The sequence below is a fragment of the Melanotaenia boesemani genome, chromosome 14 (genome assembly GCF_017639745.1).
Source record: "Melanotaenia boesemani isolate fMelBoe1 chromosome 14, fMelBoe1.pri, whole genome shotgun sequence".
Classification (NCBI taxonomy): Eukaryota; Metazoa; Chordata; class Actinopteri; order Atheriniformes; family Melanotaeniidae; genus Melanotaenia; species Melanotaenia boesemani.
The window spans coordinates 2,660,789-2,804,408 of record NC_055695.1 but is presented as its reverse complement, the minus strand read 5'-3'; the positions used below and the strand labels follow the sequence as shown (position 1 = coordinate 2,804,408).

The following is a 143,620-nucleotide window of genomic DNA, read 5'->3' as shown; positions in this document are numbered from 1 at the left end:
AGTCACTGCGCAACAAATTTAAAAAGGAAAGAATTCCCCTGATCAGCAACAGTGAAGTTGCAAAAATGAGGAAGAAATTCTCATTACCAAATGGTGGAAGGAAACCAAGAGCAGGGTCAGAGGGCAGTGAGTCTTCAGTGAAAAAAGTCAGGGTTGTAAGTCATTAGTTCAGATGATTTACGAGGTTTTGATCATATCCTGGTTAAAATATTTAAAAGCCTAAATGGGATTGGGGGCATATTCAGATAAACCTAATGTTATATTATTATTATAGTTATATTTAAAAAATTTTTTTCTTTTTTTTGCTAATGATTTAGGCCTTGGAGATGCATGATGGAGAAGATGAGCACAGCATTCAACACCATAAAGAAGCAATGAAAGTAGAAGCTCTAAAACAGAGACCCAACTACAACCTCATAATTAATGGAATGGTTAAGACACAAAAATACAGGGCTAACTTTATTCAGGAGCATTCCACAGCTGCAGTCCTTGAGGAGTTTCCATGTCTACGCCATCCACTCTTGGTAAGGTCAAAGCACTTTTATTACAAGCTTAATTTTGGGCCATACCCATCCTCATGGAACACAAGTTTTTGAATGGAATGTAGGCCCATTTGGCATTTGAGTAAACTGTGGTAGTAGAACTCCTTTGCTCCATTTCTCAGAATACTGTCAATAAAAGACAAAAAATACTAGGGCCTGACAAACATTGACGGAAAAAATAACAGATTAAGATAACAGATTAATCGGCCGATTAATTAAAAAAAATATATAATGTATAAAATCTTTTTGGTCCCTTAACACTTGCAGCAACAAAGATATTAATTACAGGCAGAACATTTTACCATTTCAGAATATTTTGTATGTTAGTATTTCTTTAACTTCACAGCAAAGAGGAATTTTTAAGTATAAAAACATGCAAAAAGGCATCAAACCTCTTGATACAGCTGTACTGATGAATTTATCCTTAGATTTAGGCCATAGGTGTATGCTGTGTATGAGCAACATAATGAGTGAAGTTACTGGAAAAACATTATTTATTCAGCCCTCTGACTTTAACCTTAAATTACATTTTCTTTCCTACATTATTGTCTTTACCATGAAGTGATCTCATATGAACCAAAACGAAAACCAGACTTTCAGATGTGAAACACGTCATCTTTGATAGTTACATTTGAAATAGATAATGGTCACAAATAGTCTGACACTAATGTTTCTATACAACAACATACACAGTGAGTTGCTGTTACAGCTGAGGTCATTTTCTAGTATTTTCTGACTAAGTAAAATTAAGAGTGATATCATGATGGCTGCTGAAGACAGACTATAATGTTAATGATTTTAACTTTTTGGTCCTGCACTGAATAAACCTCCCCTACTTCTCAAATTATGTGTACCATTTCTTTTTCATACTGTGTGTGTTATAGATTCTAGAGGAAATGAAGCTTGTGAGCGAAGTGGATGTGGACAAACAAGTAGTTGTTAACCTTGCCAAGATGTCAAAAAATATCCTTGACAAGGCTCCTAAAAGTGCCCTCAAGGACAAGTGTTTGGTTGTGCTTGATGCCTCAGACACAGAGGAGGAAAGAAGAGGTATATTGTTCCTTTTAAACAACTTTACAATTTAATTATACATTTTTTTATTTTATTTTACCATGCTAAATTGCATGTGTTATTTGAGACCCTTTTACTTTTCTTTACAATTCATGTGCATTTTTTAAGGTCAGATTGTCAACACTGCAGTACTCCTCCTACCTTCAGTGTTCAAAGAGGACCCACAGCAGCTATTTGTCATTGATAAGGTAAAGTGCTTTGTCCTACACTCTGATTATTTTGTATTATTTCAATTCCAGCTGTTTGTATTCCAAATAAGTAAAAGGGTGAAATTGTAAGTGAGGGGTTATATGGGGTGGAGGTTGGAGTAGGGTGGGGAATGGGGGGGTCGATGGTGCCCTGGTTCCTGGGGCGTGTGGCTGGAATATCAAGGTGGGTGGGGTGTGTGTGTGTGTGTGTTTGTGGGGGATGTAATTATTATTACAGAAACTTTCCTAGTTTGTTAGCCTTTAACTTTTCTTTTTTTCTTTTTATTATATTAAATGTCTCTAAATGGAAATATGTTCAACTTCATCTTAACTTCTTTTTATCTAACAAAGGAGTCTAAGGGCTTTTTTAAAAAAAAATATTATTATATTTTACAGGAACCAGTGTTTCCGACACCAACAATTGTCCTGACAAACTGCAAAAACGGAAACCCACTGCAGAGCAGTGCCATCACTGTAAAGATGGACGACACAGAGATACTACTTGATGATGGCAGTGTGGACATATCCCTTGCCCTGGCTGTTGCCTTTTTTACTTTATCATATCTTCCAAGTTGAGTATCCCAAAAACCTGAGAGACTGTTTCCTTTATGGAAACCTTCGTTTGTGAAATGAAGCGTTCTGCTCCTATTGCTGTACAAAGGTTTTATAACTCACTGTAAAAGAACAGGCCTGGTTGTGTTAGTTATGGTTTTAATTTTTTTTTTATTGTTGATGAGAATTGCAAACGTTTTATATGTTCAACTCTAAAGCTACTCTGTCGATGTGATTTGCCAGATGTTTTCTTGTATGTTTACCTACGTAAATCAACCTGGCAGGATGTCAATTTTTTACATATTGATATGCCATTTGCTACTTTTACCTGTTTTCAGCAACTGTATTACAGTTTAAAAGTTTTTTTATTGTTGCTATTCAGTTATGTGACTCAAAACCTGTCGTCATATCAAATTTCAGTATCAAACTGTAGTGTGTTATTTTGGGGAAAACATTTTTCAAGAAAAATATAAAATTCATGTATTGCATGGAACCATATTTGTCTTTTTTATCAGCATATCTATTGCAGGATGGTTTCATAACATCTAAAAGGTGGTCTGGGTGTGAATAAAAACAGCTTTGACAGATATGGGTCAGTAATGTGTGTATGTAATGCAAATGGGTCCTAAATTTTCCTTTTGGTTTAAGTCGGCAGGTTTCAAATGAACCATTTCTGGTCTTCAAAATAACAAAACTAAGAAAGAACCTGTCATGAGTTCTTAATGGAACCACCACTAAGGAAATGATTAAGAACCTGTATTGGTTTTCTAAAGAACCCAGCTGAATAGGTTTTTCAGAGAACCCCTCTATAGATGGTTGTTTGTGGAACCCTAAAAGGTTCTCATTTTAAGGCTCTTTAAAGACCCTTATTAGGTTCTTTAAAGAACCTAATAATAAATGGTTCTCTGAAGAACCAATACTTAATAGGTTCCTTGCAGAACCTAAAAAGGTTCCCCTATGGCATCACTGTGAAGAACCACCTTTGGTTCTAACTTGAACCTTTATTTTTAAGGGTAATGGGGACGACGCTTAAGCGTCAGGAGCTCCAGGTTAGGCGAACAGGACTGCTTCAGTGTGACGATGTTCTTACTATCACACCATTTATTACTGATCATCAAGCACACCCTTCCACCTCTCTTTTTCCCCGACTCACTCGTTCTGTCCATGCGATGAACGGACAGGAACTCCGCTGGTTGTACGGCGTGATCAGGTATGAGAGGAGACAGCCATGTCTCGGTGAGACAAATAATGTTGCAGTCCCGTATGTCCCTCTGGTACTTTAGCCGGGCTCTGAGCTCGTCCAGCTTGTTCTCCAGTGACTGGACATTTGCCAGTAAGATGCTTGGCAGTGGCGTGTGGTGTGCTCTACGCCTCAACCTTTCTCTTACGCCGGCTCTTTTCCCCCGAGGCCTACTCCGTGCCCTGGGCCCCCCACGTCCTCCTTTGTTTGTGTCGGCCCTCTGGCGCAAGATGTCTTGAGGCCAAGCCGGGTCTACATAATATGGGGCGCCAAGTGTAAAAATTCAGTATAAAAGTTGTAGCTGACACATTTTCATTATTTATCTCACTTTTCTCACATTTAGCACGTTTTTCCTACATTTTCCTACATTTAACATAACTTTTAACCACATGTATAATGGTCAAATAGAACATCTAAATCTAAATTTTAAATCTAAATCTAAATGCTATATGTTAAATCTAAATGTTATATGTTATATCTAAATGTTAAATCTAAATCTAAATGTTTAAATCTAAATCTAAATGTTATATGTTAAATCTAAATGTTTAAATCTAAATCTAAATGCTATATGTTAAATCTAAATGTTATATGTTATATCTAAATGTTTAAATCTAAATCTAAATGTTATATGTTATATCTTAATGTTAAATCTAAATCTAAATGTTTAAATCTAAATCTAAATGTTATGTTATATCTTAATGTTAAATCTAAATCTAAATGTTTAAATCTAAATCTAAATGTTATATGTTAAATCTAAATGTTAAATCTAAATGTTTAAATCTAAATCTAAATGTTATATGTTATATCTAAATGTTTAAATCTAAATCTAAATGTTAAATCTTATATCTAAATGTTAAATGTTAAATCTAAATCTAAATGTTTAACCTAAATGTTTCGGATATATGCTAATTAACCCCGCCCCTTTTAACCTCAACCAATACGCTAGTAGGGAAACACTCGCTCGCACGCACACACACACACACACACACACACACAGGTCTTTACTATGAATGTCTTTCTGCATTTACGAGCTGCACTTCAAAGTACACTTCCAACCAACCACTCACACCATTAATGGTAAGATGCATATATTTATTTTTAACTTTCTAAACAACATTTTGCGGACTTTTCAGCTCTTTAGTTGATCTTTAGACCATGAGGTGGAAAAGGAAAAATTTCCAAGAAGACCAGCCTAAGCTAATCTGGTCTGGGTATGACAAAGACTGATGCTTCTGGAGAAAAAGGCATGCATCTTGTTTTTATATGTTTTGACTTTGGCTCAAGTAGCCTGATGAAGCCCCATTTTGTCAAGGGATAGATGGCAGAGGAGCCTATTGAAAAAGAGAAAACAAAGATTTCTCTTAGTGGACTGAGTACTTTTAAATAATACACACACAAACTTTGGACATTACAACATTTACTCAGTTAAGATTAGGAAATGCATTCTTGGTTCACTTCAGTTTTCTTTGTGACGTGACGGCAGTGATAGCGATAAATTTGCCCTGGACGTTAGCTACAGCTAAGTAGCTAGCTAACAGTAAAAGTCCGCAAAATGTTGTTTAGAAAGTTAAAAATAAATATATGCATCTTACCATTAATGGTGTGAGTGGTTGGTTGGAAGTGTACTTTGAAGTGCAGCTCGTAAATGCAGAAAGACATTCACAGTAAAGACCTGTGTGTGTGTGTGTGTGTGTGTGTGCGAGCGAGTGTTTCCCTACTAGCCTATTGGTTGAGGTTAAAAGGGGCGGGGTTAATTAGCATATATTCGAAACATTTAGGTTAAACATTTAGATTTAGATTTAACATTTAGATTTAACATTTAACATTTAGATATAAGATTTAACATTTAGATTTAACATATAACATTTAGATTTAGATTTAACATTTAGATTTAGATTTAAACATTTAGATTTAACATATAATATTTAGATTTAGATTTAAACATTTAGATTTAGATTTAACATTTAGATATAACATATAACATTTAGACTTAACATATAGCATTTAGATTTAGATTTAAAATTTAGATTTAGATGTTCTATTTGACCATTATACATGTGGTTAAAAGTTATGTTAAATGTAGGAAAATGTAGGAAAAATGTGCTAAATGTGAGAAAAGTGAGATAAATAATGAAAATGTGTCAGCTACAACTTTTATACTGAATTTTTACACTTGGCGCCCCATAACATAAAAGGGTCTTAGAATACAGTTTGAGTACTGTAATCCAAGGTTAAGCAGTGTCTGCCTGTCATAAGTGGTATGACAGAGTGCAGGAGAGCTTAGAAAGTTAAAAATAAGGGAAAAGAGTACTATGTACAAAAAAAGTGTAGGAGCAGGTACGACTGCTGCTGACAATAGCGGCGCCATCATTCTCAGCTCTTTGTGTCCATGAATCCTGATGAAAGCAACCAGCTTCTGACTCCAGGACAGCTGCAGTTTTATGGATGTGTTGGGTTGTGTGGTATCTGTCTCTAATGTTTTATCAAGCACATTTTAAGCAGGAGTTCAGATTTAGTTTGTGTTATCATTATGATTTATTATTTAAAATAAGCATATGGCTCATTTTTAAGCATGATGAGTGACTCGTTTTTGCTTTTCCTGTCCTAAAGTTTTGTTTCTGTCATTGTTTATTTCCCAAGAATAACGTCATCTTTTTTTGTTTTTAATACAGCCAAATAAAAGGACATTTCATTTGGCCTTATTGTAATATTAATTCCTGCCTTCCTGCCGCCTGCCCATCCCCCTCTTATCTTCCTACTTTGTAACAGTGTTGAAATAAGCACCCTTGCCAGGAAACCCCCCCTCCTGTCAGAAATAGGAAGGATGCATATTCTGGCAGAGCTTCTGTTCAGGCTCAACAGATGAAGAATATTTGAGGGGTGAACAAAAGACAAGAGGCATCTTTGCCTGTAATTACTGTAGCCTAAATTAGAGGTAACAGAGAAATTCTGGGTGTAACAGAATTACTCGAAGACTAGAAAAACAAACCCTGGGTCACTTAGCTGATGATCACTAACAAGTTATCCCTGCAACTCTTTTCTCAAACAGGCAGACATGTTTATCTACTAGTGGATGTTTAATGATCATCAAGCTGAAAGGCTGCAGTTTATTGAGTCTGGAAGTTTGAGCTTGGCAGTGTTGGATAATTAGGGAAGCGTCTGTGTCAACGAGGAAATCACAAATAAAAATCTAAAAATGTAAAAAATCTGCATCCTGGCTGTTTAAAGTTAGCTGAATATTCTTCGACCAACAGTCTCCATCTTTGTGGCCCAGATTCAGGTTTCTGACAGCCCAACATGTCTGGACATGTCAGCTTTCATTTCTGCAGCTGGTAGCCACAGCAGCTATGACATGCACAGGAAAGTGGTCAACACCCTTTTCTGTTTGTGGTTTTTGTGCATTTTAAATTAAACTGTAAGACATTTTAAATGAAATTTAAACTCAGCAACTTGAAGAAACAAATCACTGAGATAAAGTGCATTAATCAGACTTTACTGGATCAAATATGTAACGTCTGCTCATAAAAATCCTCAGATTTACCGGCCAGGCTTCATGTTTTCAGTCTCAGAGATCTGGTGGATTTCTTACCTGCCAGAAGCTTTTCTGATTCAAACTGAGCTTGTGATGAAAAATGTTTGATTCTTTGGTGTTAAACTTAAGGCGTAGTTGAATGTTGGGTGAGCAGCAGCAAACCACAAGAATCAACAGTTACTGAGTCATGCAAGAAAAAAAAGAGAACAAACCATGAGGGCTGCATGGTGGTGTGATGGCTGCCTCTCAGTAACACCCCTCCTTTCTTTCCACATTAACATAAAGATCTGTTTTATGGCCCAAGCTCGATGTTTTGGACTCCTGTCCTGCTGGATTTGGTTCCACAAAATTATGTTAACAAGCAGTTCTCTTATTAATTTACATTAACGCTAAAATCTAAGTATTAAAATCTTCATAACTGCCATCATATTTCAGCAGAGCCTCTTATTGATGACTAGTGATGAAGGCTGGATGTTAACAAACGTGAGGCCTCATTTCAAACAGAAATCTGAGCATGATTTTAGCTTTAGCCTTATTATGATTGTGTAGAATTATGAAAGTGTAAAAAGTTGATTGAGAGCCTTTACAGCAAAGTGGGTGGGCAAATTTAACCCGGGATCCAGACGGTTCAGGGTATGAAAAGGTTTCTTTGTGTTTGTGTTTAGTTCTGAACAGTGTTTTCACAAGAAATACCAAAGAAATTCCTCCAGTGTAGTTCTGTAAAATAGTACTGCAGACTAATACTAGGCTTATGTGAAGTGTTTTAACATAGACTTTGACTCACAGGTTTTCCTTCAGTGTCATTAATGCTGTTAAATATTAGTCAATGAGAGCCTGGATAGAGAACAGAGGATTAAATATATATAAAAAGGTTTGGTATCCAGTATGTTGAACCCAGTGAGCTGCAGAGTCCTGAAATGAGGACATTTAATCCAAACTGACTTTTGATGGTGAAACATGACATCAGCTAAATGAAAATCATTATATGTATGCTGATGGGAACAAATAAGGCTTTTTTGTGTGTGTGTGTGTGTGCAGCACGTTTATGTGTTGGAATACAAACATTGATGTAAAAGTGGAAGTTAAAGTTAAATGAGAGTAATAAAAACAAAGCCAGAGCTTCGGAACCACCAAACACCAGACGTCCATGTTTTTATGGTTAAATCAGATCAGTCGGGCTGAGCTTTCTTTTAATCCAAAAATAGACGTTGGAATTTGGGCTGTGTTTAGACGTCCAACATAGACCCGATTTAGACCAAAGTTAATCTGAGCTAGGCACAGTTGATGACTACTGAGCAAAATCTGATCAATGTGCTTTGAAGAGTGTTTGCTGCAGGTACCACACCAACTCCTAATTATGACCACATACAAAAATACGTCCCCACCTTTCACAGTCATCCCTGCTGCATGAGGGTGAGGTGGTTAGGCTTTGCTCATAGAGAGCTGCTGGTATCAGCCTTGGCTTGGTTGTGGTGTTCATGTTGTAGATATCCTCAAAAATCAGGGTTTCATTTTTAATCATGTACACGTAAAAAAAAATGTGACTGAGTGAAGTACGGTTTCTATGTCTGATACAAACTAAATTTAGAAGAGAAACTATGAAAAGATAAGAGATTAAAGTAATTAGAGGGACAGACTAATAATAGATATTTGCATCATCTGCATTTCTTTGTGTGTGTGTGTGTGTGTGTGTGTGTGTGTGTGTGTGTGTGTGTGTGTGTCAGCTCTCCTTTCTCTTTAACCCCTGCAGCTGCATTCAGTTTACTTGGTGAGTGTTTGGATGGAATCTCCTGACACGTTCGGACAGTGCTTTCCTCGAGTTTGGGGAGGGAAGTGTGTAATTTAGCATTAGCTGCTGAGGTCATGTTTGCGGTGTATTCCTGCCGGCATTTCAGACCAGTTGGTGGTGGGAGAGAGGAGGGACACGGCAAAGTTTTTACTCACAATGGAGAACAGTTCCCACCCCCTCCGGAAAAACTGTTTCTCTCCGTGTGTGTGAAGGAGCCCTATCACAGGTCTTAGCTTAGTTTAGCCGAGCTTATTACTTTCAGCCATGCTCAACATGCTGGTGTCTGGCAGAGTATCATTGAAGGGGGTCATTGAAGTAGTTTTACATTGCAGAAGTTCTGCTGGTTTCCTTTTTGTCAGCCTGACATCAAAGACACTGGGTGGCCACATGACTGCCCCCCACCACCAGCTCCATGTTCCCTCCATCAGTTCTGCTCTGCAACCTTCTCATCTCACACACACCACTTATTCTTTTGTCAGAGGTTCTGAGAATGTTTAGACTGATTTAAAAAGTCATAAAATGGTTTTATTAATTCTCTCTAGCACCGATAATACATTTTTTCATGGTTGAACAAAATCTCAGACAGTAGAAACTGATTAAAGGACAAATTGAGCCCCAGAAAAAAAAACTTTTGGATAACTTTCTAATAACCTTCTCAGTTCTGTTTCACTAACATTTCTTTTAAACATTTCCATGTTTAAAAGGGACATGGGCAATGCATGATGGGACGTGTGAACTGAAATGATAAAAATCCAATTTCCAGTTGAAATAAAATGCTGTTAACTGGATGTTAAAAGTCTTAGGACAAAGTGAATGTTTCATGGTGGATGAAGTATAAAGAATTTCATAACTGCAGGTTTGCAGGGTTAAAACTTTTCTATTTGCTGCCTTTTATCAGAACAACTGTTATTTCCTCACACTGGAACTTTATTTCTTGCATTTTATCTGTTTTATTTTAGCTTTTTCTGTTTTTTATTACATTTTAATTTTTTTATAAAGTGTTTTAATGCTTCCTGCACCCCGCTGTAATGCTTTTGTTTTATGTAAAGCACCTGGAATAGCCTTGTACATCAAATGTGCTACAAATAAAGTGGCCGTGTCTTGCCTGTTATTCTGTAAAATTAAATTAAACTAAAATCTGAACTTACATGTAGGTTAACAAGCTTCCAGCTTTTTTACAAAAGCCTAGAAAGGGTTAAAAAGTGAAAGTCAGCTTGAATCTATAACAGCATATCTACCAAATGAAGCAGATGTATTGATGGAACTGTGGATTAAAACTTAAATTTCAGGTCATATATGGATTATGACCTTAAAAAAAAGATGGGTTGTATCTGGCATCCCTGCATCAGCAGCTTTTCCAGTGTTTACTTTTATTAATAATAATTATTAAGTGTTTTCCTAAAAAGATTTTCCACATTCCTCATGACTGTGGACATGAAAACATCCATCATGTTATTCCATCAGTGAGTGAATGATCTGTATTAGTTTGTATGGAGGCATACATATATGTTCTTATTTCAGCTGATGTGGTGGACGGGATTTACTGGTGAACAACTCCAACTCGCCTGCCAGGAGTTAATAAATTTCACCACATCCTTACTGAACATAGGAGTCTGAGTCCATCTGGTTTCATCCGGTTTTGCTGGATCTGCGACTGCAGCTATTTCCTCTGTTATTAAATCCAACCCTCCATAGTCTCTCAGAGTTTAAACTCATCTAATCTGGAAAAAGAAATGTCCAAACAAATCTGAAGTGATGCAGAGCCGATTTATGAACTCATATAAACTTTATTTTTGAGGTTTGTGGTTATCAGGCTGCATGGTGGTGTGTTGTTAGCACCACAGACTCACAGCAAGTTTCCTGATATGAACCTTGGGTGGGGGTAGGTCGTAACAGTGGCCTAAAATCATCATTTCAGAATGTGTCTTGGAAGTGACTCGGGTCTTAGTGAAAGTACCCTGCTTTCCCACAGAGGAAGTTAGAAGCTGCATGATGTGTTCAACATCACAACACACAATCTGCATCGTCATAATCTCAAGACTCACGTTGGTGCATTGATTTCCCTCCCATGTATGAATGCTCTGACAAAGACAGGTTTAGCTGCAGTTTGCCTCCACTGTAACTGTGGTTACACCAGTTGAGGGTCATCTCAAAGCACTACTGCTATTATCCTTTGTGTGTTTTAGTGCTACAGAAAAAAACAGTGGAGGAACTGAGTCAGCCTCCAGCACATGTGGTTAGGAGAGTGGGTGGCAGAAAGAGAGACGGGGTGAGAATGTGGAAAATGTATGACGGCCTGTTTAACAAACAGTTCTTATCAGTATCTGAATCGCTGCTCGTTCACAGTTTGACCCACTAAAACCCAACAGAACCTCTCATCAGTACCAGCTCAGTATCATGAAGCTGAGAACATATAGTAGATGGCAGATGTAAAGTAATTTCCCATCAATGCATCCCCTCAGATGCAGCTGTTTACTGCTGTGTCTTGCTGGGATGGTTCAGAGTTACCACATGTGGGGTTACAACCCCGGCTCTGCTAGAGGGAAGGGGTTGCCAACACTAAGGACAAAAAATTAAATGGTTAAGTAAAAGGTTTATTTAACAATCAAAACAAAAAGGCTTAAAGATAAATGAACAGTTCTGAAAGCAAAAAGGTAACAAACTCAATGGCAAACAATCTCAACCAAGGATTTCAATATCAACCAAAAATAATCCTAAAGGCGTAAAGCCGTTCACAACGTAACACAACAGAACCCAGATCAAGCTTGCTCAAAAGCAAACACCAACAGCAGGTCGATCTACTAACAATTCATCTAAAACACACACTGCAACACCAAGTTGAAACGGTGATGGCACAGCCATGATCTAAGGAGCCAGACAATCACACACCAGCAATGACACAACCTGGCAGTTTCTCCAGGCAGTCAGCCGGGTTGCAACCAAACACAGACATTTACATGCCAAACCAAGGCCAAGGCCTGGGGTCCTAACATGTGGTGGAGGTCTTTGGGGTATCCGTGCACGTGTGTGTGTGAATGCATTCCTGCATTTCTCTTTCATTTTGTAAACATAAGATTGTATGTTGGATGACAAGAAAGTCTTTTTTCCCTTGTGTGTGTCTGGTGGTGGTGGACATGAACATTGTGTAGTGTTAGGAGGTGTGTGTGTGTGTGTGTGTGTGTGTGTGTGTGTGTGTGTTCATATTCTTTTAATCCGAAAAATCTGATGTGAACAGGTTGAATAAAATCATAACACTTACTAGATGTTTAAAAGTCTGTATTTTACAGTTTCTGTTCCTTGTAACCTGCACTGTCACTTGCTTTTCTAATGGTGCAAGTCTAGGCCTCTGCAGGGATTCAGGGGAGCTAAACTGATGCATACAGAGGCTGTAACCAGTCATATAAAAGCAGTTTCAACTTTTTATAGTGGTGTGTATATAAGGCAAGGCAAGGCAAATTTATTTGTCAGCACCTTTCAAGTACAAGACAATTCAAAGTGCTTTACATAAAACATTAAAAGCATTACAGCGGGGTGCAGCACGCAATAAAAACAAACTTTAAAAGAAATAAAAGGAATAAAATAAAAACAAAGAAAAAAAGACCTAAAATGAAAAAGATAAAAAGCCCAAAATAAGGCTGCAATAGAAAACTTTTTAACCCTGATGTAAAACTTTTCACGGCAGGGGTCTTTTTTCCGCACAACACCTGGTCATGGTACCAACTCAAATGATACGTTAAAAAATAAAAAAATGGAGTTCACGTCCTTCTTTAATCACGGTTGTGCTACACTCTCCCTTCTTGACCCGGATATTGTGACGTCATGCTATGTGCCAGATGAAAAAACAACATTTAGGCCTTCATATAAACGTTTTTAATTCTTTCTATATAAAATAATCGCTTATTGCTCCTTTAAACAACACAGAGGTTACACCTCTGCGTCTATTTACAATTATTCAGTTAACCAGCAGTCTAAATAAATTAGACTTATTGATGCTATCCTCCCTCCAAAGCAAGGGGATAGAGGTGAATCTGGAGCACAGAGGCCTGTCGCCCACTGCCCAGAAGAAATGAGAGACCACCAGCTGTCTTTATAGATTAATCAATGGAGAAAACAAAGTGGCATCCTCGAAACAAGGACGCAAACTGACGTACGGACGTTTTCATAAATGAACATTTGACGAAGAGAAATGCTGAAATCGCAAGGAAGGCGAGACAACTAAAGAAAAGCTAAGATTCAACATACTTGGAGAACCAACTGCAAGATCTTTATTAAACTGAATGGGACGCCTGAGGAAGGTGTTGGTGGTGAGGAAAACGGAGGATCTGGACCGACTGTTATTGACAACGTGTCAAAGGGAAGTAAGGTAAATGTATTCCTCACAACCACATCCAAACCTTACCTAAATTACACATGACACAAAGAAAGGACAAGGACGTAAAGACAAGCTTGCAACACAAGCAAATGGAACTGGAAACTTCTGTTTATCATGAGCATGGATACGGAGATACGGAGACAGATCCGGACAGTAATTTTCTTTCTTCCATCGTTAAAAACTGTAATTATTTCACTCAAGAACAGTATATTAATAATGTCCAACCAAATGGCAAATTGTCAATAATCCATTTCAACAGTAGAAGTATGTAAATTTTGACTCAAACATTTTGCAATATTTTGAATGTTCTTTTAGTGTTAATGCCGTCACAGAAACTTGGTTTAATGTGGATAAAGGTATTCACTTTAATTTAGATGATTATGAGTTAAGATTTTTGAATAGACCAAACAAAGTGGGGGGGTCGCTGTCTACATTCACAAGCCCATAAAATGTACTATTGTAATGAGTATGACTTTGACAGTAGATGGAATAACGGAGTGTTTGACTGTTGAAATTCAAAATGGAAAAAAGAAAAATGCCACTGTGAGCTGTGTAAACCGCACACCAGCTTCTTGTATTGATATTTTTAATGAATGGATGGACAAGCTGTTTTCTCCCTCCTTGTATAATAAACACTGTCCAGTCAGAGAACTTTGTTTAAAGGCAAAACATATCAAAAACTTGGCTTACCAAAGGAATTATTAATGCTTGCAAAAAGAAAAATAATCTCTAGAAACAGTTTTATCAAGGTAAGAACAAAGGAAGTGGAACAAAAGTATAAGACCTAGAAAAATAAGTTAACAGACGTGATACTTGGGTGTAACACTGGAATACAACACGATAAACTGGACATGTCCACCAACACAGAGGCCTGAATGAAGCAGAGGTTCGTTTCTGGGCTGTCTAGAATAAAGTATTGTAATCAGTTTGTTTATGTACATTTTTGCACGTTAATTCGGACCAACTGCTTTTTTCTCTCTCTCTTTCATGGATGTAGCAATAAAGAAATGAAGGGGGGGGGGGGGGGGGGGCACAGGCATAGGCCTATATAAAGAGCTGCACACGCAGAGTGTAAAAAAGGAAGTACTAAAGGTAAGTGGAATTTTCCCTTAGTTTCTTTAACAGGGGTAACCTCTTTATTTTCCATTAAGTTAATTAAAAAAAAGTCGGTGCTAAAACTAAAGGATAAAATAAATAAAAAATAAATGTCCAGCTCAAGATTTAAGGTGCATGAGGAAGATTCATGTCGACTTAATTTAATTTTCGTCTTAAATTAGAAACTCATCATTTTTTGCCTAAATTAGATTTTTATTTTTAAGCTGATTACTGAGGGGAAGATCCACATTTCTCCCAAGGAAGACAAATGGAAAATATTTCATCTTGGTAATGTGATGTGTGTAATTAGGGCTGGATTGCAGGGCTTTCTGGGAGCCACTGGAGCTATTTATTTATAAATATCCGAGTGTCTCTGCAAGAAAAATGTATTTTGGAGATGTAGCTGCTTCAGAAGCCAGCGAAAACCACTAAAGCCTCATTATTTATGTTATATTTAAAAAAATCTGACAGTTTTCAGGCCGTATATATTTAGAAGATGACCGCAGGATGACGCATTTGATAGATCGCAATAACCTGACATCCAGGCTCCGTGAACTGATTTATTAGTAGCCTATACTCATGTACTCAGTAATGATGAAAGTTGCCAGCTTGTAGCTACTCGGTTTGAAAAAAAGGAGGCTGTTAGTGCATCCCTGTTTCCAAGAAACATCACGACCCCACAACATAAAATGAGAGTATTTTTCGTCATCCTCCCTACAGTATCAGCTGAATGTCGAGCTCCCCAAGAATTTTAATCATTGTCATGGTGGGAAAGTTTCTGTCCTCTATACAAGCACATGCATAGAAAACAACCCTGTCCTCATATTCAGCTGAAGCAAGATTAAAAAAGGAGAGTAAGTGGGTGTAGTCTGATAGGAAGTGTATGGCTGGTGCCAAGCTCGTTACGCGGCCAGTCGGCTAATTTAGACTCAGCGTTCAGGCTGTAATGAGACAGACAGGCTGCTTTACAACAGGGACAAATAGTTTGGTATCAGGCTTAGTTTAGGAGCAAAAGGTGCCTCGAAAGAGTTCATCGTTACCTGAGGCAGGTGGAGCGGTGGGAGGTAACTTCGCGGACGGTCCAGCTGCTGAAATGCACGCTTACATGTACCTCGTTGGGGCCCGCTTTGCTTGATCACGTTGCCAAAGAAACGACGGGAACGAAAGAGCGCGCGCGTGCACGTGTGTATAATATGTATAAGGGGTGTGTGATCGCGTCAGAATAGTGGGGCACATTTAGTATATAAAAAAATAATAATTCTGATAAAACGGGCACTTTTTCAGCCCAAGGGGAAGTGCTTCAGCACCACCAAGGCTCTATCTGTGCACGTCAGTGTCCTCTATACAAGCACGTACACAGAAAACAACCCTGCCCATATATTCTTCTTAAAGCAGAATATTTGATGCAGTCTGGTAGGAAGTGTGATAGAGAGGAGGGCGTAAACAGACCTGTCTCCTCAGAGCAGAGCAGGCCAGCACGTGGCGGTGTGTTGCGCTGCAGGGAGGATGGATGCTGTTCTGAGTCGGTGGTGAAGGGATATAGATTTATATACAGTCCCAGTTTAGGAGTTTACCTGAATACAAGCGTCTGTAAACACAGCAGATGCGTTCAGCAGCTGTTTAGCTACAGCTGCTTGGAGTCTCTCAGGTCTGAGTGGATCTACATAACAGATTTTTAAAAGATTTACATTTCTGTCATCCTTGGACTTTCTCATCTGATCTTGTGAGCAAAGTAACAATGACAGGTGTCTTTTGCCCCCTAGTGGATGTTTGCTGGTACTACAATGATTGTGACACGGTTATGAATTATATTATATGGTAAAAAAAAATTATGCATAATGTGATTTAAAAAACGAACAACAACAAAAACATTCTGTTAAAGAGCAAAACAAAGGGCGATGGTCTCTTTTAAAGGCTTATCATTTATAACAATATTCTACTCAACTTTATACAGAACTTGAGCAAACACAAGCTCATTTAGTTTGGGATGATTTGTAGTTTTTTCATTGTTAACTGGATGCAAACTGTTCTGTTGTGAATTCTGAGTTTAATCATTTGTGTAATAACATGTTTTCTTTTGGTTGGGTAACTGATTCATGTTCAGTGTGACTGAAATGTTGTATTTCATGTAGATTAAAGGACACTTCTGAAATATTTTGGAGAACAGTCTGCTGCCAGCCAGGATGAAGAGTTTCTCCCTCCTCATCATCACTGGTGGGATTTTCCTGACTTTGATTCTACGCTGTAGCTCTACTCAGGTGTGTTTACACTGGTGCATAAGACTTTACTTTTGTTTACTTTTGTAAATATTTATGTTTCTGCTGTGTGTGTGTGTGTGTGTGTGTGTGTGTGTGTGTGTGTGTGTGTGTGTGTGTGTGTGTGTGTGTGTGTGTGTGTGGAAGAGAGTCACATCCTCCTCTGACATCCACCACAGTAACTACAGTCAGTTTACTGCATCAGTTATTAACAAGGACACATTCCTCACACACAGGGAATACCAAGGATAACTTCTCCACCTACAGGCCATGAGAACATCCTCCACCCACTTCCACACACCTTCACGTCCACATTCAGAACTTTTTACTATGATCTATTTCTAACATGAACTAGAAAAACACCTGTAACACTGAGGAGCAGAAAGGAAAGAAATGAGGTGGAATCAGTCAGTAAGATTTAGAGTTTTTATTGTTTCTTCCTGTAAAATGAATCTTAACGACTAAATGAAGTTTACAGAAAAGTTCCAGTAGAAGGTTGGACAGAGACTCCAACAACAAATCAGACGCTGGATCCAAAGATGGAGAACCAGATTTAACTCAGTTCTTTATGTTTCCAGATGTCTCAGCTCAGCTGTTATAAACCCTCTGATCCAAACATCACTGATGTGGATCAGCTGTACGATGCGGATGATGACAACGGTTATCTGTGGAAAGGTCCAGTTCATCCCTGCTCCTCCATCCACCCACCATCACCTTCCGAGTGTGTGGTGTGTTATCAGCAGGTCGTCTACGCTGTTTGTTCCAATCAGACAGAAAACAGAACTCTGGTGATGGAGGGAAACGACAAACAAATCCACATTTCAGAGAGCAGTAAGAGCTGAACTTTTACTTCTTTATTAAAATCTCAGATTCTTCTAGAAGTCTTTAAGAAGGTTTAATGACACCATGAGACTCCATCCTAAAGTCAGATGAAGTCATTCATGATAATTCTTCTACAATATGTGAATAAAGATGAAGATGATTGTTTTAATGAAGCTGAAAGCTCTACATGGCTGTTAACACTGGGTTTCATTTCAGAGTGTCCCATCTTTCTGGATGATGGTGAGTTTCTTCTTCTTTCTTTCTGCTCTTTATGACCTGAGTGTTTCATTCCTGGAGCATCTAATCCTGACTGCTCACAGGAACATGTGGAAGAGTTTTATCACATTGTTTCTGTCTCATCAGCTGATGATACGTCTTCATTTATGACTCCAACAGCTTCTCCAAATACGACTGAATCTCCAGATCCATCAGGTTCTCAACTGTGGTTGCTGGGCGTCTTCATCCCTGTCTTTAGTGTCATCATCATCATCATCACTGTGGTGGTTTACTACTGTCGTGGGAAAATCTCCCGATTCATCAGGAAGTTTAGAGGGTTTGTATTATTAAATGAGTCCAGTAGGATCTTTGTGGTCTATGTGAACCTGCTGGATTTCTCATTAATCAGATTTCTGTGTAACTTTGGTTTCTTCATCTCCATCAAACATTTGTTTTCATGTGTGACAAACTAATCCTCCACCTGTTCATCTTTTCCAGTCTGATCATGTTTATTATAACCCTGATGTGAGGAAGGTGAATGAATGATGAGTTCATGTTGGACCTCTGTTGTCTTCCAGGATGAGACCAGTTGGCACCGATGAGCCGGGACGTGTTGCTGATACTGAAGTCTGAAGTTCCCCTCCAAACATTCAAAGTTAGTTTACACTGAAACTGAGATATTATTTGATTTTATTTGAAAATGTCCTAAAAAGCTGTTTGTCCCTTGAAGACGTCACTGGATAGGTTGTATGACACAAACTGACCTATGAACCTTCTGACTGGCCAAAGATGGTCCACCTTCTTCATCCTTCTCTCTGTTGAGTCCATTAGTGAAAAGTTTAGTTTTATCACCACATTTACGAGGTTTACCCGATCAGTCAGTTATTTTAGTTGTTCCTAATGCAGGATCGCTGAGTGTCTTTTACTCATTCTGCTCTGACTGGATGCTTCTCCACACTTTATATCATACTGGACATTTATGTTTATTTATTCCAGTCTGATCATGTTTATTATAACCCAGATCTGATGAAGGTGAATAGATGAGTTCATGTTGGACCTCTGTTGTCTTGCAGGAGGAATCCAGTTCCCCCTGATGAACCAGTAGATGCCACCGTAGCGTTAAGCCCAGATTTAAATCACAACGGAGGAGAACTCTCCTCCATCTCTACCAGTTTTACGACCCAAGAGAAAACTCCCTTCTCTCCAACCAGATGGTAAAAAGGTTATTTTAGACGGGGTTACCAGCACACACCAACTGTCTTAAAAAGGAAGAATCTTAAGTTGATTGGATCCGGTCTAAATACCGTCTACACCCAATACCCAAACAACTTTGTGGATTAATTAACACTCAGGTCCGTCCCGCTTTATCCCGAAGGTCTCCTCTCCGAGGCGTTGATGTCGATTACATCAAACCCAAACAGTCCTGAAATTCTTTTCAGGACTGTTTTAAACTGAATGCTTAAAACTGTAATGAATGTTTGATTTTTGTCATAATGATTGTTTTAAAATGATTCCCTTTTTAACTCCTTACCGAAGTTAAATAAGTTCCACTGAATAATCCAGTTCATTTTCCCATGTTCCAAATCATATATTATAAAAGATATCATCTCTCATAATGTTATTTTGGTTTAATTTCATTATTCTTCTGACTTTATTTTACCATTATTCTGCTCTATTCTACTGTCCTTTAAGCTGATTTATCTTTCTGGACCTCCAGAAATGCCGTCAAGAGGTCCTAAAGCGATATTAATAATTTCATCTTTTTTCTATTTCATGCTGTTTGCTGTTAATTTGATTGTTGGTGGTTAATAAATTGTTTGCATTATTGTAATTCAGCATTGTTTCTGTGCTTATTTTGGAAAGGGTTGTTGTCCCTTCAGATGAGAATTCACGTCTTTGGTGATGAGATATCGATTAAATATTTCCTTTATTAAAATAACTCAGTTTCCCTTCTGGGCCGTGGAATTAATCTAAAAAAAAAGTAAGGGTGGTGCCCCCAAACAAAGCAAACTTTGATCCAAAATGAGGATTATGATTTATTAAAATTTCATATTATTTCATATTTAATATCGAGGATATTTCACTACACTGCTGAATCTGCACTCTGAAGATCGTCTTCAAGCTTTAGCAAAGAAGTCGTTTCTTTAACTGGTTAAACTAAATTATTTTTTACTTTTTACAAATAAATCTTTTAACTCCACATTTGATGGTTGTGCTGTTTACTTGAAATGTTCCATCTGATGATGCAGCCAGACAGGTAGAATATTAATAACTAAGGTTCAGTTTTAAAGTCGTGAGGCAGAAAACAAGGACAGAGTCTACAAGCTTCACACAAACTAACACTTCAACCTCGATCTGTCCAGCTTTAAACTGCTCTGCAGAACAACCTGGATCTTATTTCTAAAACAAACTGAAATTATTTAACATGAAGGAGGAGGTGCAGGATCTCTGAGGTTCGGTCATCTGGACTCTCAGACCAGGTTTCATGAGCCTCGTCACCTTAAAGGTTTCTATTTGCAGTCACAAGATGATGTTTTAAAGAAACAGACCGACACAAAATCAGTGGTAAAAATTCTTCCAAAGTCTGGAAATCTGAAGAAACGTGAAGCTGCAGCTGTTTACCTGCATGTTTTAGTCCAGTTTGTGGACTGATGGTTCTTTTAGTTTCCACTTATCAGCTCAGCAGAGGTTTTCATTGACCTCCATTCATTTCTCTCTACATTTCATTTCTGGTTACAAAATAAATAAATAAACAAATTATTACTTAAACAGCTTAATAATATAGTGTGTATTTCTGTATATCAAGGCACCACCAGCCCATGTTTACAGTATATTAACATTAGTACTGTTATAACTGAGAGACTTTCAGTCTTTCATGCTTCTCTCTTAATAACAACCAACAGGTGTCCAGCTGAGGAAGGCTCACCTTCATCATCCTCCTTTCCTCCTCCTGCTGGTTATTTCTCCTCAATGTTTCACATCAGTCATTCTTTGTAGGTGTAGTTAAAGTGCAGATAAAAGATGGCATGATTTAGCAGATTTCATCACCTTTTATATTGTTGCAGCTTCCAAAAACAACCTTTTAGCCGCTGAGAGTATGAGGTCGGGTCCTCGGGTTTGCAGCTTTGTGATGCACCAGGAGGCTGTTTTATCAGATAATCTGAGATCCAAAGATGCATTTTGGTGTATTTATTATAAACGCCCACTCCCACGTGAACCACCACTTCCGCAACACACACACACACACACACACACACACACACACACACACACACACACACACACACACACACACACACACACACACACACACACGCACACGCTCTAGCGCACCGTGCACCTCATCTTCACCTGTATGTGTCTCCTACACACATTTTTTGTGCTTTCTTTGCTGAACATCATGGACGCTGGTTTTTAGTGTTCAGTAATAGAGCAGATTTACTGATTTCATTTAGAGATGGATGTTCCTGCATGTGTTTGGTAAGTTTATGAGTTTTCATCAGTTTTCGATAAGGAACCTTGTGGGACTCCTGCTGGACATTTCCTGTACGGACATATGACACTGCTGACCGCTACATACTGCTGTCTGTCTGTTAAATAAGATTTTATCCAGTTCAGCTGCTGAACAGTCTCTCATAAGGAGTAACAAGCAGGCCGACAGCAAGGAGAAAAGGAAGGAAGGTTTAAAGGAAGGACAGAGTTAAGACAAGTTTATTTCTACTAGTTTATTTCTTCATTTCATCTACAAGAAAAAATGTTTCACATAAAACATTAAAAGCAACAGAAATAAAAGAATTTAAAGACAAAAAGCTACAAGAAAATAAGAAAATGCAAGAAATAAACCAACCAGAAGATCCATCCATCCATTAGCTAAACCGCTTTGTCCAATTCGGGTTGCGGGAAGTAGGAGCCAATCCCAGCAATTAGTAGGCGAGAGGCAGGAACACCTGGACAGGTCGCCAGTCCATCGCAGCCAACCACAAGATCCTGGATGTAATCTGGTCCTAAACCATTCAGGTCTTTGTAAATTAACAGCAGGATTCTGAAATCAGTTCTCTGACAGACAGGAAGCCCGTGTAAAGACCTGAGGACTGGAGTTCTAGGATCTACTTTCCTGGTCTTAGTGAGGACTGGAGGTCTAGGATCTACTTTCCTGGTCTTAGTGAGGACTGGAGTTCTAGGATCTACTTTCCTGGTCTTAGGGAGGACTGGAGTTCTAGGATCTACTTTCCTGGTCTTAGGGAGGACTGGAGTTCTAGGATCTACTTTCCTGGTCTTAGGCAGGACTGGAGTTCTAGGATCTACTTTCCTGGTGTTCGGCAGGACTGGAGTTCTAGGATCTACTTTCCTGGTCTTAGTGAGGACTGGAGTTCTAGGATCTGCTTTCCTGGTCTTAGGCAGGACTGGAGTTCTGGGATCTACTTTCCTGGTCTTAGGCAGGACTGGAGTTCTGGGATCTACTTTCCTGGTCTTAGTGAGGACTGGAGCAACAGCGTTCTGGACTAACTGCAGGTGTCTGATGGACTTTTTAGGGAGACCTGTGAGGACCAGTTTTTCTAAATCCTGCTGAGTCATCAGTCCTTTAATCCTCCAGATGTTCTTTAAGTGATAACAGGCCGACTTCACAACCGTCTTAATATAACTGCTAAAATCCAGGTCTGAGTCCAGGACTGTTCAGGTCTGGGTCCAGGACTGCTCCCAGGTCTGAGTCCAGGACTACTCCCAGGTCTGAGTACAGAACTGCTCCCAGGTTTCTGGCCTGGTTGGTAGTTTTGAACTGTTTGAAGCTGAGAACTGACTTTTAATCTTTCTTCCTTCTGTCTTCATGTAACTGAAGGAAGGTCTGACACATCCAGTCTTTGGTCCACGCAGCTGATCCGAGTGTGTAGTTATGTAGTTGTGTAGTTGTGTAGTTATGTAGTTGTGTAGTTGTGTAGTTGTGTAGTTATGTGTAGTTGTGTAGTTGTGTAGTTATGTAGTTACTCCCTGTGATAGTGTTTCCTTACCAGGCTCATCTGTGCTCAACCTCACATTAGTCTTTTAATATGTGCAAGTATGTGTGTATGTGTATGTGCATGCTTGCTTGTACACAAGCGGGGAGGGAGGGGGTTATCTGTGGGGAGGGGGGAGGGGGGTTGTTTTAACCATGGAAAGAACTTTGTGCTGCATTCTTGTATGAAAAGTGCTCTATAAATAAAGATTGATTGATTGATTGATTGATTGATTGATTGATTGATTGATTGATTGATTGATTGATTGATTGATTGATTGATTGATTATGTAGTTATGGTTATGTAGTTGTGTAGTTGTGTAGTTATGTAGTTATGTGGTTGTGTAGTTTTGTAGTTGTGTAGTTGTGTAGTTATGTAGTTATGGTTATGTAGTTATGTGGTTATGTAGTTATGTAGTTATGTAGTTATGTAGTTATGGTTATGTAGTTATGTAGTTATGTAGTTGTGTAGTTATGTAGTTATGTAGTTATGTAATTATGTGGTTGTGTAGTTATGTGGTTGTGTAGTTATGTAGTTATGGTTATGTAGTTATGTAGTTATGTAGTTGTGTAGTTATGTAGTTATGTAATTATGTGGTTGTGTAGTTATGTAGTTGTGTAGTTATGTAGTTATGTGGTTGTGTAGTTATGTAGTTGTGTAGTTATGTAGTTATGTGGTTGTGTAGTTATGTAGTTGTGTAGTTATGTAGTTATGTAGTTGTGTAGTTATGTAGTTATGTGGTTGTGTAGTTGTGTAGTTATGTGGTTATGTAGTTATGTAGTTGTGTAGTCGTGTAGTTGTGTGGTTATGTAGTTATGTAGTTGTGTAGTTGTGTAGTTGTGTAGTTATGTAGTTATGTGGTTATGTAGTTATGTAGTTATGGTTATGTAGTTATGGTTATGGAGATTTGTGTAGTTGTGTAGTTGTGTAGTTATGGTTGTGTAGTTATGTAGTTATGGTTATGGAGATTTGTGTAGTTGTGTAGTTGTGTAGTTATGGTTGTGTAGTTATATAGTTATGTAGTTATGGTTATGTAGATTTGTGTGTCATCAGCAAAACTGTGAAAACATATTTTGGAGTTTTTCGTAATCTGTGGGAGTGTGTAGATGTTCAGCATCTGCATGTTGGACATGAGGCAGTGACCTTACTGGTTCAGCTATAACTGAGAGGAAATCAGGATCATGAGGCTGAGAACGGATCGAAGACGGCAGATGTAGAAGGATTTCCTGTCAGTGCCTCCCCTCAGATGCTTCCTCTTTCCGGTAACTGCAGGTGGATGAGCAGCTGTTTACAGCTGTGGCTTCCTGGGATGGTTCAGAGTTACCTCGTGTGGTAATTACTGCTGTGGTGGTCTTTGGGGAATCCGTGCACATGTGTGTATGAATGCATTCTTCCATTTCTCTTTCATTTTGTAAACATAAGATTATTTTATGTTGGATGCTCTTTATTTCCTTGTGTGTGTGTCTGGTGGTGGTGGACAGGATCATAACACTTACTAGATGTTATAAAGTCTGTGGGAGGATTAAATGAGCCATTCGTGACTGTTTCACTAAGAAGTCTAAACATTTTACAGTTTCAGCTCCCTGTGGCCTGCACCAACTTTTCTAATGATGCAAATCTAGGCCTCTGCAGGGATTCAGAGAAGCTAAACTGATGCATACAGGGCTGTAACCAGTCATATAAAAGCAGTTTCAGCTATTTATAGTGGTGTGTGTGTTAACCACATGAGAAAGACAAGGCGATACAGGGAGGACCTCCATCTTATTTCCACATTGCACACACTGGTTGACTGAGCTCTTCAAAGTGTAAGTACAATCTCTACTTCTTGTGTAACTCCAACCACTGCCCCGTTTGTTTAAACATCAACACAAAAACTTAAACCAGCAGAAGATGGACGTCAATCACCTTCTCAGACACCAGTGACAGAGCAGATTTACTCCCTCTGTGAACACCTGATAGTACCTGATGATAACCGATAGTACCTGATATTACCTGATAGTACCTGATGATAACCGATAGTACCTGATATTACCTGATAGTACCTGATATTACCTGATAGTACCTGATAGTACCTGATGATAACCGATATTACCTGATAGTACCTGATAATAACCGATAGTACCTGATAGTACCTGATATTACCTGATATTACCTGATAGTACCTGATAACAACCGATAGTACCTGATATTACCTGATAGTACCTGATATTACCTGATAATAACCGATAGTCCCTGATAGTACCTGATGATAACCGATATTACCTGATAGTACCTGATAATAACCGATAGTACCTGATATTACCTGATAGTACCTGATATTACCTGATAATAACCGATAGTACCTGATAGTACCTGATAATAACCGATAGTACCTGATAGTACCTGATATTACCTGATATTACCTGATAGTACCTGATAACAACCGATAGTACCTGATAGTACCTGATATTACCTGATAGTACCTGATAGTACCTGATAATAACCGATAGTACCTGATAGTACCTGATAGTACCTGATAACCGATATTACCTGATAGTACCTGATGATAACCGACAGTACCTAATAGTAACTGATAGTACCTGATATTACCTGATAGTACCTGATGATACCGATAGTACCTGATATTACCTGATATTACCTGATAGTACCTGATAATAACCGATAGTACCTGATAGTACCTGATAGTACCTGATAATAACCAATATTACCTGATAGTACCTGATAATAACCGATAGTACCTGATAGTACCTGATATTACCTGATAGTACCTGATAGTACCTGATAATAACCAATAGTACCTGATAGTACCTGATATTACCTGATAGTACCTGATAACAACCGATAGTACCTGATAGTACCTGATATTACCTGATAGTACCTGATAGTACCTGATAATAACCGATAGTACCTGATAGTACCTAATAGTACCTGATGATAACCGATATTACCTGATAGTACCTGATAGTACCTGATGATACCGATAGTACCTGATATTACCTGATAGTACCTGATAATAACCGATAGTACCTGATAGTACCTGATAGTACCTGATAATAACCAATATTACCTGATAGTACCTGATAATAACCGATAGTACCTGATAGTACCTGATATTACCTGATAGTACCTGATAGTACCTGATAATAACCGATAGTACCTGATAGTACCTGATAATAACCGATAGTACCTGATAGTACCTGATATTACCTGATAGTACCTGATAGTACCTGATAATAACCAATATTACCTGATAGTACCTGATATTACCCAATAATAACCGATAGTACCTGATAGCACCTGATAATAGCCGATATTACCTGATAGTACCTGATAATAGCCGATATTACCTGATAGTACCTGATAATAACCGATATTACCTGATAGTACCTGATAATAACCGATAGTACCTGATAGTACCTGATAATAACCGATAGTACCTGATAGTACCTGATATTTCCTGATAGTACCTGATAGTACCTGATAATAACCGATAGTACCTGACAGTACCTGATATTACCTGATAATAGTCGATAGTACCTGATATTACCTGATAGTACCTGATAATAGCCGATATTACCTGATATTACCTGATAGTACCTGATAGTACCTGCCTGCAGCGGCAAAGGACTCAACGTCTGTCTCCGCTCTAGCAGCACCTGTCCTCCTGTCCTCCTCCTCCTCTTCTTTTATTTACTTCATCCCAACCCCATCCCTCCTGCTTCTGTATAGACTGATTATCAGTCACACACACACACACACACATACAGTATATATGTATGTGTGTGTGTGTGTGTGTGTATTGGACACATAAAACACATAATTGTCTTTCAGGGGCTTCTGAGGGGCCACATTTATGTCCTTACCAATCTCTAAATCAAACATTTGCCCTTGTTCTGATTTAATCTTATAATTAAAAACAGCCACAACTACAAGCAGAAGTTAGGAGCAGAAATTACCACAACTGTTGAGTTGAAGACTCATTCAGCCTCATAAAAGTGAACAGCCAGCTGTTTTTAACCCGACACAACATCTGTAACCTGCTGAGATTTTAACACAGAGTAAGGTGGGTTAACTGGGTCGTGTTGCTAGAAATTACTATCAAGGCAAAAGGGAGGAAGTGTGTGTGTGTGTTCACATGTGATTTTTCTTTCCAGCAGAAAATTTTTACGTATGTTTCGATTTTTGTTGCAAAAGTTCTCACATCAAACCTACAAGCTTGAGCATTTTGGCACATATTTCCCTTCATTACTCTGCAGTTTTCTTTTCTTTAGGCAGGCAGGTGGGCAGGCAGCCATGTCTTTGTCTTTCCAGGAAAACTGACTTACACAACATCGCAGAATCTGCATGGTAGAAGTTTTTTTTTTTCCATTAGTTAGCAGCAGAATTCTGTAAAATACAATCCTTCACCGGATGACTGCAGATTCATTTCTGAAAAAAGAAACACCCCCACCGCTTGATGTTATCTGTTCTCGTCTGCCTGTTTTCATGACGGCTGGTGATGATGGTGCTTCTGTGGAAACAACACAGCTAAATGTGTGTAACCCCCCACTCTCCTGTCTATTCTCAGTCTATTTCAAGTTCTTGGTGGGCCGGAAGATTTTATTGTTCCACTTTCAAAAGGTTAAAAAAAACCCACATTTTTAGAGTTTATCTGACAATCTGGACCTCAGTTACGTGGGTTCAACCAAAATCAGATAAAAACCTAAAAACATTGGGCCGATTTAAAATTAAAATTCCCACCATAATGGACAGAAAAGGAACAAACTGGTTCATACTGAAGATGTTTTATTGAATATTTTAACACAGAAATACAAAAATGACATTAAAACAAAATAAGAAGCAACAAAACGTCACATTTCAGATAAAACCGGGTCTTTAAAACCTGATTCATTGAAACCTCTGGAGTAAAATATGCTGGCTGCTCTCATCTTCATCACAACTCAGTCCCGGACTCGGAGTCTGACCCCGGCTCCTCTTCAGTCGGCCTTCAGGGCGAACAGGACGTCGTCCTGGCTGACGTTGAGGCGGACGCGCTGCAGGACCCCCAGGCGACTAGGCTCCAGCAGCAGCAGTCTGCAGGCTCCCAGCCGCTGAGCCACCGCCAGGCCCTCCGACACGCAGACGGGCTGCAGACCCTCCACCCGACACAGAGCCTGGTGCTGCACAAACACCTGGCAGACAAAACACGGGGAAAATTTTCACTCAGGACACAAACCTGGAGGATTTAGATCCGGAGGGTCAAACGGATTTCAGTTAAGAGGCCACATTCGGTGCAATCTGACCTCCAGTGGGCCGGACCGGCAGAATAACACGTTTTAATTATTTCTAAGTTATTATACTAACCAATAAAAAATAAATCTAGAATCAATATGAAATTTCAGAATAAAAGTGAGAAGTATATTTTTCCCTCAGTTACACATTTATTAATTTTACATGCAATTTAATTTATTAAATATATAGATTATATTTATATCCAAACATTATTTACACATATAAATATATAATTAGCTCTAAATTTATAAAAAAAAATTGAAAGAAATATTTTTACAAATTTGATTTTAAATCTTAATTTTATAAATTCATTACACTTCATCAAAACAATTTACTTTCTATTCAATTTTCCAGTTGATGTACACAGAATATATATTTTAATTTCATATAAAACATTATATATTTATATATGTTTTATATAAAATTAAAATACATATTTACATATATGTATGTATATATATTCCGCCTGGTAGCAACGTTATGCAGGACCATACATGCACGTATGATGTTACATGCTGCCGGTGGTTCCACTCGCCAGTACTGAGGCATGCAGACCGTCTCTTCTACCTGTTGTTCTTCACATGGCGGCAGCGCACATTGATCTACATGCACGACGGTTCTGACGTTGATGTTCTGCAGAAAGTCTCTACAGGTGTGTTTACCGTGTTGTTGTGATGTTTTGTTTATGTTTACGGTTGCTGCTGCATCGGCCATTTTTCTGTTTTCCACCTGCTGCAGAGTTTTGGTGGAGAAAGCTGCAGAAAGTCTCGCTTCATCTGGGAGGGATCAGCTCTCACCTGTTGGAAGGTGGCCTCCTCCAACCCCAGGCGCCGAAACTCTGCGATGACGGCCCGCAGGAAGAGCTGCTCCTGCGTCGACGCACACCTGAAGAAGAAGAAGAAGAAGTTCTGTTTTCTGCTCACACACCATCATCTGAACCCAGCAGCAGCTCATGAATGGATCTCACTTGATGGCGATGATGTAGGCGGAGGAAAACATCTCGTTCAGCGCCTCCATCACGTGACTCATCCCCACCAATCCTGTGGCAGAAGGCTCGGTGAAGGATTGCTCACAGATCTCCGTTGCCCGGCGACAGATGTCCAAACATCGGCGAGCGTCACCTGACAGAGCCGCCACCTGCCAGAGCAGAAAGGGGTCAAGTTGATTCTGGTTCAGGGTCACAAACAGCACAATCACACGAACAGAAAATAACAACAAATAACCAGAAATAAACACAGTCATCTACAAATAAACGCAGAGCGACGGCGACGTGTCCGTCTCAGCGACAACACCCTTAATGATGAAAACTCCTCTTCTTCCCTCCGAGGACCTTAAAGGTTTTTAATAAACTTTTCTTCAGAAAACGCAGTAAAACCAAAATGAAATTTCTCTATAACAATTACTGCAGCTTCAACAACATTTGGTCTCAGTTACACATTCACATAATGATTTTATTCATTTATATATTTCATTTATTCGATAACTATAACCTATAATTTATTGCTTTCTTTAAAGTTTATTTAAAAATATTTTATTTTCTCTATTTTTACATATATATATATATATATATATATATTATTTAATTGCGCGTTAACGCAACACTTTATTAATGCCGTTAATTTTTTTTAATCTCGTGTTTAATTTTTCTTTCCATGTCTCTCTTTCCTGCTGCAGAGGTGCGTCTGATGTAATCAGGAGAGAGTTTATTAAAATGAAGAGACGTTTTCTGTCTGAAAAGAAGAAGCAGCCAGTGACTTGAGTCAGGTGTGTTGCATCAGGGTAGAATCCAAAACCTCCAGGACAGAAGCTCACGAGGACCGGAGTTGGAGATCCTTGGTCTAAACCATGCAGATGGCAGAACATCGTGATTTTGGGACGGGAAACTGCTCCCAAAAGACAACGAGAAACTTTTAATTTATTATTTTTTTTTAATAAATGCGACTTTTTTCTGACTTTTACAAACATGCAGCATAAATCGGGTCTTCTTCTGCCTCTGGTTCGGTGAATCTTGGTCATATTAAGATGAAACTTCCAGCTGTGAGATGTGAGCTTTCAGTAGAGGAGTCATTTGTTCGTGTTCATGAGGAGACATCATTTGTTTTTCAGATTTTGTGTACCTGGTCTTTGAATTGTTTGTTGTCTTAACTGTGTGTGTTGGTGATAGAAATGGTTTTACTGAGCTGGTAGCTGAGATTCTGGACTTTCTGTGGATACCACACATGTTTATAGTTACATCTACAGACCTGACGTTACACCCGGAAACCAGATGTTAACCCTTAACTCCCGGTAGCGGAGGCTGCAGGTGCAGAGGTGAAGCTAAACAGTCAAGCTAAGAATGAAAGTTTAGAGAATTTATAGCCAGAAATGTGGATAATGAAGCAGTGAAGGTACATGGATGGAAGTTATTGTGCATATAGTGAATATTTCTCTCTCCTCACCATCTAGAAGCTGTGAGATTCTCATCCTGCTTTCTGTCTGTTCACCTGATGCTGATATTCATCACATATTGTTCCTTCTGTGTTTAGAAGGAAGCAGCTTCACAGCTTTAAATTCATCCTGCTGACTTTTTACCTTTTAGTTAGTAAATCCTGAACATTCCATCCTTCTTTCTCATAAATATTTGATTTTATAAAAATATATGAAGAAATATTTTAACTGTTGCTGTTTAAAGAGAAAACTGCTGCTAAACCAGTTTATGTGTTTAGTGCAGGGGTCTGCAGCCTTTCCAATCCAAAGAGCCATTTTTCCCTCAGCCAGCTAAATAAAACTCCTTTAGAGACGCAGATGTTACCAGACTTTTCAAAAAGGAAACTTAATATATATTTTAATGAAGAGCCACCATAGGATGTTTATTTTTAAAGAACCACATTTTTATTTCTGTTTTTAAGGTTTAAAATAAAGACAAACATAAAACCTTTATAAAAAGAGGATAGACAGACTTTCTTCTAAGGGATGTGGATATTTGTGGAAAATGATGTAAAAGAAAAAAAAGTTCCTGGTTTCCAACCTAAAAACAGGAAAGACAGATTTAAACCAAAACTTACTGCATTTTCTTTTTATAGCTGTAGGCCGTTTTTTTTTTTAAAGGAAAGAGACATTTTGCGCGTAATGATTTAATCGTTGCCCAGCACGAATATATATATATATATATATATATATATATATATATATATAAAAATACATATTTATATATAAGTCTATCAAAAAATATAGATTTTTACATGTAATTTAAAAAAAATCTAAATTTAAATTTTTTTAATTGATTTTCATTCATATTCTATTTTAACTTATTTAAAAAAAGGTCACGTTTAAATATTTATTCATTAACACGTGAATTACAACTTCCAGATCACAACGGATCTATAAAACCAGTAAACATTAATCTTGGGTACCTGGGAGGAAAAGTCCAGTATGTGAGCATACCTGAGGCGGGTCAAAGACCTGGAGGTCACCTACCTTCCTGGAGACCAGCTGCAGCGCGTCCTCCTCGAAGGCCTTCACCTTGTTGAGGCGCGACGTGATGATCTGCTGCAGCTGCTTGAAGCTGTACGGCTGGAAGGACATCCGGGTCAGACCCTGCGAACATGCAACAGAGTCAGACCCACGAAGCTGCACAAACGTCTCTGTTCTTTACCGTCCGAGCCGCCGCTCACCAGCCTGCTGGCCACCCGGTTGATCATGATCCTCTCCGGCAGGTCCATGGTGTTGGCGATGGTCAGAACCACCAGGCGGGCGTGGCGCCGCGTCGGCCAGTCGAACAGGTTGTACATCACGTTCTGCTTCCTGGTCCACAGCAGGTCCAGCTGCAGGAGAGGAGGCCCACAGGATGTCAGTTCAGCCCCTTAAAACAGCGGTGTAAAACATAAGGTCCGGGGGCCAAAACCAGCCCGCCAGAGGGTCTAGTTTCATAAATGTGAAAATAACTAAGAAATGAACAGTTTTATTTTAATAAAAGTAACTGGGCAGGTCAGGAGGAGAACTGGTTCCACGTTTTCCATCTTTCTGACCTCATAGATGTGACTTCAGTTGGATTACTACACCTGTGGAAATGTACACGTATGTACATTTAAAATAACTTGCTCTGATCATGATGAAATACTGGGTACCTCCCAGATACCTGGGATTACGTGTTTACTGGTTTTATGTATAAATTAACAAATGTTTGTTAAAGTTCTGTAATATTTGGCTCAAAGGGAGAAGATCCAAGCTGAACAGAAGAGGTCAAGAACTGACCCCTGGGGGACTCCACAAGTCAAAGCCACTGGTTTAGATTCAAAGCTGCCGAAGTAAAATAACTTCTGAACAGGACCCGATAAGGGCCGTTCCAAATCAAATCTAATTTTATTTATAGAGCACTTTTCATCCACAAAGCAACACAAAGTGCTGAACATAATAAAACAAATTATGCATATTAAAAACAACATTTAAAAGCCTTCACACACACCAAAGAATATAAAAAAGAAAAAAGTCAATCAGTGTGAGACTCATCAAAACACTTTTTTTACTTTCAGTATTGAAACCTGCTACAGCTCACATCTAACCACAAAACATCTTTCCTGTAAAGTTCAGACTTTCTTTTCTCTAAACTGGAATCTGGTAGGTTGTTAGGAAAGGACCCTTCTAACCCACTCCACCACCCTTCCACCACCTCCATCAGATAAACACTGGCGAGTTCTCAGAAGCTAACTACCTGCAAAAGCCTGAAACTTCTCAGAAATAAATCACACAACTCCTATAAACCTCTTCTGTGTGTGTGAGCACATTAGAAAGAAACAAAACAAACCACGTCCAGTTCCAAGAACTCAAACAGCCGGGTCACTCTCCTACCCAGAAACTGTCAGACTCCAATCTTTGGGGGCTTTACAAGCCAAAGATGGAAAATAAATCTGACATCACAACAATAACATTTAAACCGAGTCATTTTATATCAGTTCCTAGAAAGCTGAACACTGGTGGACCCAGACGTGGTTGTTTCACATCTCCTCGTTCCACCCAAAGACTTCTGACTGCAGCTTCCACCGAACAAACAGCTGGAAGTGTTGCGTTCACTGACACCAAACCTTCATGGTCTCCGTGATGCTGGAGTTCGATTTCTGACTCTGCCTTTGAGCATCTCTGCTTTTTAATGTCTTAAGCCCCGACCGTCTTTTTGGGCTTTCAGCTACAAAATGACCAACCCAAAAAGAGTTGATTATTTCTGATTGATTGATGGATAAAGCCAATAATCAGAGGCTGAAGCTTCACTGCAGATACAGGAAAATATTAACGGTTAGATCCCTGTTAGATCGTTTTATTTTTGACATGAACCAACATGTGGACGCCATCTGTGCAAAGACCGATGAAGCTGAAGTGAAACAGGTTTTAGTAGCTAGGTGTGTTTTAAATTCAGCACATTTTGGCGTTTCGTGATGTCCTCAGTCAGAATGAGAAAAACGTTTTCGGCCCCCGAGTGAAATGATTGCATCGCAGTAATTAAATACAGGAAAATATAAAATTTAAATATAAATAATAAAAAGACAACAAATATTGTAATATTTTAAAGAGGTTGTGGTGCAGAGCGATTGCAGAGATGTGGAGTTCGATGTCCACAGGATGGAAGGACGTCCTGTAGCGCTCTGTGCAGCAGCAAGGTGGCATCTGTCCTGAGGTTGTCCAGCATGTTGTGGAGAGGACTGTCCAGTTTAGTCCTCAACGTGGACAGCATCCTCCTCTCTGACACCCTCAGAGAATCCAGCTCCACTAACAGCATGACTGGCTTCATGGATGAGTTTATGGAGTCTGGTGGTGTCCACCACCTCCAGCACTCAGACCACAGACTCAGAAAACATCCCGAGCATCATCCAGATGTTGAAGGACCTAAGCCACCTCAGAGTGTGGAGACGGCTCTGGTCCATCCTGTAGATGCATCACAGTTTACTATCAGTGACCAGTCTGGGGTATTTGTAGTCCTCCAGTGTCCACATTCCCTCCACTGATGGACGCGGGTACTGGTGGCTTTGACCTCCTCATGTCCACAACCAGCTCTTTGGTTTTTCCCACATGGAGCTGCAGATGGTTCTGCTTGAACCCCGTGACCAAGCTGCCCACCTCCTCATCATCCTCAGTGATGCACCAACCACTGCAGAGTCGCCAGGAAACTGGTGAAGATGGCAGGTCTGAGGTGGAGAGGGTGAAGAGGAGGAAGGAGAGAGGACCGTTTCCTGTGGCGCTCCAGTGATGCCGACCACTCACGATGAGGAATCTGGGACACGCAACTCTGTCCCACTGTCTGTAAACTCGTCTCCAGCTCTTCTTCTGTGGTGGAACTTTTCTTTTGGGATGTTATTTTATCCAGAAGTAGATTTAAAATGGAGGAAAACACCATAAACTATGGATCCACACATAAACATGGAAACATGTTCTATCTGTGCGGCTTTGTTCGGCTGATCTGCATGATTGATCCTCATGGATCCTCGTGAGATTCAGTAGAATTATGCTGATGTTACCATGGTTACATCTATCTCAATCATCAGCGGTAAGGAGGGAAATACCTGTGAAGCAGAATGACTGACACCCGTCTTCTTCCAATCAAACCCATGTAACCCGGCAGAAAATTGGCCGGGTTTTCCAGTAAATGTGCTTTTATTCTGGTGGAGAGAGTTTCAGGAGGCAAAGTTTTGTCAGAGCTCATGATGACGTTTTTCAGATGTGGATCAGAATTCTGCTTCTTCTGCTTTGAGCAGAGATAATGTTGGTCCGTGTACATGCATCTTAACCGTGTTTGTAGAAATGGTTTTAAAGAGCTTTTAGCTGAGCTCCTGTATGTTCTACACGTCTGTGTTTACAGAACAGACCTGCTGCTACACCCAGTGAAACTACTGTTAACCTCTCCAGCAATGAGTCACTGAGAAACTGACTCATCCAAAGAAATGCACAACTTTTAGTTCTTCCAGTTTATTGTTAGTAGATATTAACAATAAATGGCAGCCTTATTCATTGTGAAATCTGCTGACTGTTTTGGTTTATTTCATGTTCTCTGTGTTGGTTTATCTGAGAACCGCTGCCTCTGCTTCCTCCCACAGAGACCAGGTTTCTAAACGCTCACCTCGTCCACCAGCAGCACGGTGCTCTCCTTCCTGGGCGCCGGGTTGCTGAATCTCTTCTCCAGCAGCGCTGCAGCGTGGTCGGCTGTGGCTTTCTGACCCGTCAGCTTCTGCAGGGACAGAAACGTTCTGTATCAGCACCGACATCTTCTCTTCACCTCTAAAAGGTGCATTATGTGGCTTTACAGAGCTTCATATCGTTAATATGAGCAGTTTACAGCTGAATCTGCTCAGCTCGGACCCACCTGGACCCTCATGAATAAACTGTGTCTATGTTCAGAGAGGCTGCAGGTGCCAGTTTGGACGCATGAACGTAAATGTGCTGGTGGAGCTGCAAACTCTCCAGCAGGCAGGAAAATGTAAAGACTTTTTATAGATTCTGTCAGTGTTTCCACTCCAGTAACTGTCAAACCTCTTCAATAAAGGTTCAGTTTCACATCAGAGACAATTCTTCAGACCGTTCTCTGTAAACCCTGGAGATGGCTGTGAAAATCCCAGTAAATACCAACAACCATGCCACGTTCAAAGTTACTAAAACCCCCTTTCTTCCTCATTCTGATGCTCAGGTTGAACTTCAGCAAGTCGTCTCCACCATGTCGCCATGGTTACATGCTGCCCTGTGATTGGCTGGTTGGAGATCTGTGTTGAAGTTGAACAGGTGGAGCTGATGAATCCATCCACAAGATGATCGGCTGCAACCCGCCCCCTCTCCTGGACCAGAACTCTTCCAGGAAAAGATCACAGCTGATCCTTCTTTTCAACCCTCGCGTCACTGATCAGGACTAAAACAACTCCTCCCTATAAAACTAGATAATGTCTTACACCAACGCACACTTTCATTTTTTTAAATTTTAATACATTATTTTATCATGAATGTATATATATATATATGTGTGTGTGTGTGTGGCTCGACTTTAAATTCTTTAATATTAATTATATTTTATTGAAATTAAATGTTTGTATTTTGTTATAATTTAGTTCTATGATGTTATTTTTTGTTTCGTTTATTTTGTTTTATGTTATTTTAATTTAAATTTATATTCCATTAACTAATTCATTTTTATTTTCCTTTTGTTATATTTAATTTAATATTTTATGAAACTTTAATATACAAATTTTTTTATATTTTGTTATTTTATATTAATTCTATTTGATTTTGATTTAATGTTTTATGTTATACTGGATTTTCATTAAATCTTATTTTATTTCATGTTATAATAAATTAAATTTTATTTTATTTGCTGATGTGTTTTGTTTTGTCGTTTTTCTTTGTAAAACACACTTTATATTTATGCTGTGTAGGGGCTTGTATTTAGGAAATAAATTTGTTCTATGTGCAAACTTACTCACAAAGTCTCGTTCTGGCTCTGATGCGGTGCTTCGTGGGTGTACATGAGGCTGCAGGTGAAAAAGCCAAACAAACACGACTCTAAAGAGTCTTTTGCTCACAAGTTCAACCAAAATCAATCCAACACAATCGTTTGTCTTCTGCACAGACACATAAGACAGAATGTTGGACGGGTCCTCTCGGAAAGTCTCTCCTGCCTCCAGAACTACGACCAGGTGTGATGCAGGAGGTCAGAGACACCTGCAGACGATCTCACCTGCAGGATCTGGACGTAGGCCTGATGAGGGTCCGTCATCTTCATCCCGTTGATCTCGATGAAGCTGAACGGCGGGATCTCATCCACGTCAGCCGCGTGCTGCAGACAGCGCATCACCTCGTGGACCGTGGCGGTTTTACCTGTTCCAGGTACACCTGAGATGTACATGCACCTGAAACACAACAAAACAAGTTTATTTCCTGTCGAAGCAGAGCAGAGACGAAAGAACCTGCTTCAGGTCCACCATCGAACCTTTGTTTAATCATCTCCTGTGTGAAAGGTGAAAGTGTCTTCACCAGCAGTAAGAAGTTTCATCACTAAAGCTGCCCCCTCTCATGATGAGTAAAGACCATTTAATGGCGGCTGATGGCGGTCTGTGCTCTGTCCTGGTTCTAGTGTATTACGGTGGTTCATGTCAGAGCGGCTTCTGGCCTCTGAAGCAACTCTGTTCAAACTGAGACGACTGGAACTGGTTCTCATCTCATGATCAAATGCTGCCACCTGCTGGTTCCTGCAGGAGCTGCCGTGTAACGTTCCACTCGTCACTTCTGCTGGTTTTATGACGTTTACGTCCTCTGGATCAAATTTAATCAAATTATCTGAGCTTTTAGATCCATGTGAGCCTGTGTGAAGTCTGAGATCCTCTCAGAGACTTGATTTAGGACCTGAGGAGATCAGGTCAGCAGAGTCATGGTCTTTTTTTACATCTCTTCAATACAGACTTTCATCACATGATTTTATCTTTCCTACAGTTATATTTATATGACTGTGCTGTTTTAAATGGTTTAACTTGATTTTATCTACTGCTTTGTGAAGCACAAAGGATTACATGAATAAAGTTCTTTATTATAACCTTATCATCTGCATCTCCTGAACTTCTAAAATGTTTGTTAACAAACCATTTGAACCCAACCTGCTCTGCTGATTTTAGGCTTTTTCTTGTTGCTGAGCCGGTCGTCATGGTGTCGGACATGAAACCAGCATGGTAGCAGCCAGGCTGACGACCGATGTCTGCTTCACACCGACAGACCACTGACACGCACAGAACTAACGTCTCGGGAATTTCTAAGGCCTGGTACACACAAAGATTTTTTAACCTGATGAGACCTCACACGTAAAGATAAAATCAGGTATTTAACTGTTGATGGTTCTGTGTGTGTGGTGGCGCCGATAATCTCATCACAGAACAACACACACACAACGGTGCTGTCTCACAACCGACCTAAAATCTAGTCCTCTGAGCCAGAAATGGGCGTGACCAAACGCAACCTAACAAAAAACCAAGTAGAAGAACCATGGCAACAACCGGAAAACACAACATGGAAGAGGACAGGACGAGGGAATGATGGCGGTCCCGGGACTATTGTTAACAGAAAAATCCAGAAAAAATAACAGACTGGAGACGGCGTGAACACGAACTTTATATCCTTCCTTGCTCCCCCGTCAGCTCGCTCTCTGATTGGCTACATTCTGTTCCACGTCTCCATCCACACACACAACTCAGGAGTCGTCGGCGCTCCTCACACACATTAAATATTAAACATGTTCAATACTTCCGATTGTCGGCCCGTTTCAGAGCGATTAACGGGACGGATTCACTCCTAACACACCCCAGACCACAGGATCATTTTATAGGAAAATCTTATAAGATAATCGGTCTGTCTTTGGTCGGGAAGGGAAAACTGGGACAAAAACAGCCCGATTGTCTTTATGTGTGTACCAGGCCTAAAAGCAGAGGAGCCGGCGGATTTTTGTGCGTTTGAGTCTTAATCAGCCTCACCCGCCCGTGCCGTCGGTGATCTTGCTCTCCACAAAGCTGTAGATGTCCTGGAACTCCTGCTCCCTGCAGGGCAGAGACTCCGGCACCGAGGACACATGAAGCCTGAGAATCACCACAAACGTAGACGTTCACATCCAGACATTCGCTGACACGCAGCAGTGACATCAACCGTTATGACACAAACACACATAACTAAAAACAATGAGATGGAACATTTTAAAGGATTGTGGATCATAATCAGCTCAGTGTTTGCGTCCGACAGACCAGGGGTGGCGTTAACTCTCATTAATTAAATATTCTAACAAACAAGAAGAATATAAAACTTCAGCCGGTTTCGGACACCCGAGTCTGAGCCGGGTCGCTGTACCTGGTTCTGGCCTCCTCCAGGACGTTGGCGGGTTGTCGGGCCGGCCTCGTCCTGCAGGGGATGCTGGGCGTGGCAGTGCGGGGGGTCCGCGGCGTGCTCGGCCCGCTCTGTATAAACATAAAAACTCTAAATAAGAAACCTCCCACCCGCTTCTCCTGGCGTCGTCTCCGTGGCAACCCTTACCTTCCTGCTGGGAGTCTTCCTCGGTGTCCTGGTCGAAGGACGGGTTTTGTGTTTGGCCCGAGGCGTGTGACACCCGTCGGCGGCCCGTCGGCTCTTCTTCACCACCACCTCATCGTCACTATCCAGCCCCGCCTCTTCTTCCTCGTCCTCTGCATCCTCTTCCTCCTCACTGCTGCTTTGCAGCTCCTTTTTGGATGGAACGAAATCATCCTCGTCGTCTTCGTCAGCGTTGAAGTCCAGCTGGTCGTCCAGAAGGTTCCTAATGAAAATGGCTTTTCATGAGGCACTAAAGTCCATTAATCTGATACCTGAGTTTATTTCAATTTTATTTATAGAGCACTTCTCAAACACAAAGTAACACAAAGTGCTGTACATAATAAATATGGATTTTAAAAACAAATTAAAAAAGAAAATTCAACTTTAACTGAATAAAGAAAAGGTTTTTCAGTCTGATTTTAAGTGTTAAAAATGCTGAAAATTCTCTTTGAAAGCGACTAATTAATCCTGAAGCTATCGGAGATGATGGAGGGGCAGCAGGAGGTCAGAGGTCACGATGAATCACTCACAGCTGCTCCCTGATGCGAGACGACACCTTCAGGGCCGACTTCCTCCTGGAGCTCCTCGGCGTGGCAGCGACCGGCATCGGGGAGGAGGTCTCATCGTCCGCCTCGGCTCTGGACGGACAAACGGTGTAACAGGAAATAAGACAGCATACTAGATGGACGCCACAATTTCTTGACGTCACAATTAATCGCAGTATTAAACGCAAGAATTAATTAATCGTAAAGATCCCACCAGCTTCCAGAAAGGATCAGCAAATCAGAGCAATTTAGACAGAAAACAAAGTTAAACAACATCTTTTCCTTGCATGTTTTAATAGGAAAGTACGGCGGAGGAAGAGTTATTCCCTCTAAACAAACGGGCTAAATCATCCTGGTCGGATGGAGGACGGATCACCAGCCTGTAAACCATGACATAAAACAGAAAATCAGTCTTTCACCACCTGCAGGATAACCTGCAGCTTTGAATGCTAATGTAAAGATAAATGTCGAGTAACTGGATTAAATGATGTTGATGTTTATCTAACATAACACATTAAATGATATCCGGTCATTTGCAATTCAATAATTATGTACGACTCTGGTTGGACGCGTTCAGCAGCTTCTGTTAAAAGTTACATTATACGCACTGAAAAACCAAAATACGTCTCTGTTCCAACACAACCGAGTCAGCGTGATGCCTTTCAGCGGTCGCCGCTACCGCAGGCGTGATGCGCCGTATATCAGGGCAAAGCTGTGTGGGATTACAGTAGAAAAGTTACGGTATTTCTAAGAGATGATGTACTCACAGGACGCCCAGAGCTGGCTCCTTCCCCGGTCTCTGGTCTTTCCTCCGGGAAGGCGTGGCAGCTCTGAAGACAGAAAAGAAGACGTCAGCTCCTCCTTTTGATTTACAAACAACCAGCTTCACCGTGCTGTGCAGACACCTCCGATAAAAACGGATAAAACCCTGTAAAAGCACGTTTCCCTGAGTGAAACACCACTTCGTGCTCCAGGACTAAACTCCCAGCATCCTCTCTGCTCCCATGCTGAACATCACAATCAAACTGGTGTCCCATTAACGTCCCAGTTCTCAGCAGGTGCTGTAAACGCCACCTCGTGATGCATTCGCTGACTCACGTCTTTGCCCGGGTGGAGCGGTTTTTCATCGGGGTGGTACTTCGTCTCCGCGGCGTTCTGACTGCATCCAGCATCAAACCCACCTCCGTCTCCTCCGCCTGCCGAGGACTGGAGAGACACCAGTGTTCCTGTGCTTTCATCACTGGTTTCAGACCAGTTACCACCAGCTCATGACCAGTACAGGACGAATAATGATGGACGAGCTGCTTTTAACTAAAAAATAAACCAATTCTTTTCTTTAATGACAGTTAGTCTGAGACTTCAAACCGTCGATGTCAAACATATGGCCCAGGGACTAAAAACGGCCGGTCGGAGGGTCCAACCTGAACGTGAAGATAAAAGATGTTAACTGTAATATTTTAATAAAAGTAACTGTAATCCTGAACTTGTCCACCTGAGGTTTAATTTTTCTGTTTTAATGGCTTCATAGATGCGACTTCTGGTCAGGATCACCACACGCATGTGGAAATGGACACGCATGTACATTTAAAATGACCTTGTTACTCTGGATGTATCATGTCCAGAGATTAAATGTTTGGTGGTTTTATAGATCCATTATGATCTGGAAGTTGTAATGTAAGTCTTAATAAGGAAATATATAAATGTGTAAAAATGTCAAATAAATTAAATATATGAATAAAAAAAAAACAAATAAAGAAATCTTAAAATATAATATAAAATAGCAGTATGTATAAAATATATTTATTTTATTTAATGAAGTTAATATTTTTTTTTATAAAGACTTATGTAAACCAATAATAAAAACCTAATAAATATAAATAAATAAAAACATGTAAATGTGCAACTGCATCTAAATAAAGACTAAAAAAAACTATTTATTTGCTCTAAAACAAAAGGAAAATGTGGACTTTTCATTATTTATGGACTATATGCTGTTACTTTACTGCTCTGACCTACTGGAGACCAGCTGAGCTGAATGTGGACCCTACAGATCTATAAACCAGTTTTTCATGTCCAGCTCAGCTTCTCCTCCTTTTTTATGGTTACCATGGTGACAAGCGCACACACACACATCGTCGCTGTCCGATGAAAAGCACGTATCTCCAAAATTCTTGTTTTTACAGCAGCATGAAAACAGTTTTTCTCAGAAACGTCTTAAATAGACGGCCTCATAAAACGTCCTATAAATATCCAAGGCATCAGTTAAAACGGAAAAATTTAAACATGCTGTTAACGGTAAAACGTCAAAAGTGGACATGCGTGGTTTCCATTGGACAGCGACGATGTTCTTGTATCCACAGCTGTGGGCGAACTGACCTGCTGGAGTCGTCCCTGGCAGACGATGGAGGACTCTGCGCCTCGTCGAGGGACATTTTATGGAGGACGATGGCAGACGACTTCAGGGGGATGGTGTCCTGAGCGGCGGGGGCTCTGTTGGCCTTTCTGAGGGGGGTGAGGCTGTGGGCGAAGGTCGGAGAACAAGGGGGGGAGGACGGCAGTCGGCGAGCCAGCGTCACCTCCTTCTCCAGGTCCTCCTGAAGCAGATGGATCAGGACGTCCTCTCCGTCCGTCTTCTCTGGATCTGATGGGACAGAAACCGTTTAGTGAGCTTCTGATTGGTGCAGCATCAGATGCTCCTCCTCCTGATGCTCACCACAGAGCTCCAGCTTCTTGCGGACCCCCGGCATTCCCGCCGCCGCGCTCCTCCTCTTGGCGCTGAGGAGTTTTGAAGCCGACAGTTTGGACGCAGAGTGAAGCGACTCCGCTTCCATGGCAACGGCAGCTTTACTGGCGCTCCTGACAACCCGACTGTGTGTTGCCTCCCCCAAGGCGACCCGCCGCATAATGGTGGGGTCCGGCGTGGGTAGGGCGCGAAGAGGCGGAGCTCTGGAAGCAGGCGTGGCTGCAGGGGGGGAGCAAGGGGGTGAGGGGGGGAGTGAGGGTTTAGAACGGGAGGGGGGGGGGAGCAGGTTCAGAGTCCATCAGAGCAGAGTCCACCTCCCTGAAGGTCTTTGAGTCCCAGGAGAACTTCACGTACAGAGTTTCTGTGTCGTCGGAGTCGGGAAACGGAGTGGCGGGGGCCAGGTGCTTCACCTGGGGAGAGAAAGGGGAGGAGCCTAAATGTCAGCTAGCCTACAGCTACATGGATTGGTGGTCTCTAGTGCTGGATTTATATTTCCTCTGCGTCTGTGTACGGTAGGTTACTGCGTCACCGCCGTAGGCGCTGCATAGCTCCGCGGAGGCCCGACATGCACCTCTTCCAGACCTGACGTGCACGCCTCCTATGCAGACGGTTATGCAGAACTACTCTTTTATGATTGGTCAATTTGGGATTACCAGTTTCCGGATTTCTGGATCTTCTCTCTGAATTTGTCCAGTAACCGCCATTTTTAAAAACAACACCCAGTGGATCACGTTGATGAGATGCTGATGGAATTACGTCTTTGTTTTCTTCCACAAGCTAATAAAGACACGGAACCATACTGGACGCCATTGTTGTTTAAAAACAGAAAACGCCTTCCGGGACTAATATGAACCATTTCAAAACTCCGACCTGGTGAGTTTACCAGCCGATACCACCCCCGCTGCCACCTTCAGGAAAAGAAACTGCAACACGACACCAAAACGACGACGGGTTGCAGGTTCTGGGGGGTGTGGTGGACCTGGGGAGAAGAGGCAGCCAAGTAAAATGCTGCCACCAGATTTTTAACTGGTTCCAGGAAGAGAGAGCTCATTACACCACTGGCTTCCAGTTACATTTGAAGCGGAAATCTGAACAGTAACCTTTAACTCAGGCGGTTGCTGCTTTTAATCATTTTAATTTATTTTACATGACTTTATAATGATTTTTAACACCATTTTAATTACATCTTAATATGATTGTTTCTCTTTATATTACTTTATGTACTTCTCAACTCTTCCTGCACCCCGCTGTAATGCTGTTAATGTTTTATGTAAAGAACTTTGAATTGTCTTGTACATGAAATGTGAGGAAATGTTTAATAAATAAAGTGTTATGACATTTATTTATGTAATTGTGAATAAATCAGCCCTTAGTGGTTTCCAGTTTAAGAAAATAGGAAATGTGTCATTTTAAGGAGGATGGAACATCCTCAAATATCAAATCAAGGATTTAGTGAGGAAGTAAATTCAGGAGAAATAAACCATGAATGTCAGAAAAGAGAAATAATTCATGTCTGTCCTGCTGGTGGCCAACAAAAACCCTCAGGAGGAAAATAACAAATAAAGAGAAAAGAATTTGTTATAAAATGTTCTGTTCTTGAGGGAAGAGAGTTAAGTAGGAGCTTCAGCACTAATTTCTTCTCAGGAACTGTTGGTAAAGCCAGGAAGTAACGTCACCTGCACAGGTCTGATGATGGACTCAGCGTTGACCTCGTCGTCACAGCTGCGTCCCTGATAGAAGAAGATCTCCTGTGGGTGAGGCGGTCTACCCAGCAGCGTCAGCTTGCTCTGAGGCACTTCAGAAACCCGCACAAACCACTGAACCAGAGCCTTCTTCTGCTCCCCGTTCTCTGGAACAGCAGGAGATCACGAGTCAAGTTAGGTACCATCACTGAGAAACGTCCAGCTGGAGTTCCAAGACTTCTGTGTTGTTGTTGTAACTCATTCGCTCCGGTTTGAGGTCATCGACTTAAAACAAAGCTACACGATAGACGAAAAAACCTGGAACAATCAGGGTGTGAAAGATAAAACTCACCGTCACCGAACAGCCGGACTACTTTAGCTACATATGGGTTGTCGTCATCGTCGCCCTCGATCAGGATGTGCTGGCCGGCTTTGATGACCGTGGTCCTCGGGAGACCCTCCACACTGATGGCCAAAGAGCTGAAACAGAAAAGAACCAAAACGATCTAAAAGGTGGAATTTCGACTAGATCATGACCGTTCTGCAGCAACTGTGTGATGGAGCAAAATGAAGACCTTGTTCAATCGATGACACCAAGACTTGGCAGTTCTGTAGGAAAAAGGGGGTCCAACCCGGTACTACTGGTGGACCAGATAAAGAGGACGGTGAGTGTATTACTGCTGGTAAACAATGTCTTTAATTTGGGTATTTTTACATGTTACATACTCATTAAGGGATATCAGAAGGTTTGATTCAGCTGCTTGTGAGCTACTGAACTGAAAATGTGAAAACGTAAGACGTTAACAGACTACTGATGCATGACAACACTTAGGTGTCCCCCAGGGGACGGTCTAGGACCCGTTTCTCTTCACGCTCTGGTGTCAGCAAATCCACCTCCTGATCAGTGCAGGGAGAACCAAGGACATGGAGGTGGATTTTTACAGACGCTGGTCTGCTGTCCCCTCACTGCTGAACATCCAGCAAATGGACAGTGAGAGGGTGGACTCTTCTAAGTACCTGGGTGTTCACCTAAACAATAAACCCGATGGGACTCACAACACGGACCACTGTACAGGAAGGTCAGAGCAGGTCTATCTTCTGAGGAGACTGTGGTCTTTTGGAGTGAAGGAGGAGCATCACAGAGAGGGAGAGGAAGAAGCTGGACAAAGTCATCAGGAAGTCCAGCTCTGTTCTGGGCTGGTCTCTGGACTCAGTGCAGGGGGTAGGTGATTAAAGGGTCCTGACAGAACTGGCCTCCATGCTGGACCATGAGTCCCACCCCCTGCAGGACCCCTGTCTGGTCTGGAGAGCAGTTTCAGGGACAGACTGATCCATCCTCGCTGTGTGGAGGAGAGATACTGCAGGTCTTTCCTCCTGCTGCTGTCACACTTTACAATGAACACATGAAACTTTACATGTTTATGTACATGTTTATATCCTGTACATACTTACCAGATACTGGACATATTATTACTTATTGTGTGTGTGCACCTGTACTGCTGCAACAAAGCAGTTTCCCCACCGAGGGACTAATAAAGGTTTCTTATTCTTATTACTACTATGATCCAGTTAGAAAATTTTACCTGTGATATAACTAAGAAAAGGTTTAGAAACAATTTCTCTTGCTGAACACAAAACCTCCTCCTGAGCAGGTGAAGCATCACTTATCATGGCGATCTAACCTGGTTAAAACGAAGCACCTTTGGGACACTAAAATCTAATAATTTAAGCTCAGATTGCTGCTAGACTGCTAATCTTGCCTTGTAGAAAAGCCCACATTTAATCCAGTCATGGAAAAATGAATATACATATTCAAGCTATGTGCATTCCTCTTACAATTATTATACTCTTAAGAATAAATAGCTGCCAATTAATACTTTATCATCTAATTAGAAAGTTTGCACAGCAATAAGAAACTTTTTTTTTTTTTTTTGTTTATTCCATCTAATAATACCAACAGGTGTTGTAATATACATGCTTGAAAAGCCCCATTAGTCATCTTTACTACGAGGTATAACTTGTAAGGATGAAGCTTCAGAGGAATAAGCAACACAACAAAACGTGTGGGTTGTACCCCCAAAGATGTACTAAAATCCTACAATATTCTCCAGTTAGTACTCACACTGGTTTTCAATTGAATTGTTCATCTTTCATCCTGCAGTTCATGTTAAGCTTATTGTCCAATGAATGTTTAATCATCTTGGGAGAACACAACACACAAACGACTTTTTGCAAATAAACGACACAAACTACATAAACAGGATTCAAAGCCTGTACAAAATTAATTCAGGACTAGTACTCACTCATATTCATATGTTTTAAGCTTCCTGTCGAAACTCCGTGGTCTTCCTCCCCATTGATAAATTCGTTTGACTCTCAGTCTGGTGAAATATTTCATCCCGCTTCCTTCCTTTCAGCTCCGCAGCAACCAGGAAAAAATACAAAAACACTTCGGATCGTAGGTGATGGTGATCCGTCTATTGTTACTGTTTTACTTCAAAGCTAGTTTCCACAGAAGACCTACAGAAATCAGCTTCAAACAAACACTGACAGCATTTCGCGCGAAAATTCTTCTTCGGCGTAGAAATGTTGGGAAGCAACGAGTTGGCGGACTATCGCTACCGCCTCCTGGTGGAGGGCAGCGGCATTATAAGAAAAAAATAACAAACGACTACCCGAAACTCTTTTTTTATCTTAAAAATGTGTTAATCATAAATGTTTATGGATCTCAAATATATTTAGATTATATATATATATATATAGATTAAATATTATTAGATTAAATCTGTCTCTGGATGTCCCAGCATTTTTACATCTAATTCTCATTCTCTCTCTCTCTCTCTCTCTCTCTCTCTCTCTCTCTCTCTCTCTCTCTCTCTCTCTCTCTATATATATATATATATATATATATATAATAGACCAAATGACTACCCGAAACTCTTTTTTATCTTAAAACTATGTTAATCATAAATGTTTATGGATCTCAAATATATATATATATATATATATATATATATATATATATATATATATATATATATATATATATATATATATTTAGATTAAATCTGTCTCTGTATGTCCCAGCATTTTTACATCTAATTCTCATTCTCTCTCTCTCTCTCTCTCTCTCTCTCTCTCTCTCTCTATATATATATATATATATATATATATATATATATATATATATACGATTATATATATATATATATAATCAGCAGGTTAGTTCATGATTTTACTAAGTGCTGGAGGGCAATAATAAATACGCCCATCTACAGGCGAGATGCTATTACTGCGCTCCTTGAGAGCGGGTGCTTTTCACGGCAGGGCTTTTTTTCCGCACAACACCGGAAGTTGTTTTTTTTTTTTTTGTTTCCGCTACTAGCTTGCGTCGCCTTCTTTTTTCTGTCCATGCTAGTGAATTAGCTCAGTTCAGTCCCGATGGCTAACAGAACCGTTAAAGATGCAAACAGTATACACGGGACTAATCCGCAATACCTGGTGGAGAAAATCATCCGGACTCGAATCTATGAGTCTAAATATTGGAAAGAAGAATGCTTCGGTCTCACCGGTCAGTACCACGCTAGCTAGCGGGCTAACGCTAGCTTTAACTTGGCTAGTTTGATGAAACCAGTGGGCTTTCTAATCTGTACTTTTGAAGTAGCTTGATTATAATTCTGTGACTATTTTTTCTGGCAAGGTATTCTAGGGTATAATGCAATTTGGCCACTAAATAAGGAAAAGTGTTATGTTTGACAATGTATATGATAAATACAGGTCTTCAAAACAATAATGTATTCGGTTACGTCGGCACAGCCCCAAGTTGGCAAGACGGTTCTTTTAATTGTTTAAATTGTTAACCCAATTCAAAAAAACACCATGCATTCTTCTTTACGAATCCCGAATCTTTATGAATAATATTTGGACTTTGATTTCATTTGAACCAAAAATATTAAAACTATAATTACCTCTAAATAACCAGATATATTTGGTGCGTTATATTTGCTGCGTTCTTTATTAGTTCAGCATAGGCTGAGTCAGGTCAACTGCACTGGGTGTAATTTCTTGAAAAACAGCTGGCCTTTCCTGGACTTTACTGTCCACATAATAAAGGACAGTAGCCTCCAAATTGGAGTCTACAATAAACCCACATGGACCAGTGCATCCTTTTAATTTCTCACTATCCCCTGGAACACAAGCTGGGAGTCATCAGAATCCTTTAGACAATATCCAAATGCAGAAGTTTTCAAACGCATCCACGTCATCAGACAGAACTGCTTCATCTCACGTTCTTGACTCCCCACCTAACGAGATCTCAGTTGAGTCATGACCTTCAAAGACCGTCACAGACTCTAAAACTTCAGTGAATTCACAGGCAACTTCAGTGAAATCTCCCACCATCTCTGTCAGAACTGGAGAATCTTCTCTGGATCAGACTAAAACATCTTTAAGAAACCAAACCCAGGACAGCTGACTTGATTCAACCCATGCTGGATACCACAAACTTCCAGCAGATTATTTCTGAGCCTTCATCTTCTAAAAGTGTGAACATTTTGTGTCATCCTCAGCTGAGCTGGTTGTGGACAAAGCCATGGAGCTGAAGTTTGTTGGTGGAGTCTACGGTGGAAACATCAAGCCGACCCCCTTCATCTGCCTCACTCTGAAGATGCTGCAGATTCAGCCAGAGAAAGACATCATCGTCGAGTTCATAAAGAACGAAGACTTCAAGTGAGTTTCCTTCTGGGAAATAAAACCTAGAAGCGTTTTTATTTTCTCTATCAAGCACACGTGTAGCATCCAGACTAAACTCTCAGATCTGAGTTTAGGTAGTAAACTAAAATAAAATATCTACATCTAATTCACCTCTCATCTTCCTCTGTCTCTGTTTTACTAGGTATGTCCGTCTGCTGGGAGCGATGTACATGAGGTTAACCGGCACTGCGGTGGACTGCTACAAGTACCTTGAGCCGCTTTACAACGATTACAGAAAGATCAAGAGTCAGAACAGAAACGGAGGTGAGTGTAGAAGAATAAAAACATGGGTTTGGCTCAAATTATCTCTATCACATATCAGCTTTCACGCCAGACGTGGCTTTTTGGGTGTTACCTTTTCTTTTTTACAACTGTCACAGTTGTAACCTGGTTAAGAAAAATCCAGCAAAAGTCCCAAATGTGTACTTCCAAGTGGTCAAAACCTGACCCAGAGGACCTATTCTAGACGTAGCAGGAGGCCTGGGAGGAGTTTTTGTAGTCGCAGTAATAGAACCTTCTGATCTCCTAACTCAGAGATTTCTGAAACAACAGCAGAACTCCAGCTGTAAAATAAATACCACCACAGACTCATAATTTTTCTTGCAGCATTCGTGTTAACGGTAAAGCCTGCTACTCCACGAGAAGCGAGAACTTGGTTCTTACTGCCTCAAGAACAAGAACAAAGGACAAAGCTTTTGCTTCTCATGGAGTCTGTCAAAGGTTTAAGACGTCAAAGTGAAACTTTCCAGGTGACTTCTAACAGAAGTATTTGTGGTCAGACTTTAAGCAGCTTGAGGACACATTGGGACTGAAGTCCAGGTGACTTTGAACCAAATAAAAACTGCGATGATGTGTATCTGTGCATTTCTTCGGTTTCCTTCCAGAGTTTGAAGTGATGCACGTTGACGAGTTCATCGACGAGCTTCTTCACGCAGAGAGGATGTGTGACATCATCATGCCTCGCCTTCAGGTAAAAATAAAACCATATCTAATGAATATCAGCATCAGGTGAACAGACAGAAAGCAGGATGAGAATCTCACAGCTTCTAGATGGTGAGGAGAGAGAAATATTCACAATATGCACAATAACTTCCATCCATGCACCTTCACTGCTTCATTATCCACATTTCTGGATATAAATTCTCTAAACTTTCATTCTTAGCTTGACTGTTTAGCTTCACCTCTGCACCTGCAGCCTCCGCTACCGGGAGTTAAGGGTTAACATCTGGTTTTATGGGTGTAACCTCTGCATGTGGTCTCTGTGTTCGGAGGCAGTGAGCAAGTTAATGTGCGATAAAATAATTAACAGTGTTAATACGATAGTAACACGTTAACTTACCCAGCCCTAAAAATTATATTTAGGAAAATTAAAAAAAACATCTCCATGTTTGACCTCATGGATGCCTCTAATGTTTGTTTCTGTGGTACAGAGGAGGCAAGTCCTGGAGGAGGCGGAGATGCTGGACCCACGGATCAGCGCTCTGGAGGAGGACCTGGATGAAGTGGAAAGCAGCGAAGAAGAAGACGACGAAGAAGAAAAGGTATTTTATATTCAGGACTTGAAAGACATTTTGAGTTAAGCTGCTCATGGTAAATAAAGTTTTTAGGTAGTGTTGAGTAACAATTAAAATTTTTATTTGCATTGCTGCGTAAAAAAATTCAGTGATAATTCAAAACTTTGCCACAAGTACCTGAATATGAACAAATGTGAAAAATAACTTTCAGATTTTTGTTGCATCTACGAGCAGAATTTACATTCAGGGATCCAAACGAGGGTTTAAAACAAACAATCTTCTAAAGAAATGACTGTTAGACGTCCTGATGTGACGTAGATACGTAGAAACATCTCAATCACTTTTCAGATTCCAGGACAAAAAACCTTCAGCCTGATCTAAAATGTTCATCATGTCTCTGATTGTCCTGCAGATAGAGAGACTTCAAACCCCTGAACCTCATAGACGTAGTTACCGTGACAACGACAGGCCGCGACGCTCCCCATCACCACGTTACAGACGTAGTCGCTCACCCCGACGGTTTGTATTGTTTTTATTTCTGAATCAAATTCTGAGATAAACATCAGTCCCAGGTTTTCCTCCACTTCCAGTCAGTTTAACGTCAGTCGATTGTTTGCTCGACAGGCGGAGCAGATCTCCAAAGAGACGAAGGTATGGCCGGTTTTCTATGACAGTCACTGATGTTACATCACCAGTGTGTGTGTGAGACTGACTGTGAAAGTGTGTGTTCATAAACAGCCCGTCGCCTCGCAGAGACCGCCATCGCAGCAAGAGCCCTCGCCGGCACCGCAGCCGATCCAGAGACAGGCGCCACCGCTCCAAGTCCCCCGGTAGGTAGCGAGGAGACCTGGCCGAGTCCAAGTCCGAGTTTATTTTAGCCGATGGTCGCCGAGTCCAGAAGTCTAACTTCCTCTCTTCTGTCCGAGAGCTTTACATGAAATAAGATGAAGATAAAAACCCAGAGAGGGTCATGGATGTTGTTGGTATCTAAACAGAAGAGGAAGCTAATTTCTTTGTGGTGATAACAGTTTGCTTGTTGTGAACCAGGTCACCACAGAAGCCACAGACATCGCAGCCACTCCAAAACTCCAGAGAGGTGAGGGATGAGAAACGTCTGCATGTCCTGGTTCATCCTGTGGACGAATATGTGCCTGATTGGTTCTCATAAAGCCCCGCATCCCAGACTTTCCACTTCATCAGTAAAGATGACACAAAAAGACTTTTCCAGAAGTTTTTTTATTCTAAAATTTCCATTTTTATTATTTTAGATCAGGTTTCTCAAACTGGTTTTATTCCAGGCTCCACATTCAGGGCAGTTTGCTCTCCGGTGGGTCAGACCAGTAAAATAACAGCATAAAAACCTGGAAAATATGAAAACTCCACATTTTACAAGTAGATTATTGTTGGTTCTTACTGTCTGTTTTATGTTCTAGAAAACATCTTTATTCATTTTTATTTGATGTTTTTACAGGAGCTCAAAAAAGAGTCACAAGAAGAGCCGAAGAGGAAACGACTGATCTCATTGTGGCATTTTTTACTTTATTTTTTTATTTTACCTCCTAAACTGTTGAAGATCTGGCCCCTAAACCCTCAAACCACAACCTGAACCTTTTCAGAAGCTTGTCGTCGTTGCTGATGAACTCTGGACGAGTGTAAATAGAGAAAATGTGTTTCTTTGTGAACCGATTGTTAAACTCTGAAATAAAACCTCTGATTTTAGGTTTTGAAGATGCTGTTTGATTGTTTAAAAATGTCTTATTCTGGGCTTTTTCAGAGAAAAATAAGGATTTAATATCACAGCTGAGGGAAAGTTTAACTCTGAGATTAATTCTGTTTTTGAGAAATGTTCTAAGTTTCCTCAGAAATAAAACCAGTACAAACTCATTTAGATGTTCTGGAAACTGGTTTGTAGTACGGAGGCTGGAGCTGCACAGCATGTTGGAGATTTCCAGCTGCAGTCTAGCAGAAAACCTCTTGGACTGCATTAAACTGCAGCTTTTAAACCTGGAACAGACTCAGGAGTTTTAAAGAAGGCTGCGTTCCACTTCGAGGATTTTCTGCTTGTGTTCATGCTCTGTAACTGACCAGTGTGCAGATACAGAAGTGGAATGCAGCCCGCGTTAACACACCTGAGCTTAGCTCCACACACCACAAGATTTAGTTTGTATATTGGGAAGCATTTCATCCATCAGTGTGTGAGAGTCTGACAGGAAGGTTTCTGCAGCTGAGTGAAGGAGCTTTGTTCAGAGAGGAGAATCCAGCGCTCACTAACAGGACTAACAACACATTTCAGGGATTCCTGGTGAAATAACAGCTTCAAGTTTCTGTTGGATTGTCTGACCAGTTGTTTTGTTCAGTTTTTGATCTTCACACATCGAAAGTTTTCATTTTTCCAACATGAGTCCAGCTGCTGCTGTGTAGACGCCTGATACCAGAATTTAACCATTAAACCGACGTGAGAAGGAGCAAAAAAACGCAGCAAAAATGGTTTAAATATCAGTAAAAGTGCTGCTACAGCCAGAAACGTTGCAGAGAACAGGTCGTATCAGGAGGAGAAAACAAGGCTTGAAGCAAAATGTACAAAATCTAAACAAAGACCAGTAAACCAGATTTAACCCAACCAGAATATTTAATATCAGTTTATTAAAAGACTGAAGAAAACCAGCAGACCGTGACATAAACAGATATCAGCTGATATTTAACATGATGTTCACACGTTAACACCCTAAATTTGACTGTGTTTTAATACACAGAATTCTTATCAGAAAGAAAATATCAACATATTTGTTTAACTCGGTTGTTACAACTTAAATCCAGAATAGTTTGTTCTAACCAGTTTAATCTGGTTGTAATGTGTTTAACACCAGAGCTTAGAATATTATGAATCAAGACTACTTGAACAGTGTTTTAAAGCAAGTTAGTGATAAAAATTCCACCATGATGCTGATATAATATCTCTATAAAAACCTAAAGCAGCTGTTAACACACAGATGTGCAGCCTGTGTTATCAGGAACTCACACAGACTCAGAATCTGGCAGGTTTTCTAGAAACTCCTGGATCTCTCTGCACATTCTGTTTCTGCCTCGATCGCTGATCTTTTTCAGCGTGTTGATGCTGTTCTTCCGGAAGAAGGACTGATGAGGTATCTCTGCTGCCTTCATGTGGTACTTAATCGACTTTTGATACTCTCTTCGATCGTAGTATAAGTATTTTGCGTAGTAGTTATAGAGCATCTGCTTGTCTTCAGGGTCCAGATCTCTCTCCATCATCTCCTGATACATCTGCTTTGCTTTCATCATCAGATGATCATGACCAGACTTAGCATACATGTTTGCGAGGTCAACCTTCTTTATGAGAGAGGAATCAGGGTAGAGAGAGACCACCTCCTCATCCAGACTGATGGCTCTGCTGATCATACTTTCACTTGGGCGACTTTCTTTATAAAAAACTATCCTCCATCTGTAGCTGAGGGCAGTACACCTCTTCAGGTATCGCTCATCTGGGTGCTTCTTCAGGGCCTTTTCTGCCAGGTCAATGGCCTCATCATAGCAGTCGAGCTGCCTGTACACCCTCATCAGGATTCTGATGCCGCTGTAGCTGCTGACAGGATTCATTAAAATCTTTTCTTCCAGCTCATCTGCTTCATCTTTGATTTGCTCTCCTCTCTTGGCTCTTAGCAGCAGGTCGACAGCAGCAAGGTACAGGTTGTCTGGATCCTCCTCTCGGGCCATTCTCATTTCCTCCAACATGCCAACATCCTGGTCTGTGTCACTGTGTTTATAAGCACCCACCAACGCCAGCACACGGCTGGTCTGCCATGACACCATCTCTGGCTTCATCCTGACGGCTCTCTGGAAGTAATCTGCAGCCTGCAGCTTCTTGTCTTTGTCAAACTTCATCAGGGTCCAGGCCTTCTCAGCACACACCTCTGGGTGGAGCTCATCCTGGATTGGAGGCGGGTCTTTCTCCATCAGGGTGTCCAGCTTTGACAGGTACCCTTGGCTCTGACTGTCTTCACCCAGATGTTGGTGCAGCCATGCCAGGTTCCCGTAGTTCACCACCAACCAGGGACCCTCATCTGCATCTCCCAGCTGGTGGAAGGTCTCAGTGGCCCTGCTGAAGAAGTCCCGGGCCTCTTCAATGAAGCCCAGCTTGTAATGGATGAACCCCTGCAGGTTGTAGATGTGACCCAGCCAGATGTTTCCCTCCTCAGTGCCGATGTCCACCAGCTCGTCTCTGAGAGAGAACAGTTTGGACCTGCTGGTGTTCAGATTCCAGGTGAAGTGACACTCCAGGGACTCCAGTTTGGACTGACTCTGAGCAGCACTGAAAAACATTTTAAAAGACCAACATTAATTGTCAGAGTGCTGCTAGAGTTTTAACCAGGACTAAGAGATCTGAACACATCACCCCAGTTTTGAAATCTTTACGCTGGCTTCCAGTCAGTCACAGAATAGATTTTAAAACCCTTCTTATCGTTTACAAATCCCAGAACTGTTTAGGCTCAGAATCCATATGTGATATGTTCAGAGAATATAAACCTAGCAGAGCTCTTAGATCCAAAGACTCTGGTCAACTAGTCCAGACCAGAGTCCAGACTAAACATGGAGAAGCAGCATTTAGCTGTTATGCTGCAAACAAGTGGAACAAACTGCCAGTGGAGATTAAACTTTCACCAAATGTAGACATTTTTAAATCCAGGTTAAAAAAATTTCTTTTCTCATGCGCCTATGCATGAAATCTGCATAACTTTTTAACTTATCTTACATTTAATCATTTTAATGTCATTTATTATTTTATTGTGAATTTGCTATTTGTTGCTGCCTTTTACTATTTTTCAATATCTGTAATACTTTTGTTTTACGTAAAGCACTTTGTCCTGTACATGAAATGTGCTGTACAAATAAACTGCCTTGCCTTGTCTAAAAGGAGCATAAATTAAGCTTTTGATTAAAATTCCACCATGATACTAATGCACTCATAAATGTAAACACTTCTCTCGCTCACAGAAGTTTGAGAGCAAAGACTAAGGTATGTGAGGTGTAATCAGGGTCCTGCTCTCTGCTGATGACGCTGCAGTCACTTCCTACACTGAAAAACAACTCCAGTGTCTCATGTACAGATTTTCCCAAGCCTGGGCCCACCATCAACCTGAACATATCACAATCTGACTGGTCATCTGATCTGCTTGCCTAGGTCCTAATTATGTCTACTAGTACCTTACAATTACTCTCATGCTAAACACGTTTTCCTCTGTATTTAAGCCTTGTCTTAACTCTCTTCCAGTGCCAGATTATCTGCTCATTCACTAAACCAGTGGTTCCCAAACTTTTTTCATTGGGGACCCCCTTCATGTATATACTAAAATGCCATGGACCCCCTGCTCCACCCTGTGCTGAAACCATGCTTGGTTTTAGGCTTACAAAAGTGAGAATCTCACCATAAATGATGTATTCTGGTTGAGTCCTGTCCTTTGATAAGAACAAAGTTAAATGAAAAACATGTAGCCTTACTTTTATTCATTAAAACAGGGACAAATTGTGCACATTAATCACAAAGGCTTTAATGTTCAAAGCCTCAGGGACCCCATGTGCTCTTTGGGGCACCCCCTTGGGGGGTCCCGGACCCAAGGTTGGGAACCACTGCACTAAACAATCCAAAGCTTATCACAGCCATCAGACCACAGAGTCTATGACCTTACTTTCTGTCTCAGCCTGGCCCCTTGGTTTTGTTTTGGATCTTTACCTTTGTACTGACAAGCTTTGCCATGCAGCTTTGACCTTGCCTCCTTTCCTTGCAAACCACCAATCTTGTAAATCCAGATTCTTGTTTACACTCAGAGATACTGACCATTGCTAGTACCTTTGTTACTCTATTGGGTCACGGACTGGATTATCATTGGTTGGATTACTTGTAAAGCTGCTATGGAGTTGTTTTGGGGTTTTCTTTGGATTACGTCACTCACTCTGTCACCAGCTTACATCAACATCACTAACCACTTCTCTTTCAACGCATTGAAGATAACAATAAAAATGCTAGGCCGACTTACAACCCTTGTCTGGGAAAGTCCCAAGTGCACAGAAGGCATTGTACAATGTCTGTATCATGGGTGAACTCCTCTACAGCAGCAATGCATGGACAACATATGCAAATTAAGCAGAAACAAAAACTTCCATGTGTTGTGTTTACTGCATCCTCAGCATCAAAATGAAGTGTCAAAGTGCCAGATTCCTTAGTCCTGGCACGCCCCTGGCCTCCCTACTATATTCATACTGCACAGACAACTTAAGCTGCACTGACTTCATGTGTACTGGATGAAAGATGGACGCTAACCAAAAGACATTCTCCATGGTAGCATGCCTTTGGAAAGAAGCCTTTTGACTACCCCCTAGCTGTACTACAAGGACGTCTCTGATCATGAAGTAAAAGCTGTGGACATCATCACAGAGAACAGGGAGGACATAGAAGCTAACCACAGCAGATGTAATCTAGAGACATCTGAGAGAGGAGAAGAAAACAGCCAGACCTTGGCTGGAGAAAATAAAGTCTGAAAGACGGCATGCTCCTGTGAAGTCAACACCATGACCACCCACACCTGCATCAGGTGTAGCAGACACTGACAATCTCAGCTGAACCACACCCAACCTTGTCTTCTGCCATAACAGCACAACAACCCCAAAAAGACAGATTACCCATGTCCACCTCTTCATACAGAAGATGTAAAAACTTAAATTCAGCAATTAACAGTTGTCTAAAACTTTAAAATGAAAGCCTGTTTAATCAGGAACTCACAAAGAATCCGAACCCGGCAGCTTTTGTAGAAATTCCTGGATCTCTCTGCACATTCTGTTTCTGCCTCGACCGCTGATTCTCTGCAGCTGATTGATGCTGTTCTGCTGGATGAAGGACTGATAAGGTATCTCTGCTGCCTTCATGTGGTACTGATTCGACTTCTGACCCTCCCTTCGATCGTACTGTAAGTGTTTTGCGTAGCAGTTATAGAGCATCTGCTTGTCTGCAGGGTCCAGATCTCTCTCCAACATCTCCTTATACATCTGCTCTGCTTTCATCAGGCCGTGACCAGACTTAGCATACATGTTTGCAAGGTCAACCTCCTTCATGAGAGAGGAATCAGGGTAGAGAGAGACCACCTCTTCATGCAGACTGATGGCTCTGCTGATCATACTTTCACTTGGGGAACTTTCCTTATTAAAAAAAAACTTCCATCTGTAGCTGAGGGCAGCACACCTCTTCAGGTATCGCTCATCTGGATGCTTCTTCAGGGCCTTTTCTGCCAGGTCAATGGCCTTCTTATAGCAGTTGAGCTGCCTGTACACCTTCATCAGGGTTTTGATGCCGCTGTAGCTGCTGACAGGATTCATTAAAATCTTTTCTTCCAGCTCATCTGCTTCATCTTTGATTTGCTCTCTTCTCTTGGCTCTTAGCAGCAGGTCGACAGCAGCAAGGTACAGGTTGTCTGGATCCTCCTCTCGGGCCTTTCTTATTTCCTCCAACATGCCAACATCCTGGTCTTTCTCACGCTCTTTGTCACTGTGTTTACAATCACCCACCAACACCAGCACACGGCTGGTCTGCCATGACACCATCTCTGGCTTCATCCTGACGGCTCTCTGGAAGTAATCTGCAGCCTGCAGCTTCTTGTCTTTGTCAAACTTCATCAGGGTCCAGGCCTTCTCAGCACACACCTCTGGGTGGAGCTCATCCTGGATTGGAGGCGGATGTTTCTCCATCAGGGTGTCCAGCTTTGACAGGTACCTTTGGCTCTGACTGTCTTCACCCAGATGTTGGTGCAGCCATGCCAGGTTCCCGTAGTTTACCACCAACCAGGGTCCCTCATCTGCATCTCCCAGCTGGTGGAAGGTCTCAGTGGCCCTGCTGAAGAAGTCCCGGGCCTCTTCAATGAAGCCCAGCTTGTAATGGATGAACCCCTGCAGGTTGTAGATGTGACCCAGCCAGATGTTTCCCTCCTCAGTGCCGATGTCCACCAGCTCGTCTCTGAGAGAGAACAGTTTGGACCTGCTGGTGTCCAGATTCCAGGTGAAGTGACACTCCAGGGACTCCAGTTTGGACTGACTCTGAGCAGCACTGAAAAACATTTTAAAAGACAAACATTAATCATCAGAGGGTTGATATAATCCTCTCTGACACTTTCAGAACAAACTGGAGTAAGGAGCATTAAAAAGGCAGCAAGAGAATAAAGATGTTTATTATCAGCTCCTTCTGTAAGAAAACTCTGAGAAGTGAGGAGACCATCAGTCTGTTTAACAGAGTCTGCTTTAAGGATTTCAGCTGCTCAACAGTTTTATCTCCTAAAAATGATGAAGAGACAGATGATAAAGAGATAAGGAAGGAAAGAAAGAAGGAAGGTTAAGATCTAACACTGAGCAGGAAGTAATTAAAAGCAGAGAAGCTCTGAATAAAATCACCACACACATAAAAAAGACGGTGAAAGACAAACATGTACGAAAGGAGGAAGAAACCTGAAGGATAAAAATGATAGAAAAAGAGAAAAGTGAAAATATAACAGCAATTAATGAAATTCTTCCTTAAAAAAAACTCACCTCATTATTCAGCTGTTTTCGGTAAATATGAATCTGTGAATGTCTGTGGCTTTTAAAACCAGGAGCTTCTCCAACGTATGTGATGATCTGAGGATCTCAGCTGGAAGATGATAATGTTCCAGGTTTGCAGAGACTTTTATACGGTGCTTTAGTGAGCTTTGACTTTTGGATTTCCTGGAATGGAAACCAAGTGCAGAAAAATAAAAGAGGTTATTCAAATCAACATTTCTTAAGCTAACACTTTCGTTCTGATCATGCATGACACCACACTGAGAAAATATTCAAACTCTTATTATTTGAAACAAAAACCAGCTCCATTCCTGCCACACCCTTCATTCCAGCATCTCACCTTCAAACTGTCTGGTCCCGTTCCCTGGTCATCCACCCCCCAAACCTAACCCCTCCTTTCATTCAGATTTCTCTCACTTTTTAACTCAGTTATGTGCCATCTTGCCTTCGGTTCACCTCTTTGGTCATTTTAACTTCCACATTAACAACACCAACAGCAAATCTGCCGTAGAAGTTCTGCAGCTTCACACAGCATGTCAGCTCCTCCACCCACAGCCCTGGCCTCAACCTGGACTTGGTCTGCTCCACTGGTCTCATTCATCAGCTCTCAATCTCTGCATCTCTGGTCACTTGGCTATCATCATGGACAACGATATCCTGCCCCCACCTAAAAAAAGAAACTAAAAATACATTCTTTCTTCGGTTCTCCCCAACATGATAGCAAATAAATGGCCTTTCTCTCGTTCTGCTAGGACCAAATTAACACTATCAACCACCACCTAACCTTTTCCCCAGTCCACCGCTCCCCTCCTCCCTGCATCACCCAGACCATGTCTCAGTTTTCCCTGGTTTCCCTTACTGGCCTCACCAAACTCACCTCTGGAATGAAAACCTCCACCTCTGTCCTGGACCCCATCCCTTCTAATCTTATGAGAGAATGTCTCCCAGTTATCTCATCCCTCATTCTCCATCAACTCTTCCCCCAGTTCTGGTTCTGTTCTTCACTCACTTGAACTGGCTGCTGTCACCCCATCTTCAAAATTCCTGCCTCAACCTTGATGTCGTGTCAAACGTTCAGCCCATTTCCAGCCTTCCCTTTCAGTCAAAGACCCTGGACCATGCCACCCAGCTCCAGGCCCACATCATCACCCATAATCTGTTAGAAATCTTAATCTGGCTTTCAGTGATCACAACCAGTTTCAGGGTCTGAGAACCACTGAATATCTGCTAAACTCCTCATTTTTATTCTTTTTTTAATCTCTCCCAGACATGATAGTTAACAGAAAAAGCCAGTTCCTCTGCACCGTGTCTGGGACTCAGCATTCGTTTCCTGTGTTTCCAGTTCAAGAATCACTGTTCAGTAAATGAAACAGACACTGTGTTGCTGCTTGTTTTAGTTTCATTTACTGAACAGAGACTTGGCTGAGATCTTGTTAATCAAACGTTCCTCAGGGTCTGACAGATGATGAGCTCCTCCCTGTTAAACTACGTGAACAGGTTTGTATCAGGAAAGCTCCACCCAATAAGGTGCAACGGAGTGAGTCAAGAGATGAGGATCACCAGGAATCAGCAGAGGGTCATTTCCCCTCCGTGTTTAGATTTTACACATCCTGATCAGAGACATTACAAAAGTTACTGACTCGTTATTAAATGTGTAAAATGTTGTTGGTAACAGCTTGCCATGGTGGAGGGGTTTAAGTACGTCCATGATCCTGATGGCTGTGTTGTTGAGGGTATTATCTCCTGAAAATTCTCCTAAAACAAAGTGGTCTCAGTGGAGGGGATTCAAAGACCTCGATGGACTGATACCAAAAAGAAACTTCACCTCACTCTCCTCCATCCACCACACGCCATATCCTCTGTTTATTTTTTACCTCATTGTCTATTGCCCCTAATATTCTTCAAGCCAAGTTAAAACCCTTCCCTTGTTGCCAGGACAACAAACAAACCTGTTTCCTTGTTGGCTGGAACAGACTCCAGATTAATCAGCCTTCTTTGTGGTTTTTACTGATTCAGCCTTTCTTTTCTACCAGTGGAGTCTCAAACTTCAGGACCCACATCTAGGCCTTGAACCGGCCTCACTGGCTCCTAGGAGACCAGGCTTTGTAAAGTCTTCGTCTGGCTCCCTCTACTGGTTGTTATTTGTTATTGCTCAGTTAGGACACAGGTTATCATTACATGTCCCTCATGCTGATGCTTCACTATTCACTGTTCACAACATGAACTTTACCTGAGTGTATAGATATTGTGTTTTAAACCATTTTTAAAATTTAATTTAGATTTTTTCCTCCCTTTAAGATTACATTTCCCACCCTGTGGATAAAAAAACAACTGTGTGAAACAGATCAAGAACTAGAAGCCACACAGAAAACAAATAAACAAGATGTAAAGCCAAATTTAAAACAGAAGATGAACAAAGAACACCAGTAAACCATAATTAACCCAAAAAAACACAATATTTAATATCAGTTTATTAAACCAAGACATAACCCCCAAAAATCAACAGAGCATGTGATTGAACAGCTATCAGCTGAGATTTAATATGAGACATTCAGACATGTTGAGTAACATCAAATGATTAAGAAATGTTCTTATAACTGGAATTCTTATCAGAAAACCATTTTTGTATGTACATATTTATTTATTATCCCAGCTTAATTACAGCATTGTATGTTATAACAGTATAATCTGGTTACCATGTTTATAACACCAGAGACTGTTTAGTGTCACCACGATTACAGTACTGTTTAGAGACACATACTGTCTGAAAAACATGTAAAAAATATAATAACTGGGCTATTATTAGTGTGATCATGTTAATGGATGGGCTAATCTGATGACAGTTTTCATTGGACTGTTCTGGATTTTATCATTGATTTGGTTTCATTTATAATTGAACTGGACTGTGTGAGTAAAAGTGTCTTAAGATGATAAATAAAGCAGAACTGATTGAATCTGTAGAGAGACAGGTTAATGGCCGATAGTTCTGGCTGGTAACCTGTTCCCGTCTGGACATCTTTCAGTATCAGGACTGTCTGTCCCTTGGTCAGCCATTCAGGGTGGGTCCTATGCCTCAGCAGTTGGTTCTTTTGTGCCGCTAGGCGCTCATGAGTGAATTTAGCATCTTTAACCAGTAGGCATGGATCATGTTGGGGCCAGGTGCTGTAACGTTTTTCATACCTGAGATTCTTTGTTGGATATCTGCCTCTGTGATGTTATGTGATGCCTTTCTCCCATATGTTTTTCCAGTATATATATATATATTTATATATATATATATATATATATATTCTATTGACTAACTTTGTCCTGCCACAGTAACTATATAATAACAACAGCATACTATGCTATCTGTAGTTTAAAGATTGTTAAATGTTTTGTGTTCAGCACTTTCTTTTAGCTGTACTTTGTAAATAAAGATAAGTTCAGTATAATGATATTGCAATTTAAATCATTTGACTGTATGCGCTCATTGCTAAATAATACTAAATTATTAAATAAATAAATGCCATATGGTTGTGCCTTTTCACGTTTACATAGTCCGCCATTTTCTTCTCTTATTAGATGTGTTGGCACAAGCCTGCAGGTTGACAACACTGCACTTTGGAGACCAAAAAAAGAAAAAAAAACAAAGTGTGGGTGTGGAACTCTCTCAATACAAAAGGTGTAGGTGTGAAAACACCATCGTCCTCCACAGGGGCCCATGTGTTGTTCCATCAATGTTTTTTTTATTCTCAAATCCACACATGGAGTCAGCAGGTTCATCTCTAGACCCCTGCACGTCCCACCGTCATAACATAGAAATGAGCCATATATTAAGCTAGTTATGCCGTGCATGCATTGATTGCGTTAAAAATATTAACTCAAATAATTTCATGAATTAGTTACCGCCACTAACCCAATTTTATGACAGCCCTATTTAAAACACAAAACATCTGAGAATGAAAGAGACCTTGATACGACCAAATACAAAAAAGGAAAAGAACAAAGAGAGCTGAAAGTTTTTAAAATTGTAATGAAAAGGAAACAGTGGAAGAAACGAAGACCCAGACATGAAGAGGAACAACTGCGTGCTCTCTGGAGTGAAATACTGTATGAAGAAGTTTTAAAAAGAATCCATGCTGCACTCTAGCTTTTCAGTATTTGAAGTTGAGACAGTGGAAAAAACAAGAAATCTCCATTTTTTTTGCATGTCCCATAAACTGTAACCTTCATTAGTGTAAGACTGTCTACTGTTTCTACAAGAACCTCAGACCAAATGCAAAACAAAGAAAAAAAAGTGTTTTACAGGGATCCACTTTGGTCCAAAAATCAAATAAAGTTCAGTAATGTTAAATTCCTGCATCGTGTCTTTGAAGTGACTGGATCACTTGGTTTAGAAGTTATTGAAGTTCATTCTCAAAGGAAATGATTAAATTTCCATTAAAAAATGAAGCCATCCAAAAGATTTGGCACCCTGTATAAAAAACTGTTATTTCTCTCTGTTTACGTCAGAATTCTGATTTTCTTTGGAGACACTGGGTCATATGGACAGTTTATTGAAAAATTTGTTTTACCTCCTTTATGATCTTTTCCGTTTAATCAAAGCCTGTCATTTATTGATGATGGTCGCCGAGTCCAGAAGTCTAACTTCCTCTCTTCTGTCCGAGAGCTTTACATGAAATAAGATGAAGATAAAAACCCAGAGAGAGTCATGGATGTTGTTGGTATCTAAACAGAAGAGGAAGCTAATTTCTTCGTGATGATAACAGTTTGCTTGTTGTGAACCAGGTCACCACAGAAGCCACAGACATCGCAGCCACTCCAAAACTCCAGAGAGGTGAGGGATGAGAAACGTCTGCATGTCCTGGTTCATCCTGTGGACAAATATGTGCCTGATTGCTTCCAATTCAATTCAAATCCTTTAATTGATTTTGCAGCCAGAACACAGACAGAGGACAGACATCAAAAACATCTAAAACAAAATCAGAACAAATGGCACAAGTCAAAAAGAGATTCACACAATTCAAAAGAAGAAATGAGCTTAAAATAGGTTAAATAAAATCACAGCTAAAAACAGATAAAAAGAACAACTCTGTCACCTTAGTGGCCGTTACCGTTAAGTAGGTGAACAGCAGCAGGACAAACGACACTTTAAGTCTCTTTGTCCTCCCTAACGGGGCCTGAAGGACATAAAATAAACTCATTCTGGAGAGGGTGGTTCGGGCAATTTAATATAGAATGAGCTTTCCTCACCACGTTTTTGTTAAAGATGGCAACAACAAAAAAAACCCTCCGGCTGGGAACCAGCAGCTTTCACCAAACTGTCCAAGCGGTTCTTATTTTCCAGACTAAGGCTCCCGAATCAGCAATAATACAAAAGAACAAAACCAATTCAGTTACACTTTTGTCAAAAAGAGACAACATATCAGTGCAGACATTAAAAGATCTCATCTTTCCTTAAAAGAAGAACCTCTTATGAACCTTTTTGAGGTGATTTCAATGTGAGACTCAAAACATAATTTATTGTCAAGAAGCACACCCAAATATTTCTAGCTGTCCACCTCCTCCATGGCAGCTGCTGTAGTAACAGTAGATGGGTATCCAGGTATCCATAAAGCCCTGCACCTGAGACTAAACCTAGTTAAATATACAGAAGACTTTCCACTTCATCATTAAAGATGACACAGAAAGACTTTTCCAGAAGTTTGTTATTCTAAAATTTTCATTCTTATTATTTTAAATCAGGTTTGTCAAACTGGTTTTATTCCAGGCTCCACATTCAGTGCAGTTTGATCTCCGGTGGGTCAGACCAGTAAAATAACAGCATAAAAACCTGGAAATAATGAAAACTCCACATTTTACAACAACATTATTCATTATTTGACATTTAATTAGTCATCTCTTTCTAGAAAACATAAATAAATAAGTACAGTTTCATTTTTCCTTTGTTACATGTTTGATTTATTTATGTATTTTTTTAATTATTTGATACCTTTAGATATATTTTATATTTCAGAAATATATATAAAATATAAATATTTAAACATATGTATAAATATGTCAAATAAATGTGAAAGATTATTTAGTTTTTATTTATTTTATAAACTTTTAAATTTCACATAAAAAATTATTTTCAGTTACATTTTTTTGTATTTAAATTTATATTTTAATTTTATTTATACATATTTTGTTTATTTTATTTACATATATTACAAATTGTATAGATTATACATCATATATTTAAAATTCCTATAAATTAAATACATTTTTATTTTTTTATTTAATATTTTTCTTTTATGATTTTTGTTTTATTTTTTATTATTTGATTTGTTTTACATAACTACTCATTTCCATGTGCAGATCACAGTGGATCTATAAAACCAGCAAACATTTAATTCCAGGTGTCTGCTGGAAAAATCCAGTATTCCACATGATGATTAGAGTAACTTTTCCAGATCTAGAAGTTATTTTAAATGTACATACGTGTACATTTCCACATGTGTGTAGTAATCCTGACCACCTGAAGTGACTCAGCTCATCATACAAGCTGAAGTCACGTGTATTAAATCAGAAAGATGGAAAAGATGGAACCGGTTCTCCTCCTGCCCTGGAAACGTTTGATATGTAAACAGAAACATGAAACGTGGAAACATCAGAGATTAAAGTTAATGTCTTCGTCATCTTCAGATTTACTAAATTCATCCTGCGGCTGAACTGGACGCCTGTTGGTTCTTACTGTCTGTTTTATGTTCTAGAAAACATCTTTATTCATTTTTATTTGATGTTTTTACAGGAGCTCAAGAAAGGATCACAAGAAGAGCCGAAGAGGAAACGACTGATCTCATTGTGGCATTTTTTACTTTATTTTTTTATTTTACCTCCTAAACTGTTGAAGATCTGGCCCCTAAACCCTCAAACCACAACCTGAACCTTTTCAGAAGCTTGTCGTCGTTGCTGATGAACTCTGGACGAGTGTAAATAGAGAAAATGTGTTTCTTTGTGAACCGATTGTTAAACTCTGAAATAAAACCTCTGATTTTAGGTTTTGAAGATGCTGTTTGATTGTTTAAAAATGTCTTATTCTTGGCTTTTTCAGAGAAAAATAAGGATTTAATATCACAGCTGAGGGAAAGTTTAACTCTGAGATTAATTCTGTTTTTGAGAAATGTTCTAAGTTTCCTCAGAAATAAAACCAGTACAAACTCATTTAGATGTTCTGGAGTTTCCAGTTTCTGGAAACTGGTTTGTAGTACAGAGGCTGGAGCTGCACAGCATGTTGGAGATTTCCAGCTGCAGTCTAGCAGAAAACCTCTTGGACTGCATTAAACTGCAGCTTTTAAACCTGGAACAGACTCAGGAGTTTTAAAGAAGGCTGCGTTCCACTTCGAGGATTTTCTGCTTGTGTTCATGCTCTGTAACTGACCAGTGTGCAGATACAGAAGTGGAATGCAGCCCACGTTAACACACCTGAGCTTAGCTCCACACACCACAAGATTTAGTTTGTATATTGGGAAGCATTTCATCCATCAGTGTGTGAGAGTCTGACAGGAAGGTTTCTGCAGCTGAGTGAAGGAGCTTTGTTCAGAGAGGAGAATCCAGCGCTCACTAACAGGACTAACAACACATTTCAGGGATTCCTGGTGAAATAACAGCTTCAAGTTTCTGTTGGATTGTCTGACCAGTTGGTTTGTTCAGTTTCTGATCTTCACACATTGAAAGTTTTCATTTTTCCAACATGAGTCCAGCTGCTGCTGTGTAGACGCCTGATACCAGAATTTAACCATTAAACCGACGTGAGAAGGAGCAAAAAAACGCAGCAAAAATGGTTTAAATATCAGTAAAAGTGCTGCTACAGCCAGAAACGTTGCAGAGAACAGGTCGTATCAGGAGGAGAAAACAAGGCTTGAAGCAAAATGTGCAAAATCTAAACAAAGACCAGTAAACCAGATTTAACCCAACCAGAATATTTAATATCAGTTTATTAAAAAACTGAAGAAAACCAGCAGACCGTGACATAAACAGATATCAGCTGACATTTAACATGATGTTCACACGTTAACACCCTAAATTTGACTGTGTTTTAATAAACAGAATTCTTATCAGAAAGAAAATATCATCAACATATTTGTTTAACTCGGTTGTTACAACTTAAATCCAGAATAGTTTGTTCTAACCAGTTTAATCTGGTTGTAATGTGTTTAACACCAGAGCTTAGAATATTATGAATCAAGACTACTTGAACAGTGTTTTAAACCAAGTTAGTAATAAAAATTCCACCATGATGCTGATATAATATTATCTCTGTAAAAACCTAAAGCAGCTGTTAACACACAGATGTGCAGCCTGTGTTATCAGGAACTCACACAGACTCAGAATCTGGCAGGTTTTCTGCTCCTGCCTCCCTTCCTGATCTTTTTCAGCATGTTGATGCTGTGCTGCTGGAAGTAGGACTGATGAGGTATCTCTGCTGCCTTCATGTAGTACTGAATCGACTTCTGATGCGCCTTTCGATCAAAGAGTAAGAATTTTGCGTAGTAGTTATAGAGCATCTGCATGTCTGCAGGTTCCAGATCTCTCTTTATCATCTCCTGATACATCTGCTCTGCTTTCATCAGGTCGTGACCAGATTGACCTCGCATACATGTTTGCGAGGTCAATCTCCTTCATGAGAGAGGAATCAGGGTAAAGAGAGACCACCTCCTCATGCAGACTGATGGCTCTGCTGAACATACTTTCACTTGGGCGACTTTCCTTATAAAAAATTATCCTCCATCTGTAGCTGAGGGCAGTACACCTCTTCAGGTATCGCTCATCTGGATGCTTCTTCAGGGCCTTTTCTGCCAGGTCAATGGCCTCATCATAGCAGTCGAGCTGCCTGTACACCCTCATCAGGATTCTGATGCCGCTGTAGCTGCTGACAGGATTCATTAAAATCTTTTCTTCCAGCTCATCTGCTTCATCTTTGATTTGCTCTCCTCTCTTGGCTCTTAGCAGCAGGTCGACAGCAGCAAGGTACAGGTTGTCTGGATCCTCCTCTCGGGCCATTCTCATTTCCTCCAACATGCCAACATCCTGGTCTGTGTCACTGTGTTTATAATCACCCACCAACACCAGCACACGACTGGTCTGCCATGACACCATCTCTGGCTTCATCCTAACGGCTCTCTGGAAGTAATCTGCAGCCTGCAGCTTCTTGTCTTTGTCAAACTTCATCAGGGTCCAGGCCTTCTCAGCACACACCTCTGGGTGGAGCTCATCCTGGATTGGAGGCGGGTGTTTCTCCATCAGGGTGTCCAGCTTTGACAGGTACCCTTGGCTCTGACTGTCTTCACCCAGATGTTGGTGCAGCCATGCCAGGTTCCCGTAGTTCACCACCAACCAGGGACCCTCATCTGCATCTCCCAGCTGGTGGAAGGTCTCAGTGGCCCTGCTGAAGAAGTCCCGGGCCTCTTCAATGAAGCCCAGCTTGTAATGGATGAACCCCTGCAGGTTGTAGATGTGACCCAGCCAGATGTTTCCCTCCTCAGTGCCGATGTCCACCAGTTTGTCTCTGAGAGAGAACAGTTTGGACCTGCTGGTGTCCAGATTCCAGGTGAAGTGACACTCCAGGGACTCCAGTTTGGACTGACTCTGAGCAGCACTGAAAAACATTTTAAAAGACCAACATTAATCGTCAGAGGGTTGATATAATCTGCTCTGACACTTTCAGAACAAACTGGAGTAAGGAGCATTAAAAAGGCAGCAAGAGAATAAAGATGTTTATCATCAGATCCTTCTGTAAGAAAACTCTGAGAAGTGAGGAGACCATCAGTCTGTTTAACAGAGTCTGCTTTAAGGATTTCCGCTGCTCAACAGTTTTATCTCTTAAAATGATGAAGAGACAGATGATAAAGAGATAAGGAAGGAAAGAAAGAAGGAAGGTTAAGATCTAACACTGAGCAGGAAGTAATTAAAAGCAAAGAAGCTCTGAATAAAATCATCACACAAATAAAAATGAAGAAACGAAATACTGAAAAGACGATGAAAGACAAACATGTACGAAAGGAGGAAGAAACCTGAAGGATAAAAATGATAGAAAAAGAGAAAAGTGAAAATATAACAGCAATTAATGAAATTCTTCCTTAAAAAAAACTCACCTCATTATTCAGCTGTTTTCGGTAAATATGAATCTGTGAATGTCTGTGGCTTTTAAAACCAGGAGCTTCTCCAACGTATGTGATGATCTGAGGATCTCAGCTGGAAGATGATAATGTTCCAGGTTTGCAGAGACTTTTATACGGTGCTTTAGTGAGCTTTGCCTTTTGGAATTCCAGGAATGGAAACCAAGTGCAGAAAAATAAAAGAGGTTATTCAAATCAACATTTCTTAAGCTAACACTTTCGTTCTGATCAAACATGACACCACACTGAGAAAATATTCAAACTCTTATTAATTAAAATGAAAACCAGCTCCATTCCTGCCACATCCTCATTCCTTCAAACTGTCAGGTCCCCTTCCCTGGTCATCCACCCCCCAAACCTAACCCCTCCTTTCATTCAGATTTCTCTCACTTTTTAACTCAGTTATGTGCCATCTTGCCTTCGGTTCACCTCTTTGGTCATTTTAACTTCCACATTAACAACACCAACAGCAAATCTGCCGTAGACGTTCTGCAGCTTCACACAGCATGTCAGCTCCTCCACCCACAGCCCTGGCCTCAACCTGGACTTGGTCTGCTCCACTGGTCTCATTCATCAGCTCTCAATCTCTGCATCTCTGGTCACTTGGCTATCATCATGGACAACGATATCCTGCCCCCACCTAAAAAAAGAAACTAAAAATACATTCTTTCTTCGGTTCTCCCCAACATGATAGCAAATAAATGGCCTTTCTCTCGTTCTGCTAGGACCAAATTAACACTATCAACCACCACCTAACCTTTTCCCCAGTCCACCGCTCCCCTCCTCCCTGCATCACCCAGACCATGTCTCAGTTTTCCCTGGTTTCCCTTACTGGCCTCACCAAACTCACCTCTGGAATGAAAACCTCCACCTCTGTCCTGGACCCCATCCCTTCTAATCTTATGAGAGAATGTCTCCCAGTTATCTCATCCCTCATTCTCCATCAACTCTTCCCCCAGTTCTGGTTCTGTTCTTCACTCACTGGAACTGGCTGCTGTCACCCCATCTTCAAAATTCCTGCCTCAACCTTGATGTCGTGTCAAACGTTCAGCCAGTTTCCAGCCTTCCCTTTCAGTCAAAGACCCTGGACCATGCCACCCAGCTCCAGGCCCACATCATCACCCATAATCTGTTAGAAATCTTAATCTGGCTTTCAGTGATCAGGACCAGTTTCAGGGTCTGAGAACCACTGAATGTCTGCTAAACTCCTCATTTTTATTCTTTTTTTAATCTCTCCCAGACATGATAGTTAAGAGAAAAAGCCAGTTCCTCTGCACCGTGTCTGGGACTCAGCATTCGTTTCCTGTGTTACCAGTTCAAGAATCACTGTTCAGTAAATGAAACTAAAACAAGCAGCAACACAGTGTCTGTTTCATTTACTGAACAGAGACTTGGCTGAGATCTTGTTAATCAAACGTTCCTCAGGGTCTGACAGATGATGAGCTCCTCCCTGTTAAACTACGTGAACAGGTTTGTATCAGGAAAGCTCCACCCAATAAGGTGCAACGGAGTGAGTCAAGAGATGAGGATCACCAGGAATCAGCAGAGGGTCATTTCCCCTCCATGTTTAGATTTTACACATCCTGATCAGAGACATTACAAAAGTTACTGACTCATTATTAAATGTGTAAAATGTTGTTGGTAACAGCTTGCCATGGTGGAGGGGTTTAAGTACGTCCATGATCCTGATGGCTGTGTTGTCGAGGGTATTATCTCCTGAAAATTCTCCTAAAACAAAGTGGTCTCAGTGGAGGGGATTCAAAGACCTCGATGGACTGATACCAAAAAGAAACTTCACCTCACTCTCCTCCATCCACCACACACCATATCCTCTGTGTCTTTTTTGCCTCACTGGGCCAGTTGTTCAAACATAATCTTAGCGGATTTTGGTTATCGGATAGGATCGAAATCTTCCTGTTATTCATCACAGCATAATCAGAGCCTTAAAAAACAAAGAAATTTCTAACTAATGCATCCCTCACTACACGTCCCTTCCGTCCCTCATTCTGACAAAATGCCAGAGGTTGGTCCGGTACCTCCACACTAGTGATGCGCGGGTCGGGGTTTTTTCCGACCCGCAGGTCACACTCTTTTAAAAAACTTTGACCTCACCAAACTGCCCCGCACCTCCGCTTCTATATAAATAAGCAAACAAAGCAAGTGTTTTAAAGAGTTTAAGTGTTATAAAGCACATAACCAATGCTGCTGCTGTTGTCTGCACTGATTACCTCGTTGAACCTGTCCCAAACCTGTGATTTAGCCATTTGACCCTCCTTCTTCTTTTAAGGACGTAAACTCCTGAACGAATGTTATTCAACACTTTTTCTTCCATATTTTGTTGCTTGTCTGTGTAACCACTGTCTGCGTTGTGTTGTGATTTTTCTGGATGAAGGCCGACACTCTTAGTATTTGGAACGGACTTTATTGTCTGCAAAAACAGCGATGAGACACACACTGGTCGGTCACGGTCACACTCATCAGCCGCTCGGCACAGCATGGGCTCAATCCTCTCTTACTGGTGCTGAGGCAACGTCACAGCCAGTATTTTATAAATAATAAACAAACTTAAAGCTAACAAAAGACATATGTACCTGCAAAAACAGCGATGAGACACACACTGGTCGGTCACGGTCACACTCATCAGCCGCTCGGCACAGCTTTATGGAAAAGAGTTTAGCACAGATTAGCTTAGCATTCGAGCTAAGTAGCTAACTATCGCGTCATCTCAAAACAATGAAATTTTAACCCATTCAGTTCCGTGCTATGTATTCGGCACGTTCTTGAGTATAACATTGCTTTGGTTGTATTATTATTATATTCTTTTCACATTTTTAATACAGTACTGTGCGCTGAGTGACCTACCATGGGCTCAATCCTCTCTTACTGGTGCTGAGGCAACGTCACAGCCAGTATTTATAACCTGAGGAGAGCCGTGCCAACCAGTAGGTGTCCCCGATACATAGACTGCAAATAAAACGGCAAATCTGATTGCCTGTTCAGTGCCAAGTGGAATCAACTACACTCCGTTACACTCCCCCCTGCTGAATTCCACTTACACTAAAAAAAACTCAACAAAACAAATAAATAAAAAAAATAGACAAGAGAAAAAAAACAAATTAAAAAAACAACCAACCCAGTGAGTCGAGCGCTAAGTACAATGTAGAACAACAAAGCAACAACAGATGAAACAAAACATTACATGTAAACATTGAATCACAAGAAAAGAGAGAAAAAAAAATAACAGAGGAAACCAATACCATGAAGTCACATGTAATCCAGTCAGGAGACTATTCCCATAAGGAATTAGAGGAGAAAGAGGCTGGCCAAACCCCCTAAACCATCTCAGGTAAACATGCCTGTTACATGTCTAGCACACACTGTGACTCCACAGACCCTCAGTAAAACTACACCAGGGATACAATCATGAGAAACCCCGCCCTGAGTCTGCTCCATACCTGTAACTTGCCGCCACCCAAATAGGTGTGAGAAATGGAGCGTAAAACAAAACATCTCACATCGCAATTAATTACACAATTAATATATCAAACAGTTAGGAAGGTGTATCGACCCATCCACACCAGATGACAGAACCAAAACACTCCAGAACACATGAGAATACTCTGTCTCTTTCAAATTCTATTGACCCGTCTCTCAGTTTACTCCCTAATATGTTTAATCTGTTGGTCCATAATCTCAATAAGCCTGGTTACAGGCCTTAACAACCTCCCTGTTCTAGACCTAATGCTACGTGATGGTTCCACCAGTGGGCCTAAAGCAGGAGCAGTACACAGAGAGGGAACGTGGTCAGCAGCCCCAGAAGCATTAGCTAAAGCAGCACAAAATCTATCGCACTGCCCAGATCCCGCACTACACAACTCAGAGGCAGTCTGCTGGGGGTCCTGAGGCTCGAGTTCCTTCAAAACAGGCGAAATGGGTGAACCGCCCCGGGAACTAGATCGACCAGCACCAACATCTTGTGACTGAACCAAAGATGGCTCAGGATGTTCAGCGTGCAGGTCATCCCGATGTTCACTGTCGAGCTTCCCACCCTGATCACTAGACCCCTCAGATGGCAACTGGGAAACCCAAACTTTAGTTCTGTACTCAGCCGCCCCACACGACATGTCATCATCCGTACAAACATCATCCCTCACTTCACATGGGGAGTCAGAAGTCGAAGAGACAGAAAAGTCCTGATCGTCAACCAAAACTGTGTCAGGGAGTGGCAGAAAGGTAAGTGGTGTTATCAAGTTGCGGTGAACTGTCTTCACATCACCAGATGACTCATGCTGAATTTTAAAGGTGTGACTGTCAACATTGACGTCAATGACAAGATAAGTGGCATCTTCCCAGCGGTCAGCAAGCTTGCGTTTACCACGTTCTCCCTTGTTGGCCAACAATACCCGATCACCGACCTCAACTGGAGCCCCCCGGACTCTCCGGTTGTACAGCTCAGCATGCCTCCCCAACTGTTTGGATGCTGAAGCCTGAGCAACCCCCATAGCCTCCTTCAGACTCCGCCTCAGCGACTGAACATACTCATCATAGCTTACAACCTCAGGAACAGTCAAGACAGAGCCGAAAGCCAAATCAATGGGCAGCCGAGGCGTCCTCCCAAACATTAAGAGAAACGGGGCATACCCTGTGGTCTCGTGGATGGTACTGTTGTAGGCAAACGTGAGGGATTTCAGGGCCTGAGGCCACCTTTGCTTTGACCTTGGTGGCAGTGCCCGAATCATGGTCCCCAGGGTCCTGTTCATCCTCTCACATGAGCCGTTGCCCATCGGATGATATGGTGTCGTATGGGATTTCTGAACACCAGCAAGCTTCAAGAGGTCAGCAATAAGGGCACTTTCGAAATTAGCCCCCCTGTCTGAGTGAATACGCTTGGGGAACCCATAGACACAAAAGAAGTTATGCCACAATTGGTGGGCCACAGCTTTGGCAGATTGGTTCGGACAAAGAAAAGCATTCGCCATCTTGGTGAAGTGGTCAGTGACTACGAGCACGTCCACTGACCGGTTCCTAGAGTCCTCCGCACACCAGAAGTCGATACAAACAAGTTCAAGAGGCTCAGTCGTGATAATGTTTTCCAGTGGCGCTCTTGCCTCTGGCTCAGGGGTTTTGCTCAGCACACACCGCTTGCAGCCTCTCACATACTCCCTTACGTCCCTTTCCAGACCGGCCCAATAGAAGCGCTGTCGGGTGAGGTACAAAGTCCGTTGCTGGCCCTGGTGGCCAGCTTCATCGTGGACCCCCTCCAGCACAAGCGCTTTCAAGGAAGCAGGTACCACATAAAGAAAAGACTTGGTCTTTGTAACAGTGCTCTTAGACACCCGATACAGCACACCCTTTCGCATGCTAAGCTTATCCCAGCCCTTAAGGAGATGGAGAACACCGGCAGGCTCCAGAGCACGCTCCCTCCTAGAGGGTCGCCGTCCCCTTTCCACAAAGAAGATCACCCTCCCTAGGACAGCATCAGACTTCTGCCTGTCCATCAGTTGGTCATGAGGCAGCACGGCAATCCCAGCCGGTTCTATTGGCAACACAGTCTGGGGAAGCTGTGGCAGCAGCAATGCATGGGATGTCATAGCACCTTCCTGCAGCTTGTGTGATTGCAAAACAGCTGCCACTTCCTGACTTGCTAGCACCCCAGGCTGAACAACCACAGCAGACTGGCAGCCAACGGTAGGCCCCACAACCGAGTTTTTCTCAAAAGGGTGAGTAGACCACCTGAACACATCCTGCACCTGATCCTTACCAACGGCATCAGCCTCAGCCAGCAATGCCCCATAAGCCACTCTTGTTAAACGATGGAGTGCACTCGAGTGAACAAAGGGTTCCCTGCTAAGAGCATCAGCGACGATGTTCTTGGGACCTGGAATGTACTTGATATCGAAACGGTAGGGTGCCAGTTTGGCGACCCACCTTTGCTCACATGCGTCAAGTTTAGCCTTGGACAAGATATATGTCAACGGATTATTATCTGTCCAGACTGTAAAAGGATGTCCCCGCAGCCAATGATGGAATTTGTCGCAGATTGCCCATTTCATGGCAAAGAACTCTAGCCGGTGGGCAGGATATCTCGACTGTGCATATGAGAGCGATTTGCTAGCAAAAGCAATTGGCCTTGCCACAGTGGCCCCTTCCGGCACCTGCGACAAGACTGCCCCGAGACCGTTACTGGACGCGTCCACTGAAAGGAGGAAAGGCTCATTGAAATTGGGATGAGCCAGAACCACCTGGTCAAGCAAAGCCTGCTTAAGGAGATGAAAAGCTTGTCTGCACTCCTCCGTCCAATCCGTGGCCACAAGCTTACGCTGGGGAGGCCGCCCCTTTCCTCTTTTTCTTTGGTAAGGAATCTTAGGTCCAGTGGTGAGACCAAACAGTGGTTTGGCTATAGATGAAAAGCCCTCAATGAACTGCTGGTAGAAAACTACCATTCCCAAAAAGGAACGTATTTTCTGCTGTGATGGGACCCCTGTTCCGTCTTCCATTAGGTCCTCCTCAGTGAGAGCAGTAATGGCTTGCACCTTTTCAGAATCTGTAGCGATCCCTTCCGCACTCACAATGTGGCCAAGGAACCGTACCGACCTCCGCAGGAAATGGCATTTCTTCGGGGCCAGTTTCAAATTGTGGACCTGGAGACGCTCGAAGACCATTTCCAGTCGCTCCAATGCAATCTCCTCGGTTGGAGCAAACACAAGCACATCGTCTAAGTAGCAAAGGAGGCTCAAGAAATTCTGGTCCCCAAAGATGGACAGCATCATCCGCATAAAAGTTGCGGGGCTGTTGCACAGGCCCTGTGGCAGACGGTTATACTCATACAACCCAAACGGCGATGTAAAAGCCGTATACCTCTTGTCATCCTCATGAACCTCAACGTTGTAATAACCAGACGTGAGGTCCATGGTAGAGAAGAAAGCGTTGCCACCTAGCGCAGCCAAAGCATCCGCCTGATGAGGTAAGGGATGAGCGTCCTTGATGGTACGGGCGTTTATCCAGCGGAAGTCAGTGCAAAGTCTCAGGTCCCCTGACTTTTTCCAAACTAGGACCAGAGGAGAGGCAAAGTCACTACTGGACTTTCTGATGATTTCTCGTTCTTCCATCTCGTCAAGTACTTGTCTGAGTTTCTCGTACTGATTGGGCGCAACACGTCGGTACGGTAACCGAAAGGGTCTGTCATCACTGAGCCGGATCCGGTGAACACAACCTTTAGCTTTTCCACAGTCCAATCTATGTCTGGAAAAGATGGACTGGTACTTAGCTATCAGTTCAACAAGCTTCTTCTTACAAGAAGAAGTCACGTCACAAGAATCAACTTCAATATCAGCCAACCCGAGATCATGCAAAAGTGAAGGGACTCCACCATATGGTCCACTAGGATCGCCATCCCCACTATGACAGTCTGGGAGGCTTGAATCATCAGATGTAACACGGGAGTTTTCCTCAATGACAGAAGCATCCCCTGACTTTTGCACCTGCTGGAGAAGACATTGAGGCTCAACATCCACATCCGGGCAATCAAAGTCCTCCAACTCCATACAAGGAAAGACATCGGCGAGCTTAGCATTGCGTTTAAGCGTCACAGGCTTATCAGATGGGTTGATGACTTTAAGGGGCAGCCAACCATCACCATGAAGCAATGCTACAGACCTCCCTATCAGAACAGACTGTGGGCGTGACCTAGCAGCAGTAGGCTCCACGATGACTGCGCTGCCGACTGAGATGTTGCCAGCATTCTGAAGCCGACCCCAAACTAAATGCTCACTTAAAGGTTCAAGAGTCACAGCCCTCTTTAACTTTACCGTTCCCACTTTGTCAGGGATGTCGCTGCCTGACCACACCTCCACATTGGCTAACAGGCTCAACAGCCTATGTTGCTCAATGTCAGTGTAGTTGGATGAAGTGATGTGACTCAAAGCATCCTTCGAACCTTTTAAGCGCCGTATCAGGTATTTGAGGAGATTACTCCCCACAATGAGGTCATCATTTTGTACAGCAACCACAAATGTTGGAACAATCACAGGGAAACCAAACAGCTCAATCTCGACGTCACAAATTCCCAAGGGTTTAGTCTGCGACCCTCCACAACCAACCAAAACCGCATCTGAGGGGGCCAGAGAAGGGCTCTTTATGGCTCCCTCCTGTGACAGGCGCTGCAAAGCTCTGGAACTCATGCTACATGCCATCGAACCACTGTCGAGCATAGCGTTAATATCAACTTTGTTACCAATCAGTGCTTTAACATGAAAGAGCTCGTCATAAGGTGCAATTCTCTGTGTGTTCTGCAATATGACTTTACTCTTTAGGTCTTCACATACACTCTCATAGAAAGACTCCAAATCATCATTTACTGTACAGGGGGGATTGACTACTGGCCCAACACTTTCCCCCCCTAAATGTTGGCCCGCCCGTTTCCCTCTTGCTGAGAGGTGTGTTTGCTGGTAGTAACCGCTGCTGGCTGAGGCATGACAGACTTTGGACAATCAGCACGTGTGTGACCAGAAGCATAGCAAAGGAAACAGAGATGATTGGAGCGACAATGAAAGCGAGTTGTATGTTCCCTATCACCACACACGTCACATGGCAACGAAGGTCGCGCTCTGTGTCTGGGACCTCCCTGTGTTGGTCGTCCCGGCCTGTCTTGGTAGTGAGCCTGGCAAGATCCTTGTGCCAGAATGTGCTCCAACATGCTGATAATACGTCCCAAAGGCTCAGCAGGCTCCCGTGGTGACTGACCTAATGCCAGGCCTGCATTATCGTCACCAGCAGGCTTACTAGCGGGTGATGGAGCCTGGGGAGCAGGACTGACATCCTGGCGCAATACCGCCACAGAAGTGGAACTCTTAGACTGAGAAGAGTGTCTTTTGTCCCTCCTATGTTCAACCAGTTTCTCATGGACCTCAGCAGCCGTCCACTGCTGCAGTGGCTTGCACCTGAATATTAGGGACAGTTCAGGATCGGGGCAGTGTCTGATAAACATAGTAGTGAGTTCTCGTGAAGGATCATCCATAGATTTATTCAGCCTTTTCAGACAGTCTTCAGTCACTTCCATAGTTTTGTTCAGTCTAAGCCAATACTCGAAAGGCTCTTCACCAGCAAATGGCATGGTGGCATAAAAGTCAGCTAGTGGCATGATAGAGGAAACTGTGTCACTAAAATGTTGTTTCAAAATGTCAAAGATGGGACCCGGGCCATCCGACAGAGCAAGAAAAGGGTCACTGCGAAGGGCCACTTTAACCACCTCCCTCGCTCTCCCCACCAACCTGTTCATGACCTCCTCAGCCTGCTCTGCCACGGGAACTGCCTGCTTTCTGAGGTACGACACGACCAATGATTCCCACTCATGGATCGTATAGGCATCCAAGCCATCACCCTTAAAGCACACTGGCTCTTTGACTTCAGACTTCACTATCAAGGTTGTGAGAGACTGGTCTACCCCCCCTGATCTAGATGAATTACCCGCAACGTTACCTTTTGAACTACCAAGCTGTGATGAGATGCAGGAGGCAATACTCTCTCCGATTGACATGCCAATTTCTTTAGCTATACCTGCAATCATGTGGACTGAGGGACTGTCCTCCTTAGTACCAGGTAAGTCAGGCCCAACACAGCCTATGTGTGGTGCAGCAGTGAACGCATCATCAGTATCTGAAATGTTCTCAAGACCAGGCACAGGTGTGGATGTGACTGGAGCAAACTGAAATCTAGCTCTGCCCCTGTTCATAGGTGTTACAGGAGTGCACAGTAATGCACCCCTCCCCCTGCCAACACCAGCACCAAAGTCCATGTTCATTATGGAAAACAAAGTTTCTCTTTTTTTTCTTTTCAAATAAGTGAGTGAAAAAAAATAAAAATAAATGAAGACTCTAAAATGTCTGTATTTATATAAAAAAACAGCACCCAAAATCACCAGGCCCCAAATGTATAACAGGTGTTGTAAAAAAAAATAAATTTCCTCGATATGTTTTTCTAAAAATAAACTTCTTCCCCCCCTTCTTTTTTTTTTTTTTTTTTTTTTTTTTTTTTTTTTTTTTTATAGACTTCACTTCAAGTAGGAAGGCACACAGTCAATGAAACACTAAACAAAAAAAAACAAACCCAAATATGGCCCTTAGAAAAAAAATCAGGCCAAAAGAGCAGGTTATGCAGGCATATGTAGCATAAACAAAGCAATAAGAACGCCCAGCTGTGAGCTGTGATCAAATGAGTCCAAAAGAGCTTCAAAATAGACAAAATATTAGATAATTGGCTGCTCAAACCACTGAAACGCGACACAAAGTGTCAGAATTCCCACCCACGGTGAGATGAATGAGGAGACCAAACCTACGTTCGAACACAAGGATGTGAGCACTGCTCCACCTGCTGGCGAAAAAGCGAAACTGCGCTCCTTAAGCAGTACACCAAGTCAGCGACCCGACAGCAGCGACCCGACGTCACTGTTCCTCCAGGAGCGGACGTTCACTCTCTCCACGTGGCGACTCCTGAAGCACGGTCACGGCACCATTGTAACCACTGTCTGCGTTGTGTTGTGATTTTTCTGGATGAAGGCCGACACTCTTAGTATTTGGAACGGACTTTATTGTCTGCAAAAACAGCGATGAGACACACACTGGTCGGTCACGGTCACACTCATCAGCCGCTCGGCACAGCATGGGCTCAATCCTCTCTTACTGGTGCTGAGGCAACGTCACAGCCAGTATTTTATAAATAATAAACAAACTTAAAGCTAACAAAAGACATATGTACCTGCAAAAACAGCGATGAGACACACACTGGTCGGTCACGGTCACACTCATCAGCCGCTCGGCACAGCTTTATGGAAAAGAGTTTAGCACAGATTAGCTTAGCATTCGAGCTAAGTAGCTAACTATCGCGTCATCTCAAAACAATGAAATTTTAACCCATTCAGTTCCGTGCTATGTATTCGGCACGTTCTTGAGTATAACATTGCTTTGGTTGTATTATTATTATATTCTTTTCACATTTTTAATACAGTACTGTGCGCTGAGTGACCTACCATGGGCTCAATCCTCTCTTACTGGTGCTGAGGCAACGTCACAGCCAGTATTTATAACCTGAGGAGAGCCGTGCCAACCAGTAGGTGTCCCCGATACATAGACTGCAAATAAAACGGCAAATCTGATTGCCTGTTCAGTGCCAAGTGGAATCAACTACACTCCGTTACATCTGCTTGGTGCTTTCTGCACGTACACTGCGTAGCCTAATACGTGCCTACGTGGACATTACGTTATAAAACGTGACCTGTGTTTAAATACCTGATTAATATTTTGTCTTACATGTTATAGTAACAAAATGTAGACACTGATTAAGGTCTTTATTTTCAGTTTGACAAAAAATAAAATAGATAGAACTAGATATTTCAGAATAGTAAATCACACCAACCCGCCCCGCAGTGAAGTGAAAATTCTTTAACCCACCCCAACCCGAACCCTGGGTAACCCACGGGACCCGCGGGTTAGGGGGCGGCCCGCGCATCACTACTCCACACGGGACTCAGGTGCGTCATCAACATCGTCACGGAGAGGGACCTTCCACCTGGTTACAATGTTATGTAGGACAATACATGCAAGTATGATGTTACATGCTCCCTGTGGTTCTACCCGCAAGTACTTAAGGCATGCAAACCGTCTCTTCAGATCTCTGTTTAAACACTCGATTAAACATCTCGGTCTGCGATGAGCAGCATTGAATCGTCCCTGGGCTGGTCTGGCCCCGGGAAGAAAGGGCGGCATCAACCATGGTAGGAATAGGAATGAGGAATAGAGATGACAAGATAAGCTTTCCTGAGAACAAGGCACAAGACAGATCGAAGAAAGAGGCCTGATTACAACGCTGCAAAGAATGACAGTCTGGCGAAGACTTGAGCTCCTGCTTGATCCTAAATAGCCGGGAGTAAAGCCGGCTAACGAGCATGCTGATGAGCTGCAGGTGGTATCAATTGTGGCTCCAGCCTCCGCCCTCCGTCCCCATGGCAACCTTCTCAACCCTACCTGCAAACTTAGACACACATACACACAGAACCATGACAGACTGGGCCTCCCCTTCCGGTTAATATACTCCCAGTCCCTAGGGATGGAGAAAGCGAGGCCTCATGAATCATCGAGCCAACTTTGAACCAAATGCTTGAAAATGGCTTAGTGTTCTGAATCATTTGACCAAACCAAAGAGCTCCATCTGCTGGCTGTGGGTGTCTGATGTATCAGAAGGACAGCGTTGACACCTCACATCTGTCATTCCTATCTCAACTTTGAATACGTGTTCAATAAACGATACGTAATCTACCATCCGAGTGAATATTTATTTTCTGTTGTTCATATAAATAACAAGGAGGGGTATTAGGTAACATTTGTTTAGGTAACCGAATTGTGGTGTAACTTAAGTAAAACAATCTGTAATGATAGTAGTTACTCAGTGGGAAGGCATGAGAGAAGGAGTGTTTGTGCAACGGGTATAGTGACTGTGTTAGTTATTTTATACAGTTGTTATAAAATTGTTTACTGTTTTATGTGTCTTATTATTTATAATAGATATTGCAAATGCGTGTTTTCGTCTACCTCATGAGTTGTTTTCTTTTGTATAGCTGATCGTTGTTAAATGTGGAACAACAGTTTATAGCACACTGCACATTTATGTACATAGATTATTTACTCAGAGTTTTTTTTTTTTATTGTCCATCTAGTTTTTTCTTTCAAATTGTTCATTTTTATTTTATAATGTTTTATGGCTTTCAGGTTGGACGGCAAAGTAAGATTTTCATTGTTCAGGGAAACTTGTTTCCTTACTGTGCAAATGACAAAGACACTTTGAATCTTGAAATGTATTATGAGAAAAAAAACTTTGGTAACTTTGTGATGTGTCATAGATTTTTATTTAAAAACGTATTTTCTGTTAGGCTTCAGTCTGCTCCTCTTCTGGCATACTATGGGATGAGAACACTGCCATAATCTGAAGCTGAAAGAAAACGTTTTGAAACTTTGAAAGTCAGTGTTTGAAAATTTAAGACCTGAAATAAAGTTTTGCAAGTCTGAAAATAAGTTTTGAAACCTTGAAAAGTATTTTGAAAGTCTGAAAAAAAACTTTGAATCTCTGCAAGCATAATTTTGTACTTGAATTTTTATTTTTCATAAGTGCAACATGCATATTACAGAGTTTCAGCCTCACATTTTCAGAGATTCAAACCTCTTGTTGCAACCTTACAGATTTCAAGTCTACATTTTCAGAGTTTCAAATATGGCATTGTTCTCCCACCACATTAGTTTGCAAAAAACTTTTGAAACCTTGTAATATGAGATCTGAAAACTGCTGTGTGCATCTTCGCAAAAAAGTTTTGAAACCTTGAAACCTGAGTTTTGAAATGTTAAAATCTTCTCCAAGCATCATTTTGTAAGGATTAAATTTTACTTTGAAATCTGGGCGGATGAACTTTTCGGAGTTTCGTCTGCACCGCTGCGAGTTGCGATGAGGTGATTTATGGCAGTGTTCTCTCGCTGCTTTGATTTGAAACTCTGAAACCCACACTCTGAAAAACTAGAAAGAAAAAAAAAGAAAAAAAAACGGCTCCGGGGGAGGGACAACGCCTCTTCTAACTAATCGTTTCCCTTGTAATGTATTAGTCCAATCACATGTAAGAACGCACAGTTCTTGTCACCGTTGCCGGGCGCTGAGACGAAGCTCAAATCGTGGCACGGCAACTACCGGTTGTGGCCGCGACTTGTCACGGACTGCCAGAGCCTGCCGAAGCGGATGGCCCGACTCTCCATAGCCTAACGTTTATAACCGTAAACAAATGTCTTTAGGCACAGAAATGTTGGTGGATGTAAGCTGCTTCAACCGTGCTGCGGCAGCTCTTTGGAGCACCAGGGAACGGGGGAAGTGCCTGCAACCTGCATAATGAGAGGATTAATGTGATTTTATGTACAGAATACGAGAGTAAAACCCCACTAATAAAGACACCATGCTGTATGTCAGTGGTCACTTACAAACAGTTTGAGGAGCCTTATTTTCGTGAGAGCACCATGACTTCCAAGTCACGTGTACGCGCACCTCACGAACATCAAACTTGTGCCAATATAACATCATATTCGGAGTACAGTTATTACTGAAAGAAACGGAATGGATCAAGTACAGTATTTGGAGAATTTGACAAAGTGAGTTAATAAACACGCAGTGTTGACAAATTAATTGCATTCTTTTAATCTAAGAAGAATCGGAAACTTCATGGAAAATAATATAAAATATAATCTGAAACAGCTGCCATTGTTGCCATGAGCTGCACAGCCAGCATACAGCTGGTTTTGTTTGTGGAAGCTGGTGTTGATAAGATTAAATAAAGAATATTTTTATCATCCAATTATTGCTAGTGTAATAATTAATCACTTAACCTTTAATAAGTCCTCTAATTTTTTCTTTTGTTTTGGGTTTTCTTGCTCCCAATCATATAAACTATGCTGTAGTTTTAGCTACTCAAATCTCTTCTGTAGTACGCTGAATAAAATTAACATTTTTATTCCCCCAGCCCATCAGTTTGCCAACCAGTTGCCGCTGCCTGCAACGACCCCACAAAAGTGCTGCTTGGCACCAGGTCTGCCTTTGCTTACAGCTGCTGCAAGATACTGCACCCACAAGCATGTCCTTGTATGGGTACAGCTGAAGTCATAATACATTGTTTTGGGGTGTCCAAACCCTTTCTGATAGTTTGTTCTATGTGGTTGTAATTATCCCAGCTAAAGTAAAAAAATGTAACCTGTAGTTAATTCATAACAAACATTTTATTTAAAGAAAACACTTAACCTGTTAGTTTTTTTTATTAGTTTTAACACTTGTACTTTACAAACTAAAATGTTTAATGTTTTGTGTCTTTGTAGGTGTTGCAGTTTAACTAAAAGTTGATTTGTTGACTGTGGCCTCCTTTATGGTAATTCTGGACAAATAAAAGACAGATGATACAGCATGTAGAAAGAGTGCTGTCTTTAATAACATTTTTAGAAAGAAAAAGGACAGAGTCTGTAGGTAATCTCCACTGGAGTTGGCCAGTTTGCCAGATGCTGTGTTTTATTATGATCATTGAACAATCTTAATCATCTTCAAATCTGGCAAAAACTTTGTAGTTTTTTTAGCAATGATTTCAACGCAGAACATCTCATAGTCCTGCTTTCTTTCAAAAATAAAAGTTCAGAGATCTGCTGGAGAACTCTCATCAAGTTCCTCATCCCAACTTTGCAAAGCCTTCGTGTCTCATTTTGTTCATCTTTGCTCATTAAGACAGCTGGAAACACAACTTCCACTGAAGCTTAAAGTTCGGCACCGATCAGCTGCAGCCATGATGTCACGTAGTAAAATCCTTTCCTGCGAAAGGGCACAAATAATTTTTAAGTTAGTTTTCATATTAATTAAGATGGACAAAGATGGATTTTTCAACATTTCATATTTAATATCTTTGTGGCCTTTAATATACAGTAGGTAGGTAGGTAGGTAGGTAGGCAGGTAGGTAGAGAGGAAGGTTGGTCAGTGTGAGAGGTGACGTACAACAAGGTGTCCTAGAAGGGATTTGAACCTTGGCCACATTAGCACCTTTACAAGGTGCAGCTGCTCAACCAGGTGACCTAAATGATATTCCTACATATCTTGTGGTTTTTTTTTTTTCTATATGAAACACCAGAAAGTAGTTTACCTATAAAATTGAGTTTGGGCATCAGTTAAAATATTTAGTGAGCAGCATCCGTCAAGGTATGGAGGTTAAAAATGTCTCACCTGTTCAGTTTCTGTGTCTTCAACTGGAGTCTTATCTGCAGGGCTGCAAAAAATCAATGAATAAAAAGATTAATACTCACATTGAGCAACATATTGGTGTGAAGGAGACCATAGCTACAACAAAATCACTGTCCTGTACCTTTCACTATGCTTGGATGCACTTTCCAGGAGCACACATTCTGCTTCACACCTGAAATGTGGCCTTTTTTTCAACCACAGAATCATAACCTAAAATCATATAAAGAACAATAGCCATAATAAAACAACTGTTAATATTTTAAAATACTCATATTTACAGTCAGCTGGATTCTATATATTAATGTTGGTGCATATCTTCAGTAGCTCACCTCAGGCAGAATGAGCTCTGTGATGAATTGCTGCTTCTCAGCAACAGAAGCCGGCGATGACGGCAACTTGTCCAGTCGCTGGATGCTGCTAAGTCAAGCAAAGACAAATAAAATCAGTATATGTTGATAGAGGAGATTGGTAATATAACAGCAATCTCACTGACATATATGTACCTGAAAGAGCATGTTTTTCCATCTACCTCTTTTTCCCCTCTTAGTCCTCTATATATTTGTAATATGTCAATAGGGTATGTCATTATGTCACTTCTTTCTGCCCAAAACAACAATGCATACTACAAACATCACTAAATAATGCAAAAATAAAAAATATATCATTTTCTCTGTAATGTTTCCGAAGGGTCGGATCCAATCCTGCATGTTTCCACAGATAAAGTCTGTTGGAAAGAACGCAGCCTTTCTCCAGATTTCTTTGCAAATCCTGTATTTGACTAATGTTTAGTTGTGTATAAAGTTTTATATTGTCTGAACAACTGTAAGCACCGTCGTGGCTAGTGTTAATTTTATCAGACATTTTAAAATTTTGTCTCAGTTTTAGTCCAGTTTCAATCGCGCTTATTAGTTTTTATCACATTTAATCAACCTCATCTAATTTTTATTTAGTCAAGTTTTAGTTGACTATAAGTTGAGCATTTTAGTCTTTTAGTAAAAGAAAACATAACTTTATTTGTCTAGTCTTAGTCAACAAATGTCAATTTTAGTCTAGTTTGTCAGGACAAACATTTTACCCTTTTAATTTTGTCAGCAGATAATACTGAACATTGTTAGTAGTTAGTAGAACATTGTTAAATGTAGTTTAACATTGTTAAACTACATTTAACATTTAAAACTCATACTTAAAATATAACAATCCTATTTTATGTAGAAATTATTACAGGCATTTTTATGTTTATATGCATTTATTTATATTAATATTGATGCCAATTCAAATCAAACGTCCTTGTGATAGTAACCTGAAGACAAACAGAACAGCATTTTGTTTTTTTTTAGCTTGGAACCCCATTTTGATATCAGAAAACTCTAGCGACCCCAGACATTCAAAACACAATTTAACTTTTTTTTATACCACATTTAGACAATTTCATGTATGAAAATGCAGGTTAAAGATGTTTTGAAGTGTGGCATATTATTTTATCTAGATGATTTGTTTTAGTACGTTTTAGTTTGCATCCATGTGTAGCTGCTGAAGTGTTTTGTGTTCACTATAGTTCGCTTGCAGCTCCTAGATTAGCTCATACTTCTAATCTAGTCTGCTTTAATTAAACTTGCAATCCAACTGAAAACATAGTTACCTGACCAGTATAACAAGTCTAAGTTAGCAAAAATTCAACTTAACACATAATTCTACCAACAAGTGGCTACTATCGCTACAAGCTACAAAGCTAGTAAGTTAGCCAGCGGTTTGTGGTCGGTTTAATGTTCTTGTTGGAAAATGACAGCCGTTGGTTTAATGTTACATTAAACAACCACCACCAAACGTTTTGTTAACTTACCACGATGTCTTTGTGCTGAACTGCGATGTGTCGCTTCATGTTTGTGTTTTTCCTGCTACCTTGTGCCTTTTTTTCCTTCTTCTTTTTTTCCCTTCAATCTAGCGAGAATTGGTGCATATATCACGTCTTCTCTTTCTCTGTAGCTCCGTGCAAAGCAATTAATGTTTTATTTTTAACTTTTCACCGTGAATCCACCTCCTGACTGGCCCATGTGTGTAAACGTGCCTGCTGCATGTTTGAAGAGGGGCGTGTGTGAGTGGCCAAAGACCCGAGGAGGAGGCGGAGGAGACAGGATTTGACAAAGTCATATGATATAATAATATAATTTTCGTCTCGTCTTTGTTCGTTAACTAAAATTTCCATACATTTTATTCCAGTTTTTATTTAGTGAACTACATTTTCGTCTCGTTTTTATTAGTTCACGAAAATGCATTCTGATTTAGTCCCAGTTATTGTTCATTAATGGGTGTTTTATACAAGTCTAGTCTAGTTTTCGTCCGGTGAAAAATGTGAGTTGACGAAAATACTTTTGTTTAGTTTTTGTTAGTGTCGTTCGAACAACTGACATACAGCACGGTCTAACAGTAGGGTATTAGCAACTTTTATGCAACAAGGACTATATACGTTTACAATCCAAATACAAGTCGTGGCTGTACATAAAATCACATTAATCCTCTCATTATACTTACCATCTGGATCATGCCTGGTGCAGGTTGCAGGCACTTCCCCCGTTCCCTGGTGCTCCAAAGAGCTGCCGCAGCACGGTTGAAGCAGCTTACATCCACCAACATTTCTGTGCCTAAAGACATTTGTTTACGGTTATAAACGTTAGGCTATGGAGAGTCGGGCCATCCGCTTCGGCAGGCTCTGGCAGTCCGTGACAAGTCGCGGCCACAACCGGTAGTTGCCGTGCCACGATTTGAGCTTCGTCTCAGCGCCCGGCAACGGTGACAAGAACTGTGCGTTCTTACATGTGATTGGACTAATACATTACAAGGGAAACGATTAGTTAGAAGAGGCGTTGTCCCTCCCCCGGAGCCGTTTTTTTTTTCTTTTTTTTTTTTTCTAGTTTTTCAGAGTGTGGGTTTCAGAGTTTCAAATCAAAGCAGCGAGAGAACACTGCCATAAATCACCTCATCGCAACTCGCAGCGGTGCAGACGAAACTCCGAAAAGTTCATCCGCCCAGATTTCAAAGTAAAATTTAATCCTTACAAAATTATGTTTGGAGAAGATTTTAACATTTCAAAACTCAGGTTTCAAGGTTTCAAAACTTTTTTGCGAAGATGCACACAGCAGTTTTCAGATCTCATATTACAAGGTTTCAAAAGTTTTTTGCAAACTAATGTGGTGGGAGAACAATGCCATATTTGAAACTCTGAAAATGTAGACTTGAAATCTGTAAGGTTGCAACAAGAGGTTTGAATCTCTGAAAATGTGAGGCTGAAACTCTGTAATATGCATGTTGCACTTATGAAAAATAAAAATTCAAGTACAAAATTATGCTTGCAGAGATTCAAAGTTTTTTTTCAGACTTTCAAAATACTTTTCAAGGTTTCAAAACTTATTTTCAGACTTGCAAAACTTTATTTCAGGTCTTAAATTTTCAAACACTGACTTTCAAAGTTTCAAAACGTTTTCTTTCAGCTTCAGATTATGGCAGTGTTCTCATCCCATAGCATACTACCTCTCCAGCTTTGGAGAGGTTGCACCTGAAAGAAACACAAGAACAAAATTGTAATTAACCAAGTTTAAAAACATTAAATTCTCTGCTGATGGTGATCAGAAACCAGCTTGGTGTCTAAGGTCCTGCAGGTGGTGGTTTTCCTCTGCAGCTGCAGACTGAGACGTTTCCTCTGATGCTTCTGGTTGAAGTTTATGATTAACTTTAAAGTCTGCTCTTTGCAAGGCTATTTAAAAAACATCTATATAAAGAAAGGGGAATTAAGCTTACCTGTGATGTTAAAGGCACCGCCTGCTCCGTTCTTCTCTCATACTCCGAGCTCCTTCAGCAGGTTCTCTGGCAACGGCATCTTGCGCAGACGTTTGTTTCCCCAAATCTCTAAAAGCTAAATGTGATTCAATATAAGCTCATGCTGATGTGATGTTTTTCCTAAATTTGTTTTCAAAATGTAATGTCGCACAATCGCTACAGAATCTCCTCTCAAAAACCCGCGATCTCCTCAGCGTTTGGAATCTGAGAGATTGACAAGCCCGGTCCCTTCAAAGATCCCGCTTGCTGCTCGATACGCGCTGATGACGTAACGAGGCCTCGTTTGGTCTATCACGTGACTTTTGTACGGTGGCCCAGAGGTGTCACAGCAAATAAAAGCCGCAACACAACAAAATAAGTCACAACACTACAAATAAAAGCCGCAACACAACAAAATAAGTCACAACACTACAAAATAAACCGCAACACAACACAATAAACCACAACACTACAAAATAAACCGCAACACAACACAATTAGGCACAACACTACAAAATAAACCGCAACACAACACAATAAGCCACAACACTACAAAATAAACCGCAACACAACACAATTAGGCACAACACTACAACATAAACCGCAACACAACACAATAAGCCACAACACTACAAAATAAACCGCAACACAACACAATAAGCCACAACACTACAAAATAAACCGCAACACAACACAATAAGCCACAACACTACAAAATAAACCACAACACAACACAATTAGGCACAACACTACAACATAAACCGCAACACAACACAATAAGCCACAACACTACAAAATAAACCGCAACACAACACAATAAGCCACAACACTACAAAATAAACCGCAACACAACACAATAAGCCACAACACTACAACATAAACCGCAACACAACACAATAAGCCACAACACTACAAAATAAACCGCAACACAACACAATAAGCCACAACACTACAAAATAAACCGCAACACAACACAATAAGCCACAACACTACAAAATAAACCGCAACACAACACAATAAGCCACAACACTACAACATAAACCGCAACACAACACAATAAACCACAACACTACAACATAAACCGCAACACAACACAATAAGCCACAACGGAAGTTGTCTTTTTTTTTTTTTTTTTTAAGATTTTACCACCGGAAGTTAGCTACACCAAGTTTCAGTCCAAACAGATGGGAAGTTGGAGATTTTAGGAGGCAGCCGGAGAAGTAAGTAAAATACTGTTTGTTAATAACGTTTATTAATTTCGGCATGCGCTTTTATGAATGCTTTTAACTTTTTATGTGTAGATTAAGAGTCATTGCATGTTCGATGTATGCACACGGACGAGGTACAGTCCGTTGCGACAAAGCAAAGCTGCAAGACAGTGCTTTATTAAATGTAATTGTTAGTAACTTAAACCTCTGTTTCTCTCCCTCTTAAGATAAGTAAGGCCTTTCCGTTTGGTGTTTGTCTATTTATAAAGCACGTTAACGTGAAAAAAATATTTAAAACAAAAACACACCAAAAAGAGAGAGAGAGAAATATGTATTTATGCAGACTGATGCGAGCCCCCAGCTTATTGTGTTGTGTTGCGGTTTATTTTGTAGTGTTGTGGCTTATTGTGTTGTGTTGCGGTTTATGTTGTAGTGTTGTGGCTTATTGTGTTGTGTTGCGGTTTATTTTGTAGTGTTGTGGCTTATTGTGTTGTGTTGCGGTTTATTTTGTAGTGTTGTGGCTTATTGTGCTGTGTTGCGGTTTATTTTGTAGTGTTGTGGCTTATTGTGTTGTGTTGCGGTTTATTTTGTAGTGTTGTGGTTTATTGTGTTGTGTTGCGGTTTATTTTGTAGTGTTGTGGTTTATTGTGTTGTGTTGCGGTTTATGTTGTAGTGTTGTGGCTTATTGTGTTGTGTTGCGGTTTATTTTGTAGTGTTGTGCCTAATTGTGTTGTGTTGCGGTTTATTTTGTAGTGTTGTGGCTTATTGTGTTGTGTTGCGGTTTATTTTGTAGTGTTGTGGCTTATTGTGTTGTGTTGCGGTTTATTTTGTAGTGTTGTGGCTTATTGTGTTGTGTTGCGGTTTATTTTGTAGTGTTGTGGTTTATTGTGTTGTGTTGCGGTTTATGTTGTAGTGTTGTGGCTTATTGTGTTGTGTTGCGGTTTATTTTGTAGTGTTGTGGTTTATTGTGTTGTGTTGCGGTTTATTTTGTAGTGTTGTGGCTTATTGTGTTGTGTTGCGGTTTATTTTGTAGTGTTGTGCCTAATTGTGTTGTGTTGCGGTTTATTTTGTAGTGTTGTGGCTTATTGTGTTGTGTTGCGGTTTATGTTGTAGTGTTGTGGCTTATTGTGTTGTGTTGCGGTTTATTTTGTAGTGTTGTGCCTAATTGTGTTGTGTTGCGGTTTATTTTGTAGTGTTGTGGCTTATTGTGTTGTGTTGCGGTTTATTTTGTAGTGTTGTGCCTAATTGTGTTGTGTTGCGGTTTATTTTGTAGTGTTGTGGCTTATTGTGTTGTGTTGCGGTTTATTTTGTAGTGTTGTGGCTTATTGTGTTGTGTTGCGGTTTATTTTGTAGTGTTGTGCCTAATTGTGTTGTGTTGCGGTTTATTTTGTAGTGTTGTGGTTTATTGTGTTGTGTTGCGGTTTATTTTGTAGTGTTGTGGTTTATTGTGTTGTGTTGCGGTTTATGTTGTAGTGTTGTGACTTATTTTGTTGTGTTGCGGCTTTTATTTGCTGTGACACCTCTGGGCCACCGTACTTTTGGCATGCTGAATCAATGCTCAGAGACAATGCTCACAACACTTCCGTGTCACATGCTCGACACGTGATCGAGCAGACCGCTCGAGCATAACATCCCTACCAGTCCCTCTCATGGGGTGCTTGGATATGCGCATGCGTGCAGTCAGTAACCTCAATAGTATTGGGCATGTTCCCCAGAAGGAAAAACCCGTTCTTGGTTTAGGCAATCTGATCCTCATTTGGAAATAAAACAAACTGATTGACCAGATTGGCCAATGCAGTAGACACAGCTTTAACCACATCACTCACAGTTGCTTTGTGTACTCCCATATTGTCACCAGCTACTTGGTAGAACGCCCCAGATGCATAGAAGCGCAGAGCAATGAGGACCTGTTCATCCACAGACAGACTGTGGGTCCTTCAGGTTCTCTGTTGTAGTTGTAACCTGACAAGGTCTGCAATGTATGTAATATCAGCGAAACCGCGCATACTGTTCCTCAATGGTGTATTGCTCCTTTGGTTTGGCACGATGGATGTACACCCTTTGACGGTACCGTCTGGCACCACAATGTTGGTAGCGATGAACAATACCTGCCATGTCAGTGCCTCTCTGTACGTCCTCTAAGAAAGGCTTAACAGGATGGCTGTGACATACCCTCCCACTCATCAGCTGATGCGCATAGGCTTGTGCCCAATTAGGCCTCTAATGGCCACAGCCTATAAATGCTATGTAAGCGCACATTGTACTACATGCTGGAAATCCGGATTACGTGATCCTGAAAAACGGGATTTTGGATCAGGGTGATCCAATCCTGTTTTGCTTTGAACAGCCGGGGTAAAAGTAAGCCAGATTACGTGATCCGCCATCCTGAAAAAATGGATTACTAAATCCAGATAGCTTTTATCGGGATGAAATTTTTTAAACAACTGGCCCACTGTCTATTGCCCCTAATATTCTTCAAGCCAAGTTAAAACCCTTCCCTTGTTGCCAGGACAACAAACAAACCTGTTTCCTTGTTGGCTGGAACAGACTCCAGATTAATCAGCCTTCATTGTGGTTTTTACTGACTCAGCCTTTCTTTTCTGCCAGTGGAGTCTCAAACTTCAGGACCCACATCTAGGCCTTGAACCGGCCTCACTGGCTCCTAGGAGACCAGGCTTTGTAAAGTCTTCGTCTGGCTCCCTCTACTGGTTGTTATTTGTTATTGCTCAGTTAGGACACAGGTTATCATTACATGTCCCTCATGCTGATGCTTCACTATTCACTGTTCACAACATGAACTTTACCTGAGTGTATAGATATTGTGTTTTAAACCATTTTTTAAATTTAATTTAGATTTTTTCCTCCCTTTAAGATTACATTTCCCACCCTGTGGATAAAAAAAACAACTGTGTGAAACAGATCAAGAACTAGAAGCCACACAGAAAACAAATAAACAAGATGTAAAGCCAAATTTAAAACAGAAGATGAACAAAGAACACCAGTAAACCATAATTAACCCAAAAAACCACAATATTTAATATCAGTTTATTAAACCAAGACATAACCCCCAAAAATCAGCAGAGCATGTGATTGAACAGCTATCAGCTGAGATTTAATATGAGACATTCAGACATGTTGAGTAACATCAAATGATTAAGAAATGTTCTTATAACTGGAATTCTTATCAGAAAACCATTTTTGTATGTACATATTTATTTATTATCCCAGCTTAATTACAGCATTGTATGTTATAACAGTATAATCTGGTTACCATGTTTATAACACCAGAGACTGTTTAGTGTCACCACGATTACAGTACTGTTTAGAGATACATACTGTCTGAAAAACATGTAAAAAATATAATAACTGGACTATTATTAGTGTGATTATGTTAATGGATGGGCTAATCTGATGACAGTTTTCATTGGACTGTTCTGGATTTTATCATTGATTTGGTTTCATTTATAATTGAACTGGACTGTGTGAGTAAAAGTGTCTTAAGATGATAAATAAAGCAGAACTGATTGAATCTGTAGAGAGACAGGTTAACGGCTGATAGTTCTGGCTGGTAACCTGTTCCCGTCTGGACATCTTTCAGTATCAGGACTGTCTGTCCCTTGGTCAGCCATTCAGGGTGGGTCCTATGCCTCAGCAGTTGGTTCTTTTGTGCCGCTAGGCGCTCATGAGTGAATTTAGCATCTTTAACCAGTAGGCATGGATCATGTCGGGGGCAAGGTGCTGTAACGTTTTTCATACCTGAGATTCTTTGTTGGATATCTGCCTCTGTGATGTTATGTGATGCCTTTCTCCCATGTGTTTTTCCAGTATATATATATATATATATATATATATATTTATATATATATATATATATATTCTATTGAATAACTTTGTCCTGCCACAGCAACTATAATAACAGCATACTATGCTATCTGTAGTTTATAGATTGTTAAATGTTTTGTGTTCAGCACTTTCTTTTAGCTGTACTTTGTAAATAAAGATAAGTTCATTATAATGATATTGAAATTTAAATGATTTGACTGTATGCGCTCATTGCTAAATGATACTAAATTATTAAATAAATAAATGCCATATGGTTGTGCCTTTTGACCTGTACGTAGTCCGCCATTTTCTTCTCTTATTAGATGTGTTGGCACAAGCCTGCAGGTTGACAACACTGCACTTTGGAGACCAAAAAAAGAAAAAAAAACAAAGTGTGGGTGTGGAACTCTCTCAATACAAAAGGTGTAGGTGTGAAAACACCATCGTCCTCCACAGGGGCCCATGTGTTGTTCCATCAATGTTTTTTTTATTCTCAAATCCACACATGGAGTCAGCAGGTTCATCTCTAGACCCCTGCACGTCCCACCGTCATAACATAGAAATGAGCCATATATTAAGCTAGTTATGCCGTGCATGCATTGATTGCGTTAAAAATATTAACTCAAATAATTTCATGAATTAGTTACCGCCACTAACCCAATTTTATGACAGCCCTATTTAAAACACAAAACATCTGAGAATGAAAGAGACCTTGATACGACCAAATACAAAAAAGGAAAAGAACAAAGAGAGCTGAAAGTTTTTAAATTTGTAATGAAAAGGAAACAGTGGAAGAAACGAAGACCCAGACATGAAGAGGAACAACTGCGTGCTCTCTGGAGTGATATACTGTATGAAGAAGTTTTAAAAAGAATCCATGCTGCACTCTAGCTTTTCAGTATTTGAAGTTGAGACAGTGGAAAAAACAAGAAATCTCCATTTTTTTTTGCATGTCCCATAAACTGTAACCTTCATTAGTGTAAGACTGTCTACTGTTTCTACAAGAACCTCAGACCAAATGCAAAACAAAGAAAAAAAAGTGTTTTACAGGGATCCACTTTGGTCCAAAAATCAAATAAAGTTCAGTAATGTTAAATTCCTGCATCGTGTCTTTGAAGTGACTGGATCACTTGGTTTAGAAGTTATTGAAGTTCATTCTCAAAGGAAATTATTAAATTTCCATTAAAAAATGAAGCCATCCAAAAGATTTGGCACCCTGTATAAAAAACTGTTATTTCTCTCTGTTTACGTCAGAATTCTGATTTTCTTTGGAGACACTGGGTCATATGGACAGTTTATTGAAAAATTTGTTTTACCTCCTTTATGATCTTTTCCGTTTAATCAAAGCCTGTCATTTATTGATGATGGTCGCCGAGTCCAGAAGTCTAACTTCCTCTCTTCTGTCCGAGAGCTTTACATGAAATAAGATGAAGATAAAAACCCAGAGAGAGTCATGGATGTTGTTGGTATCTAAACAGAAGAGGAAGCTAATTTCTTCGTGATGATAACAGTTTGCTTGTTGTGAACCAGGTCACCACAGAAGCCACAGACATCGCAGCCACTCCAAAACTCCAGAGAGGTGAGGGATGAGAAACGTCTGCATGTCCTGGTTCATCCTGTGGACAAATATGTGCCTGATTGCTTCCAATTCAATTCAAATCCTTTAATTGATTTTGCAGCCAGAACACAGACAGAGGACAGACATCAAAAACATCTAAAACAAAATCAGAACAAATGGCACAAGTCAAAAAGAGATTCACACAATCCAAAACAAGAAATGAGCTTAAAATAGGTTAAATAAAATCACAGCTAAAAACAGATAAAAAGAACAACTCTGTCACCTTAGTGGCCGTTACCGTTAAGTAGGTGAACAGCAGCAGGACAAACGACACTTTAAGTCTCTTTGTCCTCCCTAACGGGGCCTGAAGGTCATAAAATAAACTCATTCTGGAGAGGGTGGTTCGGGCAGTTTAATATAGAATGAGCTTTCCTCACCACGTTTTTCTTAAAGATGGCAACAACAAAAACCCTCCGGCTGGGAACCAGCAGCTTTCACCAAACTGTCCAAGCGGTTCTTATTTTCCAGACTAAGGCTCCCGAACCAGCAATAATACAAAAGAACAAAACCAATTCAGTTACACTTTTGTCAAAAAGAGACAACATATCAGTGCAGACATTAAAAGATCTCATCTTTCCTTAAAAGAACAACCTCTTATGAACCTTTTTGAGGTGATTTCAATGTGAGACTCAAAACATAATTTATTGTCAAGAAGCACACCCAAATATTTCTAGCTGTCCACCTCCTCCATGGCAGCTGCTGTAGTAACAGTAGATGGGTATCCAGGTATCCATAAAGCCCTGCACCTGAGACTAAACCTAGTTAAATATACAGAAGACTTTCCACTTCATCATTAAAGATGACACAGAAAGACTTTTCCAGAAGTTTGTTATTCTAAAATTTTCATTCTTATTATTTTAAATCAGGTTTGTCAAACTGGTTTTATTCCAGGCTCCACATTCAGTGCAGTTTGATCTCCGGTGGGTCAGACCAGTAAAATAACAGCATAAAAACCTGGAAATAATGAAAACTCCACATTTTACAACAACATTATTCATTATTTGACATTTAATTAGTCATCTCTTTCTAGAAAACATAAGAAAAATAAGTACAGTTTCATTTTTCCTTTGTTACACATTTGATTTATTTATGTATTTTTTTAAATTATTTGATACCTTTAGATATATTTTATATTTCAGAAATATATATAAAATATAAATATTTAAACATATGTATAAATATGTCAAATAAATGTGAAAGATTATTTAGTTTTTATTTATTTTTATAAACTTTTAAATTTCACGTAAAAAAAATATTTTTAGTTACATTTTTTTGTATTTAAATTTATATTTAAATTTTATTTATACATATTTTGTTTATTTTATTTAAATATATTACAAATTCATCATATTTTTAAAATTCCTATATATTAAATACATTTTTATATTTTTATTTAATATTTTTCTTTTATGATTTTTGTTTTATTTTTTATTATTTGATTTGTTTTACATAACTACTCATTTCCATGTGCAGATCACAGTGGATCTATAAAACCAGCAAACATTTAATTCCAGGTGTCTGCTGGAAAAATCCAGTATTCCACATGATGATTAGAGTAACTTTTCCAGATCTAGAAGTTATTTTAAATGTACATACGTGTACATTTCCACATGTGTGTAGTAATCCTGACCACCTGAAGTGACTCAGCTCATCATACAAGCTGAAGTCACGTGTATTAAATCAGAAAGATGGAAAAGATGGAACCGGTTCTCCTCCTGCCCTGGAAACGTTTGATATGTAAACAGAAACATGAAACGTGGAAACATCAGAGATTAAAGTTAATGTCTTCGTCATCTTCAGATTTACTAAATTCATCCTGCGGCTGAACTGGACGCCTGTTGGTTCTTACTGTCTGTTTTATGTTCTAGAAAACATCTTTATTCATTTTTATTTGATGTTTTTACAGGAGCTCAAGAAAGAGTCACAAGAAGAGCCGAAGAGGAAACGACTGATCTCATTGTGGCATTTTTTACTTTATTTTTTATTTTACCTCCTAAACTGTTGAAGATCTGGCCCCTAAACCCTCAAACCACAACCTGAACCTTTTCAGAAGCTTGTCGTCGTTGCTGATGAACTCTGGACGAGTGTAAATAGAGAAAATGTGTTTCTTTGTGAACCGATTGTTAAACTCTGAAATAAAACCTCTGATTTTAGGTTTTGAAGATGCTGTTTGATTGTTTTAAAAATGTCTTATTCTGGGCTTTTTCAGAGAAAAATAAGGATTTAATATCACAGCTGAGGGAAAGTTTAACTCTGAGATTAATTCTGTTTTTGAGAAATGTTCTGATTTAATACAGAAATAAAACCAGTACAAACTCATTTAGATGTTCTGGAGTTTCCAGTTTCTGGAAACTGGTTTGTAGTACAGAGGCTGGAGCTGCACAGCATGTTGGAGATTTCCAGCTGCAGTCTAGCAGAAAACCTCTTGGACTGCATTAAACTGCAGCTTTTAAACCTGGAACAGACTCAGGAGTTTTAAAGAAGGCTGCGTTCCACTTCGAGGATTTTCTGCTTGTGTTCATGCTCTGTAACTGACCAGTGTGCAGATACAGAAGTGGAATGCAGCCCACGTTAACACACCTGAGCTTAGCTCCACACACCACAAGATTTAGTTTGTATATTGGGAAGCATTTCATCCATCAGTGTGTGAGAGTCTGACAGGAAGGTTTCTGCAGCTGAGTGAAGGAGCTTTGTTCAGAGAGGAGAATCCAGCGCTCACTAACAGGACTAACAACACATTTCAGGGATTCCTGGTAAAATAACAGCTTCAAGTTTCTGTTGGATTGTCTGACCAGTTGGTTTGTTCAGTTTCTGATCTTCACACATTGAAAGTTTTCATTTTTCCAACATGAGTCCAGCTGCTGCTGTGTAGACGCCTGATACCAGAATTTAACCATTAAACCGACGTGAGAAGGAGCAAAAAAACGCAGCAAAAATGGTTTAAATATCAGTAAAAGTGCTGCTACAGCCAGAAACGTTGCAGAGAACAGGTCGTATCAGGAGGAGAAAACAAGGCTTGAAGCAAAATGTACAAAATCTAAACAAAGACCAGTAAACCAGATTTAACCCAACCAGAATATTTAATATCAGTTTATTAAAAGACTGAAGAAAACCAGCAGACCGTGACATAAACAGATATCAGCTGACATTTAACATGATGTTCACACGTTAACACCCTAAATTTGACTGTGTTTTAATACACAGAATTCTTATCAGAAAGAAAAAAATCATCAACATATTTGTTTAACTCGGTTGTTACAACTTAAATCCAGAATAGTTTGTTCTAACCAGTTTAATCTGGTTGTAATGTGTTTAACACCAGAGCTTAGAATATTATGAATCAAGACTACTTGAACCGTGTTTTAAAGCAAGTTCGCGTTAGATGAAAATTCCACCATGATGCTGATATAATATTATCTCTATAAAAACCTAAACCAGCTGTTAACACACAGATGTGCAGCCTGTGTTATCAGGAACTCACACAGACTCAGAATCTGGCAGCTTTTCTAGAAACTCCTGGATCTCTCTGCACATTCTGCTTCTGCCTCGATCGCTGATCTTTTTCAGCAAGTTGATGCTGTTCTGCCGGAAGAAGGACTGATGAGGTATCTCTGCTGCCTTCATGTGGTACTTAATCGACTTCTGACCCTCCCTTCGATCAAAGTTTAAGTATTTTGCGTAGCAGTTAAAGAGCATCTGCTTGTCTGCAGGGTCCAGATCTCTCTCCATCATTTCCTGATACATCTGCTCTGCTTTCATCAGGCCATGACCAGACTTAGCATACATGTATGCAAAGTCAATCTCCTTCATGAGAGAGGAATGAGGGTAAAGAGAGACCACCTCCTCATGCAGACTGATGGCTCTGCTGAACATACTTTCACTTGGGCAACTTTCTTTATAAAGAATGATCTTCAAAGAATAGCTGAGGGCAGTACACCTCTTCAGGTATCGCTCATCTGGATGCTTCTTCAGGGCCTTTTCTGCCAGGTCAATGGCCTCATCATAGCAGTCGAGCTGTTTGTACACCCTCATCAGGATTCTGATGCCGCTGTAGCTGCTGACAGGATTCATTAAAATCTTTTCTTCCAGCTCATCTGCTTCATCTTTGATTTGCTCTCCTCTCTTGGCTCTTAGCAGCAGGTCGACAGCAGCAAGGTACAGGTTGTCTGGATCCTCCTCTCGGGCCATTCTCATTTCCTCCAACATGCCAACATCCTGGTCTGTGTCACTGTGTTTATAAGCACCCACCAACGCCAGCACACGGCTGGTCTGCCATGACACCATCTCTGGCTTCATCCTGACGGCTCTCTGGAAGTAATCTGCAGCCTGCAGCTTCTTGTCTTTGTAAAAAGTCATCAGGGTCCAGGCCTTCTCAGCACACACCTCTGGGTGGAGCTCATCCTGGATTGGAGGCGGGTGTTTCTCCATCAGGGTGTCCAGCTTTGACAGGTACCTTTGGCTCTGACTGTCTTCACCCAGATGTTGGTGCAGCCATGCCAGGTTCCCGTAGTTCACCACCAACCAGGGACCCTCATCTGCATCTCCCAGCTGGTGGAAGGTCTCAGTGGCCCTGCTGAAGAAGTCCCGGGCCTTTTCAATGAAGCCCAGCTTGTAATGGATGAACCCCTGCAGGTTGTAGATGTGACCCAGCCAGATGTTTCCACCATCAGTGCCGATGTCCACCAGTTTGTCTCTGAGACGGAACAGTTTGGACCTGCTGGTGTCCAGATTCCAGGTGAAGTGACACTCCAGGGACTCCAGTTTGGACTGACTCTGAGCAACACTAAAAAACATTTTAAAAGACAAACATTAATCATCAGAGGGTTGATATAATCTGCTCTGACACTTTCAGAACAAACTGGAGTAAGAAGCATTAAAAAGGCAGCAAGAGAATAAAGATGTTTATTATCAGCTCCTCCTGTAAGAAAACTGAGAAGTGAGGAGACCATCAGTCTGTTTAACAGAGTCTGCTTTGAATATAACGACCAGCCACAAATAGACAAAGAAAATAAAAGATAGAAGCAGGAAAAGAATACTGAAAGCACCGTGAGAGAAAAAAAGATCTAAGAAGGACATAGAAAAGGAAAATGGTTTAGAAATAACACTAATTAATGTTAATCTGAATGACATCACTCACCTCATCATCCAGCTGTTTTCTGTAAAAACGACTATGAATGTTTGTAGGATTTAAAACCAGGAGCTTCTCCAACGTATGTGATGATCTGAGGGTGTCAGCTGGAAGACGGAGAAGGAGATTTTTATAGTGTTTCAGTGAACACTCACCTTTGGACTTCCAGGCACGGACATGGAGCCTCAATAAAAATGAGATCATTCCAGTCAGCGGATGTTATGCTCACACTCTGAATCAAACGTCACACCACAATGAGTGTTTATTAGCCGGTGTGTTATCCAGAGTTAACTGAACCCTTTGTAGGAGCCATGTTTTCATTTAAGTTTCCACCAAACCGCTAGGGGGTGGTGTTTAGTTTATTGTGTTCTTGTGTGGTGTTTGTTGGCCTGGGGTTATTTAAGGTGACTCAGGTGTTGTTAATTAGAAGAGACAAAACAGTTTTTCTGCCGTGCCAAGGCAAAGGGGTTTAAGTTTTGTTTAATAAGAATTTGTCTTAATGGAAACTGAAGGAAATGGACGGTTGCGAGAAAATGAATGAAGATCTGATTGTACACATCTGAGGGAAAAGTGATCATTAGCCCAACTGAGTTCACATAAGCACAAAGCCAAACAATTAACATCCAGTAGCGACTTAGTAGGATGTAGTTGCTACACCCATCACTGATTTACATCGTGGGCTTGACCCAAAGTTGTGTTGTTCTTCCTGATGTTGGTGTCGTTACAAACACATTTCTGTTGCTGCCACACACGTCTTACTGAGATGCTGAAAACCACCGAGTATCTGCTGGACTCTTTGTTTTAATGCATAATTATTAACAACAACAACAAACTGGCATTCCTGCATGCTGCACAGCTTTAGTTTCATATTCTACCAGCTATCGTGTCACTGCTCAGTAAATGAAACTAACACTGGGCTGCTGTTCTGTTTAGTTTCATTTACTGAACGGGGATTGGCTGAGAGCTTATCAGCTGCTCCTCAGGGTTTATCAGATAGTGAGCTCCTCCTTGTTTATGCCACATTAATAGCTTTACATCAGTAAAGCTCAATCCAATAAAGTGCAATGCAGTAAGTCAAAAGAGGAGGAGACAGATAATCAGAAATCAACAGTGTTGTTTCCCCCATCTCCTCTGTGTTTTACAGATTCAGATCAGTGAAGTACAAAAGATTTCTTATTAGAAATGTAAAATATTTATTGTCTAAAATGTTTATCCTCTCCATGAAAAGCCACCTTACATCCACCATACCCTCTTCTTTTTACCTGGGTCCTTTTATCCTTTAAGCCAAATAAAACCCATTCCTTGTTGCCAGGACAACAAACACCTCTACTGTCTCAATGGCTGGTATACAGATTAATTTCCTTCAGTGTGGTTTTTACTTACTCAGCCATTTTTTCTACCCTCTACTAGGACAAACGTAGTGGGGTCTCAAACTTCGGTACCCACTGTGTGAACTTCTAGCCCAGAGGAAGAAAACTCTGGTCCTCGAGAGCTGCAGGCCTGCAAGTTTTAGATGTTTGCCTGTTTCAGCACACCTGATTCTAATGATGGAGTCACTGACCAGAACCTGATAGACTGTTGGATCCATTTAATTTGAATCAGCTGTGTTAGAGCAGGAAACATCTAAAACTTGCAGGACTGTGGCTCTTGAGGACCAAAGTTTCCTACACTTGTTCTAGGTTTTGGACAGGCCTCACCAGCACCCTCTGGTGGTTGCTCTTGGGTAATGCTGAATTATACGCTAAGGTTCATTTTTGACTACAAAGTGAATTGAGTACATTAAGTGTAAAAGAGTATTTAAACTTTCCGATGCTGGTAATGTGGGCTAAACTCTGACACCGAACAGCCCCAGTTTAATTATGAAAAAGTTGAAGAACAGTCAAAACTGCTAAAGGACATCTAAAAGCTGCATCTGAGGTGGTTAATGCTATAACCCCAAAGCCTTTTAAGATGATATTATTAACATGTGATTTTTAGAAGAATACAATACTAAAACAGAAAAGGCAATAAATGCTGGTAGAGGCGCCCCTCGTAAAATTTTGCCTATAGTCCCCAAGAGACTGGCATTGTGCATCAGACCCGTCTGACCACCTGAAGGGTGAAGGAATGAAGGAAGCTACCCTTTTTGCCCACTGGGATAAACTCCAATGTAAACGTCCTGAGCTGGGGACAAATGAGTATGCCCACATCACTCAGTGCCTCTCACCTGGTGCAACTCCAGAGTGGAAAAAGGTCCACCCCTCTCAAGAAGCATGGTTCCAGAGACCAGTGCATGTGTTGAGATGAGCCCAACTATATTTAGCCAGCCACACCAACTAGGACTTCATCCCCACCAGAGAGGTGATGTTCCACATCCCTAGAGTCAGCTTCTGTGGCCTGAACATCGCTGATGACATGATGAGAAGTGATGTAAAAGTTTGAAAAGACAGATCGTTACACCACACTGCAAACCGGGCCACCGTGGCACCTCCAAGGACAGAACCCAGACAGAGAGGAGCCAGACCTTGCATTGTTTAAGCACTAGGAATAAAGCATAAAGTCAAGATAACTTAGTAAATATCAAGAATCTAAATTCCATCACACATTTTCTCTTTGATCACATCAGAGATCACTACAAAGCAAATAGAAAACAGACTACAAAGTCATCAGACATGTTGCTCCGAACACAGTTAAAAACACATCCCGTACCATGATTCCTTCGCACAATGAAATCAGTTTTAGGTTGTCCTTGGTATTTCTCCAGTTTCTTGATATTTCCATCATTGGGGATAGCTACATTTCTCACTACGGCTTTGCTTTGCTGCTTATCCATGATCACAATATCGGTTGGTTGGCCACCACCACTTTGTTGGTCTGTATCTGGAAGTCCCACAGCATCTTAGCCATTGGTAGGAATTCCGCCACTCAGCTTTCTGTTGGTGGGACGTCCCATGCACGAGCTCCTGCCATGATGGTTCCTCCATTTTATTCTCCTCCAGGTTCCATTGCCTGAGGCATTCACTTAATGCTTCATCCCTTGGGGCCATCTTCCTGATGTATTCATGGAGCTTTCTGCTTAGTATTTAGCCCCTGGACACTGGATTTATGGTGGAACCCTCCATGCATGGTGTACAGCTTCTGTGTTTTAACATCTGTTATCTGAACTTCCTCCTTTGGCCAGCTCTTTATCCCAGATATCTGATCAGTGGCAGTGTTATGCCAAGGTACTTGTTGCTCTCCTCAACATCTGCTATTCTGCTCTCTGGGAGTACAATGCCCTGTGTATGGACTACCTTCCCTCTCTTTGTAAACATTCAGCCACGTTTCTCCAGTCTGAATGACATTCCGATGTCCCTGTGGTAGACCCTGGTGGTGTGGATCAATGAATCAATGTCTTGCTCACTCTTAAGGCCCATTTATGTTCCCTTATGTACGTAAATAGAGATGATGGTATTGCTCCGTCCGTGTCAAGCAACGGTTAGGTAAGCTTCCGGAAAACGGACCAAATTACGTGCGCAACTGACAAAACTGTCCGTCTGTCTGCGTGTCCGTCACTCTACGTATCCTTCTTCTGCGTCGAGTCTGAATGGACCTTTAGCTTGATGTCATCCATGTAGAGGAGGTGACTGATGGGGGCCCCATTCCTGAGTCGGTTGACTAATTGGCTGTGGGGGTTCAGGCCTATGCAGAACAGTAACAGGGACAGAGCATGTTCTTGGTATATTCCACATTTGATGGAGACTTGTGCAATTGGCTCAAAGTTGCCCCTTAAGGGTGGTCTGCCACAGCCTCAATGAGTTTTCAACGAAGGCTCAGAGTGCTGTTGATCTTGTACAGCTTCAGGCCTTCCAGGATCCATGTATGTGGCGTTGAGTCATTGCCATCGCACATGTTGGTCTGTCTGGTTGTGCAGTCAAGGGCGACAGTTCTATCAACCAGCAGCTGGTGTTTAGCTCCTCTAGTACCTTAACAAAGCCTTTCTGTGTCTCTGTCATGTATTGATCCATGTGCCCACTTATCTTAGCCGCTATGATGCCTGACAGGACCTTCCATGTTGTAGAGACACATGTTAGTGGCCGATAGTTCTGGCTGGTAACCTGTTCCCTTCTGGAGATCTTTCAGTGTCAGGACTGTCTGTCCCTTGGTCAGCCATTCAGGGTGGGTCCTATGCCTCAGCAGTTGGTTCTTTTGTGCCGCTAGGCGCTCATGAGTGAATTTAGCATCTTTAACCAGTAGGCATGGATCATGTCGGGGCAAGGTGCTGTCCAGTTCTTCATACCTGAGATTCTTTGTTGGATATCTGCCTCTGTGATGTTATGTGATGCCTTTCTCCCATATGTTTTTCCAATATATATATATATATAAATATGTATATATATATATATATATATATATATATATATTCTATTGAATAACCGCCACAGTAACTATATAATAACAACAGCATACTATGCTATCTGTAGTTTAAAGATTGTTAAATGTTTTGTGTTCAGCACTTTCTTTCAGCTGTACTTTGTACAGATGAGTTCATTATAATGATATTTCAATTTAAATCATTTGACTGTAAGCGATCATTGCTAAATAATACTAAATTATTAAAAAAATTTTTTTTTTTTTTTTTTTTCTCTTTTTTTTTTTTTTTTTTTAACCTGTCTTGTCCAGCATCGTTGCAAGCAGAATGATTGTCTGGCTGCTGTCTGGTGCTGGGCAATTTTACTCTATCAAGCAGGGATTTATACTACATGTATAAAGTCCCTCTTGATGAAAAACTTTATTAAATCAGACTCTTAATACTGGACTCGACCGGAGGGGACAGAGAGAGAGAGAGAGAAAAGAAAGTAGAGAGAAGAGGGAGGGGAGAGAGAGGGACAGAAAGGGTGTGGGGAGTGCGGGTGGGGACTTGAAACATCATACAGAAGACCATGTAATCCATACTATTTACAACATATATAGCTAAGATCATCCTAGCCAGTAGGTCATTACACAACTAGTTGATAATAGTAACAATAATAATAATAAGAGTAAGAGTAATAATAATAATAAGAACAGAAATAATTAAAAAAAAGAAACAAAATATGATAATAGATATAAGTGAAACTGCTGTATTCAAGAACACGCGCAGAGAAACCTGTGTGGATGTGTTGGAGAACTCGGCCACACGGCGACGCAAAGACTGTGTGGAGACGTTCAGGAAGGAGTGACCATGCAGAGTGATCATGCAGATGCCACCTCACTTGAACAGAGGCCAGAGTCAGGCCAGCGGTCCCGAGACCCAGGCCACCAGCCCTCCCGCAGGCAACAGACCCCGACCGGTCCACAGAGAGGACCACTCGCCCGCCCAGGAAGGCAGCAGCAGGAGACCCCAGCAGGAGCCGCCCCGCGGACACAGGGCACCGGCCCCGGCGGGCCGAGGCCAGCAGTCCCCGACCACCCCGGGCACCGGCCGCCCGGGACAGACGGGGCAGAGGGCCCGGGCCCAGGAGCGCAGGGACACCCCCCTCCCCCACAGGCCGAGGGCCAGCACGCCACCCGGGGGGACCCGGCCCGCCCAGACGGCCACCACCAGAGGCCAGCCCCACACCCCAGCGCCCAGCCGCACACCCCGAGAACCAGTCCTGCCCCCCCCCCAGACCAAAACACACACACAAACACACACACTCTCCTTCCACTCCTCCGTTCATCCTCGCACGCATACACCATTCAACCCTCACATACTCACCATCCTTCCACCATACACCATTCATCCACCTTCACACCTCCCATACACACACACACACACCTTCCTTCCACTACCCATCCTCCCACACATACATCATTCTCTTACACATACACCGACCTCCCTCTCCTACACCAAACATCCACCTTCACGTACCCCATCCTCCCACACACACGCACCACCCCTCCATCACCCACTCTCCCAAACATACACCACTCCCCCACACACACACATCATCCTCCCTCCCATACACCATCCATCCTCCCGCACACACACCATCCTTCCACCATCCCTCCTCCCACACACTCCCCCATCCCTGCACCATACCTTCTCCCACACATACCCCATCCTCCCACACATACATCATCCCTCCACCATTCATCCAACCACACCCACACCACCCCCCCTCCCACACACCACGCATCCACCTCCACACACCCCACCCTCCCACACACCATCCCTCCACCACCCATCTCCCCACACCCACACCACTCTCCCACCCACACACCACCCCCCCCCCCCAACACACACACACACAAACACCATCCCCCCACCACCATCCTCCCGCCACCCCACGCTGCGGGGGGACAGCCCCAGCCAGGAGGCGAGGAGACACGAGCCAGGCCCCCAACCCCCCACCCCGCCCCCGCCCCCCCACTCCCCACCCCCAAAACAGCACCTTCCCCCCAGGGCCAGCAGCCAAAACCCCCCGGGACAGCCCGCCTACGCCCCGGGCCAACGCGACAGGCCACCCGGCCCGCCCCGCCCCCGGGCCATCCATGGAGACAGGGGCGCTTGAAGACCCCATCCCCCCTCCCTCCCCCACTAGTGATGGAATATATTATGTGCTGTTTGCAATTAAAAAAAGAGGGTTAAAATTGGGGGGCAGTAACTGCATTGAGGAGGGGGTGGGGCCACCTGAGCAGTCCCACCCACCTGACCTCGCATGTTCCACCCCCCAAAACGTGTTTGTATGTTGCAAATGTTATTTGTGCTCAGTGACTAAGTGGAATTAAAAGCTGGGAGGCATGCTGCCGCTCGGCGAAGCAACAGGGCCACTATGATGACCCCCCTGCCCCGCCCAGCGCAACAAGCACACCTCCCACAGCCCTACCTGTGTATGTAGTGAAGAGTGGGGGAGGGGAGGGGTCAGGAGATGTAGGTCCAGAGGGGAGTAAGCCTCCCCCCTGGAAGACGACCCGCCAGTGGCTTAGGGCGCCCCCGTCCCCCGCCGGCCCCGAAGGGCGTCACAGGCCCGGAGCAGGCACCCCAACCCAGGCACGCCACGAACCCCCCCAGGGGCCAGCCACCAGCCCAAGGGGCCACTTTCCTCTTTCTGAGTGGGAGGGGGGCGAGGCAAAGGAAGGGAACCCCAGGCCCACGCCCCCAACACCCGGCCAGGGTGCCCCCCAGAGGACACGTCCTAACCCCCAGCCACTCACACACCCTCTCACACACCTCTATACACCAACACCTCAATACGTGCACATACCTCCACACACACACTTCACGCACATACCTATAAACGCACACACCGGTGCCCACATACACACACACTCTCATACCCCTCCATACACATACACCACTACACACGCACTCACATACATACCTGCATATACACACAAGCACCTCCATACATACTCACGCCTCCACCCACTCCTTCACTCCTCCACACACACCTCGACCTCCACGTGCACACACTCATATATACACACCTTCACACACACCCACACACACATCCCACATAGACCTCCACACACACACCCGCACACCACTCACACACACATACACACACACACCTAGACCTTCATACACACCCACACACACATACAGCACACACATCCCTCTACACCCACCCACACACCAGCATACCTACAGACACACACACACACACCCACCTATATACAAACACACCCCCAACCAGGTTCCGGGGCTGCGACCAAGCACCAGGGCACGGACCAACCCCCGGCACGGCACATCCGGACGGGCCCAGCCCCCCCCCAGCAGCGGCAGACCCCCCACCCCCAGGAGAGGGGGGAGACCCGACACCCCAGAGCCCGGGGCCCCCACCCGGCCCACCCCGGGCCCGACCGGCCACCCGGCCAGGGGCCGACGGACACCGACCCAGGCACCCCGGCAGCCACCCCCCACCGCCACGAGGCAGTCCCACCCCGGGGCCCACCCAATGCCGCCCGCCCAGACCGGAACCCCCAGCCGACCCAGCAGCGGAGCAGCCGAGATTCCCACCCAGGAGACAACCGGAGACCCGAAGCCACCAGGGACCCCCCACCCATATCCACCCCCATCCCAGCGAAGCCGCAATCCTCCACCTACATTAGGTGATGTAGCCAGTCACAGGGGACCAGAGGGAATGAAAGTCATCTGATTGGTTCCTGGAGGAGGCAGACATTGTCTCAATGCTGATGTGATCTAACAGGAGATTTCTAAACTGCTGGATAGACAAATTATTCTTATCTTTCCAGTTCACAAGGATAGTTTTCCTTGCGATGCATAAGACTGCGAGGACCAAGTTTATGGAGTGTATTCCTATGTTAGTGTCACCCAGGTCGCCCAGTAGGCAAAGTGTGGGGTTTGCAGAAAAACTGGTTTTAAACCATTTTGAGAGATCTTCACACACCTTAATCCAGAACCTTTGGACAGGTGTGCAGGACCACAGCGCATGGATGTAGCTATCAGAAGTGTTCTCAGAGCAGTGTGGGCAGATATCTGATGGTGAAAGGCCCATCCTGAACATCCTGTGTCCTGTATAATGAGTTCTATGGAGAATTTTGAATTGTATTAGTTGTATATTTGAATTCTGAGTCATTTTAAACGTGTTTAAACATATTTGTGACCATCTTTTCTGATCAAAGTTATTAGATAAATCATCTTCCCATTTTGAAGTTGGGAGAGATATCCTGTCTTCTAGCTTTGCAAGTAATCTATATATTTTTGATAATAATTTTGGAGTATTAAGATTCAAGAATTCTGCTATTCTGACAGGAAGCTGCAAGTCTAACTGTACAGGGGTATACTTCTTATATATAATTGATTTTAGTTGGTGGTACTCTAAGAATTTATTGCTGTTGATTCCATACTGTGAGACAATTGTGTTGAAAGATACCAAGTTTCCATTTTCTATTATCTGTCCTAACTGTTGTATTCCTTTAGTCTTCCATTGAGTAAAGTTTATCATCTTTTTGTTCTGCAGGATGTCAGGGTTGTTCCAGATGGGTGTAAGTCTACATGGAAAGAGGGAAGATCTGGTTATCTTACAGAATTCCCACCAAGCCATTAAGGAAAAACGGATGTTAAGGCTTTTAAAGCACTTATATGGTTTAATGGTTGAGCTGATGAACGGCAGGTCAGAGATGACTAAGTCCTCACACAAAGCCTGCTCCCCATCTAGCCACGGCTCATCCAGATAACTGGGTTTGAGCCACTTTGAGATGTACTGCAGCCTGTTAGCTATAAAGTAGTGATTAAAGTTTGGTAGATCCAGTCCTCCTCTATCTTTAGTCTGCTGTAAGGTTTTAAGACTGATACGTGACGGCTTGTTTTTCCAAAGAAACTTGGATATGAAAGAGTCCAGAGATTTAAACCAACTGGTGGAGGGTTTAGTGGGTATCATTGAAAATAAATAATTAACTTTAGGTAGAATCATCATCTTAATGGTGGCAACTCTCCCCATTAGTGAGATGGGTAAGCGCCTCCACCGTAAGAGATCATCTTCTATTGTTTTTAGTAGCTGAACATAGTTTAATTTTGTTAAATCTGATAATCTGGGGGAAATATTTATACCTAAATATCTAATGTTTCCTGTCTGTATTTTGATATTAGGGATGTTTTGTAGGTCACAGTTGATGGACATGGCTGTAGTCTTAGACCAGTTAATAGAATAATCAGATATTGATGAGAACTTATTAATAACTGTGATTGTCTCAGGGAGTGATGTTTGTGAGTTCTGAAGGAAGAGTAATACATCATCTGCATAAAGACTTATTTTATGTTCTATATTTTTGCCCTGGATTCCTTTAATTTCTATATTTTGTCTAATAGCAGCTGCTAACGGCTCTATGAAAATGGCAAAAAGTGAGGGGGAGAGTGGACAGCCCTGTCTGGTGCCTCTCTGTAAGCGGAAGCTTGGAGAAGTTTGATCGTTGGTTTTCACACATGCATTTGGGTTATTATATAATATTTTAATCCACTCTATGAAAGCAGGTCCAAGCCCAAATTTGTCTAGTGTTACAAATAGAAACTTCCAGTTTACCCTGTCGAAGGCTTTTTCTGCATCTAGAGAAATGATTGTGGATTCTAGATTATGTAAAGTAGAGTAGTCTATGAGGTTAATTAGTCTACGCGTGTTAGTAGATGAATGTCGACCTTTTATAAAACCTGTCTGGTCCGGATGTATTATAAGAGGGGTTATTTTTTCTATCCTTCTGGCAAGAGCTTTACTAATTATTTTCAGGTCTACATTTATTAAAGATATGGGACGGTAACTAGATGGAAGTGTGGGGTCTTTGCCTGGTTTTAGCAATAGTGTTATATTAGCTAAGTTCATATTTTGCGGTATTTTTTGTTTTTCCTGTATTTCTAACAACATATTATAAAATGTAGGAGCTAGCGTTGTCCAGAATTCCTTGTAAAATTCTGCTGAGTAACCATCTGGACCCGGGGCTTTATTGTTGGGCATATGTTGGAGAGCTTCGTGGAGTTCATCTACAGTAATAGGTGCATCTAAATTTATTTTATTTTCATTTTTTAGTTTTGGTAGATTAATGTTGTTTAAAAATTGTTCAATATGTTCATCTGTTGGATTAATCTGTGATTCATATAATGTTTTATAGAAGCTTCTATACGCGTCATTTATCTTGTCTGGGTCATGGCTGATGTTTCCGTCTTGATCTTTAACAGAGGAGATTGTTGTTTTCTCCTTGTTTGTTTTTAGTTGATTTGCTAAAAACTTTCCAGATTTGTTACTATGTTCAAAGTTCTCCAAGCGAAGTCTTTGCACTAAAAACTGTGTTTTTTTATCTATAATTTCTTTAAGCTGCAATTTAGTTTTCCTTATATTATTCATTGTGTGCTCTTCGGGGGAAATGCGGTAAGCCTCCTCCAATGATTTAATCCTGAGTTCTAATTCTAAAACTCTTGCTGTTTCCTTCTTCTTCTTATGTGAGGAGAAGGAAATTTAACTAAATTATTAAATAAATAAATGCCATTTGACTTTTACGTAGTCAGCCATTTCCTTCTCTTATTAGATGTGTTGCCACAAACCTGCAGGTTGATCTTCACACATCAAAAGTTTTCATTTTTCCAACATGAGTCCAGCTGCTGCTGTGTAGACGCCTGATACCAGAATTTAACCATTAAACCGACGTGAGAAGGAGCAAAAAAACGCAGCAAAAATGGTTTAAATATCAGTAAAAGTGCTGCTACAGCCAGAAACGTTGCAGAGAACAGGTCGTATCAGGAGGAGAAAACAAGGCTTGAAGCAAAATGTACAAAATCTAAACAAAGACCAGTAAACCAGATTTAACCCAACCAGAATATTTAATATTAGTTTATTAAAAAACTGAAGAAAACCAGCAGACCGTGACATAAACAGCTATCAGCTGACATTTAACATGATGTTCACACGTTAACACCCTAAATTTGACTGTGTTTTAATACACAGAATTCTTATCAGAAAGAAAATATCATCAACATATTTGTTTAACTCGGTTGTTACAACTTAAATCCAGAATAGTTTGTTCTAACCAGTTTAATCTCGTTGTAATCATCATCATCATCATCTTTATTTGTCAGACTCAAGGTCCATAAAAAGAAACATCAAACAAACACAACAACAACAACAACAGTTATAAAAGACACTTATACCGGTGTTTCCACAGAGAGGTAACGAACTGTACTAAATGTGTTTAACACCAGAGCTTAGAATATTATGAGTCAAGACTACTTGAAAAGTGTTTTAAAGCAAGTTAGTGATAAAAATTCCACCATGATGCTGATATAATATTATCTCTATGAAAACCTAAACCAGCTGTTAACACACAGATGTGCAGCCTGTGTTATCAGGAACTCACACAGACTCAGAATCTGGCAGGTTTTCTAGAAACTCCTGGATCTCTCTGCACATTCTGCTTCTGCCTTTGTCTCTGATCTTTTTCAGCGAGTTGATGCTGTTCTGCCGGAAGAAGGACTGATAAGGTATCTCTGCTGCCTTCATGTGGTACTCAATCGACTTCTGACCCTCCCTTCGATCAAAGTTTAAGTATTTTGCGTAGTAGTTATAGAGCATCTGCTTGTCTGCAGGGTCCAGATCTCTCTCCATCATTTCCTGATACATCTGCTCTGCTTTCATCAGGCCGTGACCAGACTTTGCATACATGTATGCAAGGTCAACCTCCTTCATGAGAGAAGAATGAGGGTAAAGAGAGACCACCTCCTCATGCAGACTGATGGCTCTGCTGATCATACTTTCACTTGGGCAACTTTCTTTATAAAAGCTGATCTTCAAAGTGTAGCTGAGGGCAGCACACCTCTTCAGGTATCGCTCATCTGGATGCTTCTTCAGGGCCTTTTCTGCCAGGTCAATGGCCTCATCATAGCAGTCGAGCTGTTTGTACACCCTTATCAGGATTCTGATGCCGCTGTAGCTGCTGACAGGATTTATTAAAATCTTTTCTTCCAGCTCATCTGCTTCATCTTTGATTTGCTCTCCTCTCTTGGCTCTTAGCAGCAGGTCGACAGCAGCAAGGTACAGGTTGTCTGGATCCTCCTCTCGGGCCATTCTCATTTCCTCCAACATGCCAACATCCTGGTCTGTGTCACTGTGTTTATAATCACCCACCAACGCCAGCACACGGCTGGTCTGCCATGACACCATCTCTGGCTTCATCCTGACGGCTCTCTGGAAGTAATCTGCAGCCTGCAGCTTCTTGTCTTTGTAAAAAGTCATCAGGGTCCAGGCCTTCTCAGCACAGACCTCTGGGTGGAGCTCATCCTGGATTGGAGGCGGGTGTGTCTCGATCAGGGTGTCCAGCTTTGACAGGTACCCTTGGCTCTGACTGTCTTCACCCAGATGTTGGTGCAGCCATGCCAGGTTCCCGTAGTTCACCACCAACCAGGGACCCTCATCTGCATCTCCCAGCTGGTGGAAGGTCTCAGTGGCCCTGCTGAAGAAGTCCCGGGCCTCTTCAATGAAGCCCAGCTTGTAATGGATGAACCCCTGCAGGTTGTAGATGTGACCCAGCCAGATGTTTCCCTTCTCGGTGCCGATGTCCACCAGGTCGTCCCTGAGACGGAACAGTTTGGACCTGCTGGTGTCCAGATTCCAGGTGAAGTGACACTCCAGGGACTCCAGTTTGGACTGACTCTGAGCAGCACTGAAAAACATTTTAAAAGACCAACATTAATCATCAGAGGGTTGATATAATCCTCTCTGACACTTTCAGAACAAACTGGAGTAAGGAGCATTTAAAAGGCATCAAGGGAGCAGTACCACCAGCCACCACAGGGGGCGGTGTTCTGCAGTGTAGCTGACATACAACCAGAGGAACGAACAAAGAAGATCCTGCAATGGCCACACAGACCCCTGCTGTAAACCATGCTGTCTTTTCTATGTCTCATATGCATTATCACAATCTTCTCCATCATCGCCATGCTTGTTTCCTGAAATGTACATTGTGGCCTCGAGGAGAGATCTGACATCTGTACTGCGCTCTAGTGGATTTATTTCATAACAACCATGCCAATCTAAGGGAAACATGGGTGTATGTGGGCAGTGATGTTTGACAAAGGTTAACACAAACATACTTATTTATGTGATAGTTAACAGCTCACTGGCATCAGGTATTTTTCCCAAGTCACTAGAGATCGCTGCTATTAAGCCTCTCCTAGAGAAAAAGACTCTGGACGTCTCTATAATGAACAACTATAGACCGTCTTTAACCTTTCTTTTATTTCCAAGATTATTGAGAAAGTTGTATTTAAACAGCTTAATGACTTTTTAAATGAAAGTGGAAATCTTGATAAATTTCAGTTCGGTTTCCGACCTCATCACAGCCCTGAAACAGCTCTGGTCAAAGTGTTAAATGACATTAGGTTGAATACTGGTTCTGGTGAAGAGTCAGTCCTGGTTCTGCTGGATCTCAGTGCTGTGTTTCATACTGTTTATGCTCCCTTTGGGTGAAATATTACAGAACTATAGCATTAATTATCAAAGTTATGCAGATGATACACAACTTTATGTGTCTCTGTCACCAGATGACTGCAGCCCAATAGACTTAATGTGTCAGTGTCTGGAGCAAATAAACACCTGGATGAAGGAGAATTTTCTACAATTACATGAAGACAAAAGTGAGATCATTCTGTTTGGTAGCAAAGAGAAGAGGGTCAGCATTGGTAAACAGCTGGAGACTCGGGCTCTTAAAATCACCAACCAAGTTGGTAACCTTGGAGACTCAGACCTGACTTTCAGCAGCCACATCAAAGCTTCACTAAGAAGCTTTTTACCAGCTCAGAAACATCAACAGAATTAAATTTTAGTCTCCCAGAAAGACCAAGAGAAACTCATCCATGCATTCATCTCCAGTAGGCTGGATTACTGTAACGGTCTTTAACAGGACTTCCTAAAAAGAACATTAAACATCTGCAGCTCATCCAAAACGCTGCTGCTAGAGTTTTAACCAGGACTAAGAGATCTGAACACATCACACCAGTTTTAAAATCTTAACACTGGTTTCCAGTCAGTCACAGAATAGATTTTAAAATTCTTCTTATTGTTTACAAATCCCAGAACAATTAAAGCTCAGAATACATCTGTGATATGTTCAGAGAATATAAACCTAGCAGAGCTCTTAGATCCAAAGACTCTGGTCAACTAGTCCAGATCAGAGTCCAGACTAAACATGGAGAAGCAGCATTTAGCTGTTTTGCTGCAAACAAGTGGAACAAACTGCCAGTGGAGATTAAACTTTCCCCAAATGTAGACATCTTTAAATCCAGATTAAAAACATTTCTTTTCTCATGTCCCTATACATGAATTCTGCATGATATCATTTTAACTTATCTTACATTTAATCAGTTTAATGTAATTTATTATTTTATTGTAATTTTCTTCTATTTGTTGCTGCCTTTTACTATTTCTTAATATCTGTAATACTTTTGTTTTATGTAAAGCACTTTGTCCTGTACATGAAATGTGCTGTACAAATAAACTGCCATGCCTTGCCTAAAAGGAGCATAAATTAAGCTTTTGATTAAAATTCCACCACGATAATAATGTACAGATTACCCATGGTCCACCTCTACATACAGAAGTCCAGATATGATGTAAAAACTTAAACTCAGCTGTTAACAGTTGTCTAAAACTTTAAAATAAAAGCCCGTTTAATCAGGAACTCACAAAGAATCCAAACGCGGCAGCTGTTCTAGAAACTCCCGGATTTCTCTGCATATTCTGGTTGTGCCTCGACCGCTGATCCTCTGCAGCGCGTTGATGCTGTTCTGCTGGAAGAAGGACTGATAAGGCATCTCTGCTGCCTTCATGTGGTACTGAATCGACCTCTGTTTCACCCTTCGATCAAACATCAAGTATTTTGCGTAGTAGTTATAGAGCATCTGCTTGTCTGCAGGTTCCAGATCTCTCTCCATCATCTCCTGATACATCTGCTATGCTTTCATCAGGCCGTGACCAGACTTAGCATACATGTATGCAAGGTCAATCTCCTTCATGAGAGAAGAATGAGGGTAAAGAGAGACCACCTCCTCATGCAGACTGATGGCTCTGCTGAACATACTTTCACTTGGGCAACTTTCTTTATAAAAACTGATCTTCAAAGTGTAGCTGAGGGCAGCACACCTCTTCAGGTATCGCTCATCTGGATGCTTCTTCAGGGCCTTTTCTGCCAGGTCAATGGCCTCATCATAGCAGTCGAGCTGCCTGTACACCCTCATCAGGATTCTGATGCCGCTGTAGCTGCTGACAGGATTCATTAAAATCTTTTCTTCCAGCTCATCTGCTTCATCTTTGATTTGCTCTCCTCTCTTGGCTCTTAGCAGCAGGTCGACAGCAGCAAGGTACAGGTTGTCTGGATCCTCCTCTCGGGCCATTCTCATTTCCTCCAACATGCCAACATCCTGGTCTGTGTCACTGTGTTTATAAGCACCCACCAACGCCAGCACACGGCTGGTCTGCCATGACACCATCTCTGGCTTCATCCTAACGGCTCTCTGGAAGTAATCTGCAGCCTGCAGCTTCTTGTCTTTGTAAAAAGTCATCAGGGTCCAGGCCTTCTCAGCACAGACCTCTGGGTGGAGCTCATCCTGGATTGGAGGCGGGTGTTTCTCCATCAGGGTGTCCAGCTTTGACAGGTACCTTTGGCTCTGACTGTCTTCACCCAGATGTTGGTGCAGCCATGCCAGGTTCCCGTAGTTCACCACCAACCAGGGACCCTCATCTGCATCTCCCAGCTGGTGGAAGGTCTCAGTGGCCCTGCTGAAGAAGTCCCGGGCCTCTTCAATGAAGCCCAGCTTGTAATGGATGAACCCCTGCAGGTTGTAGATGTGACCCAGCCAGATGTTTCCCTTCTCGGTGCCGATGTCCACCAGGTCGTCCCTGAGACGGAACAGTTTGGACCTGCTGGTGTCCAGATTCCAGGTGAAGTGACACTCCAGGGACTCCAGTTTGGACTGACTCTGAGCAGCACTGAAAAACATTTTAAAAGACAAACATTAATCATCAGAGGGTTGATATAATCTGCTCTGACACTTTCAGAACAAACTGGAGTAAGGAGCATTTAAAAGGCATCAAGGGAGCAGTACCACCAGCCACCACAGGGGGCGGTGTTCTGCAGTGTAGCTGACATACGACCAGAGGAACGAACAAAGAAGATCCTGCAATGGCCACACAGACCCCTGCTGTAAACCATGCTGTCTTTTCTATGTCTCATATGCATTATCACAATCTTCTCCATCATCGCCATGCTTGTTTCCTGAAATGTACATTGTGACCTCGAGGAGAGATCTGACATCTGTACTGCGCTCTAGTGGATTTATTTCATAACAACCATGCCAATCTAAGGGAAACATGGGTGTATGTGGGCAGTGATGTTTGACAAAGGTTAACACAAACATACTTATTTATGTGATAGTTAACAGCTCACTGGCATCAGGTATTTTTCCCAAGTCACTAGAGATAGCTGCTATTAAGCCTCTCCTAGAGAAACGGACTCTGGACGCCTCTATAATGAACAACTATAGACCGTCTTTAACCTTTCTTTTATTTCCAAGATTGTTGAGAAAGTTGTATTTAAACAGCTTAATGACTTTTTAAATGAAAGTGGAAATCTTGATAAATTTCAGTCCGGTTTCCGACCTCATCACAGCCCTGAAACAGCTCTGGTCAAAGTGTTAAATGACATTAGGTTGAATACTGGTTCTGGTGAAGTGTCAGTCCTGGTTCTGCTGGATCTCAGTGCTGTGTTTCATACTGTTTATGCTCCCTTTGGGTGAAATATTACAGAACTATAGCATTAATTATCAAAGTTATGCAGATGATACACAACTTTATGTGTCTCTGTCACCAGATGACTGCAGTCCAATAGACTTAATGTGTCAGTGTCTGGAGCAAATAAACACCTGGATGAAGGAGAATTTTCTACAATTACATGAAGACAAAGGTGAGATTATTCTGTTTGGTAGCAAAGAGAAGAGGGTCAGCATTGGTAAACAGCTGGAGACTCGGGCTCTTAAAATCACCAACCAAGTTGGTAACCTTGGAGACTCAGACCTGACTTTCAGCAGCCACATCAAAGCTTCACTAAGAAGCTTTTTACCAGCTCAGAAACATCAACAGAATTAAATTTTAGTCTCCCAGAAAGACCAAGAGAAACTCATCCATGCATTCATCTCCAGTAGGCTGGATTAATGTAATGGTCTTTAACAGGACTTCCTAAAAAGAACATTAAACATCTGCAGCTCATCCAGAACGCTGCTGCTAGAGTTTTAACCAGGACGAAGAGATCTGAACACATCACACCAGTTTTTAAATCTTTACACTGGCTTCCAGTCAGTCACAGAATAGATTTTAAAATTCTTCTTATTGTTTACAAATCCCAGAACAATTAAAGCTCAGAATACATCTGTGAAATGTTCAGAGAATATAAACCTAGCAGAGCTCTTAGATCCAAAGACTCTGGTCAACTAGTCCAGACCAGAATCCAGACCAGAGTCCAGACCAGAGTCCAGACTAAACATGGAGAAGCAGCATTTAGCTGTTTTGCTGCAAACAAGTGGAACAAACTGCCAGTGGAGATTAAACTTTCCCCAAATGTAGACATTTTTAAATCCAGATTAAAAACATTTCTTTTCTCATGTCCCTATACATGAATTCTGCATGATATCATTTTAACTTATCTGACATTTAATCAGTTTAATGTAATTTATTATTTTATTGTAATTTTCTTCTATTTGTTGCTGCCTTTTACTATTTCTTAATATCTGTAATACTTTTGTTTTATGTAAAGCACTTTGAATTGTCCTGTACATGAAATGTGCTGTACAAATAAACTGCCATGCCTTGCCTAAAAGGAGCATAAATTAAGCTTTTGATTAAAATTCCACCACGATACTAATGTACAGATTACCCATGGTCCACCTCTACATACAGAAGTCCAGATATGATGTAAAAACTAAAACTCAGCTGTTAACAGTTGTCTAAAACTTTAAAATGAAAGCCCGTTTAATCAGGAACTCACAAAGAATCCGAACGCGGCAGCTGTTCTAGAAACTCCCGGATTTCTCTGCATATTCTGTTTGTGCCTCGACCGCTGATCCTCTGCAGCGCGTTGATGCTGTTCTGCTGGAAGAAGGACAGATGAGGCATCTCTGCTGCCTTCATGTGGTACTGAATCGACCTCTGTTTCGCCCTTCGATCAAACATCAAGTATTTTGCGTAGTAGTTATAGAGCATCTGCTTGTCTGCAGGTTCCAGATCTCTCTCCATCATCTCCTGATACATCTGCTCTGCTTTCATCAGGCCATGACCAGACTTAGCATACATGTATGCAAAGTCAATCTCCTTCATGAGAGAAGAATGAGGGTAAAGAGAGACCACCTCCTCATGCAGACTGATGGCTCTGCTGATCATACTTTCACTTGGGCAACTTTCTTTATAAAAGCCGATCTTCAAAGAATAGCTGAGGGCAGTACACCTCTTCAGGTATCGCTCATCTGGATGCTTCTTCAGGGCCTTTTCTGCCAGGTCAATGGCCTCATCATAGCAGTCGAGCTGCCTGTACACCCTCATCAGGATTCTGATGCCGCTGTAGCTGCTGACAGGATTCATTAAAATCTTTTCTTCCAGCTCATCTGCTTCATCTTTGATTTGCTCTCCTCTCTTGGCTCTTAGCAGCAGGTCGACAGCAGCAAGGTACAGGTTGTCTGGATCCTCCTCTCGGGCCATTCTCATTTCCTCCAAGATGCCAACATCCTGGTCTGTGTCACTGTGTTTATAAGCACCCACCAACGCCAGCACACGGCTGGTCTGCCATGACACCATCTCTGGCTTCATCCTGACGGCTCTCTGGAAGTAATCTGCAGCCTGCAGCTTCTTGTCTTTGTCAAACTTCATCAGGGTCCAGGCCTTCTCAGCACACACCTCTGGGTGGAGCTCATCCTGGATTGGAGGCGGGTGTTTCTCCATCAGGGTGTCCAGCTTTGACAGGTACCTTTGGCTCTGACTGTCTTCACCCAGATGTTGGTGCAGCCATGCCAGGTTCCCGTAGTTCACCACCAACCAGGGACCCTCATCTGCATCTCCCAGCTGGTGGAAGGTCTCAGTGGCCCTGCTGAAGGAGTCCCGGGCCTCTTCAATGAAGCCCAGCTTGTAATGGATGAACCCCTGCAGGTTGTAGATGTGACCCAGCCAGATGTTTCCCTCCTTAGTGCCGATGTCCACCAGCTCGTCTCTGAGAGAGAACAGTTTGGACCTGCTGGTGTCCAGATTCCAGGTGAAGTGACACTCCAGGGACTCCAGTTTGGACTGACTCTGAGCAGCACTGAAAAAATTTTAAAAGACCAACATTAATCATCAGAGGGTTGATATAATCTGCTCTGACACTTTCAGAACAAACTGGAGTAAGGAGCATTAAAAAGGCAGCAAGAGAATAAAGATGTTTATTATCAGCTCCTTCTGTAAGAAAACTCTGAGAAGTGAGGAGACCATCAGTCTGTTTAACAGAGTCTGCTTTAAGGATTTCCGCTGCTCAACAGTTTTATCTCCTAAAAATGATGAAGAGACAGATGATAAAGAGATAAGGAAGGAAAGAAAGAAGGAAGGTTAAGATCTAACACTGAGCAGGATGCAATTAAAAGCAAAGAAGCTCTGAATAAAATCACCACAAACATAAAAATGAAGAAACGAAATACTGAAAAGACGGTGAAAGACAAACATGTATGAAAGGAGGAAGAAACCTGAAGGATAAAAATGATAGAAAAAGAGAAAGGTGAAATTATAACAGCAATTAATGAAATTCTTCATTAAAAAAAAACTCACCTCATTATTCAGCTGTTTTCGGTAAATATGAATCTGTGAATGTCTGTGGCTTTTAAAACCAGGAGCTTCTCCAACGTATGTGATGATCTGAGGATCTCAGCTGGAAGATGATAACGTTCCAGGTTTGCAGAGACTTTTATACGGTGCGTTAGTGAGCTTTGCCTTTTGGATTTCCTGGAAAGGAAATCAAGTACCAACAAGCCTACACTTTCGGTCTGATCAAACATGACACCACACTGAGAAAATATTCAAACTCTTATTAATTAAAACAAAAACCAGCTCCATTCCTGCCACACCCTCATTCCAGCATCTCACCTTCAAACTGTCAGGTCCCGTTCCCTGGTCATCCACCCCCCAAACCTAACCCCTCCTTTCATTCAGATTTCTCTCACTTTTTAACTCAGTTATGTGCCATCTTGCCTTCGGTTCACCTCTTTGGTCATTTTAACGTCCACATTGACAACACCAACAGCAAATCTGCCGTAGAAGTTCTGCAGCTTCACACAGCATGTCAGCTCCTCCACCCACAGCCCTGGCCACAACCTGGACTTGGTCTGCTCTGGTCTCATTCATCAGCTCTCATTCTCTGCATCTCTGGTCACTTGGCTATCATCATGGACAACGATATCCTGCCCCCACCTAAAAAAAGAAACTAAAAATACATTCTTTCTTCGGTTCTCCCCAACATGATAGCAAATAAATGGCCTTTCTCTCGTTCTGCTAGGACCAAATTAACACTATCAACCACCACCTAACCTTTTCCCCAGTCCACCGCTCCCCTCCTCCCTGCATCACCCAGACCATGTCTCAGTTTTCCCTGGTTTCCCTTACTGGCCTCACCAAACTCACCTCTGGAATGAAAACCTCCACCTCTGTCCTGGACCCCATCCCTTCTAATCTTATGAGAGAATGTCTCCAGTCATCTCATCCCTCATTCTCCATCAACTCTTCCCCCAGTTCTGGTTCTGTTCTTCACTCACTGGAACTGGCTGCTGTCACCCCATCCTCAAAATTCCTGCCTCAACCTTGATGTCGTGTCAAACGTTCAGCCCATTTCCAGCCTTCCCTTTCAGTCAAAGACCCTGGACCATGCCACCCAGCTCCAGGCCCACATCATCACCCATAATCTGTTAGAAATCTTAATCTGGCTTTCAGTGATCACAACCAGTTTCAGGGTCTGAGAACCACTGAATATCTGCTAAACTCCTCATTTTTATTCTTTTTTTAATCTCTCCCAGACATGATAGTTAAAGGTCCCATATTATGCAAAATTCACTTTTTAATGGTTTTGGAACAGTCATACTGGTCCCCCCGCATGTGTAGGAGACCCGTAAGTGTGAAACTCTTTCAGGCGCTCTCTCTCCCCCCTGCTCCACCTCTAGGGAAGTAAGCGCTGAATTGAGCGAGTTTGAAAGCCTGTACGTTAAGACGTCATAAGGGACAATAACCACTCCCCACAGAGCGATGGACCCGCCTACCGGCTCTCAAAGCCCGCCCTCTAAAAATCACCTAGCGCCCAGTGTTTTTCCCTCTTCGGCAACCCTCGTTAGCGGACATGGCTAAGCGACAGAAGCACTGTTCTGTTTGTGGCTGCATAAATGAACACGAAAACGTTTTTTTACTTCCATCCACTGAACCCACGAGGACTGAGTGGATTCATTTTATTTTTGGAGGAAATGTACCCGGAAAACTTCCAAAGGTTTTGCATGTCTGTGGCCAGCATTTCAAAGAGGACTGTTTCCACAACATGGGTGCATGGAAAGCAGGCTTCGCCAACCGTTTGAAGCTGAAGCCAGGTTCAATACCAACTGTCCGTGACACAGCTGGAGAGGTAAGAGCTGGCAGTTATTTTATCGTTTCGGCCTTATTAGTCTGAATGGGTTCCGGTGTTCCGGCGTTTGTTTATCCTTCACTACGCTGTAATCAGCGTCTAGTAACCGCTAAGGCCTAACCTGTCAATCACCTCATGACGGGCGATGCGATGGGCGGAGCCAACAGCTGAGCTGCTCCACCAGGGTTCCGCCCACCATAAACGGCACATTTCTGAAGCTGCTAAAAAGAGGGAGGTGAAGAGAAGCCGCTGCACTCAAACTGAGGGTCGATTTGTCCATACCATGGCGGAAATATTTCATTTAGATATTAATGAATGGTCTCAGATTGGGAATAAAGTGTATAATATGGGACCTTTAAGAGAAAAAGCCAGTTCCTCTGCACCGTGTCTGGGACTCAGCATTCGTTTCCTGTGTTCCCAGTTCAAGAATCACTGTTCAGTAAATGAAACAGACACTGTGTTGCTGCTTGTTTTAGTTTCATTTACTGAACAGTGACTTGGCTGAGATCTTGTTAATCAAACGTTCCTCAGGGTCTGACAGATGATGAGCTCCTCCCTGTTAAACTACGTGAACAGGTTTGTATCAGGAAAGCTCCACCCAATAAGGTGCAACGGAGTGAGTCAAGAGATGAGGATCACCAGGAATCAGCAGAGGGTCATTTCCCCTCCATGTTTAGATTTTACACATCCTGATCAGAGATATTACAAAAGTTACTTACTCGTTATTAAATGTGGAAAATGTTGTTGGTAACAGCTTGCCATGGTGGAGGGGTTTAAGTACGTCCATGATCCTGATGGCTGTGTTGTCGAGGGTATTAGCTCCTGAAAATTCTGCTAAAACAAAGTGGTCTCAGTGGAGGGGATTCAAAGACCTCGATGGACTGATACCAAAAAGAAACTTCACCTCACTCTCCTCCATCCACCACACGCCATATCCTCTGTTTCGTTTTTACCTCACTGACCTTTGCCCCTAATATTCTTCAAGCCAAGTTAAAACCCTTCCCTTGTTGCCAGGACAACAAACAAACCTGTTTCCTTGTTGGCTGGAACAGACTCCAGATTAATCAGCCTTCTTTGTGGTTTTCACTGACTCAGCCTTTCTTTTCTGCCAGTGGAGTCTCAAACTTCAGGACCCACATCTAGGCCTTGAACCGGCCTCACTGGCTCCTAGGAGACCAGGCTTTGTAAAGTCTTCGTCTGGCTCCCTCTACTGGTTGTTATTTGTTATTGCTCAGTTAGGACACAGGTTATCATTACATGTCCCTCATGCTGATGCTTCACTATTCACTGTTCACAACATGAACTTTATCTGAGTGTATAGATATTGTGTTTTAAACCATTTTTTAAATTTAATTTAGATTTTTTCCTCCCTTTAAGATTACATTTCCCACCCTGTGGATTAAAAAAACAACTGTGTGAAACAGATCAAGAACTAGAAGCCACACAGAAAACAAATAAACAAGACGTAAAGCCAAATTTAAAACAGAAGATGAACAAAGAACACCAGTAAACCATAATTAACCCAAAAAAACCACAATATTTAATATCAGTTTATTAAACCAAGACATAACCCCCAAAAATCAACAGAGCATGTGATTGAACAGCTATCAGCTGAGATTTAATATGAGACATTCAGACATGTTGAGTAACATCAAATGATTAAGAAATGTTCTTATAACTGGAATTCTTATCAGAAAACCATTTTTGTATGTACATATTTGTTTATTATTCCAGCTTAATTACAGCATTGTATGTTATAACAGTATAATCTGGTTACCATGTTTATAACACCAGAGACTGTTTAGTGTCACCACGATTACAGTACTGTTTAGAGACACATACTGTCTGAAAAACATGTAAAAAATATAATAACTGGGCTATTATTAGTGTGATTATGTTAATGGATGGGCTAATCTGATGACAGTTTTCATCATCATCATTTCATGACCAATCATCATCCTCAGGAGGCACATAATCCCCTCCAGAATCAAAGATGCTGATAGATAGATTTTGCGAATTTGGCACTTAGAGGGTTAAAAGCAAGTTAGCGTTAGATAAAAATTACTTCATGATGCTGATATAATATTATCTCTATTAAAACCTAAAGCATCTGTTAACACACAGATGTGCAGCCTGTGCTATCAGGAACTCACACAGACTCAGAATCTGGCAGGTTTTCTAGAAACTCCTGGATCTCTCTGTACATTCTGCTCCTGCCTCCCTTCCTGGTCTTTTTCAGCGACTTGATGCTGCTCTGCCGGAAGAAGGACTGATAAGGTATCTCTGCTGCCTTCATGTGGTACTGAATCGACCTCTGATACTCCCTTCGATCATACTGTAAATATTTTGCGTAGTGGTTATAGAGCATCTGCTTGTCTGCAGTTTCCAGATCTCTCTCCATCATCTCCTGATACATCTGCTCTGCTTTCATCAGGCCGTGACCAGACCTTGCATACATGTTTGCAAGGTCAATCTCCTTCATGAGCGAGGAATCAGGGTAAAGAGAGACCACCTCTTTAAGAAGACTGATGGCTCTGCTGATCATACTCTCATTCGGACGACTGTGCCAGTAATTAACGATCCTCCATTTGTAGCTGAGGGCAGCACACCTCTTCAGGTATCGCTCATCTGGATGCTTCTTCAGGGCCTTTTCTGCCAGGTCAATGGCCTCATCATAGCAGCCGAGCTGTTTGTACACCTTCATCAGGGTTTTGATGCCGCTGTAGCTGCTGACAGGATTCATTAAAATCTTTTCTTCCAGCTCATCTGCTTCATCTTTGATTTGCTCTCCTCTCTTGGCTCTTAGCAGCAGGTCGACAGCAGCAAGGTACAGGTTGTCTGGATCCTCCTCTCGGGCCATTCTCATTTCCTCCAACATGCCAACATCCTGGTCTCTTTGACTGTGTTTACAATCACCCACCAACACCAGCACACGGCTGGTCTGCCATGACACCATCTCTGGCTTCATCCTGACGGCTCTCTGGAAGTAATCTGCAGCCTGCAGCTTCTTGTCTTTGTCAAACTTCATCAGGGTCCAGGCCTTCTCAGCACACACCTCTGGGTGGAGCTCATCCTGGATTGGAGGCGGGTGTTTCTCCATCAGGGTGTCCAGCTTTGACAGGTACCCTTGGCTCTGACTGTCTTCACCCAGATGTTGGTGCAGCCATGCCAGGTTCCCGTAGTTCACCACCAACCAGGGACCCTCATCTGCATCTCCCAGCTGGTGGAAGGTCTCAGTGGCCCTGCTGAAGAAGTCCCGGGCCTCTTCAATGAAGCCCAGCTTGTAATGGATGAACCCCTGCAGGTTGTAGATGTGACCCAGCCAGATGTTTCCCTTCTCAGTGCCGATGTCCACCAGTTTGTTCCTCATTCGAATCAGTTTATATCTGCACTTGTCCAGATTCCAGGTGAAGTGACACTCCAGGGACTCCAGTTTGGACTGACTCTGAGCAGCACTGAAAAACATTTTAAAAGACCAACATTAATCGTCAGAGGGTTGATATAATCTGCTCTGACACTTTCAGAATAAACTGGAGTAAGGAGCATTAAAAAGGCATCAAGAGAATAAAGATGTTTATTATCAGCTCCTTCTGTAAGAAAACTCTGAGAAGTGAGGAGACCATCAGTCTGTTTAACAGAGTCTGCTTTAAGGATTTCAGCTGCTCAACAGTTTGATCTCCTAAAAATGATGAAGAGACAGATGATAAAGAGATAAGGAAGGAAAGAAAGAAGAAAGGTTAAGATCTAACACTGAGCAGGAAGAAATTAAAAGCCCAGAAGCTCTGAATAAAATCACCACACAAATAAAAATGAAGAAACGGAATACTGAAAAGACGGTGAAAGACAAACATGTACGAAAGGAGGAAGAAACCTGAAGGATAAAAATGATAGAAAAAGAGAAAGGTTAAATTATAACAGTAATTAATGAAGTTCTTCATTAAAAAAAACTCACCTCATTATTCGTATGTGATGATCTGAGGATCTCAGCTGGAAGACGATAATGTTCCAGGTTTGCAGAGACTTTCATACGCTGTGTTAGTGAGCTTTGACTTTTGGAATTCCAGGAATGGAAACCAAGTGCAGAAAAATAAAACAGGTTATTCAAATCAACATTTCTTAAGCTAACACTTTCGTTCTGGTCAAACATGACACCACACCTAAAAAAAGAAACTAAAAGAACATTCTTTCTTCGGTTCTCCCCAACATGATAGCAACTAAATGGCCTTTCTCTCGTTCTTCTGGGACCAAATTAACACTATCAACCACCACCTAACCTTTTCCCCAGTCCACTGCTCCCCTCCTCCTTGCATCTCCCAGACCATGTCTCTGCTAGCTCTGCTAGGTTTATATTCTCTGAACATATCACAGATGTATTCTGGGCCTAAACCATTCTGGGATTTGTAAACGATCAGAAGGGTTTTAAAATCTATTCTGTGACTGACTGGAAGCCAGTATAAACTGGAAGCCAGTGTAAAGATTTTAAAACTGGTGTGATGTGTTCAGATCTCTTCGTCCTGGTTAAAACTCTAGCAGCAGCATTCTGGATGAGCTGCAGATGTTTAATGCTCTTTTTAGGAAGTCCTGTTAAAAGACCATTACAGTAATCCAGCCTACTGGAGATGAATGCATGGATGAGTTTCTCTTGGTCTTTCTGGGAGACTAAACATTTAATTCTGTTGATGTTTCTGAGCTGGTAAAAAGCTTTTTAGTGAAGCTTTGATGTGGCTGCTGAAAGTCAGGTCTGAATCTATCAACACTCCAAGGTTACAAACTTGGTTGGTGATTTTAAGAGCCCGAGTCTCCAGGTATTTACCAATGCTGACCCTCTTCTCTTTGCTACCAAACAGAATAATCTCAGTTTTGTCTTCATGTAATTGTAGAAAATTCTCCTTCATCCAGGTGTTTATTTGATCCAGACACTGACACATTAAGTCTATTGGACTGCAGTCATCTGGCGACAGAGACATAAAGTTGTGTATCATCTGCATAACTTTGATAATTAATACTTTAGTTCTGTAATATTTGACCCAAAGGGAGCATATACAAGTTGAACAGAAGAGGTCCAAGGACTGACCCCTGGGGGACTCCACAAGTCATGGTCACTCGCTCAGATTCATAGCTGCCGATCGTAACAAAATAACTCCGGCCTTCTACATAGGACCTGAACCAGTTAAGGACCGCTCCAGAAAGTCCAACCCAGTTTTCAGCCTGTGCAACAGGATTCTGTGATCTACAGTATCAAACGCAGCACTGAGATCCAACAGAACCAGGACTGATACTAGACCAGAACCCGGACTGATGCTAGACCAGAACCAGGACTGATGGAAGACCAGAACCAGGACTGATACTAGACCAGAACCAGGATTGGTACTAGACCAGAACCAGGACTGATACTAGACCAGAACCAACCTAATGTCATTTAACACAGAGCTGTTTCCGTGCTGTGATGAGGTCGGCAGCCGGATTGAAATTTATCAAGATTTCCACTTTCATTTAAAAAGTCATGAAGCTGGTGAAATACAACTTTTTCAATAATCTTGGAAATAAAAGAGGTTAGAGACGGTCTATAGTTGTTCATCATAGAGGCGTCTAGAGTCCTTTTCTTTAGGAGTGGCTTAATAGCAGCGATCTTTAGTGACTTGGGAAAAATGCCTGATGCCAGTGAGCTGTTAACTATCAGTAGGAGATCACTTTCTACTGAGGTAAAAACCGTTTTTAAAAAGTCGGATGGTATCATGTCCAGAGTGCATGTTGTTGATTTCAAATGCCAAAATGTTTCGCGTAGGATTTTTAAATCAACCATTTTAAATTGCGACATGACATCAGAAATATCTCCGGGTTTTAGACACAGACTAATTTTCTTGTTTGACTGTGTGGAATTAATATTTTCCCTAATTGTTTTGATTTTTTGGCTAAAAAAGTTGGCAAATTGGTTGCATTTCTCAGTGGAAAGGAGCTCTGGGCTTATCTGTTTGGGAGGATTTGTAAGTTTTTTAATCATAGCAAACAGAGTGCGAGAATTGTTGACATTCCTGTTAATCATTTCAGATAAATGCAGCTCTCTGGCCTTCACAGCTCATTGTTATAGTTACGCAGGCTTTGTTTGTACAGCTCAGAGTGAATTTGAAGTTTATTTTTCCGCCATTTCCGCTCAGTTTTTCTGCATTCTCTTTTTAGGCTGGTAACCACAGTGGTGTTTCTCCATGGTGTTTTCTGTTTGATCAAGTTGCTCTTGATTCTTATCGGTGCAACAGCATCCATTACATTCAAGATTTTCAGATTGAAATGATCCAGGAGTCCATCAACGGACTCTGCTCTGGTTGTTGGTAACATAGCTATGGCCTCCACAAACTTAGCACTTGTTCTTTCATTAATGTACCTCTTTCTAACCGAGGAGCAGGTTGGTTGGACATTCTGAGTGATCAGTAAATCAAACAAAATACAAAAATGGTCAGACACGGCCGAGTCAGTGACCGCAACAGAAGAAATATCAACACCCTTTGAAATAACCAGGTCCAGAATGTGACCTCGAATGTGGGTTGGTTCTTTTACATGTTGCCACAAACCAAACATCCAATAAGGAACAAAATTCCTTGACATTACCATCCGTCATGTTATCTATGTGAATGTTAAAATCCCCAGTTAAGATGAAATGGTTAAAATCAGTAGAGATAACCGACAATAATTCAGAAAATTCATCAATAAAATTTACACAGTGTCCTAGACGTCTGTAGATGATTAGAAAGAGGATTTTAGGAATGCCCCTTAAAATAAAACTAAGATATTCAAAAGAAGCAAAATCAGCAAATGAAATCTCTTTACACTGGAATGAATCTTTAAATAAGGCAGCTTCTCCTCCCCCTTTCAACATTTATTCATAAAACTAAAATGAGGGGGTGCTGTTTCATTAAGAACTGTAGCACTTGTGTCTTCTGTTAACCATGTTTCTGTCAGAAAAAGAAAATCTAAACTGTGAGAAATGATGAAGTCATTAACTAAGAGTGACTTGTTGGACAGAGATCTAACATTTAGTACAGCAGCTTTATGAAGTTTACTCTGGTCTCTGTTGTATTCTGAGTTATACAAGGTACAGTTAACAGATTAGATCCATTCACCCCACAAGCTGACCGTGTTTGATTCCTTATTTTACTAACTAACAGTAATCCTACTGGGTCCAGGCTTGATCTCAGAGCAGCTGTTAGTAGTAGCAAAACTACAGCAAGGACCCTGAATGCATCATGGCATGTTATCTTTGTTGTGAATTCTGCTGCTGCTCTGGGAACCTCCACATCCTCCCTTGCCCTGCTCTGCCAGGACAGATGAACTAAGAGGAGGGGGAGCCCTGTATTTCTTGGTAGATGGTGGTCGCTGGGGTCCGGTCCGGGATAGAGACATCCTTTGAAGACCTTGGGTGATGTGGAGGGTCTGGTGAGGGGGGAGAGCTGGGAGTTGATCTCCTCTCTGCTGTGTCCTTCGCTCTTATCTGTACATCATGTTTGGGTTTGCCGTCCCAACAGCATGATGCAGGTGTGCACCAAGTAATCTGCATCCAGTTAGATTTGGATGGACACCATCAGGTCTGAATCGCTCCTTACAGTTCCAAAAGATATTGAAGTTTTCAATGAACTTGATCCCATGGGTGATACATGCGTTTGATAACCATGTGTTCAGGCCAAGAAGTCTACTGAAAAGTTCAGTTCCTTTACCGGCTGTAGGAATGGGTCCAGAAATGTAAACATGGTGCTCCAAACTGACACAGTCTCTCGAACAGCAGAGAAAAGTCTTTCTTCAGGATCTCGGAGCCAGTTTTTCTCCTCAGAATATCAAAAGACCCTGTGTGGACAATAATCTTCATACCATCTGGATATGAAGACAGAATGGTCTAAAGATCTCTGTCAGTTCCCTGACTGATGGATCAAAATGTGTTAGATTTTCTGTCTTTGCCATCCTCACATGCTGTTATAGAGTCTCTATTCTATTCTATTCTATTCTATTCTACAGTCATTTAGCAGACGCTTTTATCCAAAGCGACTTACATTTGAGAGTAAGAACAACACAAGCATGAATTCAAACAAGATGGGACGTCATAATTAAGTGATAGTCAGACTGCTTTGAGTCCAGTTGGACCCAGGTGCTGTCATGTAGTGCTAGTGCAGTGCATATAATTTTTTTTTTTTTTTTTTAGTCATTTTATTTAAATACAGGATCACGATTTCATCACATAATATCAACTTGGTCATAAGTGCATGATTTCATCACATAATATCAACTTGGGCATAAGTGCATGATTTCATCACATAATATCATCTTGGGCATAAGTGCACACAGCTTCTTCAGTACTTGGTTGAGCCAAAAAGCTGGACAAATCTTTCTGACTCATTTAGTTAAGCTAAATGTGGAAATGCTCCTTAAACAACTGAGTCTTTAGCTTGGTCTTAAAAGTGGATACGGACTCTGCAGATCGGACGGAGTTTGGTAGAGCGTTCCACCACCGGGGAACAACAGAGGAGAAGAGTCTAGCTACTGATATTGCGCCACGTTGTGGTGGGAGCACTAGGCGTCTTTCACTGGCAGAGCGTAACTGTGGAGAGGGAGTGTAGCTCTGGATTAAGGAGTGGAGGTAGACCGGAGCCGTTTGGGTTATTGTTTTGTAAGCCAGAAGCAGAGCTTTGAATTTGATGCGTACTGCAACTGGAAGCCAGTGAAGAGCAATTAGCAGTGGAGTGACATGAGCTCTTTTGGGCTGGTTAAAGACCAGACGTGCTGCTGCGTTCTGGATCATCTGCAGAGGTTTAACTGAGCATGCAGGCAGGCCAGCCAGTAAGGAGTTGCAGTAGTCAATGCGTGAAATGACCAGAGCCTGGACCAGGAGCTGGGTCGTGTGTTCAGTCAGGTAGGGTCTGATCCTCCTGATGTTGTAGAGAGCAAATCGGCAAGACCGGGAAACCGAGGCAACATGGTCCTTAAAGGTCAGCTGGTTGTCTACCATGACACCAAGATTCCTGGTAGAAGATGTAGGCACTAGTGTGATGGAGTCAAGCTGCACACTTATCTGTGGCAGTAAGGAAGGATTGGCTGGAAAGACAATAAGCTCAGTCTTGGACAGATTTAGCTGAAGGTGGCGATCCTTCATCCATGCAGAGATATCAGCAAGGCATGCTGATATTCGCATTGAGATGGTTGTGTCATCAGGTGGGAAAGAAAGGAAATGCTGAGTGTCATCTGCATAGCAGTGGTAGGAGAAACCATGAGAGCTAATGACTGCACCGAGTGAGGAGGTGTATAGGGAAAAGAGAAGAGGGCCAAGCACCGAGCCCTGAGGCACCCCTGTTGTCAGCCCATGTGATCTGGACACGCCCCCTCGCCAAGATACTTTAAATGATCTCCCTGTGAGGTAGGATGTAAACCACGAGAGGGCAGATCCTGAGATGCCAAGCTCCAAGAGTTTGGAGAACAGTATATGATGGTTGACCGTGTCAAAGGCAGCAGACAGGTCCAGCAGTATAAGGACTGAGGATTGACCAGTGGATCTGGCAACCTGTAGGGACTCAGTAACTGACAGGAGAGCAGTTTCAGTAGAGTGACCTTGCCTGTATCCAGATTGATATGGATCTAACAGGTTGTTGTCTTGGAGGAACTATGAGACCTGACTGAAGACGGCACGCTCTAGTAGTTTAGACATGAATGGAAGCAATGAGACCGGCCCGTAGTTTCCAACCTGGGCTGGGTTGAGTGTGGGTTTCTTCAGCAGCGGGGAACCCGAGCTTGCTTGAAGGCAGAAGGAAAGACACCGGATTTAAGAGAGGAGTTGATAATATGAGTTACTGCAAATTTGACTGTAGGTAAAATGCTCTGCAGGATGTCAGAGGGAACAGGATCAAGAGGACAGGTTGTGGGTTTTGAGCTGACTAGAAGTTTAGAGACTCCGTCCTCATTTAGAGAGCGGAAAGAGCAGAGTGAGGCACCAGTAGCTGGTTTGGTAAGGCTGAGTTGGTCAGGCTCAGTGAATTGGTTACTGATGGTAGCGACCTTTTCAGTGAAGTAGGAAGCAAACATTTCTGCAGTCAGCACAGTGGGAGGCTGAGCAGGTGGTGGAGATAGAAGAGAGTTAAACACCATGAACAGTTGTCGTGTGTTGGGAGCATTGCGGATCTTGTTCTGATAAAAGGCTATCTTGGCCGCCTTTAGTCTGGATGTGAAAGTTTCAGGTTTTTGCTGGTACTCAGACAAGTCAGTGTGCTCTTTTGATTTGCGCCACTTTCTTTCAGCCACCCTGAGTCCGGCTCTGTGATCCCTTAGAGCCTCTGTGAGCCATGGACTGGGAGGGTTTTGTCTGGCTGGTTTTGACACCAGAGGACAGAGTTTGTCCAGAGAGGAGGCGAGAGAGGAGCAGAGTGTTTCTGTAGCTTCATTAACAGACAGTAAGGAGAAGTCTGAGTGGGAAGGGAGGGTAGAGTAAACCTCATCAGACAGCTGTGTAGGTCTGAGGGATCTCAAGTTTCTGCGGTAGGACACCATTTTTGGAGCTGCTTGATTGACATGAGGAAGGAAGACAGAGAATTTAACCAGGAAGTGGTCTGAGAGGTGCAGCGGGGTGACGGACAGGTCGGCTGTGGAGCAGTTTCTGGTCAGCACCAAGTCAGGAGTATTGCCAGCTTTGTGTGTTGGAGGAGTCTGTACCAGTTTGAGATTGAAAGAGTAGATGAGAGCCAGAAAGTCAGTTGCCTGTGGTTTGCCAATGTGAATGTTCATGTCTCCCATGACAATTAGTGGTGTGCCATCATCAGGAATGTCAGAGAGAATCATGTCCATTTCAGAGACAAACTCAGCTATACTACCACCCGGAGGCGGTAAATGACCAGAATGTATGCAGTGATGGGTGTAGAGACCTTTACTGCGTGATACTCAAGTGATGAGCAGTTAACCATAGGACGGACAGAAGTTAAGTTTCAGTTTTTTGAAATAAGAATGCCCGTTCCACCTCCTCGTTCAGCTGAGCGAGGTGTTTGGCTAAATTCTGCATTGACAGAACGGGCAGCTGGTGTAGCTGTGTTTTCTGGACGGATCCAGATCTCAGTCAGGGCTAGGACCTGAATGTCAGAGAGATTTATCAATGAACTGATAAATTCTGTTTTGTTAACTGCGGACTGACAGTTCCAGAGACCAAAGGTAACAGAGGGTGTGACTGACGTGCTGCCATTGGAAAGGACAGGTTTTGGGGATTGAGGTGTCTATGGGTGACACGCCTTGGTCTGTACCCATATCTGACAGGGATGGGTTTGAAGCACATTGTGCGTTAATAGAGTTGTGAGGAGTTTTAAGCTCGTGCCTTTGCTCGGTGGACTCGCACAGGTAGACTCGCAGGTCTTTACCCTCAGTGGTCTTAACCCGACGCGGGCTGACACAAAGGCTGACGCCTCGCTGACACTTCAGCACACCATGTGTGGAAAAGTACCTGGAGCTGACACAGCTGAGCTCACTTTGCTTGATTGCACCCGGCTGAAACCGCCTCTATCTGCTTTGCCCTGAGCAGTACACAGTGGGTGTGACCCGCGTCACGGCCTCAACTGGTTGAAGAGAGAAGGTGCTAACGACAGAGCCCCACACCAGCAATGTAAACAATAACCCGAAAACAAGACAGAAACTCAAGCAGTAAACTCACCTAACTGACTGTACCAACCCTGACTGAAATCAGTGCTTGTTCTGAGTCTCCAATCAGAATTGTGTCTATTTGTTTTTGTGTGGAGGCGCCGATAGCTTCTCTAGTCCTCCTGTTTGTGGAATTATGGCCTCTCCTCCTGGTCTGGTTAGCCCTGGGCTGAGTTTTAGGGCTATTTCTTGAGTTTTTATAGATCCTTGCATTACATTCATCATCATTCATTTTATTATGAGTCAACACATCATGTTTATTATGCAGTGAGACTTCAGGTGGTGGAGTGAGTGCTGGAGCTTTATATTTCCTGCTGGATTTACCTCTGCGACGAATAACATCAGACCAGGTTCTGGCCGGGGTTGATGACTTTGGTCTGGCACCAACAGTGTTCCAGAAGGAGAGAGCAGTCTGATGGTCCGGTTTGGGATTTTCCCAGCTATTCCAGTGTCATTTGAACACATCCAGATAAGTGTATCAGCCAGGTCCGTAGTGGCAGGCTCCACATTCGACATGCCTTCATGTATGAAGATTTGACTCAATCCATTTGACAACTCAGTAGCTTGTACAGAAGCTGCAATAGAGTCAATAAATTCTTCATTCACACGAATGTCTTGCAGTGTTTCCATCCTCTTCTCCAGCTGTGTTATCCTCGAAGAAAGTTGCTCACACTCGGCGCAGCTCACTGATACTGCAGGGTTAGAAAACATCATTCCACTAGTTCTCCGATGGCAATCAACTAAATTTATCAAAAAATATATTCGTTCCAGTGATTTATAAGTGAACAGGAGTCCTTGTTCCTAAATTTCTTGCCGGTAAAGATAAGAAAAAAAAAGAAGAAAATGCAAGCAGAAAGGAGAGCAAAGCAGGAAGCGTCTGCACGGCAGCAAAGCAGGAAGTCAATAAAAAGCACAGAAGCTCTCAATATAATCACCACACACAAAGATAAAGAAAATGAATACTGAAAGACAAAAATGTACAAAAGGAAAGGAAGAGGAAGAAACCTGAAGGATATAAATGAATAAAAATTGGGTTAAAAGGTTTAAAATGAGCAGTAATTGATAAAAATCTTAATTACTTCACTCACCTCATTATTCAGCTGTTTTCTGTAAATATTAATCTGTGAATGTTTGTGGCTCTTAAAACCAGGAGCTTGTCCAACGTATGCGATGACCTGAGGATCTCAGCTGGAAGACGATCACGTCCCAGTTTACACAGACTTTGTAGGATGATCTAGTAAACACTGACCTTTGGACTTTCATGGAAATTGAGGGACAATATTCTAGTCAGAAGATTTTAAAGTTAAACTTTGAATCTGGTCAGATGTCACACCACGATAAACAAATATTCAAACACTTTTACTAAAATAATTAATCAGAAATAAAAGCTTCTGCTAAATTTTTGCATTGTTTGACTCATCCAGAGATGCAGACCAGCAGGTGTTTTTGGCCCACTTGTTATCCAGACTGGAGTATCCATCCATTCATCCATCCATCCATCCATGCATCCATCCATCCATCCATCCATCCATTTATCATCCATCCATCCATCCATCCATCCATCTATGCATCCATCCATCCATCCATCCATCCATCCATCCACCTGTCCGTCCATCCATCCATTCTTCCATCCATCCATCTATCGGCTGTGACGTTCCACTGAGAGTTGATAATCACAGTCTGATGAAGCCAACAGAACCACATCATCTGCAAAATTAGAGACCCAATCCTGAGTCCACCAAACCGGATCCCCTCATGAAAAATTGTGAACAGACTAAATGACAAATGGCAGCCCTTGTGAAGTCCAACACCCACTGAACTAGGATCCAAAGTACTGCTGGCAATGTGGACCAAGCTCTGGCACCAGTCGTACAGGAACCAAATGCCGGTCATCAGAGGGTCTGGTACCTCATACTCTTAAAGGAGTCCCCAAGTGACAGTCAAATACCTTCTCCAAGTCCAAAAAAAGTGCATGTAGACTGGCTGGGTGAACTCCAATGCACCCTACAGGACCCTGTTGAGAGGGCAGAACTAGTCCATAGTTCCACTACCTGGAGAAAAACCACACCAAGATTCGACTGAGCAAATAGCCTGAATAACCTTACTGGGGAGGCTGAGGGGCATGATCCACATGTAGTTGGAACATATTAGCTGGGTGGGGGGAGGTTTTACTACATTTAAACCAGGTGATCAGACGGGGGATCAGTCGTAAGACCGGCTCAGATCTGACAGCATGTTTGATGGGAACGCCCCTTTTAACCACATGGGAGGGAACAAACAAATCAGAGTGGGTTTGAAGATGAACTTAGAAGATCTTTCAACTTACCGTACCATACCAAGTTCACTTTAAAACAACCACAGCTGAAACAAAGTGCTGCACACAAATAAAATCTCTATAAATACAAATAAAAACAGGAGCCATAAGAACAGCTGAACCCAACACAATAAAAGCCTTTTAAAACTAATAACAAATAAAATCAAATAAATTAATATTGATGTATGGCTTTTATTTGAGTCCAGTAGATAACGGCTTTTAACAATGGTTTCTGAAACAACTTCTCAGGATATCATGATTCAGTTCAGCTGCTCTAAGCAGCAAAGTTATGTCCCAATCCAACTCCTTTATACTGCATTGTCCTTATTTCTTTAGAGACCTCCACCGGACACTGTTGCTCTCTGCAGACTACAGCCTGAAACACATGCATGCAAAATGTTGACTTATTAATGACTTGTTGTTTTCATTATCACCTTTGCTCTGAAAGATGCTGCCTTTGTTCAAGCAAAGCCTCTTTCCACCGGTCAGGGGCGCTGCTAGTGATTTTGGGCCCCATGAAAAGAAACTGAAGTGGGCCCGCCTCCAAGGGTATTATAGTTAACGAAAACTAACGAAAAAACAAAATCTAAAATTAAAAAACATTCTCGTTAACTGAAATAAAAATAAAAACGAGAGTTTTTAAAAAAACGAAAACTAACTGAAACTGTATTGTGTATTTACAAAACGAACTAAAACAAACTAAAATGAAAGCAAAAATGTCCTTCGTTTTTGTTTTTTGTAAATTTATTTCATACATAAGGCCTCGGGGTTGATATTAAAATCTATTTACTTCGCTCTGCCGGATTTACGCCAGGTGTCCGCGTCGTATGACTTCACGTGTCAACAGCGTGTCCACGCGCCGGCTCGCGTGATGCTACGGAGAAAGTTAGGTGTATCCTCATCATCTGAATCTGTACCCTCTTCGATGTCTTCCTCCATTTCCACTCTCCTCTCTGACAAACTTGAAGATGATCCTGGACCTGGCTCTGTAGTGTACATGGCATACAAAATTATATAGTATCTCCAATCATGTAATGTCATGTGTAATAGCATCACAATCCTTATTTCTGGTGGCCTCCCACTATTTTGTTTTAAAGGTGTTTTCAGTGATTTCACCAACAATGTGAAGGGAAATTGATCTGACTACCAATCCTCCACGTCATTGTTTCTCTCATGTAGCAGCACATGAAGTCTAATTTATCTCCAGATCTGTAGACTCACAAGTGAAGCTTTAGATTAGTGGGGAAACATATATGATGCTATATGGTTGTTGCTAGTTAATCTTCTGATATCTAGAAAATGTAAATATTTCTCTGATTGGATTGAAAGCCGTCACCCAGTCTGCTGCTCTAGAAATGTTCCTGCTGCAAAGCAGGAGGATGAGTCCCGAACTACTGACCTGACCTAACATTACAGTGATAGCTGAGCATTTTCTAAACGATTCAAATCGGTCTAAAATAAACAAATAAATATATTATTATTATTATTATTAATTCTGAGCTATTTTTCTATTATACTTTTTTTATTTTCTTAACAATAATCAATTAATTCAACACTCAGCTGCCCACCTCCTTCCTCAGGGGCCACTTAGACATGTTCAGGTGGGTAGGGGTGGGAGGCGTGTTCAGGTGGGGAGGGGCGTGTTCAGGTGGGGAGGGGTGGGGGGCGTGTTCAGGTGGGGAGGGGTGGGGAGGGAATGTCTGGTAGCATCTGCTTCGGCTGCTCTCGTTTCTGTTCGGAACATGCGTGATTTTATTTTTTTATTTTTTCTACCAGAGCTGCTTGCTAATTGTTTGTCTGCATTAATTATTTGACTAAAACTGTGAAATGAATAAAATCCAGTTTTATTCAGAAATATGAGCTAATATGGAGCAAAGTGAGCTAGTTTATATGAACAAAGTTTAGAAGAGACAACAAGCTGAAGTTCCACAACTTTCCATCAGACGAACTGACTGACCACCTCGCCAACTGGGTGACGTACTGTCAACCCATCTGTTCTCTCTCCAGCGTCAGCTTTATTTCATTTCGTTTTAAGCTTCCTGACTTTTGAGGCATGCTGCCGTGTAAGCATCCACTCACTTTCTGTCTGTTGCGCTGCTTCGCAGCTGAAGGAGCAGGTGGACTGAACCATTTCAGGGAAATATAGAGGGGGGTTGAGTGTTCAGAAATGTTTCCAAAACAAAAAAACTTAGTGATACTGTTGCATTGTGACTAAATTGTTTGCATGATTGTAAGTTTATCATTAAGTATCAGATCATTTTGTCAGTATTACAGTTGCATTGAGGGCCCTTCTGGGCCCCCTGTCACTCATGGGCCCCATGAATCCTTCCCCTTTACCCCCCTTTTCGGCGCCCCAGCACCGGTGAATGCTTCCCCTCAATTAAGGTGGCAAACTCCTCCCCCACTCATCTGTCATGCTCTGTGGTACGGAGCCCGGTTTTCCCAGCTGTCCTGAAGGCATCTTCCCCTCACTCATGCTTGATGGCTTATGCTCTCCACCTGCCCGGAGCGCTTTATATACCTGCTGGTTTCAACTCTTCCCGGCCAGATCGTCTTGGTTCATCCCTGTACGTATCCAGCTTTAGTTTCTCTGCCTGTTTGTCATTGACCCTGTTGCCTGGATTCGGATTTTGTCTCTGCCTGCCTCCTGTCTGGTACTCTGCTTGTGATTATTTGGATCTCCTGGCTCACGAACCTCTGGAATTGATTCTTGGATTAAGATATCGGATCACGGACTCAACTTTCGTTGCCCCCTCGAGGATTCTCTGGATTCCCCGCTGTCAGCCTGGTCAGCAGTCCGACCTGTGGTTTATTATCCACCTTCTAACCTCTCTTTTGTTAAGCAGCTTTTCCCACACCTCGCAGCGGATTCCTCTTTGGATTCTCTCCACCCTGATCCTGAGACAATCCTCCTTCATCTGCTGGATCTAACTCTGCTGGTACGTCAGCCCGTACTATTGTGCACTGTCACCTGCTACTCCCTGCTTCCTAACTCCTGTCTCATATATCCACAGACGCCAGTCCATAGAGAAGACCTGAGGGGTATTGCACGAAACCAGAATAAAGAAATCCAGGATAATTAAGCAAGCCCAGTTTGACCTAGCTTGCGCGGCCTATCCTGGCTTAATTGGTTGCACGTTTGCTGAGCCAGGATGAGAAGGTTCGGCTAGGTTAAGCCAGGTGAAGATAGTTGGGATAAGTGCGTGTGCACGGCATACTGAAGCAGACCTCGCGATCGCTCACAGAATCACCGATGGGGAAATGGATAAAAGTCGCGCGTCCTACGTCACGGCCGCTGAACAACAGCTCCTGATGGAGTTCTCTGACGAAGTTAAGGATATTATAAGGAAAAAAGGCAAAACCAATGCCATAAGTAAAGAACGCGAGAGAGCCTGGCAGACAATAGCCGACCGGCTCAATGCGTAAGTAGTCAAAAACTGTACAATTAATAAACAGTGCTCCACTGGAACTGTCATAATTAGGCTACAATTAAAGGAGTTACTTTTCAAATCCACTAACTGTTGTATACTTTAAGAGTGACAAGCAGGTGCATGTTACTCAGGAAATGTAGAGCAAACAATTATCCACAATGTGTCATTTAATCTATTTTCCTCATGTAACGTTTTTATCTATTTTATCTTTCTGTCCTTCATAAAGGACAAACCTGTCTGGCCATTAAAGGACCTGGCAGCAAGAAAAAATTAAATATAAGAACATTTTGCAGGCTGGTAAGTGACTCCAAAGTAGATAACCGTGAACAAATGAGGTGAATAGATGAGGTGTCTGCTGACATGTTCAATGTCTGTATGATTGTAGCAGTTAAAAAAAGGCCTATAGAACTGGCACAGGGGGCGGCCCACCAAGCCAGGATGTGACTCCAGCAGAGGAACTGGCCTCCATTTAAATAAAGGGAGGCCAGTGATGGAGGGGATCCAGGGAGGGACAATAACTGACTCTGTCCCAGCCACAGAAACTGTCCGCTTCATACAAGGTACACAAAGTACTGCAATTCTACTGCACATGGAACACAATCAAATATAATATAGTGTCTGACTTTGGATAACCTTGCAGTGTCTGGGAACACAATTACACTTTTGGAGCCACCAGAAGATGATCCGGTTAGTACAGTGTCTCCAAATCACAGGCTTGGTATGTTCTGTGAAATCTTAATCCGAGTCCTCTCGCTACATGTATACGGCAGGAGGAAGGCACATCTGCAGCTGCAGAATGCTCGTCTGCAGATGAGGAGACTGTGTCAGTGGAGTCCAGAAGGCTTGAGGCATGTCAGTTTTATGGGATTGGCCTGCTTATTTATTCCATGAAGGATATGAAGTCAGTGATGTGGTACTAATAGAAAATGTGTAACAGGACCCGAAGGTCATCTCGATTCGAGCCCTTGTCTTGGTGTGTGCATGGTTGTAGGCCTGCTGTGGTGGGGTTTGGGGATCTGCAAGGGGAGTCAAGAGGAATGACTCACAGGCGTATCCTTTATCTCCCAGCAGCACACCAGAGAATTCACCTGATAATACAAAATATAATTTAGAAAACAGAGTTACACACACAATGTCCAAGGTGCTTACAGTACAAATGTGTGGGCTACCTTGTGAAAGTCTCTCATAAATTGGACTAGCCCGAAAGACTCTAGAGTCATGCACTGAGCCAGGCCACTTTGCCTCTAAATTGCTCACAAGGCAGTCAGCATCACAGATCATCTGAAATATTTAGTTGTAGCCTATTAAGGTCATTAAATGCACAGAACAGATTCATGTAGGTCATAACCACAAATCACTCTTACCTGAACATTGATGCTGTGGAAGGATTTCCTGTTAATGTAATTAATCTCCCTCATGTTCATCTGAGGGGCGTCTGATTCTTATGTGTGTGCAATCCACTGCCCCAATGATGTTAGGGAAAGCTGTAACAAAAAATAGTGAGTATCCAACTGTGACAGATATACTTAGAAACTAATGGGTGCACATTAAAATTGAGGTTACCTGCAATCTTGTAAAACTCCTCCTTGATGTAGAGGGGTCTTCTGTGGCCAGGGAAGGTGATGAATATATTGCTGAATGATTTCAGCGCCAGACAAACGCATCTGATTGTCCGGCAAGTGGTTCCTTTATTGAGGTTCTCTGCATCCCCAACAGAATAAAGGAAGCTCCCACTCGCAAGCCATCTCAATGTGACACAGATCATCTGTGGTACAGTGAGGGCATGGCTTCACGCTGTCTGGTGCTGTATTTTTGGACTCAGCAGCCTACATAAATATCTTAGTCCATCACCCGAAAATCTGTATCTTTCAATGACATAGTCATCTCCAAAAGCCAGGGGATGTGAGCTGTCCCTGAAGACTCGTTCACGTCTGAATGCTCTTCTGAGGATGCGGGCTTCCTCGTCCAGCACATCGTCCAAAAAAGGGCAAGCCATTATGAAGAGGGACCAGGTGAAGGGGAGTTGGACCTGAATATTCTACATTGTCTTCGTCACAGATTTCTTTGAATACACCTTTGTAACCTCATCCGCTGTGTTTTGTAATCTCAATTAATGCAATAAAACACATATTTATAAAACCTCTGACAGCAATTTGACGAGCAGTCTTCATTAGCATAGCAATATAACACTTGGCCTGATGAAATCATGCACTTATGACCAAGTTGATATTGTGTGATGAAATTGTGATCCTGTATTTAAATAAAATGACTAAAAAAAAAAAAAAAATTATATGCACTGCACTAGCACTACACGACAGCACCTGGGTCTAACTGGACTCAAAAGCGGTCTGACTAACACTTAATTATGACGTCCCATCTTGTTTGAATTCATGCTTGTGTTGTTCTTACTCTCAAATGTAAGTCGCTTTGGATAAAAGCGTCTGCTAAATGGCTGTAGAATAGAATAGAATAATAATACTACAACTTGAATCCATATAAAAAGGCTGCTGCGATTACGAACAGATTTGGATTAAATGTACAGTGACTGTATATGTAATATTTTAATACTGGATGATTAAAATGACGCCATACTTAGGAAGACCATGGACATGCTGTAAAACACATTAATTCCTCACAGAATTGACGTTGGACATGCAGGTGACTCGCTAGGATTAATCTTAGCCTGAGCAGTTAGCCTGGTCTGGAGCAGGCTAGCTGCAGCGGATAAATCACCACAGTAACTTGGCCGGGTTTAGTGTGAGCTGCTTTCATGCAACCGACTTAGGGCTAAATTCAGCCAGGATAACCAACATATCCCGGCTTAATCGCTTATCTTGGTTTCGTGCAATACCCCTCTGATTGCACATTCTATCATTTGTGTACAATAAAATATTTGTAACCCATCCCTGGGATTCTGAGCCTTTTTCTGAGTCCACACCTGTCTGCGCCCTGATGTCATCACTTTTCCCCAGGTCATCGTCTGGCTGACTAAAAAGGAGCGAACTCAGTGTTGGGTGGATTTTTATTATTAATATTGTTTTTATTACACCTCTTTAATTTGAACTGCAATCACAAACACACTCCCCACATATTGATGAGAAGTAGTGGTACACCCTATTTCCAGGGAACTGGGTGGGAGGAGGTCAGAAGGGAGAGTTGATCTGCTGGCTCAGGGGCTTGACTGGCTGTATCACTGGGGCTGGTGGACCTAGGGGTCTCTGGCGCTGGATGGGGATCACAACACCAGCACCCAGCCCCAAGGGAGTTGGGGGGAGTGTTGGTGGGTAATAGGGGTCTGGTGATTGGTTTTTCATGGGCACAACCCACATACTCATCTCTGCTGCTCATCCTAAAAACGTATTTTCCTTACAAATGTGGCTCCATTTAAAAAGGAAATAAACAGACTTTCTGACGGTGGAGGATTTATTGCCAAGAAGCTTTGTTACAACAAAGAAAAGTCCATCAAACATTAATTTACATAATTTTCTGTTAGGTTTAGACATTGTTTTTTAAGTTTCTCATCAGAGGGAAGCCCGGTGGATGAGGCTTGGCACCTGAGGCCTGGCTGGGCCCCGCCTGGGAAAACCACAAGCTGCCCCCTCTGAGTGGGTTCACCACCTGCAGGGAGGGATTTTCTGAGGCTACTCGGGACATTTGGGGATAATAAATAAGAATATGAAACAAACTAATATCAAGAACTACAGACTGAACTTAATATTTAAGGAACAAGACATAGATCTAAATGTACAACAAAATATGAACAGAGAAGACCAGCAAACAAAAATGATTAAAACAAGA

General features: G+C 41.8%; 9 protein-coding genes, 5 long non-coding RNA genes and 2 pseudogenes across 22 annotated transcripts in view; 4 read left to right on the top strand and 12 right to left on the bottom strand.

Moving 5' to 3' along the window:
- The window catches only part of LOC121653708 (sterile alpha motif domain-containing protein 3-like), an 18,453-nt gene extending 14,574 nt beyond the window's left edge, over nt 1-3,879 (top strand). For 3 of the 6 annotated variants that reach the window (XM_042007361.1, XM_042007358.1, XM_042007360.1), the window contains 5 exons: nt 1-155; nt 318-524; nt 1,427-1,592; nt 1,722-1,801; nt 2,198-3,878. The exon at nt 1-155 is cut by the window's left edge and continues 13 nt beyond it. In XM_042007361.1, the coding sequence (XP_041863295.1) occupies nt 1-155; nt 318-524; nt 1,427-1,592; nt 1,722-1,801; nt 2,198-2,377 (788 nt within the window). In that variant the 3' untranslated portion in view covers nt 2,378-3,878. Of the gene's footprint in view, nt 156-317; nt 525-1,426; nt 1,593-1,721; nt 1,802-2,197 lie in introns of all 6 variants that reach the window. The other 3 variants (XM_042007356.1, XM_042007357.1, XM_042007359.1) reach the window with 2 other exon arrangements.
- A 23,554-nt stretch (nt 3,880-27,433) lies between these two features.
- Nucleotides 27,434-46,548, bottom strand: orc1 (origin recognition complex, subunit 1). Its single transcript, XM_042007355.1, is given in 19 exon segments — nt 27,434-27,836; nt 28,734-28,821; nt 28,904-29,073; nt 31,393-31,512; nt 31,590-31,739; nt 35,021-35,128; nt 36,623-36,794; nt 38,403-38,504; nt 38,770-38,876; nt 38,953-39,211; nt 39,519-39,626; nt 40,301-40,363; nt 40,632-40,739; nt 41,910-42,174; nt 42,247-42,562; nt 42,564-42,686; nt 43,953-44,125; nt 44,311-44,438; nt 46,262-46,548. Coding segments are annotated over 19 exon segments (2,850 nt in total). The 5' UTR covers nt 46,357-46,548; the 3' UTR covers nt 27,434-27,641.
- A 753-nt stretch (nt 46,549-47,301) lies between these two features.
- Nucleotides 47,302-51,943, top strand: prpf38a (pre-mRNA processing factor 38A). The gene is made up of 10 exons (XM_042006264.1): nt 47,302-47,529; nt 48,527-48,686; nt 48,853-48,974; nt 49,595-49,680; nt 50,141-50,251; nt 50,637-50,743; nt 50,849-50,875; nt 50,963-51,054; nt 51,272-51,320; nt 51,696-51,943. Exons 1-10 carry the CDS (start codon nt 47,400-47,402, stop codon nt 51,739-51,741), a joined length of 930 nt encoding a protein of 309 aa, XP_041862198.1. The 5' UTR covers nt 47,302-47,399; the 3' UTR covers nt 51,742-51,943.
- A 4,841-nt stretch (nt 51,944-56,784) lies between these two features.
- On the bottom strand, nt 56,785-58,897 carry LOC121653054 (interferon-induced protein with tetratricopeptide repeats 5-like). Its single transcript, XM_042006263.1, has 2 exons — nt 58,808-58,897; nt 56,785-58,331 (listed from the first exon to the last, which is right to left on the bottom strand). Exons 1-2 carry the CDS (start codon nt 58,810-58,812, stop codon nt 57,014-57,016), a joined length of 1,323 nt encoding a protein of 440 aa, XP_041862197.1. The 5' UTR covers nt 58,813-58,897; the 3' UTR covers nt 56,785-57,013.
- Nucleotides 58,898-63,293: 4,396 nt separating this feature from the next.
- Nucleotides 63,294-65,839, top strand: LOC121653059. Its single transcript, XR_006012731.1, has 2 exons — nt 63,294-63,635; nt 65,592-65,839. It is a non-coding gene; the product is annotated as an uncharacterized LOC121653059 (long non-coding RNA).
- A 1,328-nt stretch (nt 65,840-67,167) lies between these two features.
- On the bottom strand, nt 67,168-69,134 carry LOC121653007 (annotated as a pseudogene).
- Nucleotides 69,135-71,311: 2,177 nt separating this feature from the next.
- On the bottom strand, nt 71,312-72,077 carry LOC121653057. Its single transcript, XR_006012729.1, has 3 exons — nt 71,821-72,077; nt 71,550-71,615; nt 71,312-71,386 (listed from the first exon to the last, which is right to left on the bottom strand). It is a non-coding gene; the product is annotated as an uncharacterized LOC121653057 (long non-coding RNA).
- Nucleotides 72,078-79,288: 7,211 nt separating this feature from the next.
- LOC121653058 lies at nt 79,289-80,142 on the bottom strand. Its single transcript, XR_006012730.1, has 3 exons — nt 79,982-80,142; nt 79,711-79,776; nt 79,289-79,547 (listed from the first exon to the last, which is right to left on the bottom strand). It is a non-coding gene; the product is annotated as an uncharacterized LOC121653058 (long non-coding RNA).
- Nucleotides 80,143-83,850: 3,708 nt separating this feature from the next.
- Nucleotides 83,851-88,713, bottom strand: LOC121652560. 4 transcript variants are annotated; one of them, XR_006012632.1, is made up of 6 exons: nt 88,546-88,713; nt 87,283-87,392; nt 85,083-85,170; nt 84,875-84,963; nt 84,736-84,778; nt 83,851-84,330 (listed from the first exon to the last, which is right to left on the bottom strand). It is a non-coding gene; the product is annotated as an uncharacterized LOC121652560 (long non-coding RNA). The 4 variants fall into 4 exon arrangements; XR_006012633.1 differs by having other exon boundaries at nt 85,083-85,167; XR_006012630.1 differs by lacking the exon at nt 88,546-88,713 and having other exon boundaries at nt 87,283-88,264.
- A 961-nt stretch (nt 88,714-89,674) lies between these two features.
- Nucleotides 89,675-97,364, top strand: LOC121653469. Its single transcript, XR_006012791.1, has 3 exons — nt 89,675-89,783; nt 95,124-95,172; nt 97,118-97,364. It is a non-coding gene; the product is annotated as an uncharacterized LOC121653469 (long non-coding RNA).
- Nucleotides 97,365-98,470: 1,106 nt separating this feature from the next.
- LOC121653006 (interferon-induced protein with tetratricopeptide repeats 1-like) lies at nt 98,471-115,709 on the bottom strand. Its single transcript, XM_042006185.1, has 3 exons — nt 115,447-115,709; nt 112,072-113,425; nt 98,471-98,640 (listed from the first exon to the last, which is right to left on the bottom strand). Exons 1-2 carry the CDS (start codon nt 115,707-115,709, stop codon nt 112,120-112,122), a joined length of 1,569 nt encoding a protein of 522 aa, XP_041862119.1. The 3' UTR covers nt 98,471-98,640; nt 112,072-112,119.
- LOC121653466 (interferon-induced protein with tetratricopeptide repeats 1-like) lies at nt 98,570-100,005 on the bottom strand. Its single transcript, XM_042006983.1, has one exon. The coding sequence runs from the start codon at nt 100,003-100,005 to the stop codon at nt 98,689-98,691; it is 1,317 nt and encodes a 438-aa protein (XP_041862917.1). The 3' UTR covers nt 98,570-98,688.
- Nucleotides 115,640-117,100, bottom strand: LOC121653468 (interferon-induced protein with tetratricopeptide repeats 5-like). Its single transcript, XM_042006986.1, has one exon. It carries the CDS (start codon nt 116,757-116,759, stop codon nt 115,713-115,715), a length of 1,047 nt encoding a protein of 348 aa, XP_041862920.1. The 5' UTR covers nt 116,760-117,100; the 3' UTR covers nt 115,640-115,712.
- Nucleotides 117,101-118,794: 1,694 nt separating this feature from the next.
- LOC121653005 (interferon-induced protein with tetratricopeptide repeats 1-like) lies at nt 118,795-120,699 on the bottom strand. The gene is made up of 2 exons (XM_042006184.1): nt 120,598-120,699; nt 118,795-120,100 (listed from the first exon to the last, which is right to left on the bottom strand). Exons 1-2 carry the CDS (start codon nt 120,600-120,602, stop codon nt 118,795-118,797), a joined length of 1,311 nt encoding a protein of 436 aa, XP_041862118.1. The 5' UTR covers nt 120,603-120,699.
- Nucleotides 120,700-124,128: 3,429 nt separating this feature from the next.
- On the bottom strand, nt 124,129-126,476 carry LOC121653467 (interferon-induced protein with tetratricopeptide repeats 1-like). The gene is made up of 2 exons (XM_042006985.1): nt 126,381-126,476; nt 124,129-125,883 (listed from the first exon to the last, which is right to left on the bottom strand). Exons 1-2 carry the CDS (start codon nt 126,383-126,385, stop codon nt 124,578-124,580), a joined length of 1,311 nt encoding a protein of 436 aa, XP_041862919.1. The 5' UTR covers nt 126,386-126,476; the 3' UTR covers nt 124,129-124,577.
- A 17,058-nt stretch (nt 126,477-143,534) lies between these two features.
- The window catches only part of LOC121653153, a 1,588-nt pseudogene continuing 1,502 nt past the window's right edge, over nt 143,535-143,620 (bottom strand).

Bases quoted from the DNA above. Each gene is read 5' to 3' on its own strand.
- prpf38a (XM_042006264.1), top strand. From the start codon at position 47,400: ATGGCTAACAGAACCGTTAAAGATGCAAACAGTATACACGGGACTAAT. The intron at 49,681-50,140 runs GTAAAAATAAAA...TCTGTGGTACAG, and splicing joins TCATCATGCCTCGCCTTCAG to AGGAGGCAAGTCCTGGAGGA. The intron at 51,321-51,695 runs GTGAGGGATGAG...ATGTTTTTACAG, and splicing joins CACTCCAAAACTCCAGAGAG to GAGCTCAAAAAAGAGTCACA.
- LOC121653466 (XM_042006983.1), bottom strand. From the start codon at position 100,005: ATGTTTTTTAGTGTTGCTCAGAGTCAGTCCAAACTGGAGTCCCTGGAG.
- LOC121653006 (XM_042006185.1), bottom strand. From the start codon at position 115,709: ATGTATCAGGAGATGATGGAGAGAGATCTGGAACCTGCAGACAAGCAG. The intron at 113,426-115,446 runs GTGAGTTCCTGA...AATGTTTTTCAG, and splicing joins CTGCCGCGTTTGGATTCTTT to TGCTGCTCAGAGTCAGTCCA.
- LOC121653468 (XM_042006986.1), bottom strand. From the start codon at position 116,759: ATGTTTTTCAGTGCTGCTCAGAGTCAGTCCAAACTGGAGTCCCTGGAG.